Genomic DNA, 144,179 nt, shown 5'->3' on the forward strand with positions numbered 1-144,179 from the left:
ATACATATATGTAACTTAAACTACTTGCAATATGTAGCTACAACAACTAGTAATTATGACAAATACTTTGGATACACCTAAGATGACATTAATGCACTTACAACCAAGTGGCATTAATATAAACACTTAGTATGCAAAATTATAACATTATTTATGCCAAAAAGAGAACTTACAGCCAATTGACATTTTGTCAAACAATTGGCATGCAAACTAATAAGCTGATCATCAAACTCTAGGTGTGCAATATAGATAGTCTAAAAATTACAATGCTCTTTCAATTGCAAAATCCTAGCCTTCCTTTGACACCAATAATGCCAAATGGCAAACAAAGACAAGTACAATGTGAAATAGTGAAGTGTTGAAGCTATATTTTGTACTCAACTGAAAACTTACATTTCTTAGAAAATATGCCAAATGAGAAGTGAAGAACTTGATTGTAGATGGCTGTATTAATTTTCTACAATGCTGCCCCTTCTGCTTTGTTTTTTTTCGATCTACTTTTTCCACTTTCTTTTCCCAAATTTGCTTTTTTCATTTTTTCTTTTTCGAACTACTTTTTTAGATTGCTTTTTTCGGAGCTGTTTTTTTGGATTGCTTTTTCTGCCTTTTTTTTTTTTGGTCTGCTTTTTTGGCCTACTTTTTTTGGACTGCTAAAAATGCCTCCTGAAATGCTGAAAAATGGCCTTAAGTCCAATGATGCCCTAGCTGAAGTGACTGAAGTATCACCTCCAAATGTGCAACCCTTCAGAAGATATTTCACTTCCTCAGTTATGCAAATCCAAGGGAGTTTTCATTCCCAAAGATCAACTGACTATTTGAAACCACTTGGCTCCATAATAGACTATGTGACTGAATCACAATTTGATGTCAAGAGAGAAATAAACAACTGGATGATTAGAATGAAGCCCGGGGTGCCTATTTATTCTTTTTCTCCACTTTCTCCAGAAACTTCTAGAACATTATTTTATTTTATCTATTAAGTGACTTTATAAAAAATATTTTATAATTCAAGTCACTTTATTAAATTAATTAAATATAAAGTTACCTTTTAATATTTATTTATTTGATAACTTTATAAATAATTAACTTAATACCACTTATTTATTTAATTAAAATAATTAATTAGTCATCCTTATAAAATAATCATTATTTTGGACAACCTAATTAATTAAATTAATTAAATCAAATTGCCTCCAAAATGGGGACATGATATTAGACCTTGTTAGGGTTTTGATCTCCTTTTTAAGGATGATCTCTCTTTTTAATCCTATTCATTAACTTTTGATTATAGAAATTTCTCTTTTTGCTCATCAAGAATGTCTCATCTATGGATTTGGCTGGAATTCAAACGCCCATAGCTTTTTGCTTCTCTCTCTTTTGTGATAGGTGTTTGCATTGAGGTAATTCTTGGGAGGTGTGGGTTGATCTTTTCTCAACTTCAACATGGTATCTTTCCTCAACTTCAACATGGTATTAGAGTTTCAGATCTTCATATCTCTATTATGTTCATAAGAGATTTGGCATTGGTTTTTAGATCTGAGTTTTCTCTTTTAGAGGGTTTTAATTTGTAGAAGTGTTTTGTATTGGCTCTAGGGGGGGCTATTTTTTGGAGCACTATGAGTCCAAATGGACATCACCAGTGAGCTTAGAGCACTTGAAAACCTCCATTTCCATATAAAACATTTCTAGTTTGGATGCTATTGAAATTTGAGGCAATTTTTTTTGCACTCAGGTTGTTTTGACTTGGGCACACAAATCAAAGCAAAAAGAAGGTACACACATGCACTCTGGGGTCTACACTGGTTCTTCATTGGCCCCGTGGTTGCTAGAAGATTTGGCAGCAATTTTTTGGGATTGCATTTTGTAAGACCCCACCTTGGGCCTCGTAGTGCTCTGTCATTGGGTTGAGCTGGTGACTTAACCAATCCTTTTTCATGCAAGTGTGGGTAGAATTGGGTATGAAGCTTCTTGTTACTGATTTTTATTAAGTTTTTTGAGTTGTATTTGACACGTGGATTTCTCAAACCCTTTTTGGGGTGCTTTGATTTTCCCCAGAGGTGTTTATGGCATGCGATTTATGATCTTGATTGACCCCTGTGATGTGCACCTTGGGCTATGCGCTCATGGCTTGAGATTTGACTCTGCCCTTTTACATGTGCATAGAAGGTTTTTTCCATGCATGTTTATTTTCAACAAATATATGGTGTATTGTATTGGCAACAACTCTATGATATGTGTCTGCCTTTGACCTCGGCCACCATGTGGCTATCAAAGTCTCAACTTACATCGACAATCACCTTTTTATTTGGGTCTTGGACATTTGCCAGTTCACATGTGGTAGACTTGCATTTCTGCTCTCTGTCATGAGCACTATCCCCATCAAGCCTCCTTGGTCCACACGTGGCTTCAACTATTGGTGTTCTTTTCTGTGATCTATAGAATTTGCGTAGTTTTTTTTTGGAGATTGCATTTTTTTAAAGATTCATGCCTTTAATCACGGGCCCCTCTATCCCTACTACGCTCACTTTGATGTGGATTTTTATAACTTTTTGTAATTAAAAGAGTTTTTCGAGTAGCTAATGACAATTTTTCCATTTATCACGCCTTCCAACTTGCATTTCAAGCATGCACCCACTTCCCAAAATCAACAGCCTAATTTTATTGGACTTGCAGATATTTTTTTGGTGAATGGATGGTTTTTGCTTAAAAGCAATGCAATCAGAGTGATTTGGGTCATATTTGATGCGTTCAATAATGCCAATGGATTTAGAGGGCATATTGTGCTTTACATCAACTACTCGCTGCATTCTCCATCCTTTAGTGTCATGATGAATCAAACTTGGAATCATTCATGGGAGCCACAAGTTTCTTTTAAGAGCTTCAACATGTTTTTCTTCTTCCACGCAATGTTCCTTTGAATGCGGCTTTGGGATCCTCTGCATTGGTGGAATCACTGGTTAATTTGTGCAGTCAGCACCTTGGTGATGGACTGCTCCAATCTACATGCCCTCAATGTTGGTTTTTTTTAACACATTTATTTCTGGGGGGCGTGGATATAGATGCATTGTCACTGACACTGGTCATGGCATTCGTACGAGCAGCGAGCTCACTGGCAAGAGACTCCTGAAGGGGATAGAGGATCTGGCTGTTCAGATAAAGTGGAAGTAGGGCATCCAAGATTTGAATCAGATCCTGCTCAAATTGCACCACGAATGAGAACTCTAGGGTGGGAGTTCTCACGACTTCTCTCTCCATCGTAGATTTATGGGCAGATTTGGGTAAGCTCCCATGGGCCTATGATTCCTCGTATACTGACATGTTTTTGTTGGCATAGTTGGAGTCCCCATGTGCCATCGTGGGATTGGAGAGATCAACAATTTTGGCATTTTATTTTCGCAAGGCCATTAGTGTGTACGAAGGTTTTTTGGTGTTTATAGTGGTTCTCTGTTATGCCTCATTGTTCTCCAAACACCTGCACTTTTTCAAAAGTCAAAAGACATTTTGTTTCTTCATGCATAGATTCCAAGGACATGGTTTCAGATTTCAAAGATGGTTGATGGCTTTTGGTTGGTGGATTGTTGCCTTGTTTTGGGCCCACCTACCTCTGCCATGTCAAGTTTCTTTTTGGTTTCTCACCAAAGTTTTTGGAAACCTCACTTTTTTGATTGGGCATGTATTGTAGTTTGGAGTTTTTTATTATTTTTTTTTCTACATGTTTACTTTTATTGGGCACTAGAATTTTTCTCTAGCACCGACTCTTTTACTAGTGATATTTTGACATCTTTGTCATGTTTCCAATGGTTGATTATTTTTTCTGCTAGGGGGGTAAAAGTATAGATCTGTGTCGCCATTTATGATACCAAAACCTATTTTGGTCAAATATCATTTCTCTATAAAAAATTAATTTTTTTTCAAAAACTAAAAATACCCTTTTATAGATCTCAGATTCAATATCATCATTATATAAATTTTTGAGTGTTTTGATTAGTTATAATATGCTATAATCTCAAAATATTATAAGTTGATATTTCAACGTTTCAGAAGATGGTCCCTCAAAAAAAAAAAAAAATAGTAAATCATATCAAAAAAATTTAAAAATTATACTTATCTCTAGAGGAGAGAATCCTCTTCACAAATATGTAATTTTTTTCCAAGAAGGCATAGATTTGATAGGGAAGTTTTGACGGGAGGAAAAAATTGTTGGATTCTGATAAGGTAGAACTTGAGTACTTATAACAAAGAAAATATACATAAAAAATAATTATTTCTTTTTTTGTTCACTAGCTATACATGTCATCTATAAGATATTTTCAAATCAAAACAAAAAAAGATGATTTGCATATACTTGTTTGACGGGAACTACACCCTATGTGTTTTATAGTTAAAAAAGGGACTTCAAAATAAAATAAAATGAATAAATTCTAACTCAAAAAAATTATAAAAGTTATAGACATAAAATTCATCCAATTGTACACATTTCATCAGTTTACATCATCTTCATATTTTAAACACAAATACCATTTTTTTTGTCATTAATGTTGAACTGCCACATTCTGATATCACATTTTTTTATAAAAGGTGACACAGGTTTGTGCTTTTACCCAGGGGTCATACATTTTTTTGCCTTGATGGGCATTTGAATATCAATTTTACACTCCTCACTTACTGACATTAGCACTGCATCATCATATTTTGCCACCTCTTCAAGCTCTGTTTGGACCTACCTTCAAATTTTTTCTCATATCTCGGGCATACAAACTTTGTTTTCCAAAAATGAGATATCGCTAGAAAGCTGGTTCCAAGCCTGTCATAGTGGTATAGTTAATTTCCAATTTTAATGTTTTTTGATACCTTTTGTTGTTGTCAAAGTTAGGGTACAATTTTGTACTCTGGGAGACATATCTTGAGTATCTGATCTCTAATTTGTGAATTCTTTATATTGTTGGAAAGGTCTTTCTAGTAATGCTAGTTATTTTTCCAGATTCTTCTCCAAACACATTCTATTCAGTCTTTTGCATTCTTTTTATTCTAGTGGATATCTTGGTTGTTAAAAAAAATTTTGTTGCTTCAAATGATTCATCATGACTTGTACTATCTATTGTATTAGTCTTATGTGTCTTTTGGTCTATTTAGACATCATTTGTATGCATTCTTGTAAACACACTGAGATAAAGTGCCATATTGCATCTATATTTTTATTCTAGTTATTTTACCTTGCTTTGCCTTCTGATTTGAGCAATGTCAGCTAAGGGCACTCATGCAGATTATTGTATTCTTGAGATTCACCATATCTTGTGCATTATTGTACATGCACTACTCATGATTAGAGTGCCACGAGGGGTTGATGTTTTGCTTATGTTTGCCATCTTCCTTTTTCCAGTGAGCTTCCCTTAAGTGATATTAGCCTTATGACATGTCTGAGATTGATCAACTTAGTACATACATATGTACTCTTTTGTGTATCTTGATCGTGGTTCCTTGACTTGTAGTTCTTTTAGCCCACTTTTCTAGTTGCATGTCACCTCACCCTTGTCTTCATTAGGGGGGGTTCTTTTGTTATTTCTCATGCTTCCTTGGTTTGATGGAGTGAGCTATGTATTCAATTTTTGTTCCTATGTACTATGCGAATGTAGTGGCTGGGTACCTATGCATTTCAGTGAGATGGATCATTTACCATATAGAAACTCTTTTTTTCATTCCTACTTTGGATGCAACCTTCCATGTTTGATTGATCAACTCTTCAGGCTTTGGTGTTTCATGTCATTTGTATCTTCGAGTTCAGTTGTTTACCTTTGTGTGCCTTCTAATTTGATGTAGATTACAATCTTCTCTACTTGGTCAAGTTCTATTTCAATGGAGGTTCTTCAGATCAATAGTTACTTTTTACAGAGCTTTGCAACTACTACATGCTTCAATGATGTTCTTCACGATAATCTTTTGTTCCTATCTTCTGGGACATTCTCTAGTTTGGAGGCTTCTCCAGTCCTTCACTAGTTTCTTTGGACATTGTTTAGTCTTGAAACCATATATGACTTGATGATCAAAATGATGTTCTATTGGTTGAACTAGACTTCTCAAACACAAATGATTTTAACTATGTGACTTGGATATTTGTGTTTTCTCCATGTGTTTATTTATAGTCAAATGTTGTTCTTTCATGATGGCTCTTTTCTTATGAGTTGTTTAGTTGGCCAACTAGGATGTATACCAGAGGCTTTCTTTCGTAATTTATACTTGATGTTTATTTGTTTCATGTATTATGATGAGCTTGTGTTTAAGATTGAAATTCACATTTATGAAGTTTCATATGCAGTGCATTTATGTTTTATTGGGTTGGGGGAAACAACTTGTATTCATGTTGCATGTTAAGGAATCAATTTTGATCATTATGGGTGTTGTGATATGAGACACAACTATGATTTGTATGCTTAGGAGAGGTTGTCTAGGTGCATGTCTTTGGGAGTGGCTTACAGTAGGGGTCTGGGACCCAAAGTGGTCAGGGCCAAGGTAACCTATTGTAAGTTATGTAATAAGTGATAATCTAGTAATTAATATTGGGAAACACACTAAAAAGATAAGTTAGAGATATTTACCTCACCCATGCCTTGAGTGGTTGGATAGACTAAGGATGAGAATGGGATGTGATAGAGGGCCACACCACTCTAACAACTCACAACAATATAGAGACCAAGAAAAAAAATGCTTCACAAATAATTTTATTATACTTGAAAAATCCTTACAACACCCACAAGATGATATGACTTCTTCAACATAAGAGAAATCCTAAATAAGAGTCTTCACACCAAGAGCTTCACCAAGAATTTCTACTTTAAGAGCTACACCTTTAGAGCTTTCACACCTTGAAGTCTTCACGCCTTCTAGCTTCTACTTCTCAAACTTGATTAGAAATGCTCATATCCCTTGCTTAAATAGGCACTTACCACCCAATGCATGACTTATCCACAACCTTCTAGAATTCCACCTACACAATATTAACAACCTTCTACAACTTCCATAACCTTCTAGAATTACAACTAAGCACCACCATGTGGCCCAATTAGAAAATTACATTTCTTTTATGGATCACAACAAATATTAAATGCAAGATTTAAGAAACTTTCCACAAGCTTCTAAGATGCCACCTACACACCTCGATTAATGTAATGACAACTATTTTTTTTATTTTTCTATTTATGCCACCTATGCACCTCGAAATAAAAACCCTCTTTTCCTTTCTTTTCTCCTTTTTATTTTTTTATTATTTCTCCTCTAATTTTCGTCACTTTTCTCTCTCCTCCAGATTTTTATTTTTATTTTTAAATTTTAAATTTTAAATTTTACATTCAACATGTCTCCCCTTTATTTTGGATGCAAGATGCTCCTGCATCAGGATGATACCTAGTGAGAGGTATGACTAGTTTTCCTAGTCTTCATGAGAGGGTATTTTGGTTTTGCATGGATCACATTGAGTCTGGGGTCCAGAGTAACCAGTCCAAGGTAACTCAATGCTTGAGGATCTGGAGTCTAATGAGAGACCAGTCAAGTGTAACTCAAGTAGTTTGACCATGTGATGACACTCCTCAGAATGTAGCCTGAGTCTCCTCCGTGGATTTTGCATTTGCCTCTAGTGGTGTACTTATTGCTGGATGTATTTAATGTTGTTATTTACTTTCATTGATGGTAATTGGTGATTTGTGGATGATGTACTTTTGACATGTGGCTTTTGTCTTGAGGTGGATATCTTTCATTGACTTTATCTCATGATTTTGGTAATTCAATTTATACTTGGTATATGTTTGTTGTTTTCTTATGTGGTGTTGGTATTGGATTGAGTGTCCATTCTATTTGTATTATCTTTTCTTCTTGAGTAATTTGTGTTACCCTTGAGGTAGTTTTGGCTATTAGGATTCCTTGCTTAGGATTATTTTATGATTGATTAGCCATATGTGGATCATTCATTACCTTCCTTGTATGGTGGAAGTGGAAGCCTGACTAGGTAACCACACGGTCGAGAAGTAGTGTTTTCTTACCATTTGGGTTCCCCTTAGATTGACAGATGTTGGATGCTCATGGATGCAGTTTTATAATTATCATTCTAATTCCTATCTAGGAGACTTCTTTTTACTTGATGTATATATGCTATCATGTATCTTGTATTCTTATGTACTTGTATCTATTCTCACATACCCTGCGACATATGCAGTGGATGTTATTCATTAGATGTATTTCATTGTAATAGTTGTATTTATGCATTTTCTTATGAGATGATGTATTCCTTATTTCTTTGCGATCATGAGACATTGTACTTGAGTTTAAACTACTAAATATAGCTTCTTAACGCGACTCAATGTGAAGGAACCCTTAAGGAATGGAAATTCTATTTGTAATTGCTTATGTGTACTTAATGTGTATGTGTATGTTGCTTCTGCATTGTTATCTCGTGTTGTTTAAACTTTAAAAAAAAAAAGTTCAGTAAACATTGAATCATGTTAGGTTATTTCTCTTGGGCTCCTCAGCGGAGTGTTACATAACTTATGTATATTTATTTTAATGACTATGATAAATAGTTATGAACTTTATATTAAAGTCATTATGAATATTTTTTTCATTTATTATTTTCTCTCATTTTTCTTGTCTTTTATATGTATGTACCTTTTTTTATATATAGTTATTTTCTTCTATTCTTATTTTTCTAAATTCCTATTATAATAATTATGCTCATTAGTTTTTGTTCTTCTGAAATTAAAATAGTTTTGAACATATAAAATTAAGGTGATTATGATTATATCTTAATCCTTTTTTTCCTTTTTTATTGTACACACACACACATATATTAACTTTTTGTTCGTATTTAATTCTTTTCTTCTTCTCATATTTATTTCTATAATCTTATTTATATTAAGTTTATGTTTATCTATATTTTGGTGCATGTTCCCATACACACATACCTTGCTTTATTTTGTTCCCTACCTCATTTTTATATTGTATTTTTATTTAAGGGTCAGTTTTAATTTTGTGTTAGTTGATTATGTTCTTCTATTTAGTAGGACTTAGATTGTTCTTTCTTCTTAATGTTTCATGGCTTTAGTTTTTGTAGATTTTGGTATTTTTTAGTCTCCATTCTTTATGTTCTTGGCTTCAATTTGTTTCCTACATATTTTGGGTTTTTTTAGTCTTTGTTATTTCTCTCTTCTCCTTCCCCAAGATTTTTCCTCCTCTTGCCTCTATTTAAAATGTTGAGTGTGCAACTATTCCATATATTTTTGGCTCTTTAAGGATTTCTTCATCTTGATAATGAATGATGTAGTATGTGCATCACCTATTTTAATAGAATAAAATGAACACTAATCTATAAAAAGCATTCTCAATACTAAAAACAAGTAAACACTTAAGATAGGACCAAAGAAGACAAAATTGAGAAAAGTAGACCAAAGATGGTAAACTCCTCAAGTGCTTCTCATGATGATGAAGCTATGTCCCTGATGGATAGTGGATGTATGCTCACAATGTGCTCAAGCTCCAAGTGGATGAGTGATAATAAAATATGGGTGTGGATGAATGATTCAACAATGAAGGTATGGAGGAGTTTCAACATTATAATAGTATTTTGGTAGTTTTTAGGCTCTCAAAATAACATTATAAGTTTGCTTCAAAAGTGGATGATTTTAGTGAAGGAAGAGGCTTCTATTTATAGGCCAAGGGTAGAGGGATGGATGGTCAAGATGCAAGGATGGCAAGATGGTGAGGGAGGGCTAGGATGCACTCAAAGGGGAGCACATGGATTGTGCTTGTTTGAAGCCAATTAGGAGGTGACACATGTCACAGGGTGATTGGATGTGAGAGGGTATGATATGGGTTGGTCAAAGGAGTAATGAGGGAGGTTGAGCCATAAATGGGGATGGTTGGGTCAAATAGAGATGGTTGGGTCATAAATAGAGATGGTTGGGAGGAGGATGAGATTGTTGACTTTGGCTTGGGTTATAAATAGAGATGGTTGGGAGGAGGATGAGATTGATGACTTTGGCTTGGGTTAGCAAGTCTTAACCCTTGCTTAAGTTGTGCACATGATTAGAAGAGGGATTAGGATTAGCTTAGGAGTTGGCTAAGTTTGTTTAGGGAAAGTGACAAGGTTAGAGGGGGGATTAGGATTAGAATCAAAGATAAGGATTGACATCTTCTAGAAGAGTCTAGGCTTTGGATGAGGATAAAAAAGGTTTTTAGAAATAAATAAAGTTTTATTTATTTCAAGGGTTTGAGTTGAGGAGATATTCATTAAAATATTTTTAATAAACATGAGGACTAATATTTAATCTTAATTAAATATTTTGAGTCGGGATTAGGGTTAGGAAATGATGGGATTAGCGTTTAATCGAAATTAAAGAAGGATTAGAAGATTCTAGAAGAGGTTAGTGGTCTTAAGGAAATTGGCCAAGTTTTGGGCAAAAAATAAATAAATTATTTATTTTGGAATTTTTTGTTAGTTTATTAATTAAATAATTAATAAATAAGGAAATAATGTTTAAGTAAGATTTAAACATTTTTGGGAGGGATTCCTTAATTAATTTTTTTAAATTAAGATAAAGGGATTTAATGGCATAAAAATAAATAAATAAATTAAATAATTAATTAATTAATAAATGATGATGTCATCAGAGAATTTTTTTCAGAAAATAAAAATACTTTATTTTCTAAAGGATTTTTAGGTGTCTACAGTATGACTAGAAATGTCGATGATTAAAAAATGTACACAATTTAATTCAAAATTGTAAGAATCTAGCATTCGCATTATCAAGGTATAAAACATCTTGTTTCTTAGATCTAGCCTTTGGTTCCCATAAGCATGTTTTCCTTTCAATTTTTTTCTATTTTGATTTCATGGTCTATTTTGATTTTGTCTAAGGCTTTGACTTAGACAAATCCCTCTTTGTAACTCTTCTTCTTATTTTCTATGTGCAAGTGACAGGGAGCATAGTTGCAAGTACGACTATAGGTAGGGCTAATAAAGAGTCATAGGTGGCATAAGTTTCATCATCATTTGTCGGGTCTAAGGAACCTCCTAGGTTCTTAGAGATTGTGGTCACCCTGTACCCTCTAGGTCGACTTGATTCTGTCATTCTAGATTGAAATTTGAGTCATAAATTAGTCCCTATTTTGGATTTCTAGATCCATTATTAGATTTGGCTTCTTAGCTAGAAAGCTTCTTTCTCTCTTTCCCTAGCCCTAGATCATACATTTCCATTTCCATCTTGCATTTTCATATTTTAATTGCATGATCATCTTCTATATTAATGAAGGATTATCATCCACTTAGTGATTACTCTTTCTTGAGCCTAATGGATCATCTTCCTTTCGATGTAAGAGGGGATAGGCCTAAACTTCCTTGTTTGCCCATACAAGCTTGTGAACATTATTTCCTTCACCATAGTTGTCATTTATGAAAATACAAAATTTTCTTCTATAAGGCCTTGAGAAATGCTTTAAAAAATTAAGGATTTGTCATTGGGAAAACATCTTCTATTGAATCATATTGGTTATGAAATTTATGAATCTAACATGTCATCTTAATTTTTTGATTTATGTTTAAATTGTTGGCTACTATAAATGAATCTCATCACTATTAAATTGGCATGTTCAATACTAAATAATATCTTTTAATTTTTTATAATGGAAAAATGCTTTAGTGCAAAAAATGGCATGTGTATATGCATCTAATATGTATGTATGTGATGACATGCGTACATATGTGTACACACATGTATTTATATCTATACACACACACACATATACATACACACATATACATATGTATATATAGATAGTTGTATATACACACATTTATGCTCATGGGCGAGAATGGTGAAGGGAGTTGTATCTCATCAAAGTAAATTAATTTTTTTAGAAAGATTATCTCCGCCAAGTTTTATATATAATGGATGCATTGTATAAGCTTGTATTGCAACTAAATCAACTTATTACTATATTATACAAACTAAGTATCATAACCCTATCTTGGCAAGTTTGTTAAAATGTTTCTTGATGACTTTTTAATGTCCATTAAACAAAAGATCATTTTGTAGCATGTTGGGGAAGTATTATAAAGGATGAGAGAAGAAAAACTATTTATAAATATGAAAAAGTGTTGTTTTACATAGACAAAGTTGGCACAATCAGACTTTGTGAATTTTGAAGAAGGATTAAAGATGAACCTTGTAAATATTAAGGTTCTTGTTGCTTAGTTTTTGAGCATCTTAGACATAAATTGAGAGTAAGATCACTCTCATCCTATTATTGAATATCTAAGAAGTACGAATTCATGAGGAGCTAATCATTGCACTATCTTTCAATTTTGAACTCTTTGGAGAAGATAAGTCATAGATAATTTGACAAATAAATATTCTATATGAGAGCAATGAACATCCCTTTGGTCATTGAGATGATTTTCTTCAAAAAAAAAGATTATGTTCTACTCTCATTTGACATCAATGATAATAATATTTCTAACAATCTCCCCCTTTGTCATTGATGACCTATGAATGTAAAATGAGGGTAATTCTCCGCCTTGCTTTAGTACTATTGTTTTCTATAAAGACACATGTGTCTAATATTTTTGCTTAAAATACACATGTAAAATGATATATGTTGGAATTTTTGATCGACACTTTATAAAAAATAACAAAGAAATAATTTGTTATGGATAAATTTTACAAGAGAAATTGGGGAAATAGGATTGGAAGGAACAAAATTTATTATATCAGTGAGCTCCATCTTCAAAAGATGTACATAGGGGCCAATATCTCGTGGAGAGCTAAATTTCCTATTGCCTAACTGAGAACCAATTCTCATCAGCATCATTATAAAACCAAACATTAGAAAAGGCCAAGGGAGAATTGGGAAGAGAGAGTTTACAAGTTTTGCAATTCTAGGAATGTAGAAACCAAACAATACTTTATCTTGAAATGTGATGTATACGAAGACATCATAATCAAATTTATAGATATTCTATCTTATAGCTCATGACATAACCTAACTAGAAATGCATTCAATTTAGATATGCTTATCTCAACAACTTGCACCAAAAAACCAAATTAATAAAGCTGGCTTAAATTGGTAAAATGTGGCATAGACTATGTTTAACCTCCAAACATTTAAAGTTATCTATCTATAAATCACAATAGATTAAAAAACTAATTGAATATTTCACATTAAATAATAATTAAAATATGAAGTATTGATGATACGATAAACCTCACCTCAGACCGCCACACAGCGAAAATCATGTCACAGACCAGACTCCACTCCCCATCGATTGAGTGGTTGGACAATTCAATCCCAAGCACTGCAATTTGTTTTCCGGTTAACCCTAGCTCCTGGCGTGATTTTCAACTCAGATGCCTTGCTCTTCATACACTGCCGTACTAACCTACCATTCAACTAAAACATCATTCGCACATTTGAACCCGCAACCTACCAGTCCACCATCTAGTCTTTTCGTCAATGCCTAAAAAACCATATCCCTCATCATCCGCATCGTTTGATGTGCGTTGCTGGGAGTTCCTTCGTCCTCGACTTTTTCGTAATTTTCGCCAGAAAATTTATCCACGTTTTCAAAATCTCGGGGCTATAATTTATTTACATTCTTGGTCGAGTTCATAAAATCTGGGGAGTTGGTGAATTATATGAAACATATGCCAGTTGATTAGTTTTGATCGGAATCTCCTGCTGCGAAATGCCTCAGTTTTCGCCCATTGACGGGTTCAGCCAAGGTGGGAAATGTGTAAACAAATTCTTACTTGCTCGTTTGTAAACTTGTAAATGACGATGGAATATTTCTGTCTTTAAAGCTTGGAAACGCAATGACTTTCAGAACCATAGTGTCTTTAGAAGCATTTTGTTTTGGTAAGATTAGGAAAAACTGTGGGCAATTGTATTCTGTGACAGTGTGAATTTGTTCTGCTTTACTTGGCTTGAAAATATTCTATACAGGTCTGTATGTAATCTTATTGACTGTTGTTTGTGATAGATTAATGTTCAATACCTTTTTATTTTTAAGTGGGTTTTGATTTCATATTTCTTCGTTTATATTGTACCTGAGTTCAAAGTTTCTTCAATTTAAAACAAAAGCTTTCTTTTTGATATTTCCAATTCATCAAATATCTAATGAACATTATTTTTTTAATTTGATACCATTTTAAAATGATTAAAAGCATGAATCTTTTAATATTTTAACATTTGTGCACATTGTATAGTTTAATTTTTTTTAGGATATTTTTTTTGAAAATATGTGAATTGTTCACATTCCTAAAATATTTAAAGCAAGCTTCCCTCCATAAAACCACAGCCTTAAAAATAGCCGAGAGAAGATTGATATTTCATAAATATAAGATTTTTTTTTGGTTAAATATTGAATTCAAATTTAAAACTTTTTGGATGCCCACAATAAGAACTCATATCCAATTTGGTTACACTTTAGTTCACAGAAGTAGAATTTTTGAGGAGACCTAGTGAGATTAGGAATTTCAAAACCCCTATAACTTTGGATTCTGTTTTTTATAAACTGAAGACAGTGTACTGTACTTCAAATTGTTGGCGGCTTCCAGAGAGTATGCACCTGTGGAGAATCGAACCTCTGACCACTCCACATTACAACTAGACCATAACAAGGCAGAGTCCAAGCCCGAAATTTAACTTATTCTGCTGGGAAAAAATTATTGGATCGCTCTAGTAATAAGGCTGAATACAAACTACAAGAAATAGCGTTACGACCAGATTCAATTATAGTGGATATGATATATTTCTTTGTAGTACCTAGTCCTATATGTAGAGAGAAATTAGTCAAACACGGGCTAGGAAAACTGATGAATCTAGTTGAGTTTGCTACTACCTGTGAGGTCCCTCCAGTTGCAGGCTATTACTGGCATGACTTTGAACATGACTATGAGGGTTGGGCACACCAATAAAGTCTGCAACATTAGCAACATTTGCACCTCTCGAATGTGACATTGAGCTCAAGGAAGCTGCAAATATAGTTAAGCCCCACAGCAGGCATGTTTGGACTTTCAAGAGGCTTCCTAGTAAAAACAGTTTTGAAAGTGTGTTGCACGGAATTCCATTTCAAGCTTGTAATTAACATCATTTGAATTTTGAACTTACCTATTTGCCAATTAGAAGTTTTAAAAATGCCAATCAGTTCTTATAAGCTAGCTTTAGCATATTAACATGTCACAAGTGGTGCTAATAAATCATCTCCTGATTATTTGCTCCTTTTGCAAGATCATGCTAACCATGTGTACTGGATTTGGGTTTAATGGGGCTCCTAGGGATTTATATTCGGCTGTATTTATGATAGGCTCAATTATAAGTTATATTCAAAGTGGGAGTTGTACACAGGCAAATCAAGAGGCAGCTTAGCAAGTTTCTTTGAGTAAAGTTCAAACTTCTTTCGATGGTATCTAGCAGCGTTTTCTTCGATAAACCTCATATTTGTAAAGTGTAACTATCCAACATCTTGGAAAATTGTTTAAGAATGATTAGAATAGAACAAGTTGGTAAGTCTTTTACTAGATAATGATTAACACGGCAGTTTGATGGAATCTTCCTTTTAGTTTTTCTATAAATGTGTATAAAGTGTTCAAGCTATAAATGGACAGTAGTTTGTGTTCCTATTCTATAGCATGCAAATATAGCCTTTTCTTCCCTAGATGTGAAGGGAGGACAATTATGAAAGGACAATCGGAAATCTGTCACAGTTTTGTGCTATCATAATTTTAGCGAATGCTGTACAAATTTGCTCGCTTAATCCTGCATGCCAATTTGATGAGATATTTTACCTTGTTTGGTTAAAAAATGTTGTAGTGAAGAAAGATAGCAATGAGCCAGGATGGCGAACTTTCTCTTCTCTGACATCAGCAGTGTTGACTTTTATTTAATTTATCCAATTCTACAATAAAAAATATTAAATGGCCTATAAGGCCACTTTGTGCATTCAGTTTTAGCTTTTAAATCAATGACCACTATTTTTGTAAAATTGTATGGAGAGCATTTATGATGCACAGATTTCTTTTCTTCAAAGTGAAGTGAGTTCACTTTGTTCGTGTGGTATTATGGGGATTGCAGTGCACGAAAGTTTGACTGAAACGATCACGCTTGTGGCAAATGAACCATCACTGGGTCTCTTCTTTGTGCAACACCACGCTCACAAGGCAGCTCCCATAGTGGCTTCTGTTAAGGTATTTCTTCTCTCTTTATAATATTTTTCTATGTTTCAGGATGGATAAAATGAAAAGTTAATCACATTCCATAGAAGCATCTGAGTTATACAAATTTGTTTTGAGTTCTTTCTTCCCACCCTGTGTATCCATCATAATTGTGCTATAAATAAGTGCCAGAAGATGAGATTTTGGAAGATTTAACAAATAGGGAGTTCCCAAAAGAAGATTCTATCCAAAGTTCCAGGCTCTAAATGTTCCATATAGCATGACAATAGTCCATAAAATGGTCAAAAGCTGATGTAAACAGTTGTGAAGGACAGGCATACTAGATAAGTAAATGGGTAGTAGAAGGATTGGAATAGTTCAACTAATACATGTTATATAGAAAGGATATGTTCATTTAAGAAATAAGAAATGCAAGCATGTTCACTCTAATTTTTCTATGTAACATTGCCATTTTGTCCATGAGAAATTTGATTTCTTCAAAGAATCTTTCTCAGTATGTTTATCATCTGCAGCCCTTATAAGGTATCTTACAATTTTTATTTCGTTGCTGGCTGAGAGGATAGTGCCTGTGTAGCATTTATTGTGCTCTTATTCAACTTACTTTATCACATTATTCAAGACTTTAATCATACTGAATTAGCACAAACACCATAATCGATACTTGTACATGTTGTATGATGACTTCCTGGGTACACTACTTATATTCAACATGAACTAGTGATCAATGTTTGTACAAATACTTAATTGACCAATACTCTAAATCTGCAGTGTGTATTAGAGTTATATCTTTATTATTCCTTATTTAATGGTCAATATTGTAATTTATTGTACATATTAGACTCTTTCTATTTTAATGATTGTTTTATTATAGAAACACCTGTTCTGTAATCCCTATAAATGATCATTTGAGCATTCATTTAATTCATTAATTATTTTACCAATTACTTGCGTAACATTGTAGTAATCACAATTTGACTTGCTGTGGAAATTATCTCCTACTTATCAATTGTAGTACAGCTTAGGATACAACATTTTTTGAAGTTCTGAAAAAAAAAATTTCAGGCTCAAGTTTTTTAGGATTTTTTTCCCAAACTTGTTTTTGCAGTCTTCAATTTTTTGTAGAAATCCAAACCTTGTAAAACAAACACAATTTTGTGTTTTCTTCTATTTTCATAGCCTTTTTTTTGATTCAAAGGCCATTTTGCATTACATAAAACGTATTTTCTTTGCAAGTGACGACTCACGTTTTCCTTTAGGCAGGATCTCTGTTCAACAATTCATTGTTACGTGTTTAAAAAAAAAAACAAATGCATGGGCTATGTAATCTGAGACATGTTTTTGCACATGTGTAGGTCATTTTTGTTGCAGATTTGTTCTGAAGATCTATGTGGCTGCCAAACTTGCATTTTTTCTTGTATTTTCTTTGTCAACAACAAGCATCTCTTGAAGTTGATGGCCATTTCTTCTCAATTTCTTGGCTTGCATGATCATAATTGTGGTCATTTTTGGTTGCACACGGATTTCTAGTGCCTTTTTTTGATTTTTTTGACTCCCACGATGTAATGTCCCCATTTTTAGCAGGTTCCTGCAGTTGGCCAGGTCAGTTCACCATCGCAACCCTCCTGAGTTGGCAGTAGGATTTGAGGGTCTTAGTTGTGTGGTTATAGGCTTTCCAACAGCCTATGGTGTGTTTTGGCTCCGTTTGAGGGACTTACTATTTATAATAAGTCAATCTATTGGGTCCGATGAGCTGAGTTGAGTCAGAGGTGTTGGTGGAAGCTCTTAGTTTTTATTTTGGGCTTCCGGTTTGGGCTCCAAGAATCTTGAAGGGAGTGTTTATTTATAGTAAGTCACCCCGTTATGTTCATTCATCGTCTTTCATCATCAGAATCACTTTGGTGTTTTCAGATTTCGATTCTGATGCTTCTTCAGTTGTTTTTGCAAGACGGGTGAATTATTATTATTATTCATCTATATACATTGAGGTTGCTATTTTTGTTAGTGTTGTTGGTTGGTCACCTCAGTATCATAGCTCGTTGGAACTGGGACAAAAAGTTTTAAATCATGGGAACAAGAAACAATGGCCTTACATGTCAGAATTTGAAGTTATGGTGGAAAAGGTCATTTTTGGAGCCAAAAACAGTTAATAAATTACTTTATAATGACACTTTATTATGTTTTAATGTTGCGTGTGGGAAGTTGCTTAAGTGAAGTTCATTTGGGAAACTTTGTGCCATTTGGAGATTATAAATATGAGCCCATTTGATGAGTAAAGCATCCAATGGATTATTTTCTTTTGTTGCCTGCGAAGAGTTTTTAGTTTGCCAATTTCTTTGCCCTTGCTGAAGTATAAGGGTTTGGAATTAAGAAGTGCCTGGTAATTCGCAGCTGAGGTATTGTGAATTAATTCTGAGAATTGTCTAAATTAAATTATTGTATTTCTCAACTGTTATGTACTGTACCTGGGAATTTCATTGTAGCTGGAGAATTTGTGATTTGGAACGCCATTATTGTCTGTTGTTTGGCGTGGTTAAAGAGGAATGTATTGTGGCTGTCGTCCTTATATTTGGCAGCAATTTCAAACTTTGTGGAAGGCTGCAATCAATTATTGGAGGGCAGCAATCAGGTTTTAGAGCACCTGCGATTATAAGCAAGGAGCATGTATTTTTGAACCTGCGAGTAAATTGGATTATTTCTTGAGAGCTGCAATCCATATTTCATCTGTTAGAAGTCAATTTTCAAGTTCATTATTGCATTCTTGTAAATTTCTAGAAGTCAATTTTTAAATTGGATATTAGTAGCATTGCCATCAATTATAGAATTACTTCTGAATTATTTAGTGGTGTTCATTTGTCCGAATTGATAAAGACTTAATCCATTAAAATTGTGAGCAGCTGGCTGTGAATTTAAAGCATTATTTATTGTTTGATAATAATTTGCCTGCTAAATGTTTGACGAAATATCAAACTGTTGATTAGCAAAAGCAAATTGATGTTTGTTAAGGATATAGCCCGTTGAGGGTTTTTAGACATGACCATTTATTGGTCGTTTTATGTCTACAGATGACATTTTCTCTTTTGCAAAGGTTGTTCCTTCTCAATTGGTGAGAACTTCCACCATTTTCTTTGTGTATGTAGATCTCATCTATGACGTGGATTTTTTTCCTTCCAATTGATTAGGGTTTGTCAAAAATCCTTTACTTTTTTTTTAGACTTACTTTTTACCTATATATGCCTTGTCGGCTTTTTGTGAGGGTTTTTTGGGTCTTCGTTAAAATTGTTTGAGACTGCAGCTCAAGGTTTGTGCTAGCCATACTTCATATTTTTTGAACTCTGTCCTTGAAATTGCATTGGGCTATGTGCCTGAAATTCGGAAATCTATTTATTGCTTCTTCAAAATTTCTAGTTTAGATGCTTTAGAAAGTGTCTAGATGGCTTGTTTGACCAACATGTTGGAAGGCGGTCAGTGGTTCAATGGGAACAATTACAACACATGGGAGTAGAGGATGATGACGATCTTTGCATATTGTTGCCTTGATGAGATCGTCTTTGGTAAAGAGACTTGACAACTGAGAGGCAACCACGCTTATCAAGCTTTCAGCTACTAATGATTAGCTGCCAAAAGTGCCATTTGACATGATAGTTGTAGAGATCTGGACTAGTTTGAAGGATCTATGTTAGACATCAGATAGGAGTCATTTGTTCTTCTTGAAAAACCAACTATTTTCTATCATGATGAACGAACATGTCCTTATAGGAGCATCTGACAAAGGTTAATGACATTTGAGATCAGCTAGAGGCCATTATGTAAAAAATGGAGGAAGAGGATATGGTAGTCGTAATCTTGAAGAGTCTACCTAAATTCCATTAGCACTTCATCACACTCAACATTATTGTCATGGGCGTTGACTTCAAGTTTTCAAACTTATGCACCAAACTTCTACCATAGGACTGTTGGAAATAATAGTTTGGTAGTAGTGCAACTTCTTCCTCCTCAAAATAAGCCTTTGTAGCCAAATCCTTTCACAAGGATAAATGCAAAGCTCAATATTCTCAAAAAAAGGCTTCAGTGAGCCTTAGGATAGCTCGAAGAAGAAGAAATTTCTGTGCAACTACTACTACAAATTTGATCACTTGATAAAGGACTATCGGAATCAAGGTAAACTTTAAGAAACCCCCCTCCAGAAAAATATATAAATTATTGGCGAATTTTTCATTATTTTGAAAAACCAAATTATTTTTATTGGCAAATCTCTCAATTTTTTAATTTTAAATATTATTTACATTGGCAATTATTTTGGAATCATAATTTTTGAGTATAAAATATTGGCGAATCTCAATAATAATAGAAAGTTTGCTAATCGTCATGGAATATTACAAAACAAAATTGAACATGTTTTATCTCATGAAAATTATGAGCATAATTACGTTATATTTTAAATCAATAGTAAAAACTAAATATTGGTAATATATCCCTAAAGTAACTAATAATTATGATAATTATATTGGTGAATTAATTTTAATTTCTTCGATAATATATAATATTTAGGTGAATCAAATCTAATCATGTATCGAATATTGTGGTGAATCTTTGAGTTTAATTTTTTTAATAAAATAAATTCTTGAGCGATTTTAAATATTTTAGAACTAAATTTAATAAAAATGTGCAATTTAGGTTGCATTAAATCTTAAATTTATAGCCAAATTACTAGCAAAAAATTTCTTAAATTCGCAAAATTATGAATATTCACCACTAAAAAACACCCTAGTCGGAATTGGCTTGAATCTAAACAATGGAACTAGGGGGAGTCTCAACCTAAGGCCAATGTTTAGAGTACTCGGAGCAAAAAGAATTTGCATGATAAGCTTTCATGACAAAACACCCTATAGATCATGTGAAATCTTTTGCTTGGTACATAGACTTTAGTGCTTCTTGACATTTCACTCATCAACATGATTGGTTCATAAAATTTTCACCTTTCATCGATTCAATTATCTTTGGAGAAGAGTATACTTTTGTCAGCAAGGGCAATATGCAAATACAGTTTGGTGGGAGGAATCTCATATTTCTTAATGTATACTACATTCCTGGCATGGAACTAACTCTTCTTCTTGTTGGCTAGATTATGCATCATTCTCCTCAACTTGATGTGGTTTTCACTTCACACAAGTATTTGATTATTGATCATGCGACCCACACTATTGTGGCTATTGGCATCAAGGATCATGGTCTATATGGATTTGTGGATTCAGGTGATTCTCTTGATCATGCTTTTGTAGCTAAATCATCTTCCATGAGCAGTCTTTGGCATCAATGGTATGGCTACCTAAACATTTACCATCTTGCTCAGCTTGTTCAGGAGGATCTAGTACTTGGCTTACGTGAGATTCAGAGTCAACATCACCACGTTTGTGGAGCTTGTTAGGTTGGGAAGTAGTACATGACATCATTCGAGGATGGTGAGTCATGGTGAGCCTCAAAGGTATTGTAGTTGGTTCATGTTGATGTATGTGGTCCAATGAATACATCTTGTATACTAGTGCTAGGGATTCCTGCTTTTTGTTGATGATTTCAGTCATAAAGTGTGGGTGTACTTTCTTAGATAGCAAACATCTTTCTCTTGATTCCATTCTTGTCAAACTAATCAACAAATTCCCCAAATTTGTATTCTCCATCCCTATCAGAACTCAAACATATCAGACTATTACCGGTTTCCCTCTCTACTAGTGCCCTAAACATCTTAAACTTATGAAAGGCTTCAGATTTATCTCTTAAGAAAGTTACCCTCATTATTCTAGAGTAATTGTCAACAAATAGCATGAAATACTTCTCACCATGATAACTCCTTGTCCACATAGGACCACACAAGTTAGTATGCACTAACTCCAACACATTCTCAGATGAATATGACTTGCTATTGAAAGTTGTACTAGTTAACTTACCCAATTGACATTCTTTGTATGTAACATTGTTTGGTTTTACTAATGGAGGCAATCCTCTAACTACATTCGTCTTACTTTGACCAAGCTATCAAAATTTTCATGACAACACCTTCTATGTGATAGCCAACTATCTTCAACTTTAGCAACCAAACAACTATTAACATTCGTATTCAAATGGAATAAGTTACCTTTTGTTTGTCACCCGATAACAATTAAATCTCTTGACCTTCCTAGAATTGTGTACATACCTCTTTTAAACTCTAGATGATATCCTTTATCATTTGATTGACCAACACTTAGCAAGTTATGCTTTAGATTTTCCACAAGATGAGCATCATTTGTATCACTCTTACCATTCAGAGAGATAGAGCCTTTACCTTTTAGCAAACAAGGTGTGTTGCTACCAAATCTAACCACATCACCATCAAACTCGTCAAGCTAGATAAACTTACTTCCATTACCGGTCATGTGATGTGAGCACCCATTGTTAATGACCCAATCGTTACTATGATTTAAGTGTGAGAGTAATGCCTACTCACCTTTTGTGGTCTCTTTGTTGACGACAAAAACCACCACTTCTTCCTTATCATTATCTTTTGATTCTTCATTTGTCACACCTTCATCTACTGCAATATAGCATTGCTTCTTACCTTTGTCTTTAGATCTTTTGATCTTGTCCTTTTGATCACCACTAGGACATCTAGCAGTAATGTGTTTGCCTTTGTACTTACCGGTACCTCTAGGCAATCCTCTTGCAAGTAGGGCTTGTAGTTCTTCATCAAACATTGAATCAATCTCTCGTCTCTTTTACTCTCTTTCTTGGAGCCAAAGATAAGGAGGCTTTGGGAGTTGCTTCAACTTTAGGAAGATTGTTATCATAAACTCAAAAGCAGTAAGCTTGCTAATTAACCCATCAATGGAGACTTTGTCAAAAGTTCTTAACTCTTGAATAACAAAACTCTTATGGCATAAGTAGATAACAAGGTTCTTAACATATGATTTATCACATCTTCATCATTAACGGTACCACCGACACTTCTGATAGCAAAAACAACTTCTTTTATCCTATGACCATACTGAGCAATATTTTCTCCTTCTACCATTTCCATGTTGTCATACTTTCCTTTTAAACTATCTAACATAGCTCTTTGCACATATACATCTCCACCATATACTAGCTTAAGCTTTTCTTAAACTTCATGAGCAGTATCAAGTCCATGATATCAATAAACTTAGTAATAGTTTAGTACTTACAATGGCTTCCAATGCTTGAATGCTCTCCAATTGCACCTTCAATTGATTTGCACTAAGTGTCTTGACAGGTGTAACATATTTGTTCTCAACATGCATCTAGTATTGTTGCCCCATTCCTTTGATATAGATCTTCATCTGGGCACACTATATGGAGTAGTTCACCTTAAAGACTTTGGATCCTCCTTCTTCATCATTCTAATCTTTACCTCAAGCTTTTAGGCTTACTACCAAGAGGACCTAGGCTCTAATACCAATTGTAAGTATTTTTTGGTCCAAGACTACTAAGAGGGGGGAGGGGGGAGGTGCGTGGGGGCTAAATCATGAATCTATCAAATTCAAACTTTTATCAACTTATTACCAAATGATCAACCCAAATAAGATCTATTCAATGAAAAATTCAACCACATTCATCCAATGTTAACTTGTGAAGCAATAAGCAAAACAACACATAAAAGCATCCTTACAAGTAACATAATAACATCAATAGTTTTCACGTGGAAACCCTTGGTCAGAGGGGAAGACCACGATGGGAATTAATACTCGTAAGTAATTTGCACTCTTTTGAAATGTGTTTGGTTGAAGGCCTAGCCCTTTTAGGAGCTTACAAAAATGCTCAGTTAAGAGAAAACCCTATTAGGAGTCACCTAGTTAATGGATTTGCCTCTAGCCCTGTTAGGTGCTTTACCCTATTAGGAGTAACCTTGATGGAGGATTTCTAAATCGATTTAATGAGCCACCTAATTAAGGGAATTAATCTTCAGTTTTGATAGGATCTTGCTCACCTTGTTAGGAGTGACTTGGTTAAGGAATTTTACTTGGAGAACCTGTTAGGATTCAACAAGGAGGATGATCTAGGGATAACACTTCTCTCTTGCTCGTAGATATCTAATTAAGTTCTGATTTCGCTTCTTCTTGCAGACATTAAATCAACTGCTCGACCAGATCCACCATTTCACCAGTGGCGATTCATGGCGAGCTTCTCAGGTACATCAGCTTGTTCATGTTGACATTTGTGGCCCTATGGCCACTCTTGTTCTTGGGTCCAGGTATTTTTTGTTGTCTGTTGATGATTTTAGTAGAAAAGTGTGGGTATATTTTCTTAAAAAGAAATCATATGCATTTCTTGTCTTTTAGAAGTTTAAACCTTTAATTGAAAGAGTCTGGGAAATCTATTATTACTCTTAGGGTAGACAATGGGGGGGAATTTTGTTCTAATGAATTCTCTATCTTTTTGGATACTCATGGCATCAAATGCCAGTTAACCACACCCCACACACCAGAACACAATAGTGTAGTTGAATGTCGGAATGAAACAATTCACCGAGATAACTCTATCCATGCTCGAACATTGACATGTTCCAAAGAAGTTATGGGTAGAAGTAGTTAACACTGCAATTTATCTTTTGAACTAGTCACCCACAGTGGCGGTCAAAGGTAAGACTCCAGCAGAGGTCTGGTCAGGTCATAAGCCCAGAATCAGTCACCTGAAAGTTTTTGGCTCCCTTGCTTTTGTTTAGATCCCTGATGCGTCACGCACAAAGTTGGATGCCAAGAGTCAGATACTCATGCTTGCTGGATACAATAGTCTTCACAAAGTCTACCCGCTTGATCAACACTAAGACATCTTGTCTCTTGTACAGTTGTGATGTAGTCTTTTTTGATGAGCAACAAGGACCATTCATGCTTGTTTCTCCTGTTCCTAATCCAATAAACCAACCTATGAAGGCTCATGATTTGGGAGCTAGACTTCCATTTGGTCCACCTGATGGGAGGGCTCCAGTAGCTCCTGTAGCTCTAGATATTCTAGTGATCCTCGTACAAACACCTCCAACTTCTCTTGTAGGATTACCCAGATTTGTAGATGCTTTACTTGAGTTTGATCCTTATTCTTCTGATTAGGAACTTGATCTCCTGATACTAATGTTGGTCATTCTCCTCTCTGGCCTAAGTGTTGGGCTAAGACACTTGTTGATCTTTGTGATGGTGAGCTCATTGATGGGAGAACTGTTCGGAAAAAGAGCAAACCTACAGAGTCTGTTAACTTTGCTCTCATGGCCAACATTCACAGTGTGTTTAAGCCTCAAACATATTCCGAGGCTAAACAAATTCTAGAGGAAGAACAAGCCATGGCATCTGAGAACTAGAGCCTGCTGAAGAATAACACCTGGGTTCTTTCTGATCTTCCACTAGGGAAGAAACCCATAGGCTGCAAATGGGTTTACAAAATCAAATACAAATCTGATGATACTTTGGATAAGTACAAAGCTCGTTTAATTGCAAAGGGCTTTTCTTAGCCTCAAGATATTGATTTTGAGGAGACCTTTGCCCCAACTGCAAAGATGAGCACAATCAAATTAGTCCTAGCCATAGTAGCACAGTTTGGCTGAAAGGTCCATCAGATGAATGTCAAGAGTGCTTTCCTGAATGGTGATCTCCACGAAGAGCTCTACATGATGCAACCTCCTGGTTTCGAGGTTGTTGGTAAAGACCATCAGGTTCTCAGATTGGTGAAAGCTCTTTATGGCTTGAAGCAGGCCCCTAGGGCATGGTACATGAAAATTGATAAGTACCTCAGTGATCAAGGCCTCTAGAGGGGGTTTTTAGACTCAAATTTGTACATCAAGACTACTGACAGTGACATCATCCTTTTGGTAATTTATGTGGATGATTTGATCATCACTGGCAATTCGACATCTTTGATTCAGGGAATCAAACAAAATTTACGCTAGTGTTTTGATATGATTGGCCTTGGGCTTATGCATTATTGCCTCAGTGTTAAAGTTTGGCAACAGTCTTTTGGTATATTCATCTCTTAGTCCAAATATACCGGTGCTCTGTTAGACAAATTTTGTATGCAGGATTACAAGCCCACATCTACACCCATGGAGAAAGGTCTCAAGTTATCAACTAAGTCTAATTCTCCTCCTGTTGGTGATACTGCATACAGGAAACTAGTGGGCAGCCTCATCTACCTCTCTGCTACTAGGCCTGATATCAGCTTCACAGTCACCTACATCTCACGTTTTATGACAGCTCCTAAGGCTGATCATTGGATGGTAGCAAAGTGTGTGCTTTGTTATGTGAAGGGCCCTACAGATTTTGGACTTCTTTACTCTTGAAGTTCTAATTCTAGGCTCAGTGGGTTCACAAATTCAGATTGGGCAGGTTCTATTGACGATAAAAAGTCATCTTCTAGATATGTGTTTAATTTGGGATCTGGAGCCGTTACATTGACTAGTAAGAAGCAACAAGCAATTTTTCTCTCCTCTACAAAGGCCGAATAGAGAGGGACAATCAAGGCAGGCTGTGAAGTTGTTTGGCTTCGTCGAATGCTTGGAGATATGTAGATGTCACCAGTAGGACTGACCACTTTGTTTGTTGATAACGAAGGCATTATCAGATTAGCACGAAATCCAGTCTTCCATGAATGAAGGAAGCATGTGAATGTTCATTGTCACTACATACGACAACTAGTTGAAGATGAGACAATAGACTTGCAGTATGTTCCTACCACTGATTAAATTGCAAACATTCTCACCAAGCCTCTTGGTCCTAATAAGTTTGTTAAATTCAGAGGACAACTAGGTGCTGTAGATGGATTAACCATTAAGGGAGGGCAACGTCTATACAGCCACGAAAATGCACTTTCTTACGAAGGAGAGGACTTAGAAATTTTTTTCAGAAGTTACAAAAAACAATGTAAAGAAAGTGCATTTTCGTGGCTGTATAGCCACGGGCTTAAGGGAGGGTATTACAATAATAGATAAGCTTCTATTATTAGCTAATGGTTATCTATTTGTAATCTATTGTAAATATTAGAATGTTTCTAATATTAGTCAGTCTGTAGTTATCTGTCAGCTTTCTTTTAGCTAGAATAGAATGTTTCTATTCTTTATGATCATTTCCTAAGGAAACATCATTTTATTCTTTTGTATATATTGACCTCTTGGTCTCTATTAATATCAAGCAAGTATTTTACCAATTACTTCGTAATAAAAAAATCCCAAATTACATCATAAGAGGGAGTTATACCACTAAAGTTCAAAGGAGGAATTAATGGAGATTTCTCCAACTGTGGGTTGCGAGTTTATTCTCAATCTTGGGCATAAGGAGTCATTTCTAAGGTTATTTTGGGAGGACAATCTGCAACTAACAAGACTTTCAAGACCTATTGGTCACCCAACCTTTGATCTTATGATTGTGACTTGTTGGTCACCTGCACAACTTCCACGCAGAAGTGGCCCAACTGTTCCCAAGGGCATGTGAACATGGCTTCAATTTCTTTTGCCATCTGAGACTTGGTGCAGAACCTCCAGTTGTCTTACCGAGCCAGCCTATAGGCATCTTCGCCTATCAGGATAATTTTCCCAGTTAGACATTGCCTTACTTGTTCTAGTGACTAACAGTTACTACCGTAACATAGTACACCTTGGCCAAGGTTTTAAGGTACAAGCACTTGTCTTCGTACAGTCAATGTCACTTCCATACTCGTTAAGAGTCAGAAAGACCTCTTTAATTTAGGTTTCCACAATCCTATTGGACTCGTCATCCTTAAGCAACCACGCTCCCATAATCTTGGCCATAACTCAATAACTCACCCTCTAGGTTGACTAAAATCTGATTTGATGGCTCAAGTGACAAGTAATCAGGTTGGTAGTTTACTGTATTGTGGAACTACAGACCTAAATTTTTCACCCGAATCATATAAGTCTCAAGGGAATGAGTAGAAAAGAACTCATGGAGTTTGATCAAACATTACTGTTATAGATTATGATCAGATTCATTTACACTAGATTGTATACACAAGTATGAGCACAAGAAAGGTACAACTGTCACACCATGGTTCCTTGGAAAAAAAGGATCTACTTTTATAGGTCATGACCAGATTCATTTAAACTAGACTGTATACACAAGCACAAGCACAAGAAGGGTACGACTGTCACACCATGGCTCTTTCGAAAATAAGGATCTTCTCCTATGTATATTATTCTATTACTCATGATAGGATGATAGATTCACTTCATCAATTTCAATCCATGGATGATAAGAAAAGAATAGAGATGTGTTATCCATGCTCGAAAAACAGGCTAAGGGCTGAATAATATGGAACTGATACATTTTTATCTTCTCTACTATTATATGCATTGCACAGCAAACTATGATTCTGTTATCACTGACTCGAATAGTTCACTCACAGAAATTTTGCTAAGTACTAGAAAATAGTTATAATTTGATAACTTTAATAGTCTGAGACAACAACTTATTGCTTATGATACATATCACAACTCAATATATTGAATCCAAATAACTCCTTGTGCATAAGATTGAATCATCTTTTCTTTACCATAGTAACAGATCATGAAAACGACAAGTAAAAATGGGCAAAGAATCTTTTTTTTTCCATAGTAATAAATCATGAAAACAAGTAAAAATGGGCAAAGAATCATGCCTGTGATCAAAGATCATTCGCCAAGCTGGTTATAATGCAAATTCCAGAATGATATGCCCTTTATCATTAGATATGAAAGATGAATGCTCAAAGCTAGCCAAGGCACAGAAACACTCAACGCTGCACTTGCACCTTAAAGTCATATGCGGAACTTCATGTCGAGCCAAAAGAAATGCTTGCAAAGAATTGAACTTGCAAGAAAAGGAGTGGCACAATGGTGTAAAGAGTAACTCCTTGCTTGTGGCAGCAAGTGGAGTTACTCTTGTTGCCTCTGCAAACATCCCCAAAGGTTCACAAATTCCTTCTATTGATCAGTGAAACAATTTTCATGCTAGCATCAAGTTGCACATGCTCAAGGAACAACCGTAGAAATATATATATAACACCTTGGTTTTTCCTTAAAATTGACGAGAGGATCCAATGCATGTAAATTAATCAAAACGCCAAAATTTTTAATTAAAATCAGAAGAGAAAGGCAACTATCTAGACATATCTGAAGAAACACATATCTGAAGAAACACCCCGCCTAGACCTGACAACTGATTAAACAGTTATAATTCCTGCTCAGACGGTATTCTTGACGTTCACTGTGTGTTCACATCCCCTTGTGCTATTGATACTCTTCCCCAACTCGTGGGATCAATCTTCTCCTGTATCTGTTGACAAGAAAGGATTAGTTTCCACCATCATCACAAAAATTAAAGAATTAAACCATTTATAGAATTAAAATTTACTCCGATCATTTATAAAGAAATCCAATATAATTCTTTCCAAATATTCCACGAACATAAATTTAAATCAAAATGGTCCTAATTTACTAGCTCATTAAATGAAAATCTATTTATTGTCTAACATCACACTTAACATGAAACCTTTAATATAGTTAATAAAGGGTTGACAAGGAAGGGATGCAACAGATATCTTTTTCATTCAACATCAGGTTGGAGGCATTTTGGTAAACTTGGTCATATCCATATGTTCTGTAGCATTGGGGAGGGTCTCAGTAGTAGGATCATGTCATAGAGCATTTCGAAGAGAAGAGGGCAGCCTGCTATGTATTCATCATTTGACTGTACATACTAGAGAAATTATTTTATGAAAATATTTAGAGAGATTTCAGTTGTTACTTTGATATTGAGGTACAAGATTTGGTAATGAGTTTTCCATTTGTTTGTAATATTGTATGTATGTATATATAAGTAATTTTGTTTCATAGATTTGCAACAAAGTCTGTTGAAAACTATGTTTTCTCGCATTTCAAAGAGGAGAAGATGGCAGTTGTCACTGCTGCTTTTGCATTAATATTATCTTTATTTCTGCATCATTTTTCTTTATATAATTATCTCTGTTACATGGGGATGCATTCCTGCCCTGCAGACCGGCATACCAATCCCCCCATACATCCCTGAGACTTAAAAACAGCAAGGGATGTCCACTAGTCATCACCAAATATCTTGCGAATCGGGACACATTCCCAAAACAGAAAACGAGCAAGCCCTATTATGGTAAATTGATGTTGTATTAGTTGTATTAAATAGAGGAGATGAAAACTCCTTATATAGATTCACAAAGACGATGTATCTAAAAGAAACAATTGTGAACTTAAGACGAAAACAGAAACTACTTAATAAACTAAAGACTAACTAAGAAGACCATTAAAGAAACAGTATAGTATTCTAATATTCTCCGATGATGGTCACTGTCTAACTGTTGCCTTTAAGATGAACTAGTTGAATCAAAAGCCTTTTTGCTAATTTGACCCCGAGTAGAGCAGCCTTCAATTCTATTATATTGTTAATTCCTGGAGTCAATCTTTGGGTGCTACATGCTAGGGAACGACCTCTCCAGTCCTTTGCTATACACCCTGCACTCGAGGGCCCCAGGGTCCCTTTTGGTGCACCATCAGAATTCACCTTCACCCACCCTTCTTGAGGAGCAGTCCAAACTATTGGGCTGGCACTAATGATAGATGGATTAATCCATTTCGGTTCATTAACAGGTCATATCGTCCGAGACTATTAGGAAAAATCATTTTGGTGTCAACAGGTGACCTAAAGCGGGCCAGTTGGAATTGAATGTGCATCAGTATACAATAGAAAGTTCTAGGAAAATAGAGAGCGCCAAACAGGGAATGGAACAAAAACAAAATTATAATACAGCTGCAGGCCACTAATACATCAAGAGGCCAATACTAATAGCCCAGTAGGGAGAACAAGATCCGCAAAGAGCATAAGCCAAGCAGCACCAGGGAGTTAGGAGACGAGTCTCATTAAATATCTTTAGATCAAAGAATCATCAGTGTCATCATTGATCACTGTGAGAGGACTGATGTCAAGATCTGATAGTTTTCATTGTGGAGTGTCTAAGGTGAGCAGGACGAAGCTGAAGGATTCTAATAGAAAGCAAGGTACTCCCTTTATAACCTCCTAGGATCCAAGACCAATGTAATACTAGTAATAAAGAAGCTTATAATAGGTAGTACAGCATGATCTGGCCAACGTATTTAGAGACTCAAAAAAGAAAAGTATGGTGGGTTCCATGTTCAAGGACTTGTAGCCTTTACTTGAATAATATTGCTACTGAAGAATTATATATATGCCACATTTTAGGTAGCACTTTCCTCTCTCCATTTTCAATGGCTTATGTTTATTGTACTTTTCACTATGATTCAGATGGAGTGCTTCATTTATGTGACATCACACTTTTTCATGAATTTTTGATTTGTGCATTAGGTATCATGTATGATATATGCATAGTATTCACTGCCTTCTTATTGGGAAGCTTTCACAATCTTACAACTTTTAGCTCTAAATCTTCACAAGGAAACTAGCCATTTATAACTGAAGCTCTCTAAATTCATTAAATTTATTAGTTCTAGGACATAATGCTCTAGTTGTAATAAAAAAATCCATTCATAACTAGAGTTCTCTGAAATAATTTGATATTTTTGCAGAACAAACTTGTTGATGCTTCTCAAGAAGCATTCTTATGCACCGAAGACATGACAGATGCTCTCAATTCAGTCAAATCGTTTAAAGGATGTGGGCCTAACATCATAGATAGAATGATCAAGAACCTTGAGTCCTCAGTGTCAGTAATGTCGTCCTTGCATCAGTTTAGAAGGTAAACTACTGCCTTTCTTTTTTATTCCAGTTCACTATAACATTCAGAACAGTACAGGTCAAATTTAGAAAAAAAAAAAAAATGTTAAACCTATTCATTATATATGATAGTAACACTACCTTTTAAAAATTGTTGAATAATTAAGTTCCATTGCTAATTTTAATTACAAACTAAGCTTAAACAACTAGTTTCAGCAATCATTTAATAATTTCAAACATCATCTATAATTCAACTCTTACAAGACAAATCATTCTCCATATGTTTTAGATTAAGGTAAAAATAGGTTTTGAGGGGATCCAAAACCCCTAACAACAGTAAAAAAGATGTTCAAACATAGCATAACCATGACACAAGATCCTAAGACCAAAAAACAAACACAAAAGTAGGTTTTAAAGGGACCTGAAACCACAGAATGTATCCAGAAAACGCAACCAGGTTTTACAAGGACCTGGAACCTACAAGTTTTACAAAGCTTAAAATAGAAAACTAAAACCAAAAACAGAATAAACTAGACCACTACTGCAATTCCTTGATCATCTTGGCAGCTTCCTTCCCCACATCAGCTGTACTAAGAGTAGTATCAGCAGGGGAAAAGCCAGTACCAGCCGTAACTTCAGCAGCCTTCTTCCGCAAGCTCAACTTGGTCCTTTTACTTGGTCCTCCAGGAGACATAATATCCTCATTGGTTTTCTTCCCCAAACTTGCCGCAGCCACACACAAACTAGAAGTATTGCCACTTCCCACCTGAGTTTCCAGCAGCACAAGTTTGGCCTGGTCATTCTCTTGATCCTTCTGCACTTTGCCCAATTTTTTCTTAAGTTTCATAATCTCATTGTAAATCCAAGAATCTCCACGGAGAGAGGAGTCGGCTTTAATCTTTGCAGTATTAAGGAAGGAGAGTGAAATCCCCAAACTCGGGTCATGCTCCTCCTTCTTCCTAGGGATCTCCATGCCCGTCTCATCCTCTTTACCTAAACCTTTCTCCCTTCCCGTCTCCTCCTCCACATTCTCCTCTCCAAATCTCTGGGTTTCACCTCCCTGGTTATCTTCATTACTAGTATTACTCGACCCTCATCTTTTCCCAAACTTTCCTCCACATCATTCTTCCCGGTCTCATTTTTACTGCCAGGATAACCCTCCAAATTAGAATTAATATCCCCCATCTCCATGTCTTCCTTTGTCTCTACATTTTTATCTTCATCTTTATCAGAGGACTTAGTAATATCCTCAGCATTTTTTTGGGGAGTATCCTTAATCACTAATTTCTTCACACTCTGTCCTTCATCCCCTTTGCTCTTTCTAGATTGGAATTCACTCGCTGACCCCCTTTTCTTTTCCGAAATAGGGGAAACAACAATCGCCTTTGTCTTGCAGTAATTCTCAATTAAGAGAATGAGGCCTTCATGAAGGATAGGGCGAGAGTCTTTTTTCCTATGGGCTTGGAGGTTTTGTAATAACGAAAACCTCAGGTAGAAAGGAAAAGAAATCCTATCTTTATACCGGAAATGGTTTAGAAAAACAAAATGGAACTTTTTGGATTCTTTTGGATCTTCCATCTAAAATAAAATATTCATGAAAACAAGATAACACATCCCTCCATATTACCTTTATCTAGTTAAGCTCGTAAAAGTCCCCATTCTTCAACTTTTGCTCTTCCTCCTCGGTTTTCGGAAACTTCTTGAAGGCAGCATTAGAGATGGTCGTTGTTGTCGGTAGAAATTGTGTATCAGCCGACAGGTCCCTTCGGGAAGGAAATTGTGTATCAGCCGACAGGTCCCTTCGGGAAAGTTCTTGTTATGTAGCCGAGGGGTAAATAGTTGTAGCGGACATAATGTATTTGGCCGACGAATACCTTCGGGAAAGTTCTTTGGAAAGTATTTATAACCCCTTCGGGAAGCATTGTATTGATCTTATTATGAAAGCATAATGTAATGTTCTAGCATATGTGAATATAATAAAAGGAGTTCTGCTGTTCGTATGCGTGTTCATTATTTGTGTGCATTTCTTAATTAACCTATGCGGTAAACATTTGGCGCCGTTGCCCGATGGACCTGGTACGCAGGCAGGCGGATATGAATTAAATGCCGAATCAGTTGAACAAGAATAAGAATAAGTTGAAGGAAAAGGATGACATATGCATTGCGCGGGAAAATTTAATTTTGGCTCAGCAGATAGAGCGTCGAAGGAGATTTCAGAAGATTGCCGATGGAAACAAGAGCGCGGAAGGATTGGTGAAGGAGACTCGACTGCGGCTCGTTTTGGTGGAAGAAGCGAGGGAGGAGTTTCTGAACCTGCATACGCCACGGGAAGAGAATGTCGACAAAAGGAGATCGACTCGCACGACTCAAAGTGTCGAAGGAGCACGAGCGTGGAGTGACCTCTTCGTCCGAGATATACTTCCGGAACGAATAGCTTCTGTTGACGAACCCTCTTCTTCACCAAACAACGCGGAAGTTGAAAACAACGCGGGTGTTAAAAACAGTGCGGGTGTTGAAAACAGCGCGGACGCCGAAAACAGCGCGGGTGTAGAAAATAGTGCGGGTGTGCGGAACAACGCAGGTGTGCAGAATAGCGCGGGTGTTGGAAATAGCGCAGGTGTGCAGAATAGCGCGGGTGTTCAAAACAGCGCGGGAGCTTAGAACAGCGTGGGTGCTCAAAACAATGCGGGAGTGCAAAACAACGCAGGTACACAACAAAACCCTCAACATACAGTGATAATGGCAGGACTAAAGGAAAAGTTGCCTAAATTTGATGGTGATGAAGTAGTTGATCCCATTCGACATTGTAAAACATGTGAAACAATCTGGAGGGCAAATGACATAATAGATACAAACGAATGGATCCGAAAATTTCTCGCTACCCTATGGGGTGTTGCGATTGATTGGTTTACTGATACTGATCCACAAAAGTTAAACAGTTGGGATAACATTAAGGATTTCATCGCAAAATTTCAACTTCTGTGTGACGATAATGAAATTGTAGCGGAGATATTCAATACCAAGCAAAAGAAGAATGAAACAGTACGGGTCTTCGCCAGGAGGTTGAAGGACTTAATCAGTAAAATGGAGAATAAGCCGGCAGATGGGCTCTAGAAAAGATGGTTCATTGAAGGCCTTCACCCGAAGCTGCGGAAAAAGATGAAGATCGTGCCACCATCGACATATACTGAAGCATACAATCGGGCATTGAACTTCGAAAGTGAACAGGAGACAAAGAAAAAGAAGAAGACCAACTCATTCGATTCAGATGACGATGAGCCTTCAGGAGAAGATAGCAGTGACAATGAAGGTAGCAGCAAGAAAGTCCGTTCTCTTCAGAAGGACATGTTTGAATGATGAAAGAGTTCAAAAACATGAACAAGGAGACTAAAGGCAATGACCTATGGTGTATGGAGTGCAAGAAAGAAGGCCATACGAAGGGATCCTGCCCGAAAGAGCAATTTTGTGAGATTTGCCAGATTCTGGGACACTCGGTAAAGGAATGTCCTTTCAACCTGAAATCAAGAACACCACAGCAAGTGTTCCTCACGCAGGAGGCATCCCCGTCAGGAGGGAACGGGAACACCAGTACGGAAGGTGCCTCATCGGGCGGATACAGAAACAACCGGCATATTCAAAACAACAACAATAGCAGCAACAACAATACAGGCGGAAGGAGTCGAATTCAGTATGATGCGAATGGTCGGCCAATAGTTCAATGCCGTGCATGCAATCTGTGGGGTCACTTCGCCCGAGAGTGCACAACGGCAAACACATCGAAGTTGCTATGCCGATGGTGTGGACCCGGCGATCATGACGATGCTAAGTGCCCAAAGTCCGGAGTAAACTTGATTACTGTCGGGACGGACGAGGAAGAAGTTCTGACAATCACTCGGAAGCAGGCAAGGCTATACCCCGATTTGACGGAGGAAAAGAAGAGACTGGAGGAAGCGCGGGCAGAGATCCAGAAAGTAACGCAGATAGAAACAGCACACCTGAAGGACACGGTAAGTACCTCCGTACGGAACTACGTAGAACAAAACATTGTACGGCAAATATTGCAAGCTGAGATACTCGTCAGGATAAATGATCTATTGCTCACTATGCCTCAAATCCGTACGGCCCTCACAAATATAGTCTCGATTACTAAGCAACCAGTATAATGCTATTAGCCCTCTCATCCAGACGCCATCCGACAATTGTCGAAATGGGAATTCTCGGGACTGTATTGACGGAAACGATCGTGGACGGAGGATCCAGTGTCAATGTGCTGTCAGAGGATACTTGGAAAAAGTTGGGACAACCGACATTATGGCCACCTACCTTCCAGTTGTTAACAACCGATCATGGAATCAAGCCATTGGGAATACTCATAGCGCAACTAGTGATGATTGGAACACAACCGTTCCTGTTGGACTTTGTCGTAATCCCACTGAAGTGGAGAGGATATGATGCCATTTTGGGCCGGGGGTGGCTGATACAAGCCAAGGCAAAACACGATTGGAAGAAAAATACTTTATCACTTGAAAGCAAAGGCCGGAAGTATGTCATCGATCTACACACTCAGATGGTTGAAGAAGAAGCTCTATCGTCGGATTCTGAAGCAGAAGACGATGAGAGGAGGCAGAGTATGGAACCTGATCAAGAGGGAGTCCTACGATTGGAAGGAGATGACGATCTAGATTCAGTAAATGGTCTTTACCACTGGCAGATAGAGGATTACGAGCTATTTCCAAGTTGTAATATGCTAAGGATCGACGAAGGTAAGAAAGAAGAAGGAAATGAATGTCCGAAGGAACACAGAGAAGCCGAAGGGGGAAATGAATGTTCGAAGGAACACAGAGAAGCCGACAGAGGAAATGAATGTCTGAAGGAACATGGAGAAGCCGGAGGAAATGAATGTTCGAAGCAACATAGAGAAGCCAAAGAAGGAAATGCGAGCATGACTGAAGTTGAAGGACAGAACATGCAGTACGAACCCAAAAGAAGGAAAGATTCTACTGTACGATTGCGCAGGAAGAAAGTATTACGTCGAACCACAGATATAGTAGAAAGGTACCGGTAGCAAGGAAGGCACATGATACGGTCTGTACAGGCAACAAAGAGGAAGGGTTCAATAAAAGTTGTAGCAGTACAAAGTGAATGTGTTATTGACGGACAGAAGGGGTAGTTGACGGAGTCCATGGTAGCGAACTTTGGGAACAAACTGGGCGATATGGAGATGACACAGAACAGGCGTAGCAGGTTTCAACTCGGACAGTGGGTGTTGAAGTACGACGACTGGAATGAGATCAAACCAGGTAAGTTCAAAGTTAAGTGGGTTGGGCCATATCAGATCCGAGAAGTAGGGGACAATGGAGCAATAAAATTATGGACTTTGGATTGGACAGGAAGTGCCTCAGGCGGTGAATGGCTCGAAGTTGAAGGTATACCACGGCCGGAAGACTTCTTCGTCAGAGAATGGCCTTCGGGCGACCCCTTCGTCGTTGCAGACCGACAATGCCGACGGTCGAAGGGAAAACTGACTTTGCTATTGAAAAAAAAAAAAATGAAAATGAAAAAAAAAAAAAGAAGTGATAAAAAAGCTACTTTACGGATTTTGGAAACAAAGCACCGTACGGATTCTTAACTGTTCACCGTACGGTTTTGGAGGAAGTGTACGGTTTTTGCATATTATAAATTCTGAGAATGTACGGCTTTTCCTGTACGGATTCCCTGGCAAGTGTACGGTGCAGTACAGATTTCATCAGTTTGCATCCGTACGATGTACGGAATTTGGAAGAAGCTGAAGTGAAGGCAATGTACGGATTTCCCTAGAGCTTGCAACAATACGAATTTTAATATGTGATGTACGGATTTTATAACAATAATGCAGTGTACGGTTTCTCAAGAGGCTATTGTAGGGATTTTTGGAGGAAGATACCGTACGGCTTGTTATAAGTTTGTGTTTCGTACGGATTTTCAAGCAAATATATTAAGCATACGGATTTTAGAGCCATTTTCCTGTACGGATTTTTTAAGGAAAGCAGCGTATGGAAATTGCAGTTGGGAATGCGAGGTGATTGTACGGATTTTTCAAGCATATCATGTGTACGGATTTGGATTGCAAGATTATAGATTCTGAAAAGTGGGGTTTTGGCGTACGACTTCTACTTGCTATTTGGTAGCACAGAAGGGTGACAGGAGGTTTTCTATAATAAAAAAAAAAAAAAAAGTCGACAAATCAAGAATGCTCAGAATGAGTATTAGATGATGCCATAGAGTAGAGGAAGAACCAAGGATTGCCAGAAAGAGTGTAGAATCGGCAGAAAATGATAGAAACGGTGTGTTCCGTGTAGTTTTGTGTGGGTTTTAGAGTGCTAATTTGGTCTTGGTGGCGAGGGGTGCTGCCCCTCGATCCTGCCAGGGGCGTTACCCCCTGGACCCCCAGTCGTTGCGGATATTAGTTGTGGGAGTCTGACCAGTGGAGAAGACTTGGAGCTGCTGCGGGCATGGAGTGTCTGTGTACCAGAGGCACTAAGAGTAGGTGTTGGCCGTAAGGTTGTCTTGGTGGATGCGTAGAGAGCTCGGGAGGAGCTGATCATCCAGTTGGAGGCAGTGCAGCGACACTTGGTTCAGTGTACTCAAAATTGGAAGGCAGAAAGCGGCACAAGTGGCTATCAGGGTCAGATGTCAGATTGGCTAAGGTGATAGTGTTGAAGACCAGTTAGTCAGTCAATGTATTTTGGTTGTTGATTTGTCTCAGAGATTTTGTAATAGTTGTCAGGAGACGACTTTTCTTTTTGGGGGGGATGATGTCGTCGGTAGAAATTGTGTATCAGCCGACGGGTCCCTTCGGGAAGGAAATTGTGTATCAGTCGATGGGTCCCTTCGGGAAGGAAATTGTGTATCAGCCGACAGGTCCCTTCGGGAAAGTTTTTGTTATGTAGCTGACGGGTAAATAGTTGTAGCGGACATAATGTATTTGGCCGACGAATACCTTCGAGAAAGTTCTTCGGAAAGTATTTATAACCCCTTCGGGAAGCATTGTATTGATCTTATCATGAAAGCATAATGTAATGTTCTGGCATATGCGAATATAATAAAATGAGTTCTGTTGTTCATATGCGTGTTCATTATTTGTGTGCATTTCTTAATTAACCTATCATTTCCTTGCTGTATTTTAGTCCATCCTTTAGGAGACCAGTCACTAAAGCAATGAAGTCCTTTGTGAGATGAACCGTGACACCATGCAAAGTTACCCTATCCTCGAACCGGTTCTTAAAGAAAGCTTCAGTAACATGCAGTTTGAAGCCATGCAATCGCTCCAGGTAAGGAGTCACATTTCCTTTCTCAAGAATTTGCTAGACAACGGCTTTTTCCTTCCAATTTTTGCAATTTTTGGGCTCTTGTTTCCTCGGCTCTCCCCCCATTTTCAAACAATGTGTGTCTCTGAGAACGAACAGAGTAGCTAAACCTAGAAAAAGAGACAAAATGAAGTGAGCCAAAATACTCTCAAAAGTTGACAAGGATTTCATTAATCTTCCTTCGTGCCACGCCCAGATAATAATAGCAATGAAGTACATCCTAGGGATTGTAATACACCCCTCCGTAGACCCTCTTTCAATTATCATTAAATTATTGATTTTGGAGGATCTTTCCCTAAGTCGCATATGTACCATCATACTTAATGAGTGATTTTAAATCCACGATATTTTTGAGGTCATTGTGCCACCTCAGCGTTCTATCCGCTTGCACAACCTTGCTGGCAAGCCAATCGGTAACGGCGTTACCTTCCCGATAAGAATGGGAAAAGGTGACTTTTTCAAAATTAGCTGTTAGGGCTTTAATTTCCATTATACTATCCTCTATAGTCCATGTAGTTGGGGTTTTGTCATTGAGCATATTTATGATGTTTAGGGAATCACCTTCCATCCAAAGGCACCTGCTTCCAATTTCCACAGCCAGTCTCATGGTATAAAGGGCAGCAGTGGCTTCCACTTTATGGCTGGTTGAAATGCCAATAGGAATTGCAATAGCATCAATAGTGTTACCTGTATGATCCCTTATAATTCCTCCACACCCTTCTCTTCCAGGGTTGCCCTTAGCAGCCCCATCAAAATTCCCCTTAATCCATCCCCTTGGAGGGGCCTTCCATTTAACACTTGATCTTTGATCCTCCACCTTCTTTTTGGGTCTTGTATTATGCATAGGATTGTCAATCAAGAAACCATCAGGCATGGTTTTTTGAGATTTGAAATTTTCCTTTATTGCTCTGATGATGTTATGACCTAGAACCCATTCAGGCATTTCTTTCTCTCTGAAAATTCTATTATTTCTTTCTTTCTAGATTCCCCCCCACAAGTGAGGAAGGCTGATTTTCCATAGATAGTCCACATTATTGTCCTTAGTCGGGCAAGTCTAGCTTTGAAAACAGTACTCAATTTTAATGTGATGAACCCAAGCAATATTCCAGAAGATGAAGATGTAGCTCCACACATTTTGGCTATAATTACAGTTTAAAAACAAGTGATCCCTATTCTCCAAGTCGTTCTTGCATAGACAGCAATGGTTGACCACATTTATCCCTCTTTTTTGCAAGTTAAGAATTTTATTCTGCAATAGAATCCAATAAAAAATATTGATTTTGGGAGTTAGACCTTTAATCCAGGCTTTAGACCATAACGGGCCAGGTCCTTTTTCTTTAGATCTAAATATAGAGGAGACTTTAAAACTCCCATTAGCATCATTCCTCCATAACATTCTGTCCTCCTTATAGGGATATAAGCAGTAAGCATTCAACGTTATCTGGATGTTATTGAAGTCTTGGCTAATGTTAGTAAGACTAACCCAGCAATTATTGGCCCAATAATTTTCTACATGAATACCATATAACTGCTTGCATTGATCAATATAGGTCCTGTCCTCAAAATCTTCTATCAGTGGATGGTCAAATATCTAGTAATCTTCCCAAAACCGGATCTTTTGCCCATTTCCAACTTTCCATGAGCACCCTTCACTTAAGATGTTCTTTGCACCTTGCACAGGCCCCCAAATAGCAGGAGGGAAATAACATTGGGATACAAGAAGAAATCAGAAAGAGAAGGGGCATTATACAAATATTTATGTTTCCATATAGAGCTTCACTCCTTATCATCATGGTACACTCTCCATCCTTGCTTAGCAAGTAGAGCCTTGTTCATACTTTGGGTAGTCCTCAATCCCAAGCCTCCATCTCTAATCGGTTTACAAATTTGGTCCCAAGCAATCAGAGCCATTTTCTTCTTCTCCTCAGTACCAGACTAAAGAAAGTTCCTTTGGATTTTGTCAAGGGAATCAACATATTTAGAGGGAATTTTGAAAAGGCTCAAAGCATAAATAGGTATACTTGGAAGGCAAGCTTTCACAAGAGTGACTTTTCCAGGTTGGCTCAACAAGTTTCCCTTCCATCCAGCAAGTTTCATAGAAAACTTTTCGATAATATCTTCCCAAAAGGAATCAAGGGCATTAAGCCTCAAGGGGAGGCCTAGGTAAGTACAAGGAAAGGATCCTATGGAGCACCTTAGGATTTTAGCAATTTTGGTTTGTCTAGACACTGGGGTGTTCACAAAGACCAAAGAACTTTGATTTCTGTTAATCAACTGTCCTGAGGCTGAGGAGTAGAGGCTTAGAGCTTTCTTCAGATTTCTTGCTTCCCTAACATCAGCCTGGCCCATAAAAATAGTGTCATCAACAAACTGACCATGGGAGCATATAAGGGGTTGAGAAGAGGGTTGCAAGCCTTTAATATCACCATCCCGAACCAATTTCCCAATATACCTACCCAAGCAATCAGCCATAATGGTGAAAAGAATAGGAGATAAAGGGTCTTCCTATCTCATACCTCTGGAGGGATTAAAGAAAGCAAATGAACACCCATTAACCAAAACAACAATCGAAGAGGTAGAGATGAGTTGAAGAACAATCCGCACAACATTATTATTAAAACCAAGAGCCAATAATACCTTTTCAAGGAAAGCCCACTCCACTCTATCATAGGCTTTAGCAATATCAACTTTCATAATGAACCCCTGATTGTTAGAACAAAATAAAGAGTGGATATTCTCATGCACAACTATGACAGAGTTCAGCATTTGTCTACCTGGAACGAAGCCATTCTGTTGTTCAACAATTATTTCCGAAAGCACCAAGAGTAGCCTAGAAGTGAGGACCTTAGAAATCATCTTATAAAAAGAATTGCATAAACTTATAGGCCTGAATTGGTCCGACGAATCAGCATCCCCCTTTTTAGGAATTAGGCAGAGAAAGGTAGAATTAATCTCTTTCAGCATTCTTTTAGCCCCAAAGAATTCTTTGACAGCACAACAAACATCTTTCCCAACCAGATTCCACTCTTTTTGAAAAAAGAACATAGGAAATCCATTTGGGCCAGGAGATTTATCCCCACCTAAGGAGCAAACAGCTTGATAAATTTCCTTATCATTAGGAATGGATCCCAACATCTTGTTTTGATCTCTAGTAACCAAAGGGGGAATGACACTAAGGATTTCCTCTTGGTTAAGAAGATCAATATTAGGATCAGTTGTCATTAGGGAAGCGAAGAAAGAAACCAGTTCTTTCGAAATATCCTTTTCCTCAGTAATATTTCTTTCAAAATATCCTTTTCCTCAGTAATATTCCTATCATCTATCATAAGATCAGAGATGCAAGCTTTAGCCCTATGCTTCATTGTAGAAAGGTGAAAAAACCTAGTGTTTTTATCCCCTTCCTTCAACCAAACATGTCTTCACATTTGCTTCCAATAGATTTCCTCCTTAGTGACAATATCATGATACTCCCTCAATTTACCATTTTCTTCTCTAACCAGATTAGGAGTATACCCTTCCTTCTGTATCTTATCTTGGATAATTTTCAACTCTTCCTTTATTTTAGGTTTGATCTCAAAAATGTTCCCTAAACATCTTTTATTCCAGATTTTAGCCTCTTTTTTAACATTTCTGAGTTTAGAAGCCACTTTATAAAGAGCAGTCCCTTCAACTTCAATGTTCCACCATTCCTCCAATTTACTTTTAAAATGTGGGTGCTGCATCCACATTTTTTAAAATTTGAATGGATAGTTTTTCTTAGAATATGCCTTAACAGTAGTAAAAATCAAAGGAAAATGATCCAATCCCACTTTCTAAAAAGCTTCCAGTTTACAAACAAAATCATTAGTCCAATCCGGAGATATCAAGGCCCTATCCAGACGAGCTTGTATATATTCATTGGCAATCCTTTTATTAGTCGAAGTGAACTCTATACCATGGAGATCCATATCCATAAGCCCTTCATTATTAATAAATTCCATTAAATCCAACCTCCCATCAAGTTGACTAACATTTCCTCCCTTTTTCTCTTGATCATAAAGGGGAACATTAAAATCACCCATAAAGATCCATCTACCATTTTGTTCTTTGCTCTTAATACTAGATAGAGTTTTCCAAACTTTTTTCCTAGAATTCTTAGTATTAGGGGCATACATGTTTGACTAAGAACCATTCAAAGTTCTGGTATAAGTTCATCATTTTAGCCACCATAAAGTGCTTACTTTCATTTATAACAAGACCATAATACAGGGATTTTTTCCAAAGTATTAGAGTTCCTCCTGAAGCCCCTTCCGAACTACTTGCTTTTAAACAGTATTCCTTGAACGACTTGATCTTTTCAGCTCTTTCCTTTGCCATCTTTGTATGCTCCCTAATAAAGTTACGAACAATATCCAATTTATGATTATTGTTCATCCCCCTAATATTCCAAGTAATGATTTTCATGGTTATTTTTTAGGGGTAAAATCTAGAATAGTTGTCTGTCTTCCATCAACACTATTTTGTAAGCTTTCAATTTCTTTTGTTTTCCTTGAAGATTTTCTTCCCAGTTTTTCCGGTGTCCCCACATTTGGTTTAACCTTATCTGTTGCTCCCCCTTAGAGTTTTGCTCCATTTTAATGCTTTGGGTCTCAATTCTCTTAGGAATTGAGGAGTTTTTCTTCTTAGTCTTTTTCTTCTGGCTCTGTTTCTGTTTTAGGTCCATCTTTTCTAGGCTTTTTTGCTCTGGTTCCGATTCATTCCAAAGAGGGATTAAGTCATTACACAGAGATGTTTCAAGAGACTAGGATTCGATGTTTTGAATCTCAGCATCATGGACTTCCCCATTTTGCTGAATCTCAGAAGTATGAACTTCCCCATTTTGCACTTCCTCCAACAACAAATCTTCCCCATTTTGCATTTTCTCCAAAATCAAATGTCTTCTTTTCACTTCCATAATTTCTCCTTCCTCTATTTCCTCTTGTTCAGCAAAATCCTCCCATTTAATAGCATTCTTTTGGTATATAACAATTTGTTTCATCAAATCAGGCAAGTGGGTTTCTTGCCCAGACAAAACAAGACCATCATCCTGCTTATCAGAATTCAAAGAATTCTTTTTTTCATTCTCAAAACCAGTTCTAGGATTAAGATTATTTGCTTTTTCATTCTGACCATTAGATTTTGGTCTCCATACTTTCTTCTGAGTCTTTTCCTCCTCCTTCTTGTCCTCTTTAACAACCTTAGTTTGATTTTTTCTTAACTACTCCGATTTGGGTGAGATTGCCGGGCCTCCCCTTAGAGTACTGGCATGAAGACATTTTCAAGGGAATAGCGGGATCCTTTGGGAAACTTATTGCTGTTGATTAGGCTACGGCAGCGAAATCAAAACTGAATAGTGCTAGGTTATATGTGAAAGTGGCTAACCTGAATAACCTCCCTGATAAGGTGGAATTGTTTTCCAAACTTGGGAAAAGGGCTCAAGAAGTAACCTATGAGGATCTCCCAAATACTTGTTTCGCTTGTAAAAAAAAGGGTAATTGCCGGGCCTCCCCTTAGAGTACTGGCATGAAGACATTTTCAAGGGAATAACGGGATCCTTTGGGGAACTTATTGCTGTTGATCAGGCTACGGCAGCGAAATCAAAACTGAATAGTGCTAGGTTATATGTGAAAGTGGCTAACTTGAATAGCCTCCCTAATAAGGTGGAATTGTTTTCCAAACTTGGGAAAAGGGCTCAAGAAGTAACCTATGAGGATCTCCCAAATACTTGTTTCGCTTGTAAAAGACAGGGTAATTGGGTTAAGAACTGTCCTACCAAAAGCAAAAATCAAACTAAGGATACTTGTTTCGCTTGTAAAAGACAGGGTAATTGGGTTAAGAACTGTCCTACCAAAAGCAAAAATCAAACTAAGGTTGTTAAAGAGGACAAGAAGAAGGAGGAAAAGACTCGGAAGAAAGTATGGAGACCAAAATCTAATAGTCAGAATGAAAAAGCAAATAATCTTAATCCTGGAACTGGTTTTAAGAATGAAAAAAAGAATTCTTTGAATTCTGATAAGCAGGATGATGGTCTTGTTTTGTCTGGGCAAGAAACCCACTTGCCTGATTCGATGAAACAGATTGTTATATACCAAAAGAATGCTATTAAATGGGAGGATTTTGCTGAACAAGAGGAAATAGAGGAAGGAGAAATTATGGAAGTGAGAAGCAGACATTTGATTTTGGAGAAAATGCAAAATGGGGAAGATTTGTTGTTGGAGGAAGTGCAAAATGGGGAAGTTCATACTTCTGAGATTCAGCAAAATGGGGAAGTCCATGATGCTGAGATTCAGAACATCGAATCCCAGTCTCTTGAGACATCTCTGTGTAATGACTTAATTCCTTTTTGGAATGAATTGGAACCAGAGCAGAAAAGCCTGGAAAATGATGTTGATCAGAAACATTCAGAACAGTATAAGTTGAATTTAGAAAAAAATGTTAAAACTATTCATTATATATGATAGAACACTTAACTTTTTAAAATTGTTGAATAATTAAGTTCCATTGCTAATTTTAATTACAAACTAATCTTAAACAGCTAGTTTGAACAATAATTTAATGATTTCAAACATCATTTATAATTCAACTTTTACAAGACAAATCATTCTCCATATTTTGATCAGAACACAGCAACTGGTTCAGATCCACACAAGTTGCAGTCTGGAATTTTCTTAAAAGGCATTATTCCCAATGTTTTGACATCATTATGTTTTGTATGAATATGAAAAGAAGGACATGAACATGGTAGGAGTGATGCCTATCAGCAGAGTTTGAATCTGGGTTTGTCTAGTTTACATGAAAACATTCTCCTCAAATCAAACTTAAGATCTGAAGATACAGTAATGTAATTGGCTAAGTTGTCAAATCAGCTACAAGCATGACAATTTTTTTTTGTGGGGGAGGGCTGGGTATGTCTGTACAAAAAACATATAAAAAATAAAAAATAGTCTATATATACATACTTGCAGCCTAAAAACAAGAATTGAATTTAGGATACCACATATCACTAATATGCTAAACAAAACTACCTTAAGTTTTACAAATTTGATAAACACTATACTAATTTGATATCAATTTTTCAAAACTTGAATATTCTGTTTGATATTTTGATCATTGTTAATTAGTTCAACATTAAAATAATCAATAATTAATCAGCATCATATGGGTCATCTGAAGATCAACATATTCATCATCTTTGATATTAGATGATGTAGTTAGATTAGAACAACTACATGCAACTCCACTATCACTTTCACTAGAAGCATGTTGACTATTTGACTACAAAGAAGTATAGACTGTGTGGGACCTGCAAAATCCAAATCAGTTCGTTCTGGATCTACATCTCATGACTCTGTGGCGTGCAAGTTGGAATGCACATAAACTGGTTCTTGTGCCTTGCTTTCTCTCAATTGGTTTTGATTCATTGAGTAGATCAAAGAGCACATATTTCAATTTTTCTCAGATGAAGAAAAAGTAGCAAGCTATTGAAGCAAAGCGAGAGAGAATTATAAATTTCTAAATAAAACTTTAAATTTGAAGTTAATGATTTTATTATTTTAAAAATGGAAAAAGAATACACATTTTAAGAGTGCAATAGAAATCAAGAAAACTGTGGTAAAGTTCATCACAAGAGCTTGGTGGTGTGGTGATGTATGGCCATTGAGTTAACACCAAGTGTGATCATCTTTTTTGTATTTGTCGCCCAAAGTAGAATTAGTTAAACCATTGGAGGCTATAAACTCAACAAACTCATTTGTAACTAAAATTTCATTTAGGATTGGGAAAGAGTTTAGTAAGTGCTTTCCTTTACCCTTTATCAGCTTTTGCATCTTTATATGGTGGCACCCTTGATAACATAAGAATTTCGTCACTATAAAATTTTGGAGTAAATGCAAGCGCAAGACTTACTAGAGTGATCATTTTGTTCCACCCCACAACACTCTTTCAGGATCTTGCTCATTTTCATTGATGATGGATTTCATCTTCTCAATTGTTGAGTAAATGCCTTCATATAGCTCACAAACATGGCCTATTCATGTCAATAAAATAGACCATACCTATGTTGGGCTTAGTGAAGCTATGAATGCATTCTGCTTGTTTCCACCAAATACCATTAGCTTTACATTGGATTTCCTCCACAGGGACCAATTGGACTAATAACCATGCTAGAAAGTGGCTCCTGCACCTTCACAAATTGCTTGAAATCGACATTGTTGGATGCAAATCGAGTCTAAACAACCTATTTGAAAATTTAATAAATCAAGAAAAAACAAGCTTGAATTTTAAAAATAAATTATTAATTTAGTAAATACTAAAGTGAAACATAAAATCTGAAAATTGAAGTGTTTCGATTACCTTAAATAACTCTAATGTTGAAAATTTTCTAAAATTGGCCTGCAACATGTAGTGGCTTGTGATGAACATTTGGATCTCTTTAGCCTTAGTCTATATTTGTTTGAATCATAGTTGTAAAATTCAGACTAAACAATAATTGGCATACCCAAAATTTTAAAAATCGTACCAAATTTCCAACTCTCTTGTATAAAGATGCTCATATGCTAAACAATGTATACAAATTGTGTGATCAAATGAGACAACCTTAAGGTTCCTTCTTTATTGTTGTCTGCCACTTAGTTATGATGTTATATGTATTATGATAATAGATATTCGTCTATTATTAGTTAATGGTTACCTATTGTAAATATCTAGTTAGCTTTAGTTTGCTTTCAGTTTTTAGCTTTCTCTGTTAGAATAGAATGTTTCTATTCATTACGATCATTTCCTAAGGAAACATCGCTTTATTCTTTTGTATATAATGACCTTTCGGTCTCTGTTAATAACAAGCAAGTATTTTACCAATTACTTCCGTAATATGGTATCAGAGCCAATACTTCAATTTTTTTGAAAAATTTATAATTTCATTCAAAATTATTCGCTAAAATTTTTCGAAATAATTTCTAAGGTTTTTCTTAAACAACCCATTTAGGGTTTCTGTTTTTATGAGAAATTCATTTGCGAAGAATCTAAGTTTCGGCTAGGTTTCTTTTTTGAAAATTGTGATTGTGAGAACCCCTATTTTTCCTGCAATTCGCGACCTGCAAATTGCGTTCGATTTCTTGTGGAAACTCGCGATTTCTTTGCTTGCATTTGGTGTTCTACTAACCCGTGATTTTTCTGCTCACGTTGCAGATGTTGGGGCTCATTGTTTGGTGAAAAATCGTGGCTTCCATGGACGTTTTTTTGAGGTCACAAGTTTTGCCAAACATAGTGTTTTGAGGGTGAAAAATCTCTTTTTGTGTCTTAGTTTCATCCCCACTACTGTCTCAGTCAAAACACCCCTATTCTAAAAAAAATTGGACAGTTCTGCTTGCAACTACCATTTTTCTGTTGTTTTCGACTTCCATGGCCGCCAACCTGTTTTTTGCTCGAAACCCTAGTTTTTTGAGCTCGAAAAAATATTTTGATTTCAGATCCTTGGTGGGTTTTTTGAGAGCTCAACTGGGTTGTCGTCAAATTTTTTTGAGTGTCTCAATTTTGGTGCATTGATTTCCGAACCAATGGATCTAGAAAATGACACCATATTCCTTCTAGGTTTTTTGAGTTCTTTTTTGGGTCACTTCGATTTTTTTGGGTTTTTCGTCTTTTTGCCTTGAAGAACATGCCTTCACAGATTTTCATAGTTTTTCATTGAAAAACGTGCCATGGCATCTCTGACAAACATTCTGCTCGAGTGCAACTCCGAATTCAATGGTTGAAATTATGGCACTTGGAAGCAGCGGGTTATCGCAATTTTTGAATATCGGAACATCAATCAACTTGTTTTGGGTGTTATGAAGCGTCTGATTGCTCTTGGTTTTGATCAGGATACATGGGATTTGAATAATCGAGAGGCTGTGATGCTTCTCAAATTATCTATGGTTGATGATCAACTTTCTCAGATTCCATCTGGCAAGACAATTGCCGAGATTTAGACACATCTTAAAGGTCTTCATGAGATTTTTGACAAAAGCAGATCCTTCTTTTTGAAAAACACTTTGTTTTCTATTGTCATGGATGAGCGCACCTCGCTCTAGGCACACCTGAATTGGATTCAAGAAATCTTTGATTAGTTACTTGCCATTGGTCGCAAGATGGAGGAAGAGGATATTGTGGTTATTACTCTTCGGAGTTTACCAAAATCCTATGAGCATTTTATCGAGACTCTCAACATCACATCTTCTGGTGTTGATTTGAAGTTCACTGATCTTTGCACCGTGCTGCTTCAACAAGATCGGTAGAAACAGCAGTTCGGTAGTAGCTCCAGTTCCACCTCCATAGAGCAAGCCTTTGTTGCAAAATCCTTTCAGAAGGATAAAGACAAGTTTCAACAACCATCTTAGCAGAAGTCTTCTACTCTAGCATTAGATGGTTCCCAAAAGAGGAACATTCAATGCAACTACTGCCACAAGTTTGGTTACATGAAGGTTGAATGTTGGAAACGCTTAGCTGTACATTCTAAGCAATCAGGGTCACAACCCAAAGTGAACAGTGCAGAGTACATTGAGCAAGTGGAATCTACCTTTTACGCCTTCATGGCTAAAAGACTTGTAGATCATGTGAAGTTGTCTGCTTGGCACATTGATTCAGGTGCCTCTCGTCATTTCACTCACCGTAGAGATTGGTTTACTGACTACCAACCTCTGTTATTTTTGGTGGCGAAGACGAGTACACGGTTGTCGGCAAAGACAACATTCATATTCAATCTGCTGAGAGGAATCTCATATTCCTTGATGTGTACTACATTCCAAGGATGGAACTAAAACTACTCTCAGTCAGTCAGTTCTTGCGACATTCTCCACACTTGATAGTCACCTTCAGTTCACATTAGTGCACCAACACTGATCGGGCGACTAAGTCTATTGTTGCAGTGGGTCTTGAGGATCATGATCTTTTTAGACTTACTAATTTTGGTGATTCTCATGGGTCTTGAGGATCATGGTCTTTTCAAACTTATTGATTTTGGTGATTTTCAGGTCTTAGCTATGGCTGCTTGGCGGTCTTCTATCAGCACACTTTAGCATCAGCGATATGGGCACTTTAATGTGCATTATCTCTCACAGCTTGCTTGGGATGAGCTTGTTCTTGGATTGCCAAAGATTTAGACTCAACAGCTTGAAGTTTGTGATGCATGCCAGGCCAGGAAGCAACATCGCACACACCTTTCACCAGTGGTGATTCATGGCGAGCTTCTCAGGTACTTCAACTTGTTCATGCCAATATCTGCGGCCCTATGGCCACTCCTTCTGTTCTTGGGTCCAGGTATTTTCTGTTGTTTGTTGATGATTTCAGTAGAAAAATGTGGGCGTATTTCTTTAATCTGATGCATTTGTGTATTTCAGAAGTTTAAACCTTTAGTTGAAAAAGAGTCTGGGAAATCTATTATTACTCTTAGATCAGACAATGGGGGGGGGGGGGGGGGGGGAATTTGTTCTAATGTTTTCTCCAGCTTCTTGGATACACATGGCATCAAATGCCAATTAACCACACGCCACAACAGAACAGTGTAGTTAACGTTAGAACAGGACAATCACCGAGATGGCTCGATCCATGCTCAAACACAGACATGTTCCGAAGAAGTTTTGGGCAGAAGCAGTTAACATTGCTGTTTATCTGTTGAATCGGTCACCCACAGTGGTGGTCAAAGGTAAAACTCCGGAAGAGGCCTGGTCAGGTCGCAAGCCCATAATCAGTCACCTGAAGGTTTTTGGCTCCCTTGCTTTTGTTTGGATCCCTGATGCGTCACGCACCAAGTTGGATGCCAAGAGTTAGAAACTCATGCTTCACAAAGCCTACCGCCTGATCAATGTAGAGACATTTCATCTCATCTACAGTCGTGATGTAGTCTTTGATGAGTAGCGAGGACCTTTCATGCCTGTTTCTCTTGTTCCGAATCCAGTAGACCAGCCTGGCTCATGATTTGGGAGTTTGGCTTCCATTAGGTCCACCTGATGGGAGGGCTCTAGTAGGTCCTGCAACTCCATTTATACCAGTGATACCTATACAGACACCTCCGACTTCTTTTGCAGGGTCACCTCGTTTTGTAGATGCTTCACCTGAGTTTGATCCAAATTCTTCTGATGAGGAACCTGCTGATCAAGCATCTCCTGATACTCATGTTGGTCATTCCCCTATCCAGCCTAAGTGGTGGGCTAAGACGCTTGCTGATCTTCGTGATGATGAGCTCATTGATGGGAGAACTGTTCGGAAAAAGAGCAAAACTATAGATTCTGTTAACTTTGCTCTCATGGCCAACATTCGCAGTGTGTTTGAACCTCACACATATTCCGAGGCTAAAGGAATTCCAGAGTGGGAACAGACCATGACATTTGAACACCAGAGCCTGCTGAAGAACAACACTTGGGTTCTTTTTGATTTTCCACCAGGGAAAAAACCCATTGGCTGCAAATGGGTTTACAAAATCAAATACAAATCGGATGGTACTTTGGACAAGTACAAAGCTCGTTTATTGCCAAAGGGCTTTTCTCAGTGTCAGGGCATTGATTATGAGGAGACCTTTGCTCCTACTGCAAAGATGAGCACCATCATATTAATCCTAGCCATGGTAACACAGTTTGGCTGGAAGGTCCATTAGATGGACATTAAGAGTGCTTTCCTGAATGGTGATCTCCACAAAGAGGTCTACATGACGCAGCCTCCTGGTTTCAAGGTTGTTGGTAAAGACCATTAGGTTCTCAGATTGGTAAAAGCCCTCTATGGCTTGAAGCAGGCCCCTCGGGCATGGCACATAAAAATTGATAAGTACCTCAGTGATGAAGGCTTCAAGAGTTCTTTAGACTCAAATCTGTACATCAAGACTACTGACAGTGACATCATCCTTCTAGTTATTTATGTGGATGATTTGATCATCACTGACAGTTTAGCATCTTTGATTTAGGGAATCAAACAGAATTTATGCTAGTCTTTTGATATGACTGACCTTGGGCTCGTGCATTATTGCCTAGGTGTTGAAGTTTGGCAACATTCTTCTAGTATATTCATCTCTTAGTCCAAATATGCCAGGGCCTTGTTAGACAAATTTCGTATGCAGGACTGCAAACCTGCATCTACATCTATGGAGAAAGGTCTCAAGTTATTCCAAACTCTGATTCTCCTTTCGTTGATGATACTATTTACAGGCAACTAGTAGGCAACCTCATTTACTTCTTTGCTATTAGGCCTGATATCAGCTTCGTAGTCGGCTATATTTCATGCTTTATGACAGCTCCTAAGGCTGATCATTGGATGGCAGAAAAGCGTGTGCTTCGTTATGTGAAGGACCCTTTAGATTATGGACTTTTGTACTCTCAAAGTTCTTATCCTAAACTTAGTGGGTTCACAGATTCAGATTGAACAGGCTCTATTGATGATAAAAAGTCAACTTTTGGATATGTGTTCAGTTTGGGATCTAGTGCAGTCACATGGACCAGTAAGAAGCAGTAGGCAGTTTCTCTCTCCTCTATAGAGGTTGAATACAGAGGGACTATTAAGGCAGGATGTGAAGCTGTTTGGCTTCGTCGGATGCAGATGTCACCAGTAGGACCGACTACTTTGTTTGTTGATAATAAAGGCGTTATCAAGTTAGCATGAAATCTAGTCTTTCATGAACGAACCAAGCATGTGGATGTTCACTATCATTACATACGACAGCTGGTTGAAGACGAGACTATAGATTTGCAGTATTATCCTACCACAGATCAGACTGTAGACATTCTCACCAAGCCTCTTGGTCCTGATAAGTTTGTCAAATTCAGAGGACAGCTTGGTGTTCTAGATAGATTAACCATTAAGGGAGGGTATTACGATAATAGACTGTCGTCTATTATTAGTTAATGGTTATCTATTGTAAATATCTAGTTAGGTTTAGTTTGCTTTTTTTTTTAGCTTTCTTTGTTAAAATAGAATGTTTCTATTCTTTACGATCGTTTCTTAAGGAAACATTGTTTTATTCTTTTGTATATAATGACCTTTCGGTCTCTGTCAATAACAAGCAAGTATTTTACCAATTACTTCCGTAATAATATGTTGGTTATCACAAAGGGACTTATGTTCATTCAATGGATACCAACTTGACATTAACTTCTTCCAAGGACAAATTGCTAAGGGAAAGGGCGTAGAAAGCTAATCTAACTTTTAGAATGTAAGGAAATGTTGATGATGACATATTCCCAAATCGTTTTATCTTCCCAAATTTTGTCTATTGTTTGGAAACCTTCTCATGGCAATTGTTTGAAATCATGACTTCTTTGCCTTGATCTTCTAAAAGTTTCAAGGAACTAGATTATTCTACTTGGTCCAATTGAACTTGGATTCCTAGAGGGAATTCAAGTTTGATAATTTTCTTTTTTTCACTTGTAACTTTGATCATTCTTGCATAATTTGTTCTTTGATCTCCATCTTGGACTTTTTATCTTTACCTTATCCTTTGTCTGGAACCACCTTCTTGTTTTTGAGCTTAGTCTTCTTTGATGGAAGGCTAGCCTTTTGTGAATTCTTGCTTGAAGTTCTTGAGTTTGGCCTTGCCACTATCTTTTGTTCTCCAAGCATCTCCTTCCAAAATCACCTTTCAAGACAAAAGGAGAATTGGAACAAACCCATTTTATAGATATGAAATCCTTTATAAACTTAGCATTTTCACCTTATGGGATTGTCATGCCCAAACTACGAGGGCAAACACACAATTTTTTTTTTTATAATAATTAAATTGCTCTAAGTTTTGAAATGATTGGATTACAGTTTAAGTATAGGATCTCTACGATACATCTTAAATTTTTAAAATTTTCACACATGAATTAATCATTGATTTATCCTTCATCATTAAATCGGTTAATTATCATAACAATCAAATTTCTAAAAAGTTTTATCACAGATACTAAAAAAATACTAACATTTCTTAAATCTACAACTAAGCTTAATTCTCAACAAAACTTTAATCGAATTTAAATTAAATCTAAACTAAATTTATTTTAATATTAATTTCATACTAAACTAAGTCCATTTTAATACAACTCGACAACTATCTTAAAAATAAATAACTACTTAAAACCCAACTTAGTTTTAGATTAAGCACTATCTAAAACAAAATTTAACTTAAATGTAAATAAAACAATTATCTATACTTAATCAAATTAGAACTAACTTCACCCTAATTAATTTACATGACATGAAATAATAAGTAAATTAAAACAAACCAACTAACTTATCTAAATTTAAACTAACTAACTAAATCATACTAAAAACTAAAACCACTAATATATATAAAGTTTTAAAACAAAAACTAATTTAAAACTAAATTAAATTATAAATTAACATACTACTTAATTAAACTAACCCAGCCCCAAACCTAAACATGACTCACTATCACATCCAATTAATACTATCCCAAAACCTAAACATGACCCACTATACTAGGCCTGCGTTCACCTTTCCAAACCCTTAAGGTGGCGCCCAACTAATATGCAAATATCCTTTAGTATGGTTGTAGCGCTTCCCAAGCGCTTTCAAATCTGCACACTCTGCCCGAGGTGATATGGTGCACTGACCCAGGGTGGAGTGAAGTGGGCAGCTCAAAAGGAAGGTTAAAAGAATAAGTTTAAACTTAAATGCATTCCCAACAAAAGCAGCGTGACTCAGCGCTTTTCCAAGGACGCATGACCCAAGGTTGAGATGAGGGGACAGGGTGATGTCACCCTCATAACCACTTGCAAACTAAGGTAAAATCTAATAACAAAAGTCTTTTCAAATCATCTAGCAGGGCTACGTCCAGCAAGGAAAGGAAGAAAAGCATTTAAGACAAAAGTAATATAGGTAAGGTTTAGGATATTAGCTATATGAAGTTATAATTATATTATTTTTTTTTGAATTTTCTTTGTAAATTTAACAAGCATAACAATGTTTTCTCCTATTTGTTTTATTACAAAAATTTAAATGAAAATGATAATTATTAGAATATTCTTTGTTGCTCAAACCCATTTAATTTCTTCTCTCATACAAAAGGCAGAGAGTTTTACTCTCTTACAACACACATTTTTTTTTGAAAAATTTTCTAACTATAGAAATTACAAGGCAAGTATTTTTTTTTCAAGGTGTATTTTTTTTTTTGAATAGATTTAAAACATTTATACCAAAATCATTTGATCTCCTATAAATCTTAAATTGGAATAATTCGACCTTTGTCAATAATTTCTTTTAAATGAAAATCCATAAAGCCTAATTACAACCTTAACATACTAAGAATATGAATTATCCATTTTATTCAATAATGCTATACTTGTTGATTCAAATAATCATGCAACCTGAATCTACATCCATGATCATAATTTTCATTTTCAACATAAAAGAAAACTTGAAATTTTACCAAATTGAACATCATCAATTCCATCCTATTGTTAAGATTCATCCATCTAAATTTAAATCACGATTAAATCACATGATGACCAAATATACTCAAAACACCAATTTTATTGACAAACCTGATTCAAAGGCTCAACTGGGAAAGAACCAAGAAGAAAACCCGGCTTCGTTGCCATTTACAACAAGTTAAAAATACAATTTACAATAGGATATCAATCCCAAATTTCAATAATTTAATTGAATTTTCTTCATGACCCTCATCAAGGGATTTATAATGTTTTCTGCAACACATTTCTAGTACCATGGAGGGGATAGAATCTGATAAGGTGACCAAAAAAATATGACCAAGAACAATTCAAACATGCATATTCATACGAGGTTTTCACAATAAGATCCACAATGAATCAACACTAGGGAAAGGTGGATTCTTCTAACAGGAGAAGTCAAGCACAACACCAAATCAGATGCCCAATCGGGGCTATTAACCAAGAACTTCCGTTCTTCCATTTAACCATGCCATACTCATATGAGGTTTGTGCTGACGGGTAGGGGCCCATAACACCCTACCCTCTCTCCCTCTTCTCATCCTGAGAAGAAACTCTACACTGTTTGGAGTCCAACTAAACAGACCTTTCCCAAAATTGGTCACTTCTGCCCTCTCCAAGGGTGAGTAATACCAAAACACCCATGCAAGAAAAATCTCAAAATTGCAAACATAACATGAAAGGAAAACATCCAAAATAACATGGTTTTCAAAACTTCCCAACATACCCACAACCATACAAACATTGAAACAACAACAAGGTAGCATAAGCATGAACAAACATGAAAACTGAATAAGGGAGATGAGAATTTCCTACCTTCACAAAGAGGTAATGGCAATGAACAAGTTTGAGTAGAGTTTCCACTTCCTTCCTTCAATCTTCAAAAAAAAACTCCTCTCTAAATGTAGAGATTGGGTAACAACCTCTACAAGTCTAAGAAGGGCCTCTAAATAAGCCTCAAACTCAACCACCAAAAGGAGCAATAAATACTTCCACCCACTAGCAAATCTAGAAACTCCTAACTCAACTCACACTAGGGTTAAACACTAAGTGGAGGTGAGGTGAGGTAACTCAAGATGGTCATATTCAATTTTCGCACAAAGGCAAAATGAGACTTTTTGAGTGGCCTCAAAAGTCAAAAAAAGGGGCTTAGGGGTTGGAAAAGACCCCTAACCCATACCCATACCCTTTGGGTATAATAATTTCATGTTTTAAGCCTTAGGAAAAAGGTTTAGAGCCAAACAAAATCTAAGAATAAAATAGGACCTTCTAACTACTCTAATATAGCAGACTAAGCACTAATCCGGATTTAAGGGAAGACTAACCTCGATTAAGAACCCAATAGTAAACTGACACTAACTTAAACCAACTTGGTCCAAAGGTTTAACAACTAACCCTACTCAGCACACTGAAGAACATAAACAATTTACGAGTGTCAAACGACACTAAAAGAACATAGTTACGAACACTAACATTTACTGAACACCGAAAGATACATACATAAATCTCACAATACAATACGTGAATTATGAACAACAAGGTTTCCAAAATTAGCACACAGAGATCAGTTTTGTTCCTCCGTAGGGTTTCTTGGCTAAAATATCTGCACACTCATTGCACACATCAGTAGTCCCGTAAAATCACATGTACATATATGTATACGTATAAGAAATCCACATAAATTGCAACATACATCAATAAGGTTTTCTTCATCCTGCTTAATTCTTAACCATTTAAAATCTCTTAAATCAAAGTTTCAATCCTACATTACTGATTTCATCAACATACAAATACATGAAACATTAAATGACAATCATCAAATATATTTGAAAGTAACATCACACAACATGAAATAATAAAGTATGTTTTAAGCATTAGATAATGTCTCGACATCTCGAGTCGTCAATATCAAAATAATAGTAATGTATCACTATGTTATGATGGGTCATGGCGAGGCCTCACAGGGATTAGATTAGTTAAACCATTTTGGAAATTCCCATTTTATCCAATTCAAACCATTTCAACAAGATTGTTAGAAAAACATTACATTTGAAGGAGGGGGGGGAGGGGTGTGATTCCAAGTTTGAGATGAAATCCTTCTAATCAATGTCTGAGTTTCCCAATCTGATGTCTTATTAAATTATCTCATTTCTCCATATGGTTGACTTGTTTAGGCACTCCAAATCAAAATTTTGGAGGGAAAATGTCATTAAAATCACATGGCTTTCTCCTAGATGATCAGCATAAACCATAAGGGGCATGGACATGTGTGTCCATGGTTAGGTCGAAATTCATCCTCACCTTGGACATAATCCAACCTGACCTTGGACAGCCTTGTCCAACGTGAGGTTGGATTTCGACCTCTTCTTGGAGAAGTTCCAAGTCTTTTCTGCATCATTCCTTGTTCTGTGGTCTCAAAAGTTCCTTCAAACTCCTTCCTCAAACTCACCACTCACAATCAAATCCTAGGCAAGTTGTTTTAAGTTTTGAAGTGAAGGACACAAGTATAGGAAGGGTAGGTTTATGTGTCCAAGACCTAGTTAGGTTCAAACCATGGGTTGGACAAGCTTGGTTCAAGCTTCCCTTGCTCTAAAAACTAACTCTTCACTTTTTGTTTCTCTTTTTTTTCTGTCTCATTGCTTCTTCATTTCTATCTCATAGTTGCATTAAGTTGACTTCTCCTTTGGCAATAATCTTGGTTCATCCATGTCTTGGTTTTAAACTGATTAAGCATCCTCAACAAGGCAGAACATAAGTTTTGACATTTAAGTCACACATGTTTCCTTTCTTATACCTATACTTCAAGTTATATTTTATGTATATACTGTTAGGATGTTTGAGGGTGGTTTCAAATTTCTAGGTGTTATAACTATAGTTTTCAAACTTAGCCAAATTTTAGTAATCAACATGCTCCTGTCAGCTTTCTTTTTCAGGTTAAAACTTCATCTCTTCTTGGTTTGGATATTCACTTCATTTTTTTATGCTTCGTCCAATTCATTTCATCACATATCTTTTGACTTCAATTCCACATCCTTGACTAGCTTGGTCCAGCTCTCACTTATATCTCTGACTGACCTGACTCCCTAGTGAGCCAAATTTGCTGAAACTCATCTCTTAGACTCAGAGGCTTGAAAATTACCATTGAACCAAGGCTACTTGGGACAACTAGCCCACTGCAAAGTGAAAAGAAGGTTCCCTATTTGCAATGGAGTGATGGTGGGAAAACCTCACACCAAGTAGATCCTAGTAACATTTCTCTATGTGGGTTTTCACCATTTTGGTTTAGTAAACTTCACATTACAAGTACTGCACAACCAAACAAATGTTCCACCACCTCAAATTTATTGTACCATTTTTGCATGTCTCCGTAGACACAAATTTGGGTCGGTTCAAAGGTTGGCTGATCAAATAAGTTAGTATTGTTTGCCATTATAGTATCTAGAACAAGTTCAAAAGACAATCAGAACTGCAAATATTTAATATTTGAATTTATATACTATAAAAATTATAAGAAATAATATTATAAAAAATTAATATTTAATTTATTATTAAAAATATAAAAATATTGTAATTCTAAAATTATATTTAATAATATATCTTGCTTTTAAATTTAGGAAAGTATCCTTAATAACTTAGAAAATTGTGTTAAAATGTCTGGTTTATTTATGAATGTCATATCTAATCGTATCCATATTGTGGGTCTTCAAAAATGGTTATATCCGTATGTGATACCGTATCCCAAGCTATGTTCATGCAACTTTAGATGTTATATTACAATGCATTTATGAGGATGGAGATGCTGACAAATGACACATCCATTAAATTAGTTAGTTTGGGTTATGTGGACAGCTTGTGAAATTAATTGTGTTTGTTGATAAGTACGCCTTGATCAGGACTACCCCTCCATAATGTTATAAGGAGGATTTCTATATGAGGGTGATTATTTTTTAAGTATCTATTGAGTATGATATTGTGTTTGGGATTTCTTGGAAATATAGCATGGAGCAGCTTCTTTTGTAATTAGTATTATATGGTGCTACTATACCTCAAGATTTTATTCTACTTCTACATACATTCGATGCTAGGGCATCTTGGCCTGTGGACATTATGTTGTGTGAGTTCTATAATCTACCATGTCTCTTTGTAATTTTAATATGTTTGAATCTTATCATCCATCCTTTGGCCACCCTCTAGCCACTGGGACTTTTGCCCCTCCATTGTGTTTCTCAACAGGGACAAACTTTAAGAACCTTGTTTTCAACCATATGGAGGTATTTTTTTTATTTTGTTTTTTGAAATGGGGTAGAGTATTGTCTTTGTAGTGGTGTATTTGGTTTTTTGATTTAATGCTATATTTTTTTAAAAACTAAAGTTATTTTTATAGGCTTTTCTACATGCTTATCATTTTAGGACCTTTGGAGGATCAATATTTGCAAATGAACTTATTGGGTCCTTTTTTCAGAGCGTATTTTTTTTGCATTCTCCACATTGTGGTTTAAATTTTCTTCATATTGTATTTGAGCTGAAGTTTTAATAATTTGTCCACTAATGGGCCTTGCAAAGCTCTACAAATCTGATGATTGCATTGCAAATCACTCTAGTCATAAAGTGCCAATCATTTTACTTATTGGCAAGGTCATTTTAGCAAACTAGTAGTAAGGAGTATCTCGTGTTATCTTGATTTTTGTAATTCTAGGCATTTCTTGTTGCATCATGGATTAAAGTTTAATTCTTCTTCTTACACTAAATAGTTATTTTGATTAGAAATCTTAAATGCAAATCTTTTTAAAAAGAAAAGAATTGTGTAGAGTAAAAATGGGTACAGAGGTGGAGTCTATGCTATTTGTAAAAAAACAAGTTGTTTAATAAAAGTGATGAACCTTGTGGTACATTGTGTCTATCTCTATTTCTTGATATTGTCTTTCTTATTGGATCCTTGAATACTTCCATTGAGATTTAGACCAAATTGGATGCTCTATTTGGGACACATTATTCTATGAGAAGCCATTAGTTGGACAATGAGCTCATTAGTTTGAGCCCAATTAATTTTGACATCATTTAGGACTTCACCAAAATGAAATCAGCAGCTAGAACAATGTGGAATTGAAAAGAAAGATGAACAATTGGTCCTCAATATTCTCTCTAAACTTGGTTTTGACCATTTAAATTTGTTTCTACCTTTAATGCTTCCAAGAATGCTCAGGGAACTCGGTTTACTATGCCATCTCTATATAATTTTACCATCTGTCTCACTAGAGAATTGGATGCTTATCTAGATGAACACTTCAAAATCGTCTTAAGTGGTTGCCAACTAATATGCAAAGTAACAAGAAGGATCTAACAATAATTATAAGAAACAGAAACTCAATCATAACAAGGAGAAAAGATAAAAATTATTGCCTCAAAAGCAGAATCAAAGGTCTCTTCAAAAGGTGACAAGCCTAACAAGAAAAGGTCAAGTGTGCCTATTGCAAAAGGCCAGTCATGATGAACATTGAGAATTTGAAGAAATAGATAGATCATTGTACACATATTTGGAGAACAACATGATCTTCAGTTAGTAAAATACAGTATGAATAAAGGGTCTACGAAAGAAAACAATAACAGGGGGAGAAGAAAGGGAAACACCCTTATAGTTTTTGCTTCTCCACCATTCACTTGAGTTCTTGTCTGAGATACTTTGCACTGCATGGCTCATCTTAAAATGAGTTCATATCTTTGAAGCTTTGTTCTATGCAGAACATTTTGATGGGTGACAATATTCCTATTGAGGTGTTATTAAGGCGTGTGTGAGAGGGTCTATTGATATTGAGGATGAGAAATGTCAAGATGTTCTTTGTGTGCCCCCATTGCCAACTAAGCTCCTATCAGTTTATCAAATTACTCACAAAGGTTTGGGCAAGTGTATTGAGTTTACTTTTGATTTAATGGTTATCAGTGAGATGCATGTTGGTTCTATAGTTGTAGTGGGGAGATAAGATAAGATAGATTTATTAATGTCCGACAAAAGACCACGCAAATGCCTATGGGACTGAAAAGCGTACAAGCAGAGAGACAGCTGGCTACAAGAGCACCAAATGGTGTCTGGGAAAGAGCAAACGGGAAATAAAAGATAAAATGAGCAAACAACGAGGCAAGGACTAGGGGTTCTTCCTCAGCTGAAAGAAATCAAGCAACAAAGGGTACGGTCTAGGGCAAGCAAGGGCCCCTAGCTGCTGCCGAGAGCTGCTGAGGGGGTGCTGCTGACTAATATAACTGCTGCGAGGCCTCACAGATATGGAGTGACTGGTGGCAGAGGTACAGGATAGCCGCTTTGTCCCATGTGTTGGAGACGAGGGAGAGAAGAAAGTGGAGATGAGCTTTGCTCACTTATTTTGATGAGTTAAGTATGTCACTAGTCTTAACTTCTGCTTCTTGCAGCAACTCTAGTGAGAAAAGCATGGCACATGGATTCCTTTAATTCAATTTTCTGATATTGTATGCTAGGGCTGTATCCATAGTTAGCATCCTGAAGAGAAGTTTAGGCATGAAGAGCTTCACAGATATTGGAATTGGTTTACAGTGATTTGGTCAGTCGATTTCCACTACTTTCCTTTAGGAAGGCTAGATATGTTGTGCCATTCATTGATGGTGTTTTCCACTTATACTTGGGTGTACATTTTTGATGTTATTTTAAGATCTTTCAGCACATTTAGTACTTAAGATATTTTGCAAAGAAACAATTATGCAAAGAGATTTGTGCCCTGTTGAAAAAGGTGCCACCATACCATGATTTAAAAGTTAGTGAGGGGTTTAGAAAAGCTCTTAGTAAATTCTTTCTTAATCCTGACATGGAAGGTGCAGTTACAAGTGAGTTAGGTGATTTTTGTAGCCTCCATTGGTCTTGTTTTTCCACCCTGTGCACCACAAATTGCCACACCTTCAGGTTCTTGCAATCAAAATTTTATCGCAAGTAAGTTAATGAATTTTTATCCACTCTAAATTTGGTTTTATCATTTAAAATGAATATTTTCAAATTTGAAGTTTGATTTACATTTATTAATTTAAAACTCCAATGAGAGCTCCATTTGCTTCAATAGGTTGCTAGTCTTCAACTGAATGAAGTTGTACATATTCCATCTACCTAGTAGAATGCAACTGATTGACATCAACTAACTCAAAGGAGCTAGTTTACGTGCATTCCAATTTGCACATTCTTACAAAAATGTTGAGTGCAAGGAAGTGACAAAATACTTGTGGGATGTACAACTAAAGAAAATCAACTTGGATCTTTTTTTGTTGCAGAATCTTTAAAAATTAATTTTGAAGAGTTGAGCAGGCAGCATGTTTTTAGTCTTAATTACTTGCGTCATCTAATGTTAATGTCGATGGTGATTTTGGTCTTGATAATGACCTATATGACGCTGATTGGTGAACTGATCGCTAATTGATTATTTAAAAATTAAAAAATGATTATCTAACATGACATCCAAGTTTGATTCTTAAAAAAAACTGAATCTAAATTGGTACATTATATTTCAAAATTTCAGATTTGTAATGGTTTCACTTAGAACATGCATTATACATGGTATTGCAAATTTAATTCTATTTTTAGGACACATGCACATGCATATGTATTTATGGTTGTACACACACACATATACATACATACATACATATACCTTGCATGCCACAGAAATCCATTTTATAACATATTGTGGCCACATACCTGTACCAATACCCACCTCAGGAACTTAGTGTTTAGCCTTATGTTAGATTTCTCTCATTTGTAATGGAGGATGTGGAAATTTGTTATTTGGAGTTGGGAATTTCAGTCCTCTATTCTTTGGAGGTTATAGTATTTTTTGTCATTGTAGTACTTAGTAGTTGTTACAAAAATATGTGATTTGAGGTCATTGTGTGGTGTGGGGGTGATCAAAGTGTGAAATGGCTTAAAGTCATGAGGGTGATGTAATCATTTGTGGCATGAAATGTAATTGCTGATTCTTATTGGAATCTCTACCCATTTTAAAGTTTCTCCAATGGTATTTTGTAGTGCAACTGTATAGAGCAATATTTATTTTATTTGCACTCGTTTGACTTGTCTATTTTTCCTTGCCTTGCATATGCCATGACATTGACACCTAATAGATGTAGTGTTTTTGCATGCTGAGATAGTGTAGGGTATCTCATTAAATTAGTTTGTTGATGATTGAGTGTTGCATAGTTGTTCCAATGTACAAATCTGGTGGTATTTGATTCTTTTTTCCTTTTGAGGAATTGTTATCAAATTGAATCCTTGGTGCTTGGGGTCTGTTAACATCTCATATATGCAGGGTTTTCTTGATTAGTTGTAAAGTGCAATGTTGGAGAGAAAGTGCGGCATACATGAGGTTTGAACATTGAAGAGCCAAAACCAAGGGCTAAAAGCTAGAACCAGAGCTATTTGAGCAAGAGCAAGAGTTGAATCCAGCAAACTCATTGTGGAGAGTTGCATACTGAGTTTCTGGGATTACTGTTTCCAGTCCCTTTCTGTCAATGTAGCTTCGTTTAGATAAAAGTTAGATGATAATAATCTGTATTTAAGCATACATCAATTCCAATGCATCTTGCTTATATATAATCACTTTAGAATACAAATTCTTATCATCCAATATATCTGATCATTATATCCAAGTATATCTTCGATCTGCATTTGCAGATTCTTTCTTGTTATTTCCATGTTCATCTTATATATAGTAATTGAGTCATGATCACAGGGTTGGGTCATATGCAAACATATATCTCAGATTTAATTTTCAATATTTGCCTTGCAAGATTGGCGATTGCAAATGCATTATCATTGAGGGCAAACGATAACTAATCCTGATTAATGATCGGGATTGATTATTAGTAAATTAGTGCATATTAGGGATATGTCCTGAATGGACTTGTCTGTTCAATATAATATAAATATGATTAGAACCTATCTGCCTAGAACATATTGAAATCAATTAATGTACCTAGCAGATAGAGTATAACCAGAAATAAATTCAGACCTTGCTAATATTCAGTATTTTTCATATTCAACACGGTATCAGAGCCAGGTTCAAATTCAGAAGAAAATAGTTGATATTGTTGACGTGTCTGATAATAATTTCTTTGGCTTGGGAGATATTGCTTTCGAGATACATGTCCGTGAAATAATATTCGAACAGTGGCAAAATTCTTGAGGGTCTATATATAAATAGATAGTCTGATAATTATCATTGAGCATCTTACAACTACCACAATGGCTACCTTCACTAAAATTGCAATTGTCACGGATCAGAGTAATATAGCTTTATCTCTCCATACCATTAGCCAAGTTGGGCTTGTGTGTTTTAGTGGATGTGGAGATTTTTTAATCCTAAATTGGTTGCGTGGTCATTTCTCATACGTTCACAGGGGAAGGCAATCTACAAGATTGCAATCAAAGATCGGGTCCTCTCTTAAACTGATCAACAGATTGTTTTTGCCCATGTGACTTGGGGTTGTGTGCTCTGTATTATATCTTCATTCGGCTCTCAATTTTTCCATCCCTTCTTGCCTCTAACAGAACAGCAGATCGGGAATTTATGATCTGCAATTTTAATTGGTGCCTTTACCAATAGTCATCAACCTTTACATTTGCGTGGAGGGCACATCTTTTCTTCTTGACTGGATGAGCTTGGTGAGATTAATCAGCATGCAGTGCCTACTCGACATAACCAAAAACAAATATGAATTGAGTTTTAAATACTCAACCTACCATGGAATTGGATGCAGGAGGAGCAGAAGTGTTCATTTGAGACACACTTCCTAGTCACATTCTACAGGCGAGTTGATTTTATGATTATGATTGAAAGAAAGAAATTCATGTGGCTTGTTTGAAAGTAATGTGTTACTCTAGAAAATTAATAAAGATTGGGTCCATATCAAAATTTGGAAAATATTGAAAGTCATTTCCTTAACCCCGAAACAAGAGTTCCATCTCAGAAATAGATATAAACATGTGGCTGAATTTCCTTAATAGGAATTTGAACATGAAGTCAATTTTCAGGCACATCATTCCTACAAGATACATAATCACTGACAGAAGATGAGCCAGGAATTATTGGTTCTTGGCCACAGATAAGAATGATGGTGCTAGCTATAATGGAGCATCCTATGGAAGGAAGATAAAAGGAGCAATTGGACACCAATTGCAAGGAGCACAGCTAGTGGGTTCATTAACATACTTTTTATGCAGAATGTACATTAAATAAAAATTGCTATCAACCCCCATGATGAGCTTTAAAGCTAGGAATGGTAACTTAATTCTTCCCAAAAGTTAGAAACTTTGTACTGCTCATATACCACAAGCTAGCTGGGGGAGATTTCAATGATGGCAGATATCTAAAAATTTCAATTGTTGTGCTCACAGGGTACAAACAGATTTTGACAGTTACAGTAAACCTCATCGGCGTGGACATGCCTCTTGGCTATCTGCATGGGAACTATGTCATGACTACCTCTGCGTGACAGGAAAATTTACCTCATTCAGGGGCAGAGGAGGGAACATAAACCAGTGAAGATGTACTTTTTATGGCAATGGGATGACTAAGCTGCTCTGAAGTTGAAAGAATTACAGTAGTGCTTTATAAGTGGGGTTACTATTCAAGAAGATAAACCTCCAGAATATCGTAAAGAATTTTTGAGGTTCTCTCACAAGATCTACTCTAGAGTTATTCCATTTTAAGATACAAAGAAACTTGAAAAGGCACGCCTTGAAGCTGCAACTCTGTATTGTGTGTTCAACAGAACAAAGGTCTTAATTAGTGGATAATTGTGCAATGCCTTTAAATCTCTTAAGATTTATTTTATGAGAAAGAAAATAGGAATTAATGGGGGTAACGACACTGGAAAGTCTGGAGCTATTTGGATGTAAAAGTTGACTAAGTATTGCTCAATGATATAAGAGTGAGAATTTTACATTGTGGGGGGGAATAATAACTAATGTTTCATTCCCATTGTTTGACAAATGCTTATATGGAAGCATTTTCTAGACTTGTTGCATATGGACCTTCATTGGAGCATTAGTGTTTTCTTGAAATGCACTTTATTGGATTCTTCTCTATGAGAGAAGCTTAAATTGAAACCCTTGTTCCACCCTTTGGGAGTAGTGATGATGGATCCACCCTCTGATATGGTTCATGGTGGATGTCATGTGTGTGACTCCATGACTTTATGGCCCCGCCATGTACATTATTGAAAGGTGACGATCTTTCAAGTAATATACTCTTGTATCTAACATTGTAAGGTAATGACTTTACAGTGATTAGTTCTTTATCATGATGAATATCATGTGACTTGATATTTGGTCATGTCATGATAGTTAGTATCTCTTGAACATTTGATAGATATCACGATACTTGTTATCAGTTGCAGATAACTATGTTCTTTATGAGATATATTATGCTGAATATGGCCATGAATTGTTGTGGCAGACATCATGAGACGTGATGTTAGAGCACATACCAATATATATATATATATATATATATATATATATATATATAAAGAGGAATGTCACATGACTTGATATTCTTGAGCATATTATATCCTTTGATATCACGAGTTAGGTGATATCTCTTCTCACAATAGATGAGCCTATTGTGATAAATACTTGGTTAGTTTCTTTATCTTCCCTATCTAAGATGGAGTGTTGATAATGTAGCTTCATTCAAATAAATGTTAGATGATAATAATATGTATAAAAACTTATAAAAGTTAGATGATAATAATCTGTATTAACATACATCCATTCCAATGTATCTTGCTTATATATAATCACATCAGAATACAAATTCTTATCATCCAATATATCCAAGTATATCTTTGATCTGCATTTGCAGATTCTTTCTTGTTATTTCCATGCTCATCTTATATATAGTGACCAAGTCATGATCACAGGATCAGGTCATATGCAAACATATATCACAGATTTAATTTTGAATATTTTCCTTGCAAGATTGGCGATTGCATATGCATTACCTGATTTAATTATACTACTCCAGCACACGCAGGCTGGAGTAGTATCGGGATTGGTGACCTCCCGGGAAGTCCCGGTGCTTCACCCCTGTGAGCATCACCTAAATCCAATGAGTGCTAAGTGTTCCATTTATTCTCATGAGAGATGGATTCATGTTGAATCACTACTCATGAAACATGGGTCAATGAGTTTGACTCAAAATCACACAATTAAATCCTGATAGCAATATCACAATTTGACTTGCTGTGGAAATTATCTCTTGCTTATCAATTGATGAGCTTAAGAGGCTTTCTAATGAATGGTTCATAAGGCACAACACTTGGTGAAGGTTTTGCAAATGGGGTTGCAAGCTTTGGGTTTAACCATGGAGGAAACTCTGTAGTTAAGTGCGCTCAGGCTAGAGTAGTACTGGGATGGGTGACCTCTCGGGAAGTCTCGGTGCTTCACCCCTATGAGCATCATCTAGATCCAATGAGTGCTAAGCGTTCCATTTATTCTCATGAGAGATGGATTCATGTTGAATCACTCCTCATGAAACATGGGTCAATGAGTTTGGCTCAAAATCCCACAGTTAAATCCTTATAGCAATATCACAAGACATAAGGAAGTTAAAAGGAAATGAAAGGAGGTTACTACTAAGATCTCACATGCCACTACATGGAGACAGGGACCAATGTGATGCAGTTAATCTATATCTAACCGACGTAATTTAAGAAAGGGAAATTGGGATGCGCGAATCCCATTCATCTAACCTATTGTTAGTAGGTACTCCAAACGCGCGGAGGTAGAAATATACCCTCCTAATGTCGCCTTGAATGGACCCACGTGGCGATAGGAAAAAAACACTTAATAAAAAGAAAGGAAGCATTATCAAATCATTAACATTGAATTCCATACATTAAATATTGGCACTAAACAATTAGCGGGCATAGTTAGCATTTGAGTGTGATCTGTCAGGTCATGTACTTAAGCCTATGGGAGTACTATGATCGCTATTAATAATATTAAACATTTTTGGCATGGCTTATATTGAAGCCCGAGCATAAGGGTGGACCCTAGATCAAATCCTAAGGTATATTCCTATCAAACCCCATTAAAGTGATAAATGCATATATGCTTTCATTTGTGATAACATGATACTTTAAGTTACATGCTTAACCAACCATTATTATATAAGTTCAATAAAGGAATATAATTTGAAACTAATATAATGTTAATCCTTACTATAAATAGTTATTTAAATGATACTATGATTTATGGAGACCAATATGGTCACTGAAGAGGGAAAGAACTAATCTCAAATATGATAATAATTTAAAATATTGTTGCAAATTATAATTATGAGAATAGAATTAATAATATGATTATCTTCTATTCTTTCACAAGGAGTCTAATATAATAACATATTCTATGAATAAGTCCATAAGAACCATTGTATCAGTTATTTGGTGGATAGGGATTGTGTATGGGGGAGGAGTAAATTGCTCATGTTGGGGCAGGAGAACTCCACATAGATTGTGTCCAACTTCGAGCAGCTTTTAATCTACCATCCATTACATAATCTGATATATGGGGAATATGGATGTAATCTAGAATTACTAATAGAGTTGAGTGATGTGTTGGTTAACAGTTTGTCTTCCTTGATATTTTGGTTTACACCTAGACTCTTAGACTGCTCAATGGCTTATGGAAAACGAAGAAGTTAACAACAAAATGGGTCAATGTAGTAATCTATCAAAGACCCTTGAATTGAAAGGTACTACTCCCTTGTGAATGCAAGATATGCAATGCATTTTTTTTTTTTTGGGTTTCGGGGATATGCTCTCAACCAGAGAGTAGAAGAGGCAAATACCAAGTTGCTCAACACATTAAACAACTTAGGCAATTGAAAGGGGGACCAACTCACAACATGCAATCTATTTTGACTTAAATGCAATCAATGGAAATATGCATAACCAGCTAGGACAACAGGAAGAAAGGAAGAGATGGTGAAATAATTAATTCTTGGATTACAAAATTAGCTGATGTTTTAACAATACCCAGATTGTCTATCTCTCAGATACTCTGCACACTAGTTTCCGGCTTCCTTAAGCCACAAACTATACTAAACACATAAACTACGGCATACAACACAGAGAACAAAAGAAATACTTATGCTGGAGAGAGTAAGACATACAATCTATTGAACGAAAGAAACAAAACCAAGTTCATTCACATTCATTCAATTCTCAATATTAGCACATTCATTCTGTTGTTGGTAGATATTGTGTAGCCGATGGGTCCCTTCGGAAAGGTTATTGTTATGTAGCCGACGGGTCCCTTCGGGAAGGTTCTTGTTATGTAGTCAACGGGCCCTTCGGTTATTGTTATGTAGCCGACGAACCCCTTCGGGAAGGTTCTTCAGAAAGTATATGTACCCCATCTGAGATCATTCTAATCATCATGATGAGCATAATGTAATGTATTTGGCATATGCGAATAATAAAAGGAGTACTACTGTTTCTATTTATTATCTGTATGCATTAGTTCATTTACCCATGCGGTAAACATTTGGTGCCATTGCTCGATGGACCTGGCACAAAGGCAGAGGAATGAAGACTAATGCCGAATCAATTGAATAAAAATAAGAATAGGCTGAAGGAAAAGGATGAAATACGCACAAGGTTTCAGAAAATTGCCGATGGACACTGAAGCACTGAAGAATTGTTGGAAGAGACTCGACAATGGCTGGATTTGGTGGAAGAAGCAAGGGAGGAGTTTCTGAACTTGCATACGCCGAGGGAAGAGAATCCAGATGAAAGGGGATTAACTCGCACAGCTCGGTGTGCCGAGGGAGCACGAGTGTGGAGTGAACTCTTCGTCCAAGATACACTTCCGGAACGGATAGCTTCGGTTGACGAAAACCCTTCTTCACCAAATAGCACGATTGTCGGAAACAACACGGGTGTTCAGAACAACGTGGGTGTGTAGAACAACACAGGTGTGTAGAACAAATCCCTCAACTTCGAATAGTAATGGTAGGACCAAAGGAAAAGTTTTCTAAGTTTGATGGTGATGGTACAGTCGATCCAATCCGACACTATAAAACATGCGAAACGATTTGGAGGGCGAATGGCATAACAGATACAAACGAATGGGTCCGACAATTTTCGGCAACCCTATGGGTTGTCGCAATTGATTGGTTTGCCGATACGGATCCCCAAAAATTAATCAACTGGGACAACATTAAAAAAGATTTTATCACCGAATTTCAATTGTTGTATGATGACAATGAGATCGTAGCGGAGATATACAACACAAAGTAGGGGAAAAATGAAACTGTCTGAGTATACGCCAAGAAATTAAAAGACTTAATAAATAAAATGGAAAATAAGCCGGCAGATGGGCTGCAAAAAAGATGGTTCATTGAAGGCTTACGCCTGAAATTGCGGAAGAAGATGAAGACTGTGCCACCATCATCATACACTGAAGCATACAATCGGGCAATGAACTTGGAAAGTGAGCAGAAAACAAAACAAAAGAAGAAGAAGAGTAGCTCATCCGATTCAGATGATGACATGTCTTCAGAGCAAGAGAGCAGCGATGACGAAAAGGGCAGCAAGAAGGTCCGAGCTCTCCAAAAGGATATGATCTGAATGATTTAAGAATTTAAGAACATGGAGAAGGAGACCAAGGAAAATGAGCTATGGTGCACAGACTGCAAGACAGAAGGCCATACGAAGGGATCATGTCTGAAGAACCAATTCAGCGAGATTTGCCAGACCATGGGACATTCCACAAAGGAATGCCCCTTCAACATGAAAACAAGAGGGCCTCAACAAGTGTTCCTAACATAGGAGGCTTCCGTGTCAGGAGGGAGCGGAAACACTAGTACGGAGGGTGCCACCTTGGGAGGGTACAAAAATAATAGAAGAGGGCAAAACAACAATAACAATGCCAATAATAATAATGGGAGCCGTAGTCGAATTCAGTACGATGTGGACAAACGATCGATGGTTCAATGCCGAGCATGTAATTTGTGGGGCCACTGTGCTCGAGACTGTACAATGACAAGTGCACCAAAGTTGTTATGCAGATTGTGCGGTCCGGGAGATCATGAAGATGCCAATTGTCTGAAATCAAGAGTAAATTTGATCACCATTGGGACGGATGAAGAGGAGGTTTTGGCAATCACACGGAAGCAAGCAAAACTGTACCCTGACTCGACGAAAGAAAAGAAGAGACTGGAGGAAGCATGGCCAGAAATTCAGAAAGCAACATAGGTGGAGAAAGTACACCTGAAGGACACTACCGGTACCTCAGCAAGGAACTGTGCAGAACAGAACATTGTACGACAGATATTACAAACTGAGGTGCCCGTCAAAATAAATGATTTGCTACTCACGATGCCTCAACTTTGTTCGGCACTCAAACATTGCTCCAACGGCTAAATTACCAGTAGAACAAGTGAGAAAGAAAGTGGCACAAGTGCTAAGGATCCAATGCTGCTAGCCCTCTCATCTGAACGGCACCCGACAGTCGTCGAGATGGGAATTTTGGGAACTGTCCTGACACACACAATAGTGGACGGAGGATTTGGTATCAATGTGTTACCGGAGGATACCTGGAAGACGTTGGGACAGTCGACGTTGTGGCCACCTACATTCCAGTTGCTAACAACGGACCAACACGGCATTAAACCTCTTGGTGTTTTAATGGCACAACCAGTGATGATTGGAACTCAACTGTTCCTACTCGACTTCGTCATTATCGCGCTGAAACGAAGAGGATACGATGCCATTCTGGGCCGTGGATGGCTTGTGCAAGCGAAGGTCAAACATGACTGGAAGAAAAATACATTGTCACTGGAAAGCAAATGCCGGAAATTCATTATTGATCTGCATACGCAAATGGTGGGCGAGGAAGCTCTCTCATCTGATTCTGAAGACGAGGATGAAGGGAAACAACAAATGGAACCAGATTAGAAAGGAGTCTTACGGTTGGAAGGAGGATCAATGGACGATGATCTAGACTCGGTGAACGGCCTTTTCCACAGGCAGATGGAGGATTATGAGCTCTTTCCGAGCTGTAATATGTTAGGGATCGATGAAGGTAAGAAATAAGAGGGAAATGAATGTTCGAAGGAATATAGTGAAGCAGAAGGACAAGTGGTTACAACTGAAGTTGAAGGGAAGAACATATAGTACAAACTTGGAATAAGGAAAGATTCCACCGTATGGAACACAATGAACAGAGCGTGTGGAAAGAAAAGGTTACACCACACCACGAAATTAGTAGAAAGGTGCTAGCAGCAAGGAAAACACATCATACGGTCTACATAGGAAACAAATAGTAAGGGTTTAATAAAAGCTTCAGTAATACGGAGTGAAGGTTCTAAAATCAAGAATACAGTTATTGATGGCAAGGAGTGGCAGCCAACAGAATTTATGGTACCGAGTTTTGAGAACAAGCTTAGAAATATGGAAAGTCTAGGGGAAGGATGGTATAATTTAAATAAACTAGATAAGTGACGACTATAGGCACAATGGGCCATGGAAGTTATAGAAAATGGGCGGAAGTGATAGCATGAGAAGCATTTGAAATTGAATAAGTTTCAACCAGGTTAGCTAGTGTTCAAGTATGACAGGGGGACTGAAATCAAACCTGGAAAGTTCAGAGTCAAATGGGTAGGACGATACAAGATATGGGAAGTTGGTGATAATGGGGCGATGAAGTTATGGACGCTCGATGAGAAGGAAGTATCGGACACCGTGAAGGGGTCAAAGTTAAAAATCTCTCATGAAGGGAATAGTCCCTCGTCGACGAACAATTGATTTTGAAAAATAAAGAAAAATTATTGGAAAAGTCTGTTCCTAAGAGACCCCATACAGAAATTTTAGTAGCCGTACGGTCTTTGTATAAGACCCCCATACCCATACAGATTTTGAAGTTGTACAGATTTTGAAGGATTAAACTTTGTTGGGCCGGTGACTGTAGTGCACCTGATATGCACCGTACGGAAGTCTTGCAAATCATCGTACGGCCTTGGTAAAGACTCATATCTATATGGACTTTAACAAAGAAACTTGCAACCTTTAAAAACACCGTATGGCTAATTTGAAGGAGGGATATAGCGTACGACAAGCAAGGTGAGGAGGTAACTTTAAAACCGTACGACGTCCAAAGAAGTAGAGGCCGAGTTATTATATTTAACGCAGCCAGTGAAAGTGTACTAGCGTACAGACATCAGGCAATTGAAGGGCTCAACTGTACATGCCTTCACCATACGGCTTCTTCAGGGAGATTAGTGGAACAATCAAACACCATACGCTGGTAAGAAAAGGTTAAGGCAGGATGCTTAGGAAGTACAGTGGGAGGAATTTGTTTGTTTAGGATTGCAGAGGCCGTCGTACGGGCATGTACTGGCAGAGGTCGATTTTGGCTGAGGGTTTTGCAGGCATCTTCGGAGGAGCAAAAAAAAAGAAAAGAAGATGGCGACAAATAAAAAATGTTCAGAATGATTAATGTATGATGTCAAAGGGAAGGGAAAGACATAAACAGGTAGTAAAACACAAGCAATTGCCAAAAAGAGTGTGGGATTAGAAGAAAATCACAAAAAAAGTGTGTTCCATGAAGTTTTGTGTGGGTTTCAGAGTGCTATTTTGGTCTTGGATCTATTGTTGAGAGTTCTAGGATCTTGGACACTTGGAAGTTGAGTGGGTCAACGGCTTTGTCAACAAATGCCAAGAACTTTGATTTCATTTTCTCAATATCCATCAGCTTGCCATTAGTGGACACAAAAGACTAAGTTGCCAGATTCGGACCCTGGAGCTTGGGTCCAGGTTCGGATTTGAGCCCGGGTCCACGACGGGTCCGGGTAGGGTCCGCATTTTGGCCTGCGGGTCCTCCTGGGTCCGTGCACGGATCCGGGAGGACCCGTAGGCCAAAATGCGGACCTTGCCCGGACCCGGGTGAATCCGGGCGGACCCGCGGTAGGTGGGGCCAAAAAGTGGCCCAAAAAAGCATTAAAAATATGTTTTTATTATTATTATTTTTGCCAAACCCTAAAGTAAGGCCTATTAGATGCATTTCATTCATCTAATCTCTCATTTGCTTTGTCATTTTGCTCTCTCATTTTGCTGTGGCCATTTTGCAAGTTTGAAGAGAAGGTTGTAGAGATTGTTTGTGGAGTCTCAAATCCTTCAAATAATCAGTGCTGAGTGTTCCAGGTATGCATTTGATCCTTTCTTTTGCTTCTTTCATAGTTTGTTTTTAGTTTTTTTTATATTTATTGTTCTAAATTTTTATCAAGTTTTGTATAAGTTTTGAAATATTTTTTAAAATTTGTTTTTATAGATTGCAAGAATCCAAGAATGAGTAGTCAGGGTTCAGTGGGTGGGGTGGGATCCCAAAGATTTAAAATTGATAAAGGCTTTCCTTTGTGGAAGTATACAACAAGAATTGAGCAATGTGCTGGTGGGGGAGGGTATATATGGAAATGCAATTTTTGCCAAAACCAATATAGAAGCTCCTATTTCCGGGTTAAACATCATTTGATAGGTCCACTAGGTCAAGGGATTTCCATGTGTGAGGGGCCCCCAGAGGGAGGTAAAAAAGGGTTGCCGGCTCCTCAAATAGTAGGCCTGTTAAAAGAACAAGAAGAGGCTGATAGGTTAGTGTCAAAGGCAAAAAAAGATAAGTCAAAGCAAAAACCACCAACACCACCCTCTCAAACAATTAGTAAACCACATCCCTTCCTACCTACCCCATCTCTGGATGAAGATGAAATAGAAACACCCGCATCCCGCAAGAGAAGCCCATTAGATACGGCATTTGAAAATGACAAGAGAGAAATTGCTGACATAAAGATTGGGCGTTGCCTCATTACAAATGGTGTTTCATTCAATCTAGTGAGATCCCCTTATTGGAGAGAGATGGTGAAAACAATAAATGATGCACCTCATGGTTACCAATCCCCTGGATATGAAAAGTTGAGAACCACCATATTGCATAAGGAGAGAAAGAATGTAGAAAACCTCCTCAAACCAATAAGAGATTCTTGGATCCAAACAGGGGTGAGCATTGTCTCTGATGGATGGAAAGATTGCAAAAATCGTCCATTAATAAATGTGATTGCTGTTTGCCCCAAGGGGGCAATGTTTTTGAAGGCTGTTGATTGTGAAGGGCAAGGAAAGGATGGAAATTTTATTGCCCAACTTGTCATTGAATCCATAGAGTCCATGGGAGCTGACAATGTTGTCCAAGTAATAACGGACAATGCTAAAGTTTGTAAGGCTGCAGGTGCTTTGGTAGAAGCACGATATGAGCATATCTTTTGGACACCATGCACTGTCCACACCTTGAACTTGGTGATGAAAACAATGGGCAGCCAAATTGAATGGATGAAAAATGTGTATGAGGAGGGTGAGCAGATCCAGATGTTTGTGACAAACCACCATATGTCACAAGCAATTTTCAGAAATTTCTCCCGCTTGGAATTATTGAAGGTAAATTTTAAACTTTATTTAGCTTCATTTATCATTTTAATTTTTGTGTCATACTTTACAAAATTTAATACATATTCTTAAATTTTTGTGTTATGAACATATCATATTAACTTACAATTTGAATTAACATGGTAATAGGCTGCTGAAACAAGGTTTGCTTCACACACAATCGTCCTTAGATGACTTGTGAGGGTGAAAGAGGCATTAGGTCAAATGTTTATTAGCAACAAATGGGGTGGATGGAAGCAAGGTGATACAGAAAAGGCCAAAACTGTAAAGGATTTGATCTTGAGTGATGATTTTTGGAATAGGGTGGAATATGCATTAGAACTCACGGAGCCCATCATGTCTATGCTTCGGTATGCCGACACGAATGAGCCTTGTTTGGGGAACATATATGATGCCATGGACTCCATGCTAGAAAGAATGCAATTAGTAAGTTTAAATTTTTATACAATACTTTATCCTTGTTTATTGAGAGATTTTGATTTTTGATTTTAATTAAGTTATTAACACTACATCAAGATAACTTACATGTACATATTTGACATCCCAGGTCATTTAGAGGAGAGAGCAGGATCCTGATACCTTGTACACTAAGGTGGAGAAAATTGTTCTACATCGTTGGAACAAGATGACTACACATTTACACCTCCTGGCATATGCACTTTCTCCTAGATATTATAGCAATGAGATGCTATTCCTGTGAGAGTGGTACCATATAGAGATCCTGAAGTTGCTGCTGGGTATAAGAGGGCACTTAACAGGCTCTTTAGTGATCCTGATGTGGCATCAAATGTTAGGAGAGAGTTTGTTGATTTTGTCTCAAGCAAAAAATCAGAGCCTGATGCAATCAATGACCAAAGTAGATTGGATGCCATTGGATGGTAGTACTTACATGGGGAAAGTTACATGTACCTCCAACCTCTTGCCATTAAGATCGTCACAAGTATGTATTTAATTTTTTTTTCTTTTTCTTATGGTCACTTAGCTTGTCGAATTAGCACTCTTAAATTCCTATTGTATTGTAAAATTACTTAGCTAATTTTAAAAAATTTGTTGGTTGTCTCTTTAGGTTGCGAGCTCTTGTATTGCTGAGCGGAATTGGAGTACATACTCCTTTATCCACTCAGTGAAGCGTAACCGGTTGGGTTCGAAGAAAGCAGAGGACTTGGTATTTATTCACAACAACTAGCGCCTCCTATCATGCAAGGATCCAGGATATAAGAAGGGACTAGAGAAGTTGTGGGATGTACTACCTGAGACTTTTGACTTGGATATGACTGCCCAAGATATATCTAGAATTGCCTTGCTAGATGTTGAGGAGGAGGATGTGGTTGCATCTGGGGCTAGTGGAACCGGTTTGGATTCCAATGATGTGGAAAATGTCAATGATATAGATGAGGATGAAGCCATTGATCCCTCATATTTTGATGACCCATTTGACCCTTGAAGGGCATTTGCATCTTTGATAAACTATGTTTAAACATTTGTCATTGACTCATTGAGTCATTTATGATTTATCACTATGTTTCACAGTTTCAAACTTAATAAGTCATAATTAATTATCTATCAATCTGATGAAGTAGTCTATGTTTTGAAATTCCATTTTGCATTTTAGTAATTCAATGTATGATTTTATTTACAACATTAGCATAGATTAATGAGTGAGTATTTAATGTTTATCTTTGACATTTGGCATTGATCAATAATCAAGTAACATTGATATATTCATACTATGGAATGACTTAGTTTTACTTTTACAACTATGTGAGTTTTTATTTTTTTGCATATATATATATATACTCACGAACCCACCCACGAACCCAAATGGGGAAAAAAAAAATTGCCTGAACCCACGAACTGAACCTCGAACCCGAACCTTTCCCCGAACCCGAATCGACAACTTAGACAAAAGACTTTGTATGCAATATCTTCAAGTATTGAAATAACTTATCAATGACCTTCTGCACGAGGTCATGTATATCCTTGAGCTCATTTGCGAACCTCATAGAACTTTCTATAACAAACTCCAAGGATTGTTTCCAGTGAAACAGTGACTCATTGCCCATCTTGAGGATCCCATGAGTAATGGCAACATTTGTTTTCATGTCAGTTACCTCTTGAAGAAGGGCCATTTTCTCTGTCAGCTTGTCTGCATCCTTTTGTATGGTGGTCTGATGATTTGAAGCTGCCTCCCTGAGTTTGTGAGCATCTAACACTGGGCTTCCCAAGTTTTCAACTAATGAGGGACCTTGAGCCTTCATCTGATCTACCCATGCTCGACCCACCTACCCGAATTGCCTTTCTTGTTGCAGCTTTTGGAGTAGATTTTTGTTCTCCTCTGCATTCGGGTCAAATTGACTCGACGAAGTACTCCCAAGTGCAAACCTTATCTATCCACCAATTCTCTGTTTGAGGCCTTTAAGATTTCTTTTTTTGCTCTAAACTCTTCTAGCTTATCTTCAATTTTCTCATTGGTAGACTTCCACATGTTCACCATGGAGTCATGAATAGGCATACCAAGATCCAGTGTTTTGATCTGGAAGTCATCTTTTAAAAGCTCATGAAATTTGCCTTCCTTTTGTGGCTCAGTGATCTCGACTAGCATATGGCTAGTTGTTGAATCCGTAGCCAGTGCACTGCTTCTTTGTCTTCTTGGATGGCTAAGACGAGGTGACTTGTGTGATCAAATCCTTCAATGGAGCTGCTTCCTCATATCTCCTCTTCTTCCTATCAATGGTATCTTCGAGCCATGACTCTGTAGAGAGCACATTGATAGCTGACTATAAGGCAGTTGGGTCGAATAGCTTCCTTGGGATTAATGGAGTCTGCTTGCTTTGAGAAGCAACAGGGAAGGCCGTGACCTTAGTTACCGAAAGGGCTAAGGTGTCCCCTTGCTGGGATGCATCTTGTTCTTGGCCATCCACGGGGTTGGTATTGCCATCCAAATTGATGACCTGGACAAGGGATGATGGCTTGGCCACTGATTTTTCTTGTTCTTTCCCCTTATCCTTGTCATCTTCCTTCTCCCCAACTTTCCTGGTGTTCAGAAGAGACTGAGTTCCGCAAGTAGGAGTAATGGGCACATTCTTGTCTGGAGGCTGATCTCCTCCTTGACCAATGGACTGTGATGGGCCCGTAGATGTTGATGTAGTAGTTGTGGTGGTTGCTATTGTGGTGGTCTGGGCAAGTCTTGAAGAGACTCCACTTGTAGAACTAGTGCTCCCAGTCCTCTTTTTCCTTGCTCGGGTCCACTCCACCCATTTATCAGTTCTCTTGATGATCCCCTGCATAAGAACCTCCATTGTGTCAACGAATGGACCTACAGGTGGGGTAGACAAAATTGGGGTGCCTTTGATCTTCTTGTAGGGGGTGGGATGCATGTATGCTCCATCATTTGCAAGGTCAGAAACATCAATAGAATTGTTATACAATTTAATCTCGTTAAGGGTTAGCTGTGACCATAATTTCTCCCGAGTTTGATATTCATCAAGACATCTGACCCAGATGTCTTCAATGTCTGGGACATGCTTGTAGGCATATCCTAACTTAAAATGATCTTTCACAAAATTGATTGGATCATATTGAGACCTGAGTACCTCATAATCTATCAATTTAATCTTATTCTCAAAGCTCATCACCAAATTCCGAGCATCAGATCTGGAAGCACAGAGTAGGGACCAACCACTAGGGAAAGGAATCCTGACAATCTTCTTGACATAAGAACACAAGGTGTTTACTTTGAGGATCTGTCGACATAATTCTACTAGAACCACCATGTCTTCTAGATATCTTGGAAGCCTTTTAGGGAAACCATCGTAAGCTCCTATTCGCAAATAGGAGAAACTCGAAAACTGGATGAATGAGCATCCGAATTGGCTTATGGTCGAAATTGCCTTTGGTGAAAATCTCCTTTTTGAGTATCCTTGCAATTCTCAGCATAGCCTCATTAACAATCACATACTCCTCATAGCTCCTCTGCAATTGGAAATGTGGGTAAAATTCATATACTTTGGTGTGCTTGTCGTAATTCTGGATGCTAGGGAGGTTGGACCACATGTGATGAGTTGCAAGGGCATAAATTAGATAAGAAGACATGTAAAATTGCTTGAACCCTTTGGCCGGACTTAACCATGAGGAGAGCTCATTGCAGATAATTTGCGCCTAATCAACCTTCAAATTCTCTGAACATATAGCTTGCACAAGGAAGAAATGGTACTCGATGAACTCCAAAATCTCCTCCCTTCCTTTTAGCCTGAGAAGCAGGGCAAGGATGTCCATTATCTCTCTTTTCAAGTTAGTCCCACACAAAGTTTTGGGCATTTTGCTCTTCTTCGAGCGAGCAGTCTAGAACCATGTCCTTTGCGTGTCCTCGTGTCTGAGTCTTCTTCTCATTAAACATAGACGTGAAAGAACCAAAATCAATATCACAGTATTTTTCTCTCGCGGGAATGCCAAATGCGGACTGCATTAGTGCCTTGTTGATTGAAATGAGGATAGATTGATCAGGGAATAGGATTTGCTTCATCTCAAGGTTGTATCTCTCGATACACTCCTTCACAAGCTCAGGTGGATGCATTGCCATTGGAAAGCCAGCTGCCTCAACCAGTCCACTCTCCTTAAGCTTTTGAGTAATGGGGTGAATCAGCTGAGAATTGAGTCTCCTATGAAGATCACCCAAATTGTAGAATTTGAAAGACATGTCCAAAAACTCTTTTAACTCACTCTCTAGGCCAATTAACTTGTTGTAACCAGCAGCTCTGATTGCCATTCGCTATGATTGCATATGATACAGTTCTCGATAAATAGCCGTTTTAGTATACTCGAAGAAACCAATTACATAATTCCGATGAAATAGATTTAGGAATTCAAATGTTGGCGCCACATGAACAAAATTAAGTTTGGCCAACGATTATAATGACAGGATTTGCATATAATTCCATGATCAACGGCTATTTAAACTTTCCGTTTACTTGCATGTAAAATATTAAATTCCCGAAAGCTCTATTACTTTATTTAAGGTAAAGTCATATGACTAAGAATCACTTAGCAACACAAATGCTTTAGCTTTACGAGAAGTGCCTTACTTTGCTTTAGAATCCGAAATGCAAATATACTTGATAGTATCAACACATGTGGGAGAGGGAGAGAAACTTAGCTTTTCCGCAAACCTATTTTCCCTCTATTCGGGATCAGAGCACGGGGAGTGATCGTTCGTTCGCTTACGCACTTCATTCTTTTACTTTCTGCCTGAAGTGTCTAACATTGCATTCCCTTTATGTCGGGGTTGCACTCCCACTGCTGACTTCTCTGGAAATATCATTCAAGCATCTTCGATGAATATTCGTACTTAAAAGTTGCTTGTGTTTCTATATCCAAAACCTTTGGATAAGTAACCTTTTCATTACCTTGGTATTGAAAACTCCTTTCTCAGCACCAATTCTTGGACTGGAGTACAACTAACAACACTTCATTCCTTCACCTCAATCTGATGGCCTCGAAGCTAAATCTCGAGCATGCCTCACTGATTATGAGCCCTAAATGATTCATTCATCATCGTGTTCACACTATTTGATCATTGGGACTGAGATTTGGCTCAAGTTTATACAACTTGGGGAACAGAACAAAACAACTTTGCCTTCACGAGTGTGTAGCAGAAAGCCATAGACCCATGTTTCCTTGTAGCACTTGATTTTACCTTTGTAAATTTGAATGGAATTCAATCTGGCTTCGATCCACAGCTTCCTAGGCCTTCCCAACATGACATAATCACATTCAAAGCTTGTTATTCACTGTTACAGCTCCATTCTTCGGATCCACACTCGATATAGTTCGCTTAAGGGGAAAATCATCTTGAAAGCTCGGAACGTGCAACAAAGAGGATCCTGGTGTAAGATAATAGATTGTGAAACTCGAACAACTTACTTCTCATCAGGAAGACGCTAGGACACATCCCAACCATGCCTAGATCACCTAAACCCCTCGCGCACCGGAAAAACAGGAAAACCGCACAACATGATTAGGAGACCCAAAAAGCAAAGAAAGTGAGGTACTTGGGAAAGATGAGAAGTAAATAACCTAAAGGATACTTAGACTTCACATTGAACACGAACTCACTTAAATAACAATAACTACAAGCTTTTAAGGGTAAGACTAAAACTTGGCAACATGATGCTACTTACAAGTTGGCTTAGACATGATTAATTATATCAGGATTTGACTACTAGAGTATCTCATATTCTTTTTGGGATCATTCTAAGCCGACCTAGTATAAGGGGTCATTACACTGAAGTTACACACTTGTTGCTGAATTGTGCAGGATTATTTTCAAATTTCAAAATTATGAGGCTAATCTGGTGACTGCATAATCACCATCTGTGTCAAAATTGGTATCAAATGTGCTGCCTAAAAATTACAATAGTTGTATAAAAGCTAAATGGTCACATTTTGATTATAAAATGAGCAAAAAGAGTGACTTTTTGGGGGTTCCAAAGTATGAGATGCTTTGGGTCTTGTATTTGACTGGAAGAAAATTGTAGCATAAATTTCACAACTGGAAGTTTGGGCAGGGGGGGACTATCTATTCTATTGATGGGTTTAGTCCATCTTAAGACTGTTGCATGTGCATGTAATAGTTTTCTTCAATATAAATAGTACTTGCAAGTACAATGGAAGTTCCAAATTTGTTTGAGTGTTCTATCCATGCCAAGAAGGCATGTTTTCTACCTGTGTTGAGTCATAGCTTTCTGTTACTTGAAAGGGAGGATGTGAGATGTTTTTATTTAGAGTTTGGGTTTTAGTCTTTTCAATATTCATACTAGTGCGTTTTAGTTGTCCTCTCCAGTCTTTGGAGGTTATATTCTTTTTTGTAGCTGAAGTTTTTACAATGACATGTCATGTTCAGGACAGTATGAGGGCGTGTAGAAGCTCACAATGTGAATTGGAGCATTGTAAACAATGTAGATCTAGTGCAGTATCTATTTGATGGTTTCTCTAGTGGTATTTTGTATATTGCAATGTTTTTTTTACTTGTTTGATTTGTTGTCTGTTTTTCCTTGATGCACACATGCAATGGAGTTTCACATCCACTATAGTAGGTGTCGGTGCATAGTGAATTAGTTTGAGGGCATCTCATTAAATCCGTTTGACAATGATTGGAGTTTGGCTCGTTGCCCCAGTTTATGGATAAATAACAGTTTATGGATAAATATTTTTAACATTTGACCACAAATGTTGGCACCCTTCCTAGAATCAAATTCTTTTCCAGTGGGATGTACCAACTTATTGTTGGGTGTATAAATCCTTAAGTGCATGTTGCTTACCTTCCATGTTAAAATTTATAAAATGATATAATGAATTCATTGAAATATATTCAATATTTGTGACCATTCAACACCTTGAAGTAGACCAACTCCTGCTAGAATAAGGTAGAAAATAAATCTTTGAAACTGTTTAATTGTGCATAATAAGGTACATACTAGATAACTGTAGATGAAGATCATTGAATGTTAAATTCAGTGTTACTTCTTGAACAACTCAATTTCAGACTAGGATTCTGCAGAGAATTAGAATGCCTTGCCAGTCGATGTTAAGTCTTTAAAGTACTTGATGGTTGCCAAACAGAACACAACTGCTGACAAATAATTCCTAACAACTACCTACAAACTAACAAGGACATAGTCACGCATAAACAAACCAATATAACATGATAAGTCAATTGGAGTTGTCATTAGTTTTCCACAGTTCATTATAGTAGTCAAAAGATTACTTCTGGAATCAACTTTGCATATTTTTTAATTGATGTTTTGAATGAAACTCAGTATTCCATTATTAGGAAGAGTATAGTGACTACAAGGCTGACATAGTAAATTTGTAGAAGAGACTCAATAAATTTGAATTTGCAACTATGTAGGCCAAAAAATTCCAACAGGCATTGATGAGACAATACAGTTGTAGCTATTGTATATTTTCACCTTCAACCTTAGGCTTATATTTGGCTGGGACTTTCAAATTACAGCTCATAATTTTTTAACTTATTTTTCCAAATGTAGCTGAGCATTTCACATGTAAGTACTAAGACTGCTATGCTATTAATTTTCAGTTCTGAACATTTCGTGTTTGTTTTGATTTTTTTTTAGCAAATTTTAACGAGTCTAAATTTCCTGGCTAATGTTATTTCATTTCACCAAGTGATATTATATCAAATTGAGATTTTCCTTGTTAAATTGTTGCATTCTATTTTGTTTTATTTACATTACAAAGATTCTCAGCATGTAATGTCTCCTAGAGACTCTCATTGTTTTGAAAGCCATTTCATATATGTGTTATAATAGGTTGGTTATATGTCGGGCAGTTTCTTGTTTTTGCTGTTACGAGATCCTCAGAATGAAATATTGCAACCCTTCTTATTTTTATTTATTTTGTTGGCTGCCCCTTATTGAATTACCTATCTATCATTGATTGCGACTTTCCAGTCTATACAGCTGATTGAATCTAATTTTTTGTGTCATTAAGAAATGGAGGAAGGCTAGATCAATCAAATGTTTCTCGCAAAAGCAGTACCATACGAGCTGTATGGGATTCTGCTGTACAGAAGTCAGGGAGTACATATTGGAGGTCACACTCTTCAAGCATGTATCAAGTAAGGGTTCACAACAAAGAAAGTAGCTCTACCCAAGAAAGAGATGAGGAGCCAACAGCAAATTCTTCAGGAACAAGCTTCTCTGCTTCCCAGAGGTATCTATTACCCTTAAAATCTGCACTGCAACGGGCAGGAAATTTTGGGTGGCGTAGATCACCTGTCGACAATAGATGTAATATGAATACCGGAACATTACAAAGAAGCTATTCTGCTGAAGATATGAAGATTATTGTTGGTAAGGGGACAGAAAATTATGAATATGTGAACAACCCTGTTATTATCAGTTCTGAGGCTGTTGGGGGCGAAAGTACAGCATTGTCTGGAGAAGATGTAGACAATAGTAAAGAAATGGATCAAGATGATCAACTTCCAGTGTCCAGCCAAACTCTATTTGAATCTGATGATGATGTAAACACTCAAATTCCCTAGTTGGCACAGGCTGACAGGGATCTGCAAACAGATAACTATGCTTTAAATCTGAGGAGAAACTACAAGGAGTTTCTATCAGATTCCTAATTTTGAAGCAAAGTCTAATGTCCAGAGATAGTAGTGCTTCGAGTGCCAACGGATGTGATTTAAGAACAGTTGTTTAGTTCAACTTCAGCATACACACAGATGGATCTTAGTTTGACCTCTGAGAAAGCTTCAAGCATTATGAATTGGAGTAAAATGTGTTTTCTGAGCGTCTAGTCTTCTTTGGAATAGACAGGTAAAGAGTATCTATTATATCTCTATCTTTAATTGGTTGGTACTTTTTGTTTGGTAGTGGCTTAATCTTTTTCTCTTTATTTGTAGGTTGTATTTTCCTTTTGAAATCAAGCAGGCTTGATTTATAGGCACACAACTAATATCTAGGAGTTCTTCAGTGCCAGGACAAATTGACGCTTGCAGGCTTTCTCTAATATCTATAAATTGATGACATGCCATAACAAGACCGTACTAATTTTATCGTGCAACATCAACTGAGAATTCATGTTTAGTTTGGTAAAATTTATCCTACGTTTTGATTCGCTCACGATTTATTATGTCATATTCCTTTCCCGTATGGTATTTGATATTATGTATAGTTCAGCTTTTTTATAATCGATATTACTTCATTAATATTTCTTTTTGCTTTCCTAGCAGCGAATATCCAATTTAATGTACAAAATGTACGCAATATAGGGATATTTATACACGCACTAGTGTCCACGGAGTATGAACAATCGATATTGATCATTAATCCTGCTATTATTAATACAATTATTTGTTTAACAAGAAATGAAGAGTCACGGTTACCTAGTTTTATTTTATCGTCAATTTCATGGTTCTTAACACGAAGTTGACAGGAAATTATATGTTTTTCAATCCTTGTTCAAAATTCATTTATCAAACATGAGCATCTTAACTAGCTTTTATTGGAGGCATTTTGTGAAATGGAGATTTCTGAAAGTGACATTCCTTCTTCATCTCTGTTTCCTACAATATTTTTCTCTCAATGGTCAGTGCATAATGAGACGATCTTAATAAATGTTTTGAGAGATATGTACCCCAAAACTCAAGAAATGCGTCTTCAAGATTCTAACCTTTCCATTTAAATTCTGCAGAGAGACGTCAAATAAAAATTCGGTTTGCATACAGTTTGGAGTCACCAAAAGTATAGCAGATATTTGCTTTACCTTTTTGTGTGTTGTTCTTATTAACGTGGACAATTTTTTTAAACTCCTAAAACCCATATTAATTGTTGGCAAGTGTAAGGGCAGTAAATATATTTTAATGTTAACAAGCATACCTTTCTTGGGTTGTTCGATTTTTTATATACGTGTTTACTTTTTCTGTGGAATGTTATTTGATGTAGACAATTCTTTTTATTGCTAAAGCACATATCAGTTGTTGGCAATTGTTAATATTTTTGATTATAATCAGTAGTTCAATAAGGGGGTAGACCCTTACACAATTACATCTTACGAGTCAAAAAGAACAATACTAAAACAAGAGTGTTGGCTTTTATAGGACATTAAGAGCTTTTTAACAACGCACAAACATAACATGTGCCATCAAAAAAAGAAAAAAATAGTACACAACACAAAGACTAGTGTCTTTCATCAAGAGTGGGTGGCTTCTCACTCATTGCGTGCACATAAGAGTGAGTTTGAAGAATTAAATTTCCTATGCTATTGAACAATTGTCTTGGCAATGTCATCAGGATTCCAATCACAAGGGAGAGCCTCTAATGAAGCACCCTTAGTACTTCTCTTAGCATGATGGTTGAAGTGCCGAGGAAGCTATAAATTGTTGGTTGAAGCTTTGAGAAGAGATGGAGCAATATGTAGAATGGTCTACATGGCCAAAGAGGGTTGCACCAGTAGGAGTAGTAGTATCCACATAGTTTATAGTAGGGGTATCACCACAAGTATGCAACAAGACCATGATTTGGATCCATGGTAGATCACCTAAATTTGTTGTGGAGACCTCATCCTCAACCTTAGGCTAAAAGGAGTCTTCAAAGAGAATCAAAAGCGTGAACAATGAAATGATCATCATTCACGTTCCTCAACTATGTGGAAATACCTTTACGACACATTAGAGAACAATTTGTAGCCAGATGTCCAGTAGAAAAGCATTCTTGATGCTAATAAAAGGGTTGGCCCACATGGTCCAACGATTGAGTTCGAGGCCTATTGTAAGACCATTCTATTAGAGTTAGCTTGGGATGCGTAATACTTGAAAAGGAAATGTTAGGATTAAGCAATAACAATCTTAACTACAACCTAGGTGTAAGTGCTACCCCAATCATAGCCCTAACCTTAAGGACATCTCCAGATCAAGTTCCTTAACCCTTAGTTATTTCACTATGTTCTTTGGAGTGCACCCCTTAAGTTCTCTTCTTCGAAGGGACATCCTATACCAAAAGCTTATCACATATGTATATGTTGTCTCATTAGAATATTCTTACATATGGAGGTGATATCAATCTTGATCATGTCAGTCAAATGGAGACCACTCTCTCACACTAACATTATTATTAAACATGTTCGTCAAATGGAGGTTATATCAATCTTATACAGTGACATTAAAAAGAGTATATCAATCTTAGGTATTTTGGTCAAATGGATATTATCAATTTATCATACTATTTATAGTAGAGTTTAGATCGATCTCTTCCCTCTAAGGGTTATATTAATCTCTTATTAAAATACTTGATGAACATAACATCCAATGAAAATGGTTGTCCATTTATCCTTTGGAAATTTCCTAATGCTCTCTCTCTCTCTGACACACACACACACACACACACACACACACACACACACACACACAATATGTGCATGCACACATATATTGTTACATGGGTGGGGGGAGATTTTGTCTCATGGGGGGTGAATCGGTTATGTCCAATTATCGTATTGTCCCTTTTAACAATTTTAGTACCAAACAAACTTCACAAATATCATCAGTAATCATTCGGTGTATACATTCATCATCATAGTTAACATGTTCACTCACTTTGCTTCCAACTCGTCATTCACTGTTCTATTATATCTGATTAATGGTTTTTGTGTGCACACATATATTGTTAGATGACTATGGGGGAGATTTTATCTCGTGAGGGGTGAATTAGTTATGTCCAATTATCGTACTGTCCCATTTAACAATTTTAGTAACAAACAAACTTCACAAACATCATTAGTAATCATTCAGTGTATACATTCATCATCACAATCAACATGTTCACTCACTTTACTTCCAACTTGTCATTCACTGTTCTATTATATCTGATTAATAGTAATATCACTAAGTATTATCGACCATATACTTAGTTGTTACCAAGTAGTAAAATGAAAATAACATGAAAAATAATTTGCAACATAACATCCACAAATTTGACACCGATATTTTAACTTGGAAACCTATGAAAGAAAAAACCACTTGCGACAGACAACCCCAAAATTTTCACTCTTCTGAAATGAGCTCTATTAGGAGCCAACCTTGTTAAAGGTTACAACACATTGTTATTGTGATCTGGTTAGATGATTTAACTAAAAGATCATTTAGACCTTATCACTATTTGATCTTGTTTCAAGAGTGGCCTGCTCTAAAGGACTTACAAACACCACTAATCGATGTTACTATATAGGATTTCATAGATTTTTTAAGTCCACTCGATTTATGAGATTTTCTATGACAATGATTAGAAAGTAATATTGTGAAAATGATTTGTTTAGGTATAACACTACCTTGCTTGTTCAGATCTTTTTGTTTTTGTCTTTGTTTAATCTTTGTTTTTTGATCTTTTCTTTGTTCACTCAACTGGGCGATTCACTCTTTCCTTCTTCTTCCTCAACTCCTGGTTAACTATCTTCTTACACCTTCTTCAATAGTTCTCATTCACAAAAACATGATCAACAACATCAACTTCCAACGAGCAAGCTAAAATTGTCTTGAACATCTCCTTAAATAGTTGTTTCAGTGCTCCCAGATTCTTGCATATATTGTCGCTTAATCACTATTGTTGATCTCATATTCAATGTACTTAGCCACATAAAAATAAAACTTTTCATAGTACTATACGTGCTTCCTTATGTTCTTCAATCTCCATCATTAGATCCTTACTGAATTTTCTCAGTCGTTGATCTTATAACAAACTTTGACTTGTGTCTTCGAACATCTCAAATATTCTATTTTTCCATCAAAAGTTGGCCTTAGATTCCATTTCTTACAACTTGTTCTTCCAGCTGTTACTCGATGAACATAACATTTCACTCGGGTAATATAGTACTTGGTTAATACTAAACGTGCTCGGGCAATTCTAGATTTCTTCTTAACTTTGCCATTTGTTCGGGGAACACTATATTCACTCGCTGAATAGAGTCTTCCTTCTTTAACCTTGTCGCTTAGTTAAGATCGTGTAACTCAATACATTACAATATTGCATGAGTGTGAATTCATCAAATCAACATTACATTATCATTGTCCAACTCCTTCAAGTGCTCATTGAATACCATACTCATCATCTTTCTCTTCAACATACTTTCTTCATATCCTCTTCATCAATCAAATCCTTTTCATCAATCATAATTATATAGCACTATCTGCCAACTAAGACTTTGACATCAATGACAACATATGACTCTCTTACATACATTCATAGCATTACCAATTATATATATATAAAACCCATGAATAATGTTGAAAAGGAACATAAAAAATAAAATATTCATCATTTATACCTTTAATCAGTTTTGGGTTTGTTGCCAAGTTTTAGTCCTACTCTTGTGAAACTTAAAATCATTGGTATCTAATTGGATTTATGTCTAAAGTCTGATGTCTAAGTATCCTTTAGGTTACTTATCATCTATCTCGAACTCCTCTCATTTCCTTTATTTTTTGGGTATCCTTGCATTATCTTTACCTCCTCCTTTCCGGGTTTTATATTTCTCCGGTCCACAAGGGGTCTAGGTGATCTAAATGTGGTTGAGAGTTGTTTGGGCGTCTTCTTGATGAGAACTAAGTTTTTCAACATTTCATTTTCTGCTATCTTGCCCTAGCATTCCATATCCCATAGATTTTGTGCTTTCAAGCTGATTTTCCCCTTGAGTGAACTATATCAAGTGCGTATCCGAATGATGAAGCCATGACAGTAATTAACAAGTTGTGTATATCATTATGTCATGATGGAAAGGCCCACAAAGCTGTTAATTCATTGGACATTGTGCTCATACTATTTGTTCATTAAGACTTGGATTTGACTTAAGTTATTCGCAACTTTCCATATTGGTAGAAGCAGCTAGTTTTCCAATGGCAGTATATGCACAAGAGCTTGTAAGGGAATGTATCGAGAGATACGACCTAGAAATAAAGCAAATCTCACTCCCCGACCAATCCATCCTCATCTCACTTAGCAAGGCTTTGATGTAGTTTACATTTGGCGTATCTATGAAGGAGGAGTACCTGTGATATTGACTTCGGCTGTTTCGCATCAATGTTCAATGAAAAGAAGACCCTCAGATGGGAGGACATGCAAAGAACATGGTTCCAGACTTCCTGCTCAAAGAAGAGGAAGATGCCAAAGACTCTTTTCGACACAAATTTGAAGAGAGAGATAGTAGATATTGTTGCTCTATTGCTCAGACTCAAGGGAAGAAAGGAGATTCTAGAGTTTATTGAGCACCATTTCTTCCCGGTGCAAGCTATATGTGTGGAGGGTATGCAAATTGATTGGGCACAAATCATCTGTCATGAGCTCGCCTCGTGGATGATGAGTTCTACCAAGGCTTTCAAGTAGTTCTACCAAGGCTTTCAAGTAGTTCTACATGTCATCCTATCTTGTAGATGATGACTTATACATGCATCCCTCGTCCTATGAAACGATCAAAGGTACACCTATTGTGTCTACACTGCCCACATGCCCTATTATTGACACCATGGAAGTCCTCATGCACAGAATCATCAAGAGGATGGACAAGTGACTAGAGTGGACTTGAGCAAGGAAGAAGAGGATGGGGAGTACAGGTTGTACATGTGGAGTTTCTTCTGGAGTTGTCCAATCCATTGCAGCAACAACTATCGCAACAACTACTTCAACAACAACGAGCCCAACTCAGTCAATTGGGCAAGGTGGAGATGAGCCTCTAGATAAAACTATGCCAATTACACTTACATTTGGAGATGGTTCTCTCCTAGATACGATAGAAGTTGGAGAAAAAGAAGGGGACAAGAACAAGGAGAAGGAACAAGAAAAATCTGTGGCCAAGCCTACCTCCCCTATTCAAGTGATCAACTTGGATGGTGACACTAACCGCATGGATGGTCAAGAGTAGGACACATCACAACAAGGAGACACATTGGCCCTCTCAGTGACTAAGGTTGCTACCTTCCCTATTGCTTCCTAGAGAAAGCAAACTCCACTAGTTGCTAGGAAGTTGTTCGATCCAACTACCCTGTAGTTCATTATCAATGTGCTCTCTATTGAGTCATGGCTCGAGGAGACCATTGATAGGAAGAAGAGTAGATATGAAGATGTAGCTCCATCAAAGGACTTGATCACACAAGCCACCTCTTCTTGGCCACTTTCCAAGAAAATGAAGAAGCAGAAATCCATTGCTGCATTGGCCACTGATCCTTCCACTGGCCACATGCTAGTAGAGATTGCAAAGCCACAAAAGGAGGGTAAATTTCATGAGCTTTCCATGAATGACTTTCAAATAAGAATGATGGATCTTGGTATCCTTGCTTATAATTACATGGTGAACGTATGGAGGTCCACCAATGAGAAGATCGAAGATAGGTTGGAAGAGCTTAGAGCAGAGAAGGAAGTCCTAAACGCTTCAAATATGGAGTTGATGGAATACATCAAATATGCACTTGAGAGCACTTCATCAAGCCAATTTGACCCGAATGTAGAGGAGAACAAAAAATTACTCCTAAAGCTGCAACAAGAAAGGCAATTCAGGGAAATAGGCCAAGCATGGGTAGAACAAATGAAGGCTCAAGTTCCCTCATTGATTGAAAGCTTGGGAAATCTAGTGCTTGATGCTCATAAGCTAAGGGAGGCAACTTCCATTCATTAGTCCACCATGCAAAAGGAAACATATGGATTGACAAAGTAATTGGCCCTATTGCAGGAGGTGATCAGCATAAAGACCAACGTTGCCATCTCTCATGGGATCCTCAAAACAAGTGAAGAGCCATTGTTTCTCTAGAAACAATCTCTAGAGTTTATTATAGTAAACTCTGTCCATTTTGCAAGTGAGCTTAAGGATGTTCATGACTTAGTATAGAAGGTTATTGAAAAGCTCTTCGAATATTTGAAGATACTGCATATAGAGTCCTACATGTTTGGTAATGGCAAGCTTGTGGATGTTGAGAGGATGAAGTCAAAGTTCTTGGCATTTGTTGATGAAGCTGTTGATCCACTCAGCTTCCAAATGTCAAAGATTCAAGACCTCTCATCAACAAATAGAGTCATAAAGAGGGCATCAGATAAGTTCTAGTCGAAAAGTGCCAGGATAGATGAACTAACAAAAATGCATGACTACTAGATGATTTGAACAGACAACATAATCATCCCAGGTGTCAAGGACTTGGAAAAAGTACCTGACGCTATGAAAGCCTATAAAGCTAAATCAATTACTCTTAAGAAGGCATGATCTTCTATCATTCTTCCAGACATGTCTTTATCTCCCTCTCCTTTTTGTAGCCACTTATGACATTTTGTCAGTCTTTGTAATAGACAATGTTAAGGCATGTCCTATTTTTAAGTTATTCTGTTTAGAGATGCTCTGTGATGCAATCATCTATTGTAACTGATCATTTTGAGAAGGCCTATATATGTAACTTTTTGAGAAGCTAATAAGATCGGCAAAATTACTTTTGGGCAAACCCTTGTAGCTGGGACTACTATGTGTGACTTTGAGTCCAATTTTAATTCTATTGTTCATTTAGTTAATAGTGTAGTGTTTGAAACAAGCTAGCTTTTGTTGATAATTGAATGAATGCTAATGAAATTGGTTTTATATCTCTCATTCAATAGATTGTATGCCTTACTTTCTTCAACATGGGCTTTCTTTGTTCTTTTTGCTATACACCTTAGTTCAGATGTGTAGTGTAGTTTGTTGTATAAGGAGACCATAAATTGGTTGATGGAGTTGCTGAAAAATAGACAATCCAGGTATTGTCAAAACATCAGTTAACTTTGTAATCCAAGAATTACCCATTTTGCCATCTTTCCTTTCTCTCTTCCTGTCGCAGTTAGTCCTCCATGTTTCCATTACTTGCATCATAGTTAGAATAGATTACATTTAATGAGTTAATCTCCAATCTACTCTCGCCTGGGTTGTTTAAAGTGTTGAGCAATCTGGTATTTGCCTCTTATGCTCTCTTATTAAGAGCATACCCCCAAAACCCAAAAAACAAAATTCATTGCAAATCTTGCATTCATAAGGGAGTTGTACCTTTCAATTCAGGGGTCTTTGATAGATTACCACACTGACCCATTCTGTTGTTAACTTCTTTGTTTTCCATAAGCCATTGGGTAGTCTAAGAGTTAAGGTATAAACCAAGATATCAAGGAAGACAAACTGTTAACCAATAGGGCCCATGATTGATATATTTTCTATGACCACCTTATAGGATACGTATGACTTTCTTCAACTCCTTCACTATTTTCTTTGTATATATAAAAATAATTTATATATCTTGTTAGTTCTTGTGCTCTTCCTTTCATTTGTGTGTGTGTGTGTGTGTGTGTGTGTGTGTGTGTGTGTGTGTGTGTGTGTTAGTGTTATATTACCTATGAATAATGTTGAAAATGAACATAAAAAATAAAGTATTCTTCATTTATACCTTTTATTAACTTTTGGTACACGTTTGATGTATTTTCTATGATCACTTTATAGGATACACATGACTTTCCTCAACTCCTTCACAATGTTCTTTGAATATATAAATAGAATTTTTATGTCTTTTTAGTTCTTATGCTCCACCCTTCATTTGTATCGAAAGGAAATGTATCCCTCTTTGGTGGTTCTATGTTTATGATCCCATTATTATTTAAAACCCTATGTCTTAAATGTCGGGACTCATAGCTTTGTGTATGCAAAAATATGTGCAAATGCTTAAGAAGATATAAACTAGTTAAGTCTAACCTACCTATGCATACCCAATGGAGATTACATAGATAAGATGATTAAAAATGCAATTTTTACCTTTACTTATTAAGTGCAATTTGTCTCCATTGTCCTTCTAGCGTTGACCATTTGATTTAGTGAGCTCTCAGATTCTTCAAATCTGCTCCTTTCAGTTTGTCTCCATTGTCCTTCTAGCTTTGAGCATTTGATTTAGTGAGCTCTCAGATTCTTCAAATCTGCTCCTTTAAGTTTGTCTCCATTATCGTTCTAGATTTGAGCATTTGATTTAGTGAGCTCTCAAATTCTTCAAATCTGCTCTTCTTGAAGATTGTTTTAAAGTGTTGGAGATCATGAATCTAATGCAATGCTAAGATGAAGATCCTAGAATGCTAAATTAAGATGAAATGGTGGATAAAACATGATCACCATGGTGATTTGAAGCCATGATGCTAATATAGAATTGCTATCTAATGATTTGCTTGTAAAATTGCTAGAATGCTCCAAAATTCTAATTGACCCAAAATAGGAGAAATGAGGATCCTTTTATAGATTACTGGGATACCCTAGCTTAGGTGGCCCAACCAACAATTATGAGAGAAAGTTGAAAAAGTGGAGGGTTGAGATTGATTTGGAGGTAGTGGAGACAAAATGAGAATTGGTTGGAATATGAGAAGAAGAACAAGTGTTATGTTCCTCTCACATTGACACAAAAGAGTTTGGTGCAAAATAAGAAGTCATGTGTCATCCATCTCACAAATACCTTTGAGAGCAGAGTGTTGAGATTCAATCCTCAAGGGGATTCTTGCTATAAGTGTCCCTTGAGTCACCCTTGACTAAGTGAGGTGGCTTGACCATCCCCTAGATTGTAGGGGACATGGCAAGGACTTTGTCACAAGGAAACAAGTGTCCATAGGACTAAGTCATCTAAGGGAAAGTGGTATTATGACTCATTCCTTTGAGGTTACATAGTCCTCGTTGACTCCTTAGGAATAGGGCTTGTGTAATGATTAAGAAGATTAATGAATCTTTATTTAAAATTAATTATTGGTGCAAGTGTGAAGTGTCATGTGACTTGGACAACAAATGTGGATTAGGAGACTTATGTTAGTGTAAATAATTATTATTTACACTTTACTTAAGTTTACTTAGGATAAATGCATTATTTTTTTATTTATCAGGTAGACACCTAGGAGTATGCATACTCATATGAGTTGTTATGTTGACAACACAAGAGTTAGCAACTCTATTTTAGCACATGGTGTCTACAACACTGGAGTTTGCATAATTAACTAAGTTGTCATGTAGACAACATAGTTGTTCACACTCTAATTAAGCACATGGTGTCTACAACATAATTTTATGTGACACACCTAGGTAGGCTTATCCTCTCATCATCACACTAACTTCTGTGCTCAATGGAGGACAATCCACTCTTGGTGGACATGTGCTTAGTTGTGAGGCTTATCATTTTGCTAACTCCTAGTCATTCTAGTGGCCTTTATATATAGACACTTCTAGTGTACATGTACAACATCAATTATCTATCATTGAATAATTTGATATCCAAAGAATCAGTTATTCGTTCTCATATTGTTATTATGATCATACATCATTTAGTCCATATTGTGCTCGTTCTTGAGCTTCTTGATCTTGGCGTCATTTTTTTCAAAGAAAAATTCTTACATGGTATCAGAGCTATACCAAATTCTTACATGGTATCAGAGCCATAGGAGTGTCATTTCATACCCATTGGAGACCTTTTTTGCTTCACCTCTCTAAGGACCTCAATTCAAATATGAAGTATCGTAGTCATTGGGAGCGTCTAGAGCCAAAGAGAACTTCACTATTGCATTCAAGGCATCAATTCAATGAATTTTGACTATAAATTTTCCTACCCTAGGCCATAGTCAAAACTGAGGCAATTTTTTTTTTGCAAACTAGAACCCGAAGGCCCGATTTGCAAGATTGGTATGATCTCTTCAAATTTGTGCAATTGATTTTCAGATTTGCAATCAGATATTCACATCATTTTTAGAAGGTCAAAAAACCCCCAAATTGACTTTTGTTTCATCAAAATCAGACATCTGAGGTGAAATCTAGAGTTAATTGATTTTTGGAGGTGCGACGATGGCGATTCAGGAAAAATAGTTATAGAGGTGATTTTCAAACAATGATATCTCTCTCATACAGACTCCTTTTTTTGAGTAATTTTTTTTGTTTTTGTTTTGGGGTAGAATTTCGTGATCTACACATTGGTGCAGGTTGTTTGAGATCTCTGTTCCTGAATTTTTCTGCAACTCGCAAATCCCAATTTTTGCAACTTCAAAGACTTAGTTTGGGCTCATATGGACACATATTCAGGTGCTATTTTTTTTGAGAGTGCATGATTTTTTGTCTACTTTCCAAATCTGGTATCAGTTTGGAGTAATTTTGAGTAGACATAGTACTTTCAAAATTTGGTCTCATTTTGGCCTATTGGAACTTGTAATTAATTAGATCCTTGAGAGGTCTTGTGTCTTATCTTGTTGAGTATGATATAGCTTCATATTTGTTGTTGTAACCAGAAAAATCAAAAGTCCACTTAGGCATTAAATTGGCAAGTGGCCTATTGTAAATACACTAAGTATAAAGTGCCAAAATCATACATTGGTGGGGTTCATTGATTATTTTTGCATTTTGGGGGGTGCATATATTTATTGCATTCATGGAGTGTCTTGATAATTGATCATCTAAGAGAGCATAAGGAAGTATTTTCTTTTCTATGTTCCAAAGAATTGCTCTCTTACACTGATCGTACACCCATTAACATAATTGAGTCAGTCACTTTTTTTAGTATCAATGTTAATTGCTTTTCTATCATTGGAAAGCTCACTAAGCCTTATGATATTTGGATGGCTCTTTGGAACAATTCCTCCCTTTCTAGAGGACATTCTACCTCCAGTCACTCCAGTTATGGTACCTTCAACTCTAGTTGAGATCATACGTCCTGATGTTCCTGTTGCTACTATTGATCTAGTTCCAGCCACAGATGCTTCTAATTTAGTGCAACATGAAATACCATGTCTTCCTATTTCAACTTCATGGGATGACTTCCTTCTAGAAATTGCAAGGCTGTTTGTGGAGTCTAACATTGAAGATGTGGGAGAGATCATTGATGACATCCATCTTCTCTTTATTGAGGAGACTTCTTCTTCACTTGTTGCGAGGGAACACTCTGACCCTCAACCACTTGAGCTTTCTTTCGAGATTGATATGATTGTGGATACTTCTTTACTGTAGTTGGAGAAGGATTCTTTTACTTCAGAGGAGACATATCAGCCATTGGAGATTGTATTCTAGTTTCCTCAGACATCATATCTTCTGAGGATTCTTCCTACTATTTGGGGAGCATTCTCTACTATACCTATGGCACCACTTCTTCCTACAAGGAGGAACTTCATTTAGCTTTCATGGTGCAACTTCTTCAGTCATCAAGGAGCTTTTTTCATGTGTGTGCATTCATTATTGAAGGGAGGCGACATTGCTTCTCTTCCCATATCTTCCTATCATGATGCTTCATTGTCTTTGGAGTTTGATTCAATTTCATACATGGACATGTTACCTTGTTTGCCACCTTCTTTTGGGCATCCACCAGATTGGTTCATGGCATCTACACTCATCAAGGACTTGTCGACATATGAGCAAACTTCAGAGGCCGCATCCACACCATACTACATCTGGATCCCTCTTTCATCTTCCTATCCACAATGGGAAGCATACTTGCACATATACTTGGTGTATCTTCTTCCTAAAGGGAGAAATGGTGTTTGTAGGCATTGGATTTTCTTTTGTCTTCAAGCACTTATCATTATGAGATCCTTCATTAAGGGGGGGATTTCATGGAGGGATTCTATTGTATATGCATGATGTATGCCATAATGAGGGGGTCTTGATTACTCCATCCATACATGCATCTTTCTTTATTGTACTTATCTCTCTTTTTGTGGGAGGGTTTTTTCCCATGAGGTTTTCCCTCTTTCTCCGTTTTCAGAGAGATTGCATTTCATTTCATTGCATTATATGCACACCATTGCATTTGTACTTGGGTACCTAACATGGCCTACTAGCCGGGACCCATTATGTATTTTCATCATAGCTTTTGTGAGCTTAAGTGCATTCCCCTAAGTTTTCACTTAAGGGGGGGTGTTAGTGTAAATAATTATTATTTACACTTTACTTAAGTTTACTTGGGATAAATGCATTATTTTATTATTTATTTGATAGACACCTAGGAGTATACGTACTCATATGATTGTCATATTGAAAACACAAGAGTTAGCAACTCTATTTTAGCACATGGCGTCTACAACACTGGAGTTTGCATAATCAACTAAGTTGTCATGTAGACAACACAATTGTTCGCACTCTAATTAAGCACATGGTGTCTATAACATAATTTTATGTGACATACCTAGGTAGGCTTATCCTCTCATCATCACACTAACTTTTGTGCTCAATGGAGGATAATCCACTCTTAGTGGACATGTGCTTAGTTGCGAGGCTTATCATTTTGCTAACTCCTAGTCATTCTAGAGGCCTTTATATACAGACACTTCTAGTGTACATGTACAACATCAATTATCTATCATTGAATAATCTTATATCCAAAGAATCAATTATTTATTCTCATATTGTTATTATGATCATACATCATTTGGTCCATATTGTGCTAGTTCTTGAGCTTCTTGATCTTGGCGTCATTTTGCCCCAAGGAAAATTCTTACATGGTATCAGAGTTATACCAAATTCTTACAACTTAGTCACATCATGATTGTGTAGCTCAACAATTAATTAAATAACTTAATATGACTTATATTAGAAGACTTAAGGTAATGCTAGGGGAATTAACCTAATAAATTAAATAATTTATTATGGCTAATAGAGGAATACTATTAATTAAATATTAGCATGTTTAATTAAAGGACTTGACGAATTTTAAGTGTATGCATTTTGCTCCTTTTTGAAATAATTTGCTTGTTGCATTGTTTGAAAGAAAACACAACTATAATCCTATTGCCTCTACACCAACACCTTAGCTAATGCATACTTTTTAGGCCAATTAGATGCCCAATCCAGGGATTGATCAACAAAATTTTATTTTTTGATTATTTCTTGTTTTTTTCTTTTCATATTTTTTGAGGATTTGATTAATCTTACGACAATAAGACAAGAAAAAAACAAAAAATAATAGACGAAAGACAATTAAAAATATGCCTTGGAGAATAAAACAACTACACTCGTAAGAAATTAGGGTAACATGGACTATAAATATGAATGAGCAGGGAAAATGGGGTATCATATGTAAAAAATGCTTGTTGAAGATTGGAGAGAGAATATAAATTGTATGATTTTTCTTTTTTTGAAATTGATTGTACTATAGTAGGCAACATGGTCACAAAGTATGTTGGTTGACCAACTAGTTATGAGAAATGATAGATTTGTCCAATAAACATGTGATACGATCAGTTATAGGATAAACATATATATCATAGAGTATTTGGTAGAAAACATTTTTCTTGATGAATATTTCATGATGTTTGTGATCGTAGGAGGATATTACACATGTATGGATGTCAAGGGTGAGATTTCTTGAGACACAGTCTAAGACTTGCATTGCTTGAGATAGAGAGAGTTTTGATTTCCTAAACAAGTTTGCACCAAGTCATTTATATGCCCAAGATTAGGGAAAACCTAGGCATGACAATGCTTGTAGAGAGATGACACTCTAAGACTAGCACTTTCCATCACCTTACTAGAGAGATGACTATTACACCAAAGAATTTTTATCGTATTCCCACACTACCCATTTCTATTGAGTTGGTACAATATGATCGATATGGAGGAGTGGTAGAGTGCAGAGAGGTTTTTAGAGATAATAAGATAAACAAGACTAAAATGAGCTAGGAGGATGTTGGAGTTATATGAGCCTCTAGTGGTGGTCTTGACATGAGTGATTGGGGGATATGTATGTCTTGTTCAGAAATCCCATGGTTTGCAATTGAATGGGGTTGGACATTGCAAAGGATGATATATGAGGGTATCCAGTTTGCTTGGGGGGTGTGTCTTCTCGACCTCTAAGACTAAAGATAGGTGTAGGTGGTGCCGAGGTGACATGTCCATCCATCCCTTCTTGTAGATAGACACATACTGAATCAAGTGACAATGGAGTATAACATGTTATATGCCACTTTGATCTCTAATATTCTACCATGGAAATTTTGTATCATGGACTCAATGAGACACCATGTTATATATTTGATATCATTAGTCATTAATCATTGGCCTTTGGACATTTATTATTATTTTGATGATGCATGGGCTCTATATGGTAGATACATAAACTTATGTAGCTTATGTACTTATGATGGACACTATCATATGAATGGTACGACATGATTTATATTTATGCAAATATATACTTGCATTACGATTCTATATGATGTGATGTGACATGTTTATTTACTTTTATGCATGCCTAATAGTTCTATGAGTTTATCTATAAAGTAGCAATGATAATGTATTGTCATGTTATGAGATGCAAATTGATGAAATGCACATGATCCTAGCATAATGTTGTTATTATGATTGCGATGATGTTCTATATATGACTTATTATGTACATGAGGATAATTTAAATATGTTGTTTAATTTTTTTTAAAAAGTGAAAGAAAATGAAAGTTATCTTAAAATGCAATGTATGATTTAAATGTAATGGATGCCTGTTAATGAACATGTATATGTACAAAATGGCATGAATAATGCACATATGATTAATGTGATAATGAATCTAAATAATTTGATGTAGATAATGATGATAATAATGATAACCGATAAGATAATAATGACAATCAATAATGCTAAGGGTGCTATGGCTTCTTCTAGGTCTAGTAAAGTGGACATGGGATGGTCTTCTTGCCCTATTGGAAGTTATGCACAAAAGGTCGTAGCTATAAGTGGTAGGGTGGAGGTGACCCCTTATCTAGTTTGTCGACACATTTCTATCACGTTGGAAGAAGATACTATGGCAGATATTAATCAAGTGGTCTCTAACATGTCGTCTCAGGTGGTTATTTGCAGATTTAGGGTTTTTTGATCCTTCTCCCTAGTCCTTATCAATGGTTACCAAACATTAGGATCCACTCATGCATATGCATTACATCTAAATTCTTTAGCTAGGGTTTTTTTGTTGTTGCTAAGTTTGAAGATGCTTCAGATCTACAAAGTATTCTTTGCTAACATTTTTTTTCACATGGGAATATCATTTCCCTTTGATGATAAAGCCCTGGCATGAGAATTTCAACCCCTTTTTGGAATCCTTCTACAAGATGCCTATTTGGGTTAGGCTTCCCTACCTCGCCCTTCATCATTGGGTAGATTCTTTTCTTGAAGAAGTTGGTGATGCTCTTGGAGATTTTTTGCTGGTAGATGAGGAGTCCTCTAATGATGTAGTGCAAGGTCAGAGAATCCCTAAAGGAGATGTCCAAACCCCCAACAAATAACCACACAATAGAAATACAACAACAAAACAATAATAATGCAAGATCTAATACCAAATCACAATTCTTTATTCATAGATGTAAGTGATTACAAGAAATATGCTTGGTTGTAAGGCCTTCCGAGTTAGGGCTAAATACAAACAACAACTACAAAATCAGTTCTACAAGATCCAACAAGATCCAACTTACAAACCCAATCCCAACTAGTCCAGATACACAACTGGATAAGAACACTAAGAAGAATCCACACTTGTACCCTCAGGTCCACCAAACAATCCTCTAGTTTGTAAGCCACAACCCTAGCTCTTCAAAATTTGCATCAACACTTCATCCCCTTCTCAAAGATGGAATGATAACCACCCTCCTCACTCACTAAAGACTACACAAAACCCTTTACTTATACCCAACCAAGCCATAAGTTGGCCTGACTCATTACAAAATAAATTAAATCCCTCACATTAAATATAGGTCGAGCCATAAGTCAGCTACAACACTAAATTAAATACCCATACAAAAATTGAACGCCAAAAGTTGGCTCACAAACAACTCGGCACCCACAGGGACCAAGACCAAACTGAGTGTCAACAAAACCAAGCCGAGCACCAATAAATTCCTAAGCATCACTGAGATCGCAGTGCAAACTGAGCACCACTGAACATATCGAGCTTCAAGACCATCTTGAGTTTTACAAACCATGTCGAGTTTCATAGACTATGCCGAGCTGCAAGACCATGCCGAGCAACATAGTGCAAACCGAGCTCACAGAGTATGCCAAGCTCCCAGGCATAAACTATACCCAATAGTGACAGAGCACCACTTCTTTGGTGATCGAGTCCACAACTCCAAAGCCAAACTCCCTCAACATGCAGGATTGCAAGAAATCCTAGGATGCTCTTGCATCATCTAATATCCTCTAGTCTATCTTTGCTCTCATTTTAGTTGACATTGATGTTTCTAAGGGGTCATTGATAGAAATTAAGCTCAAGTCTTCATAGGATTCTTGGATCTAGATTTTGGGCTATGAGGGGATTCCTTAACTTTGTAGAAAATGTTTCATGATAGGGCATGTTGCGGCTAATTGTAGGGTTGAGAAAATTGAAACAGAAAAGGTCTGCTCATTGTTATATAGTTTATAAGGGCTCGCCTTGTTTAGATGGATAAGTTCAACCCAACAGGTCAGAGCTAGCCCTGGATGGTGTGTCTCCCCTTGAACCTAATGTGAATTCTTCTTCTTTGAAGATTGTTGTGGGTTCTACTTCTATAGATGCTATAGTAGAGAGGGTTGTCCCTACAATGTGCAACCCAATTGATATTGTTGTTGGATCTAAAGCGCATGTTGCTTCTTCCTCTTTTAATGAGGTGGTTGTTCATGCTAGTGCTAATGCTATAGATGATTCACATGTTGTTGTACCACCTAAGATGTCCTTCACCCCTATTGGTGGATAAGGTGCTATTTTTTTGGGTGTATGTTCTTCTAGTATCTCTATATTTTTGGTGCTCATTGTCCCTGTCATGCTCGTTTATGTTAGTTCTATTGTCCCTACCTTGGTAGAGTCCATTGTCCCTGCCTGGTTGGTTTTGTTAGTTTAGTGGACTTGAGTACTTGACAAGCTGAGGTAGCCAGGGTTGAAGAAGAATGGATTATAGTTAAAGGAAAAAACTCAAAGAAATCCTCTCCTTTTGACATGACCCTTAGATCTCATAAGAGGAGATCAATGGGGAAATCTTAATTTTTTTTGGGATAGATCGTAGTATATTTTCTACATTTTACTTGTTTGCCATTTCTATTTTGGATGAGAAAGTGTGTTTCTTGGCTTTGTCTTTCTTGCCTTTGTCCTATTTTTCTTGTGCCCAATTTCTTTCTGAGGAGCTTATTTCTTATCTTTTGATGCTAGGTTTCAAGTCCCTTTGTTAAAACTTTTCTTTGTATTGGGTTCCAAGATCCCTTGAAATATTGTTTTCCCTTAATAAAAATAGTAATGGCGAAGATTAAATAAATGAAGAATGATCAATAAGGGTATAGCTAAATGAAACATGATTATGAAAATGAGTGATTTAATGCAATCTCTATTAACATACTAAAGATGACACAACTAAATAAATTCGCAAACTTTTGATTATGTCTAATAGCTTCCACCTTAGTAATATATATTTTTTCATCCTAAAAGACCTAATGGAAGAATCAGTTGACTTGTAAGAATGAACCCATAATCTATAAAAGGAGTCTCTGATGCAAATGATTTAACATGTGTGAAATGCAGAGTATTACTAATATGCAAAATGTAACTACAAATGTAACATTGGAATACATAATCCCTATAACATCAAAAACATGGTCAATTTTTTATTTTTTATCATCACTGAGTTCTTTTTTTTTGTAAGAAAATGCATATATCATGGTATAATTACACCAGGATGACCTAAGTACTTCTTAAATGGATTTTACTAGAGCAAGCTTTACAAACATCTAGGTATGATTAAATTGAGATGACATGAGTTTTACTTACTTGGTCAAAAAATAAGAAGTGCATTCCTTTCCATCTATGAACAACTATTTAGAGTCGAGGTATGTGTGACACATCATAATCCAAGCAAATGTGCAAAAACCTATGTTGACACAATTCAATGCTTTTTAGATATATGAAGGCACTTGTGCATGAACACCCTAGGTTAACAATTCATTAGACTTTAATTGAGAACATCCCACAAACAATAATCAAAGGAAAATATTATTTCCCATCTCGACTATTCTAGTCACATGGCATGTAGGGAAGATTCACAAACAATAAGACATCATGCAATAGCATTGAAAACATGATAACAATGAAATAAAGATATGAATGCGTATCCTATAACAAACAATGAAACTTGTTACCAGAGATATAAATTTCTGGCTAAAACTTGTATTTTGATTTTTGTTTGTTGCATTGATTTTGATAATTTGATTTTTGATTTAGGTAGCTATTTTTTATTGATATGCCACAATTTCTAATTCAACATTTTGATTTTATTGTGAGCTGTAGTTTGATCGTTGTTTCTCACCGAGAGGTTGTTAAGACATGATCCAATTTATCCTCTTGTGAGTCATGACTATCAAAGATCCACTTCCAAAACTAGGTTGAGGACATACCCCTAGTTAGGTACTAGACTAACTTATTATGGATGGAGAAAGACATGTTAATAGACATGGATGGAGAATAAGTACCAACCAAGCTATAATGTGATTTTATATATCATGGGTATATGTAGGATTATCAAAAATGTTTAGCAATGCAAAATTTTATTGCAGTTATGTACAAGGATACAAGACATCAGAATAATCCTAATAGATAGAGGAACTAACTTGTCATATATAACACATGTTGCCATATTTTCACCACTTGCTTTAATTGCACTTTATTATTTTTATTTGATGAATTTTTTTTGTATTTTTCATATGTTTATTTCTCATCCATTGCATTGGGATTTTAGACATAAAAATTGTTAAGCTTCATGTTTTAAATGGGTTCATCCAACAACTCACCCTCAGATGTGGATAATTGATAAGCCCCAGATCTATATACAATAATCACAAAAGGACTTAGTCAATTTGGTTTAAAATTTCCAATCTTTTTCCAATCTAATTGATTCTTCATATTCTCTCTAAGGACTAGGTCATCTACTTTAAATTCTTTGGGTTTCAATTTATTACTGTACTGATGGTACATTCTTTGTTGGAAAGTATTAAAATGGTCAGATGCTGTCTTTTTTCTCTCATCTAATAATTCTAATTTTTGAAATCTTGATACTCTATATTCTTCATTCATAATAAGATCTCACAATGATAGTCTGAGAGAGAGAAATTTAACCTCAAAAGGTAGTATAGCTTCTAAGAAAAAGACTAGGGAATATGGTGTGGCTTCAGTGGGAGTTCAAATGGATGTACGCTAAGACCACAATGATGGACTGAGTTGAATATGTCAATCATGACCAACATCATTTACAATCTTTACAATGTTTTCATTAGACATCTTTGCTTGACTATTTTAGTGAGGGTAGTAAATGGTGGAATTGTGATGAGCAAGGTTAAATTTCTCATATAGTTAATTGATATCACAATTTTGGAATTGTTTACCATGACCTATAATAATGGACATAGGGATACCATATCTACAAACAATATAGTTAAGGATGAACATGGATATTTGTTTTCTAGTGGTGATTATCAATGGAATGTCCTTAACCCATTTAGTAAAATATTCAATTGTGGTGATGATGTATTGATGGCCATTGGAGGAAAGTGGATCAGTTACGCCTACAAGGTCAAATATCCACTGATTGAAAGGACATATAGTCATCAAAAGATGGAGCTCATTAGTAGGTGCATGAATAAGATTCCCATCTATTTGGCATTTTTTTAACACTTTCTAGCATGTTGAAAGGAACCCATCTCCATTGTAGGATATGCATGAGCTTCTTATCCAAAATATGACGATTCGAGTATGATCCCCATATACCCTCATTTACTTCTCACAAGGTAGTTTGAGATTCATCATGTTCTAGACATCATAAGAGAGTACCGTCAAAACCTCATCAATAGAAGGTGTCAACGATTAAGATATAATAGGATGTTTGGAGAAGGAAGTTACATTGTTGGTTTCTATATAGGTTCGAGGGTAAGGTATTATATTTTAGATAGGCATATGCATTTCCATAGATTGGTCAATCTTGGCCAACAATATAAAAAATAATACTTGTATTTGGATAATCATACGTAGGATAAGACAAGGGGTTCCACTAAGAACTCAAAAAGAGATTGTACAAATGGGATGGTAGCCATGAAATTTGCATCTTTATTATCATGTCTTGGTATTTATTCAAAGGCAATCATTGCAAATTATAGTTTGAAGTCATCCATCATACATTTATATGGTAACTGTTGACATTAAGTCAAGTTTGTTATTAGTGACAACACTTAATTAGACAACAATTCAGTGTTTGCCAAGTACTACAGTTCAGATCGAGCAGTTCATTGTTCCCTGAGATTTATAGTTTCTACCGAGTTAACAACTTAAGTCAAGTGAAGCTAGTGTTAACTGAGTTGAATGAAAATAGTGTCTACCAAGCACAGTTGTGGTAAACAAGGAATGCCATTTATACCAAGTTACACAGTATCTACTGAGTCGCCAGTGTATGCCAAGTTTGAAACTAAGTTGAAGTGATTAGTATGGACTAAGCTTCTACTTCTACTGAGTGCATGATGATGCCAAGTAATGACAGTGGACATCGTGTATCAGAAATTCACCAAGTTAGTTTTAGAACTTGAGTATCTACATTTGGGCCAACTTTGTAATATTGGTGTTAACTTGTGTAATGGCCGTCTTTGTAATAATGTGATTTGGATTGATATATATGTAATGTATTGTATCATATCCAAGCATGTCGAAGTAGTATAATGATATGAGATAATGTGAATGAAATGCAAGCATGAGAATGTGAATTAGTAGCAGAACAATGTATTGTAAGGCCATAGTAGGAGCAATAGAGTTACATCTATCACATAGAGGTGATCAATACTTCAAGGATCTCAATCAACAATTCAGTTGTAAGTCAGAGATCTACTGTTTCATCCTAATAGGTGAATCAACTTTAAATCCTTTCACAAGGTAGACTTAATAGTCTTTTCTTAAATCTCTCTACCGAGTGCATATTTCATTGTATGTTTGTAAAACATCTAACAAGGTGGATCTAGCAGTTCTAATTGCTCCTAACAGGGCAGATCATCATAAGTGATCATTTTAAGCCTTAACAGGCCAACTTTATGCTGCAGTATTGAAGTTTTGTGGGTATCATCCCCACCCTAGTTTTAATTTCTATTTGGAAGGTTTTTGGGTCACCAAATATTGTGTTCATGGTGTCTTATGTTTCTCTATTTCTTATGCATGTAGTAGGTCAGATGTATTAATGTAATTAAGTTCTGATTTTTTTAAAAGTTTTGAAGTTACTGATTCACCCCTCCCCTCTCAATAACTTAGCTAGTCTTGAATACTTTGAACAATTGGTATCAGAGCACTATGGTTCTCAGGATAAAAGTTTGACAACTTGAGAAAAGATCAAGGACAATGGAGATATTCAGACTTGACAAAGCTATTGACAATGAAAAGTTAGATCTAGAAATAGCCATGGCTCAACTCAAGAAAGCAAAATAGCATCTTTCCCAATCTCTAAAAATAAGGAAGGAACTTGCAAATTAGATGAATGATCACCAGTATGTTAAAGAGAAGATTGAATATTTTTCCCATCAAGTAGTTCAGATGTAGCCAATGATGCAATCAAGGAACTCCTAGAAAAGAATGGCTTCCTGCAAGAAGAAGTAAGAAAATTGAAAATAGAACAAGAAATTCAGTCAATAAGATTGTGTGAAATCTCAAAACAAAGAAATAAGGTAAAAGAAGACTTGGAGATAAGGAACAATGAAATTCAAAATCAATCCCTTCAGCAAGAAAATCTTATTAATTAGCTCTCCAATGCAAATGAAGAAATCATGAATCTGAGATCTAAAAATGAAAGGTTAAGAAATGACTTAAACTCTGAAAGGAAAATCAATGAAAGGATGAAAATTGATCTAAATTTTGAAAAGCAACTCAATGAAAGAATAATGAAATCCCAAGTAGACATGGATCAATTGAATCAACAAAGTGAACAAAATCTGTATAGGCAAAAGGGTAAGGTAGGACTTGGATACAAAGAAGAAGGTGAATCCTCCAAACAAGGTGCTCAAAGGAATCAAAGACCTACTTGCAATTACTATGGTAAGATAGGTCATACATCAAAAAAATATTGGAGTAATGGAAAGGCAAAATTCAATGGTAAATGCTACAATTGCAGTCAGCATGGTCATAAAGCTAATGAATGTAAAGAGAAACCAAAGTTTGAAAGAAGGTCACAAGGCATCTGAATGCAGATCTAAGTTATTCAATCCAGCTGAAAAATTTGTAAAGGCAATATTCAATTGGAACTACAATACTTGGTGTAGATGTCATTATTGTGGAGAATATGGACACATTGGCATGAATTGTGTTAGGCATCACATGAGAAGAAATGATACCACCATAAGATGTTACACATGTACTAAACTTGGTCATATAGTTAAGAATTGCATGAATACAGGTAGAATTGAAGATGAAAAGAAAGCAAAAGCAGATAGCATTAGGAAGCAGATGAGATAGCGATGGATTCCTAAATCTACCAAGCAAGCTAGTTCAAGCAATGATAGTCATGTCACTCAAGAAGTGGGTGACTCCACCATTTCCAATTAAATTTCTTAAGGAAGAACTGTAACTGTGTTTTCAAGGTCACATCTTAAACAGTTCCAATTGAAATAAAGTAAAGATTCATATTGGTATTCAAGATACAAAAGAATCATCAGTAAGATCAGCAATAGTTATCACCGAATTGACTTCCCTACCAAGCAAGGTTGGGTCATGCATTCTACCAAGTGAAGTCAAGAGAAACATGGTTATGTTTGGTTGCCGAGTTACAAGCTTTCACTGAGCAATCCATAAAAATAGTGGATGACATGGTGTCATGCACTATGTCATTATGGATCTTGTTGTACCAAGCATTAATGGGAAGTTTTATCAAAAGGCAGGAAATTGAGTTCATTCTCATTATAAATTTAGAATATTGTGAATAGAGCAATTTGTAGAGCATCCTAGAGACCTTGAGCAGAATTTGCAGCAAATTTTTTTACAAAGAATTTTCTCAGCTTGCCAAATTATCATGGCATCCAGTAGTAGCAACAAGGCGAAGAAATGATCTAAAATGTTGGTGTGAGGTGTTGAATGGAAAGCCCCTAACTTTAAACTTGTGCCAGCGATCGCTGAAACCCTTGACCCGAATGGAGCTCAGTCGTAGATACCACCAAAGGTACTTCTCATAAGTGACATTCAAACTCATTTTAAATGTGCAATTCAGGAGATAGGAACCCTTAAAATGGATAATGCTCTAAGTGAACTCTGTGTGAATGGAATACTCAAACCTGAGCATAAACATTTGGAAGAGAAAGGTTTAACTCATATTCCTCACCCGTGTCGAAACTTTCAGATCAAATGGATTAAGTATATCCTAAGTCAAGTTCATAATGGTCAACTATGGTTAGAACAACTAGTTTTAATTACCAAAAGAATGATACATCACATTACTGGTCTTCCCATGCTCACCAAAGCTAAAGTCACTAAAACCCTAGGTCGGGATGAGCTACAAAAGAAAACCCTAGCCGAATGGGATGGTAGAGGAATGAAAATCAGCAACATAACTAACATAGAAATAAAAATTGGCATCCATGTAATAGTGCACAATATTTATAGTTCAAGCTGACTCAATAGTGTGTCATGTGAAGCAGTTGACTTAGCTTATAAGATCGTAAAGAAGAATCTATCATATGACCTAGCAGATTGGTTGTTGAAGCAGCTAAAAAAAAAATGGAAAACATTATAACTTCAAAGAATAACCCATGCAAATTTCGTTCATTGTTGACATGTTTGTTCTTCTATGTTCAAAAGTTTTTCCCCTCTAAAGGCATGATTGTATGGAGAAAAGACACACCAATTTTATATCAGATCAATGAGTACATCATTGAAATGGGTGGAAGTTTTGATAGTATCATGGATAATTATTTTGAAACCTTCAAAGAAAAGATGAATAATAGATTCAAGATACCAAAGAAGTTGGTTGAAGATTATAAGGATGATGTTTTCTTTATGGTAGATAGTGATAGGGTATACATTCAGGTAGTAAGGCCCAGAGTTGTGTGGATAAAACCTCTTCCATATGAGGTTAACATTGATGAGGCAAAGGAAATCATTGAAGCCTTGGTAAATGAACTTGTAAATCCAAAGGCACCTCTCTTTGGAACTTATGATGAGGCAAAAGCAAGAATTGAACTTGAGATCAAGCTTCTACAGGTGGTAAACAAAGGCAAGAGGAGGATAAAAAAATTGAAAATAGCAAGCACCCCTCTTATGTTAGTTGAAGGAAAAGGAGAAGATGTGGAAGAATAAGAGAATGAAGAGGAATCTAAAATGAAAGAAGAGCTAGCAAGGAAGAAAGGCAAGGTGATCATCACCAAGCCACCTAAGGCATCCACTATAGTATTTACAAGATCCAAGAAGAAAGCAGGAAAAGATGGTAGTGATGTTGTCTTCAACCAACCTCCTCTTACATTTCAAGATAGGCTGAAGATATTGAGAGAAGGTACTGGAATATACAACTTTAAAGCACTCAAGTATGAGACAAGGACTCCAATAGAGTAGAAAGAAGTTGAAGATCTAGTCGTGGATGAATTGGGAAAATGGAAATTCTCTCTAGGCTAGCTAGCATCACAAATCCATACAATTTTGTTGGATAAGGTCAAGGTTAGATGAGAGAACACCAAATAGTCTATCAAAGACATTTTTGCTCAAACATTAAAATAGTTGGTGCCCAACTTGATTGATGTAGAGGTAAATAAAGCATTAAAAGACAATGAGAACAAAATGACTCTAAAGTTCAACACTTGTCTAGTTTTGATAAAAGATATAAAATATGTTGTGAAGAATGCTACAAACCTATGGAAAAATGTATTCCATCTTCACAAACTGAGTGAAAATCATGTTGAAATAAAAGATGATGATGATGACAGTGACAAGGACGAAGAAAATGATGAAGACTCTAGTCCATTTGTCACAATTGATGCAGAAGAATATTAGGAGCTTACGAAGGATGATGAAGAAGAAAAAGAGGAAGAAGCTGAAGCAGAAGCCAAGCAAGAAGAAGAAGAGATTGACCTAGTCAAGATAGCTGCATCTATCATAGCTTCACTTCCTCACTCTCCAGCAAAACCTACAACATCATCAAGTGTGGAAATAGCTTCAACAAATTTGGTTGTGACAACCATTGATACATCAAATTTCCAACCACTCCCTACTACTTCTCAACTCAGAACATCATAGATAGAAGTGTCTACCACTTCATCCACCAAGCTGCAACATCCTTTAGTTACCGAGCCAACCTCAGCAATGGATACAAAATGTTCCACAATTTTAAACTCTTTAGCAGTAAGTGCAGTTTTGGATTCTTCAATTTTGGGTACCTCAGTTGTACATACTCCAGTAAGTGCTTCAATTGTAAATACTTCTATCAGTATTTCACTTGTGAATACCTCAGTTTTGGGAAGTTTGGTAAATACACTAGTTTTGGATTCTATAAGTATTCCAGTTAGTACTCCACCAGTAGGCAGTGTACAAGTTTTCACTACTAGCCCTACTGTTTCCACTATTGTTTCTATTCCAAAATCTAAAGCATTAACTCCAAAGTTAGTTCAACCAAGACTTATGATTAGTGGAAATGAAATAGACGAAGATATAGATTTGGATGAGGAAATTGAAATTCCTAAATGAGGTTTTGATAAAATCTCTGTGGATCAAATGCAAATAGTTGGTCATCTTCCACAAAAGAAGAAAAATCAAAAGAAACTTAGAGAAGAGAGAGATAGAGGATACACAATTATTGAGGATGCAAAGAACATTTTGACTGAAGCTATAGCTATTGAAGTTGATACTTCTCAACACATTTTCTTGCAATTAGAAGAGGTAGTCAACAAAAACAAGGAACATTCAAGTGGCCAAGACAAGTTAATTGAGAAAGCAAAAAATAAGTTTGATAACAAAGTGCTTGAGCACATTGCTCAGCAAATAGCTATTCAACAAGTAGAGCTTTCTTCAATTTTGTCAAATCTTGAAACTTCTTACACAAATTTTAACATCTCTTTTTGCAAAGTTATGTGATGTTACGAAGCATACTAAGGAAATAAAGAGAAAATTGAATAAAATTGATGAAGATCTGATGGCTAGTGCAAAGTAGTTGCAACTTGACCCCAGCTCAAACTCTGCACATCATATGAAGATCAGATTCTTATCAAATATGTAGGAAGAATTATTGAGAGAGGAAGCAAGGATCAGGTCTACACTCATAGAGATTCAGAATATGATCCTTCCCATCATGGATACAATGCAGAAGCACATTGCTTATTCCAAAACATTGATCCATGACAATAATTTCTCAATTGTAGATCACATGATTGAGCTATCTGCAAAGTACAAGTTGCTCTTCAAACCTACAAAGTTTTGCAAGATAACTAGGACAAGACCTTAACTCTCATTCTTAAGGTACATTCTAAATTTCTCTCACATTTTGGTGTCTCCATATAAGTAGATTGTGTATAAATCTTTGGCATTATTATCAAAAAGGGGAAGAGACATATATATAATAAAGGAGAGAGATATTTGTAAATATCACGAGAGAAAGATACCATACTAGGAGATATATGTAGTATGTCAATATGCTTGACTCAATATGTACATTGTATGGGGGAGATATATGCAAAGAAAACATATATATAACAAAGTTACAAAGACAAATTTTGAAAAATCTAAAAAAATCAGGATGCCATACCAAGCTAAGTATCACACTATGTTTTACATAAGTTTTGGCTAATAAGTGTTTTTTTCACTAATGCCAAAAGGGGAGATTGTTGACATTAAGTCAAGTTTTTTTATTAGTGACAACACTTATTCAGACAATAGTTTAGTATTTTCCAAGTACTACAGTTCAGACCAAGTAGTTAAGTGTTTGTCGAGATTTATAGTTTCTACCGAGTTAACAGCTTCAGTCAAGTGAAGCTAGTGTTAACCAATTTGAATGAAAATAGTGTCTACCGAGCATAGTTGTGGTAAACAAGGAATGCATTTTATACCAAGTTATATAGTATCTACTGAGTCACTAGTGTATACCAAGTTCAAAACTACGTTGAAGTGATTAGTATGGATTGAGCCTCTACTTCTACCAAGTGCATGACAATGCCAAGTAATGACGGTGGATGCCGTGTATCAGAAATTCACCAAGTCAGTTTTAGAACTCGAGTATCTATATTTGGGCTAACTTTGTATATTAGTGTTAACTTGTGTAATGGACAACTTTGTAATATTGTGAATTGGATTGATATATGCAATGTATTGTATCATATCCAAGCGTGTAGTATTAGTATAATAATATGAGATAATGAAAATGAAATGCAAGCATGCGGATGTGAATCAACAACATAATAAAGTGTATTGCAAGGCCATATCATGAGCAACAGAGTTACATCTATCACATAGAGGTGATCAGTACTTCAAGGATCTTAATCATTAGCAATTCAGTTGTAAGTTAGAGATCTACTGTTTCATCCTAATAGGTGAATCAACTTCAAATCCTTTCACAAGGTAGACTTAACAATATTTTTTTAAATCTTTTTATCGAGTGCATACTTCATTGTATGTTTGTAAAACCTCTAACAAGGTGGACCTAGCAGTCCTAATTGCTCCTAACAGGGTAGATCATCAAAAGTGATCATTGCAAGCCTTAACAGGCCAACTTTATGTTGCAGTATTGAAGTTTTGTGGGTATCATCCCTACCCCAGTTTTACTTTCTATTTGGAAAGTTTTTGGGTCACCAAATATTGTGTTCATGGTGTCTTATGTTTCTCTATTTCTTATGCATGCAATAGATTAGATGTATTATTGCAATTAAGTTCTGAATTTGTTAAAATCTTTGAAGTTACTGATTCACCCCTCCCCTCTTAGTACTTAGCTAGTCTTGAATATTTCCAATAGTTACAACTTGTCATCTTTAGTTTGATAATCATCATTTTCTTGATTGATTTTCAAATGAGAATATCCATAGACATTTAATTCATTATTCTCCATTGTACTAGCATTTAAATTCCTATCATCGGTGCCTTATATTAGGTCATATTATTTGTGCAAGGGAATGATAACTTATAGGACTTTGTTAATGTGTATTCCTGAGGTTTAACAAATAATATGCTAGCTCTAGAACCATGTTGGGTGTATGATCCATCAAAGTATAAATTCCATGCTTGTGTAGATAATGTCAGGACCTCTACATCTTGGAATCCAGTATGTATAGAATGAAGTTTTGATAATGATGCCTCAACTAATTGGTCTACAATAACTTGTTCCTTTATGGATTTCCTCATGATTTTTATGATTAACATAATATGGGATTAACTCTAATGATTCCATCTGTGAGCTCTCTCCCTCATGGAAAGAGCTAGTTTAGGTCTTTAAAACGTCTATTTTCTTGTCTTTAGAGGTAGGTGTATGTGTGTTCCCACTCATATGTATTAGACTCTTTGTCATCATCATTACTTCCATCTTATTTATCTCTAATTTGGTTGATAAATTCTTGTGTTTTCTTTTGTTTACCTTTGTTTTCTTTTAGTGCATCTACTATATATCCCGATCCTGTTATATCCCTCTAATAATTTAGATTCTTCAAAATTGGTTGTAAAACATCTCTCAATATAGGTCCACTTTCTTTGTATCCCATCTTTGTTAATAAAGTATACATTTTTCTAAATTTCTATTATACTATTTTAAAGTGGACACACTTTCCTTTGAAGACCTTTTAGCTCCCTCTTCATAATTCCATCTTTGGACCATGGATATGCCTGTGCTCAATCTCCTTTTCCCCTACTTTCTTCCTCTTTCCACGTTATCTTTCTGACATCTACCTCTTCTTTCTATGGCATTTACAAAAAATGAGTGTTCAAGTAACTTATTATTATAGCAATTTTGAATGGATTTATGATAAGATCTTAAATGTTCTAATGCATTGATTCATTGTTCATCCAAAATTTCCAATTGTTGCACTCATTGTTTTGTAAATGTGTCACTATCAATAATTCCATGGAAAGAGACTCAAAGAGAAGAAATTCCTAGTTCCATCGACACAATAGCATTTGTGCTATATATCAAATTATAGGGAGAAGTACTGGTAATGGCATAGACTCCTATTCTATAATCCCATAAATCATATAAGAGTTGTGTATGCTAATCTTTTCAATGCTTATTCACTATTTTCTATAAGATCTTCTCAATGAATTTGTTAGATGCTTCAACTTGACCATTATATTGAGGATACTAAGGCATAGAAAATTGTTGATGAATATGATATTTCTCCATGAATTTCTTAACTTATTATTTTTTAAGAGGAAAATTTCAAAACTAATAGTAGAGTGTACATTGAATCAAGAAATAATGTGATGAAGAATGAAACTATTTAGTGGTAACATGGAAGCACTTTAATAAAGGGTAGGTTCTAGAAAGATAAGGATGGAAAGAGGAAGAAGATAGGAGAAAAATGAGATCGAGCATATGCATATCCAATGTACAAAGAGGGAATTATGAGGAAGGAGCTAAAAGGTCTTTAAAGGAAAGTGTGTCCATTTTAAGATTGTACATTTAGCCCCCACTTTAGTAGTAGTATGAATTTCTTCAAACTCACAGTAAAGTAGAGAAAGAGAAAAACATCAAATCTTATTGTGAGTTAGGAGGAAAATAAATAATCAAGCCTCCAACACACTTGGGGCTTTATCACATCTAGAATCATAATAAGAGAGATAAGTGCTACAAAAAGGGGTGTAGTTACTTTTCGAATAAGGTTTGTGTACCTTATTGTGAACCACACAAGAAAATGAAAAAGAAAGGGGGAAAGGTCTTTGCAAAAAAAAAGGGGATGACATTGAATGCTTTAGCAACTATGTGTGACATGCTAGTTAACCCATCAAAGATGAACCAAATGGTCTAGCAAGCATGTGTGGCATGCTATTGATTCCATCGAGACAATCAACTTCAAGGGAACTCCATGTCCATAAAAGATGAATCGAAAAAAGTCCCAGGTATAAGGATGTCTATGTCCTTAAGGGATTTAGAACAACCAATCTTCCTAAACTATTACTAGTCAATAGAAGGATCAAAACAAGGAATTAGCATCCCAAACTGCCAATATTTTAGAGAGAAATCGAAAAAAGAAAGAGACCAAGCTTGCAGGAATGGCTCTTGGAAACTAGAAGGAAAAAATGAGAGATAGGATAAACATTAAATAATAATACATAGATTTGGGTATACCTTATAAATCACACCAAGGACTAAAAGCTGAAGTACTCCAAGTTAAACACATAATCCATATTTTTATTCCATGGACAAAGGATGAGCGGAGTGTATGCCCCCACATTAAAGTGATTGCGAATGCCTCAATAGGAGCAATTTCTTTAATGGAAGCATACATGCATCCACTAATAACATTTCTACTATGACATGCCCCCAAGAAGAGAAACACATCAAGGGAAATGAGCACATAAAAAAAGAAAGAGCACACAAGGGATATTCTAACTTCGGGGTTAGTAAGATCATATGATAACATGCAATATTATATCAAGTATGAAAATACCATCATTTCCCAAAGGAGGTAGAACTACGATGCAATGGAGGAAAAGACATAGAAGAGCTATGAAGAAGATTATTTTTTGGGCCAATAACATAGAGACCAAGAAGAATTGATGCTACCATATCATAAGCAACCAAGAAGACTAGACAAGATTAGCGATATGAATAATAAAACAAGTACAATATAACACACAACAACATATAGAAGAAAAGAGAAAGGAAATGAAGAATGTGTGTGACATGGCAATTACTTTATACTCTTGAGCTTAACGAAGAAAAAAGGATTGTCAAACGCAACATAAGGAAAAACACAACTACTATGCTAAATAAAGTCCACATGAAGAATTCCACATGCCCCACCATCTCCATCCAAAATGCTAGGGGAAGTATGGAAACTCGTGAGAGGAACAATATCCATTATAGTAGGAATCAAAATGATTTCTAAGAAAGGACTTTGAGATTCACTACTCATTACTAGGAGTGACTATAACCTATGTAGAAATCATGTTAGGAAAATCACTATCCATATCAATTAATTCTTCAACAGTACTATCTAAAGTATCTTCCATATCTAGATTAAAAAAATCTAAAATACACACAGAGTCATCATGTTTATCCATATGCAAAATGTTACCTTTTTTTAACTTCCTCCAAAGGCTTGTGTAGGGTTTGGTCAAAGGAAGGTAAAGGTTGAGAACAAGATAAAGGTTAAGAAGAAAGAGAACAAGTTGTAGCCTTAACTTTATCTTGATGGTTCATGCAACGTTGATGAGCATGTTGGTTACGAATAGTCTTATGAGATACAATAGAAGGATTAGGATCAATACCATATGTACAAGAGAAGGAACATCAACATGTTGATTAGATGTAGATGGAAGAACAAGTTCAGAAGTAGGAGTAGTAGGCAAGACATCTGCATGTGAAAAACCCTTAGAAAGACTCAGGTCCATTATCTTAGCTACTTTGTGTCTTTGATAATGCCTATAGAGATGATCAGGATGAGTAGGTGGTTTTTCAAGATGTGATGGCCAATAAAAAATAGTCTCAGCACAATCTCTAGGATGCAATGGTTTATAAAGAGAATTAATAATAATAATAATGTTTCTATCATGAGGAAATTTTAGATATTTATGAATAGGAGAAGCTACATATTTCATAGAAGAAAGCCATGGGATACCGAGCTTAACTTAAAATTTGATCAAAAGTAGGAACAACAACAAAGTTAGAAAAAATAGATATCCCTAATAAAGTAATAGTCAAAGTGATAGAAACTTGAGGACAATGAAAGAAACCATTACAAGTTTGAATTCATACAGAAGTAGTCTCATAAGTATCTTTATGTAATTATTTGTTAAAAATTTGTTTGTCAATGACAACATTCACAACAAAAGAAGGGTCAACCAAAATGAGAAATTGTAGAAGTGATGTAAACATGATCATTAGGTGCCTTAAACATATCAAACTAACTAAAGGTAATAATAGGTGTCTATTTAAGTTTAGATGGAGAAGAAATTGAAGGTTGAGGTGCTAAATCAACATGATTAACCACGTGGTTTTCTTCTTGTATCTTCCCATCATAATCAATATGGTGATAATAAGAAGAAGGATGATTTATAAGATTTTCTGAGTGAGAAGGTAAATGATTAGTGAAAATCTATGAATTTTGACTAGGTGGTGTGATAGATTTATTTGTGTTACTAAATTGAGCATCAACACTAATAGCCTTAGAATAAATAATTTCCTTAATAGAATTATTCAAACCATAACACTTTTGAGTATCATGACTTGGTTGATGGTGATATTGGTAAAAACATTTGAATCAAAACACTTAGGAAACAATTTACTAGTATCGATAGGACAAATATGAGGAAGGTTAAGAACATGGGCATGAATCGACTTAGTCATCACCTTAGACAAAGGTTTAGATAGTTGAGTATACTAATTATTAGGAATAAATATAGAGGGAAAAGTAATCATACCCAAAGATGTAGTAGCTACTTGATCATCAATTATATTTATAAACTTAATTTTGATGAAATTGTTAGGCTTAGAGAACTTGTTTGAATTTTTGGTGGCATTACACTTATCACTAGAACATGAGCCATTAGAGTAGAGCACTTGAGTTGACTCATTTGTAATTGGTAATAGTGAAGCACCACACATATGTTTGAAAATGAGTTATACCCAATAAGGAGAATCTTATCCCTAATGTCTTTTTGTAAATTTAAAATAAAGATACACTAAATGTCATGATCAGGCACATGATAAGAAATTTGGGCATACAATTGTTTAAATCTACCAAAAAATTCAATAACTTTGTCTTTTAAATTCTTCTTGCATTGCATTAAATTAGTTAAATAAATTTGAGGACCAATATTATTCTAAAAGTGTCGAATGAAAAAATTAGCAAGAATTTGAAAATAATAAATGGAATAAGTAGGTAGAGAGAAATATCATTAAAAGGCTCTATCCCTAAAAGTATGCAAGAATAAATTCTCCATAAGCCTATAGTCATAAGAAAAATCACTACACATAGTTTGAAATTTTTTAACATGAATTATAAGATCTCCCTTACTACTGTAAGTCTCAAGACAAGGTACCTCAACATGTTGCAGAATAACAACACAAATTATATCTAAGAAAAGGGGATTAGGAACGTAACATGTAGGATTATTGTACTTAGATTGAGTTAATTGAGAAAGTTGTTATTGTAAAGCAGTGATGGTTCGAACCAATGTACTATCAGTAGGATTGGAAGAAACACTACTAGGCATAGGTATGCTAGATGGATTAGGAAATTTATAAGAAGTGGAAAGAATATGTAAGGATATTGGTGGAGGATTAGAAGGAACAACTAAAAGGTTTGAATAAGTAAAAGGAACCGTATTATATGAAGGAAATTAAGAAGGAATTGAAGTAGGAGGAACACTCATGGGAAGTGAAAGGCTAGGAAGACCAAAACTTAAAGAAGTAGTCATAAGAGGCCATATATGGAGGAGATGATAATGTCATGAGAATCAAATAAAAAATCTTGAAAGGAAAGTTTGATGAAATGAGAATGATAGGAGGTGAGAATATAGTTCAGTAGTGTGCAAGAATCAAAGAGGTTGTCAATATTATTAGAGGTGCTAATGGAAAGGTTCAGGATGAAACAACAATAATCAAGGTATTGAGAACTCTACTTCCTATTTATGCTATTAGGGTTTTTGTAATACAATAATTGAGATGTACTCTAGGTAATGCCCTAACCATGGAAGGTGTGATTGGTAGACTTACTACTTTTGAGATGTCAATTTGTTGGAGTTCTTTAGAATAACTGAGAGGAAGGGGCGGGGGGGTGAATAAGTTATCCAAGGTCTAGATGTACAAATAATTTTTTTCAATGCTTAGTAGACCCATATCCATAAAATCTTATTATGCATGCATCCATTAGATCATACAACTCTTAAACTTCATAGGTTATTGTCTTAGGTCAAAACAATTTTCCAAAAATGTAAATATGAAACATAAAAAATTCAATAACACATCTGACACAAGGATTTTACATGGAAACCCAGTTTGGAAAAAACCACTAGTAACATGCTACTAATTATCACTCTTCTAAAGTGATGCCCTATGAAAGGCCAACCTTATTAAAGGTTATAATACACACTGTTAAATGTGACATGGTTAGAGGATTTCAATCACTTTATTAGGAGTGAGGCTTGTTAGAGGACTTTAGATCATTCACTTGAAATGTCACCCTACTAAAGGATTTACAAATGACTATTAGGTCAACCTTAATTGAAAGGATTTACCATAGACCGATACAATGATTAAAAAGTAATAGTAAGGCTTGAGCTGATAACAAATTACAACTCACTCGTAGATTACATCTCTGTTTTAGTTCTCCATTCTACTTGGTTTTCACACACTTTAGCTCTAATAGCTTGTTCACCCTTCAAGAGTTCATACTCTTAATCCTTCTTTCTTTGCATGCCAATTGCAGTATCTTCTATTCAACCATTGAATGAAGCAATACCCTAGACTCCTTGTCTTCCTTAGGTTCTCGTACACAACAATTTTTTTTTTTTTGATCATCTCTCTCTATAAATAGAGATTTAAGATTTTTTTTGTTTAACCACAATCATCCATTTTAGCGTTAGGTAAGATTAGGTAGGATACAATGAATCTACCCATTTTTCCATTTGGTTCCTCTAGAAACTTCTTCAATCCTCTTTGAATTCATCACAAAATGGTTTATCTTGAATTTTGTGCTACCAACTCATCATAGTTATCTTCCACATGCTTCACATAATTCACGAAAACAAAATAGTCAGCTCAGATTCATCAAATCTATGATTTAACATGAATATTGGCACTCAACATCAATATGCTGTCTCTTGGCTTCCATATTGTTCTTGCACTCATCTTCCACTAGTTTACTCAATGAACACTAAAGTTTACTGATGGTCAACACCAACTAAACTTTACTCGGCTTACACTATGTTCACTTGACATACATTGAATCTTTAGTTTTCTTGGCTCCAACTAATTTTCTTGTCGTCTTGCATTAAATTTTCTCAACAACTATTGTGGACTTGGTGAAGCTTGGGAGACATAATTCTTCTTACTTATTCTTCTAGACTTAAATAATGTATCCAACCTTTGTAGCCTTAAGTAGATAAACAATACACTATATCATCACTATCTTAATTGATCTTTGTACTCCTATTTCATACCATAACTCAACCTTTCCTCTAGGTGCTTTTGTTATCTCATTTAATCAAATCCTCTTCATTAATCAAACAAATGATAACACTCAAATAAACTAAGTAGTTTTCATACCAGCAAGTAGTAGGTTTGACATCTATGATAAAATAATGATTGTTCCATTATAGATTCTTCAATTGAAAACAATCTCATATTTTGATAATTACACTCCTACTCCAGTTGAATCTACTTTAAAATCACAATAGGTTCTTAGCAAGAAAGGAAAAGGAAAACATTTAAAAAGTGACAATGATACTTATAATGATGGACTTGATGAGATTGAAGCACTAATGGATAGAAGACTTCCAAGAGGAAAAGGGAAATACAAAGGTAAAATTCCTATAATATGTTTTTCATGTAATAAAGTTGGTCATATTGCTACAAGATGTCTTGAAAAAGAAGAAAAGGATGATAAGAGAGAAAATTAGTAGAAAGGAAGAAGAGATTACCAAGACAACAAGAGTAACACCGACTAAAAAGATAAAGGTAAGAAATATTGTTATATTGTTGAAGAAGAAACTCTTACTAGATCTCAAAGTAATTATGAAGTAGTCTATGTTACTATGAAAGAAGATTGTGATGAACATGAGAAAACTGCACTAATCTCTTATGTAAATAAAAGTAATAGATGGATAAATGATAGTGGTTGTTCAAATCACATGACTGGTGATAGAAGTAAGTTTGATAATATTGGACCATACAAGGGTAGCTATGTTAAATTTGGTAATGATGTACCATGTCTTGTGAAAGGTAAATAATGAATACAACTGACTGATAAGATCAAATGTGACAATGTGTATTGGGTTGAAGGACTTAACCATAATATGTTGAGTGTTTCACAATTGAAAAAATTAGGTTATAGAGTTCAATTCCATTACAAAAAGGTAAAGATATTTGATATTGACGGTAAACTAATTGGAAGTGGTGATCAAATCTAGTGAACATGTTTGTTTGCACAATATAAAGATATTTGGTTATGGCATAAGAGGTTATTTCATGTAAATTTTGATAATTTTATTAGCATTAGTAAAATTAAAAGAGTAAAAGGTTTGCTAAAATAGAAAAATCTGATTATGCTATGTGTACACAATGTCAATTGGAAAAAATGAAAAAGTCTAGTTTCAAGAGAAAGACATATTCATTTGATGATTTTTTTGGAATTGGTTCATATTGACTTATGTGGACCTATTGGTGTTCAAAGTTACTGTGGAGACAAATATTTTATTGTATTTGTTGATGACTACTCTAGAATGATGACTGTGATGTTTCTTAAGGAAAAATATGATGCTTTTCAATTATTTAAGTGGTGTTTGGCTAGGCATGAAAAGCAGTCAGGAAAGAGTCTGAAATGCTTTAGATCTCATAGAGGTGGTGAATCCATTTTCAATGAGTTCAACATATTCTATAATGATAGAGGAATCAAAAGACATGTTAGCACCTAGGACCCCTCCTCAAAATGGAATAGCTGAAAGAAGAAATAGACCAATCATGGATTGTGCGAGAACACTGATGATGAAGAAGAATGTATTACAAAAATATTGGAGAGAAGCTATAAGTACAACAATTTATACTTTGAACAGAGTATAAGTTAAGAAATGTACAAATGCTACACCTTTTGAACTATGGTATGGGTATGAACCTAATGTAAAGTATTTAAAATTTTTTGGAAGTAGATGTTATTTATTAAAAGATAATGGAAATAAAAAACTTGATGCAAAAAGAGATGAAGGAATATTCCTGATTATTCCACTAAAATCAAATCTTATAAGTGTTTGAACTCTAACACTAACAAAGTTACAAAAAGTGTAAATGTGAAAGTTGATGAATATGTAGAAAAATGATGAAGTTGGATTCAAATCAAAACCTCAAGACTAAAATTCATTCATATATGTGAATAACAATTCTCCCAAAACTTCCCCTAAACAAGAGAACAAAGTTGAAAATCAACAATAGAATGGAAATGTCTAGTTACAATAGCTAGTTGTTGAGAAAAATACTGTGGGTGTTGAGAAACAACTAAATGACATCGATTCATAGATAGAAGAAACCAAACATCAGGAAGACAATGCCGAGCATGCAAAACATGAACAAAAACCCAAACCAGATAGAGATAATGATATTGAATTCATTTTTCAAGATGAACTTGTTGAAGAACAAAGAAGGAAAGAACTTGTACTAGAAAAATATGTAAGAAGACATCATGCAGTTGAGAAAATTATTAGAGATAAATAATTTGGTGTTATGAAAAGGAAAAGGCTCAAAAAGTGATACATTCTTACTTTGTGAGTTTGAGCCCAAATCTTTAAAAGGTGCTTTAGAGAATGAGGATTGGATACAAGAAATGAAAGAAGAAATTAAGAAGATTGAAAAGAATAAAACATGGACACTAGTACCTAGACCCAAAGATAAAAATATTATTGGAAAAAAGTGGGTATTTAGGAACAAGTTGAATAAATGGTGAAGTCACAAGGAACAAGGCTAGATTGGCATGCAAAGGATATGCACAAGAAGAAGGTATTGACTATGGAGAAATGTAAGGTCCCTCCTCGCATGTACTTATTAAATATGAATTTCTCTGTTAAATCTATTTTAGGAGATTAGAATGGATATGAAGTAATGTTTTATGTTGTGAATGTCCTAATGAAATTGAGAGTAGCTAATACATTCATGTTTTAATATTCAATGATTTGAGAACTACTACATTATCTCGACTATTTAAACATTAAAATTTTACTAACAATGATACGAGGCATTTTCACCTGATGATAAGAGTGTTGATTTTGGTACCTCGATGATTAGGTTTGTGCTTTCAGATAGCTTAGTATTCCTTAATAGGTGATGTTTATGATGTTAGGTATATGCATGCCTAATGATGATTATTCTAGCACTTTAATACAAATTAATAAATAAGTTATGTTATATTGATTATGTGATTTTTGATGATTAAATGTGAGTAGAAATGAATTAAACAATTAATTATATGAAAGATTCATGTTTTGATTTACGTAACTATCCAAATAAGTTTTGAATATATGTATGTGAGTTTCTTGAGCTATTGATGTGTGTAATGAGTGTGTAGAATATTTTAGCCAAGAAATCTAATAGAGAAATGGAACTGAACCCTATGTATCAATTGTGGAAACTAGGGTTGAATCTAACCAAAGATGCAAACTCTGTTGTTCATATTTTATTTGTATCGTGAGATGTATGAATGTATCATTCTATAATCAATAAATGTTAATATTTTGTAACAGTGATTTTTCAATGTCATTTGACACTCGTGAATTGTATATGCATTCCAACATGATAGTCAGGGTTAACCGACTAACCTAAAGATCTAAGTCAGACTAGGTTAGTGCCCTTTTTTCTAATCAATTAGTAATCAAGATTAATTATCCTAATCAGGATTAGTGATTTAATCTGCATTTTTGAAAGGAGTTAGAAAGTCCAAAAATTTTCTAACTTTTGATAGGTCCCTAATTAATCCTAAAGGCCAAAAATCATTAAATCTAAGTACCTAAAGGGTATGGGTATGGGTTGGGGGCATTTTTCACCCCTTAGCCCCTTTTGTTGACTTTTTATGGTGGCTCAAAAACCCCATTTTTTCTTTATTGCAAAAATTGAATGATTTCATCATGGGTTGGTTAACTTTAACTTCACCTTGAGGTTAGCCTATGTCTAGTTGACTTAGAAGACTCTAGAACTTTTAGGCAAGTAGGGGGAGTTATTGCTTTTTGGGGTGGTTGAGTTTAGGATCTTATTTAGAGGTACATTTGAGAGGGTTTGAGTGTTCAGCAAACCTCTAGTTTTAGAGTGGAATTTAGGATTGAAGGAGAAGGAGAAAGAAGGGAATGCTCATCTCAAATCTATTCATTTTCCATAACCCGATTTCTAATGTAGGAATCCCTTAGCTTATGTTGTTTATGTTGTGTTCATGCTTAAGATATTGTGTTTACATTTGTATGTTCATATGTGTGTTGAGTATGTTTGGAAGGGATTGAAATAGGTTTTTTTAAATGTATTTCTTTTGTGTTTTGCTTAGAATTTCAAAAGGATTGTATGGGTGTATTGGCATTACTCACCCTCGGATAGGGCAGAAGTGGCCATGTATGGGAAGAGGGCTTTATTTGGACTCCAACAATGTAGAGTCTCTCTCAGGACAAGAAGAGGGAGAGAGGGTATGGTGTTATGGGCCCCTACCCATTAGTACAAACCATGTTTGAGTTTTGGAATGCAAGAATGGAAGAACATAAGTTCTTGAGTTTTAGCCCCGAAAGGGCACCTATTGATGGGTACACAACCCAAGCACATAACGGACACAATAGGAAAGGGAAAATTTTATTAACTGTGAAAATATGCTAGTACACTTAGTGCAGAGAAATAGACTCCAAAACATGCCCTATGGGCTTACAATAGCATAAATCTGGAGATAAATTCTTCTCCCAGTACCTTCTCTCAAACTCCACTCCGAACTGCCTTTTACAATGCCAAAAATGTTCTTAAATAGACCCTAGAGGGTTAAGAATTAGGAATACATTCTAGAAAGTACTAGTGGGTATCCACCGACCAAATAGAAGGCTCTAGAAGTTGCATTAGAAGTTGGCACAAAATTAGAAGAATCCAAAAATGGTAACCGAACTTTCAGGAGGCATAACTTTTGAATTGTAGCTCCGATTGACGAATCGTTTACATTTTCAGAAAGCTCTCGAAGTGCTCTATAGCCCTATGGATGAGCTTTGCTCATTCCCCATTTTTTGGCCCTGTTCGAGGTCATTTAATGCCCCTAACCTGACTTTGAAGCATTCTTAGGAGGTCTTAAAAAACTAAAAAACTGCAATAAATTTCAAATCGTGGGGCCTTTTGAGCTGATTCTTTTTTTGGAATGCTCTAAATTACAATTACAATCATCCGACCAATTTACACCTTCTAGTTCACCAAAATGATGGCTCAATTTCATACTCCTATTTTTTTGACATTTACATGTATCCCAAGGTGCTCAAATACTCTATTCTAGAACATTGATAGTGGAACTGTGAGAGTTGGAACCTTTATTTGACCCAAATGGGTATCCAAAAATTAAAAAAAACATGAAACAAAAACTATGTCTAAGTACAATTTTTTTTGGTGACACAGGATTGCCCTTATACCTCTGGATGCTCCTGCATCAGATACCCAGTGTAGATTAAAAAGTGACACTGTCACTTTATGAATGGTAGAGGAAATTCTAAATGAGAAACCTCAGCTGCTGATATCCAAGTTGAGTCCTCTATCAGTCATCCTTTCCATTTGACTAGATACTCTTCATACTACCTATTTCTGGTACTCCTACCGACATAATGATCTAGAATGTCTTCTAGCTTCGCCTTCTTAGAAACAGTAATTAGACATGGCTCTAACATCGGCTCCTCATCTGCACCATCATCATCATACTCTATTAAGTCTGCAATGTTGAAAATAGGAGAAATGTGAATACCATCCGGCAACTCCACCTCATATGCATTTCCTAAGTCATGTTTCTTCAAAATTTTGTAGGGGCCAAATTTCTTCATTTTTAGTACTCCTATTTATAGAGTACTCCTATTTATAGAGTTATTGTAAGCAAACTCTACTTGTGGTAGAATCAAATCCCACCCGTTGGGCTTATCCCCAACTAAACATCTCAGCAAATTGCCTAGACTTCTGTTTACCACTTCTGTTCGGCCGTCAGTCTATGGGTGATGTGTGGAACTGAATTTCAAGTCCATTCTCAACTTCTTCCACAATGTTCTCTAAAAATACCTCACAAATTTAGTATCTCTATCAAAAACTATACTTCTTGGGAGACCATGTAGTCTTACCACCTCTCTGAAAAAAAAGTCTACAATATGGACAACATCATGAGTTTTGTGGCATGGAATGAAATGTGCCATTTTGGAGAACCTATCAACCACCACAAATACTGAGTCATTACCCCTTTGTGTCCTCAGCAATCCAAGAACAAAATCCATACTTATGTTCTCCCATGGCTTTGATGGAACAGGAAATGGCTGATATAGTCCAGTATTATGACTAAATCCCTTGGCAACTTGACAAATCTGACAACTCTGTACAAACTTCTTCACATCCTATGAAATTTGAGGCCAAAAATAATGTTCTCTAAGAATGGAAATGGTCTTATCTCGACCAAAATGTCCTGCCATCCCTCCACTATGTTTCTCCTTAATCATATTTTCCCTCATGGAACTCCTTGGAATGCATAATTGACTGCCCTTGAATAACATACCATCCTGAATCAAATAGTCTAACCACTTAGTTCTGTCTATAGCAAAAAGCTCTTTACAAGCTTTTCATGCTTTAGCAAAATCAGGATCCTCAGGGTATAGATTCTTGAGTTCATCAAATCCAACTACTTCAATCTACATTACTGTAAGCAACAACTGTCTTCTACTTAATGCATTTGTAACCCTGTTAGATTTTCTACTTCTATGCTTCAACACAAATGTATAGCTCTGCAAGAACTCTACCCACTTCATATGCCTCTAATTCAATTTACCTTGGCTATTTAGGTATTGTAATGCCTAGTGATCAATATATAAAACAAATTCTTTTGGCAATAAATAATGCCCCCATTTCTTTAAGGCATGAACTATTGCATATAACTCTTGATCATAAATAGAAGACTTTTTTTTTGCATCATTCAACTTTTTACTAAAATATGCAATAGGCTTACCTTCTTGGCTTAATACAACCCCAATAGCACTGCCACTAGCATTACAATCCACTTGGAACACCTTACTAAAATCTGGAAGTGCCAACATAGGTTGTTCTGTCACCTTCTTCTTCAGCATTTCAAAACTTCTCGCAGCTACCACAGTCCATTTGAACTCGTTTCTATCTCCTCTTATTGTGTCAGTCAGGGGTGCACATATGCCATTGAAATTCTTAATGAACTTCTTGTAAAAACTAACCAAATCATGAAATGATCTTACCTCAGTAGAAAACCTTGGAGTAGGCCATTCCAAGATGGCTTTTACCTTATCTGGATCCATTTTGAGACCTTCAGGTGATATAACAAACCCCGAGTAGACTAACTACCTTTTTGCAAAGATACACTTCTTCAAATTAATTAACAATTTCTCTTCCCTTAACCTTTCAAGGACACTATGAATATGCAATAAATGTTCTTCCAAAGTCTTGCTGAAAATTAAAATATCATCCAAATAGACAATAACAAATTTTCCCAATAACTTCTTAAGTACCTCATTCATAAGCCGCATGAAGGTGCTTGGGGCATTCGTCAATCCAAAGGACATGACTTACCACTCATAAAGACCCTCCTTGGTCTTGAAGGTTGTTTTCCACTCATCTCCTTCTCGTATCCATATTTGATGATAACCACTCTTGAGATCTATCTTTGTGAAGTACTGAGCTCCACTCAAGGAGTCCATAAGATCATTCATTCTTGGCAAAGGAAACTGATACTTGATGGTCATCCTCACTTTCGTTGCCTGTGGCAACATTTGTTCCTCTACAGAGCTCCTCCTGCAATGCTTGTACCTGCCTTTGGAGGGCTCTAACCTCCTCAGGATTAATAGCTCTAGCCCTTTCACCATGCTCTCTTCATGGAGGCATCTTCTTAATTCAAACCCACAACCACACAGTCTTGGTGCAAACTACCTCACAGTCGATGCTCTGTCTACACACTCAGGAAAACCAGCTCAGATACCACTTGATGGGGACACAACCCAAGCACAAAATGGACACAATAGGAAAGGGAAAATTTTATTAACTGTGAAAATATGCTAGTACACTTAGTGCAAAGAAAAAAACTCCAAAACATTCCCTATGGGCTTACAATAGCATAAATATGGAGATAAATTCTTCTTCCAGTACCTTCTGTCAAACTCCACTCTGAACTGCCTTTTACATTGCCAAAAATGTTCTTAACTAGACCTTGGGGGGTTAAGGATTAGGAATACATTCTAGAAAGTGCTAGTTGGCATCCACCAACCAAATAGAAGGCTCTAGAAGTCACATTAGAAGTTGGCACAAAATTAGAAGAATCTAGAAACGGTAACTGAACTTTCGGGAGGCATAACTTTTGAACCATAGCTCCGATTGATGAACCGTTTACATTTCCAAAAATCTCTTGAAGTGCTCTATAGCCCTATGGACTTGCTTTCCCCCATTTTTTGGCCCTGTTTGAGGTCATTTAATGCCCCTAACCTGACTTTGAAGCATTCTTAGGAGGTCTCCAAAAACTAAAAAATTGCAATAAATTTCAAACCGTGAGGCCTTTGACTTGATTCTTTTTTTGGAATGCTCTAAATTAAAATTACAATCATCCGACCAATTTACACCTTCTAGTTCATCAAAATGATGGCTCAATTTCATACTCCTTTTTTTTTGGCATTTACACATATCCCAAGGTGCTCAAATACTCTATCCTAGAACACTGATAGTGAAACTATGAGAGTTGGAACCTTTATTTGACCCAAATGGGTATCTAGAAATGAAAACACATGAAACAGAAACTAAGTCTAAGTATAATTTTTTTGGGTGACATAGGATTGCCCTTATACCTCTTGATGCTCCTGCATCACCTATTATGGTGTTGTGTCTGACATCTCCTGTTGGAAAAATCTACCTTCTGCCTAGTCTAGTTCAATGTGAAACCTATTGTGCAAACTCGGAATGGGAGTGAATGTCTGATTTTGTCTTCATGTTATGATTGGTTTTCTCCCAGTCAGTTTTCGTTCTCTCCATGATCACCGTGATGTATTGCAGATTTTGTACTAGATCCCTTGTTAAGGACCAAGAAGGAAATTTAGAATTTGGTTGGATTTAAATTATGTTAGGAGATTTCTCCTCAGGATGATATCCTGTGTAAAAATGTTATTTAAAAAAAAAACTTATTGTTGAAATGGCAATGATGTTGGGTTTTCTTCCTAGTTCTTTCCCAGTTGAGCCTTTGAATTATGTGGTTCAATAAAATAAATGAGAAATGACTGAACCACGTTTGTTGATAAAAATTGAGTAATATTCCTACCTATGATAATTTTGGTATTTCAGTTCATGCACATGTTGTTCAGTAAATGGTTGAAATGATGTTTTGACTAACAATTTATTCATTTTATTTTATTTTGAAGTCCCTTTTTTAACTGTAAAAAATATAGGATGTAGTTCCCATCAAACAAGTATATGAAAATCATCTTTTTTTGTTCTGATTTGAAAATATTTAATAGATGACATGTATAGCTAGTGAACAAAAAAAGAAATAATTACTTTTTATGTATATTTTCTTTGTTATAAGTACTCAAGTTCGACCTTGTTAGAATCCAACAATTTTTTCCTCCCGTCAAAACTTCCCTATCAAATCTATACCTTCTTGAAAAAAAATTACATATTTGTGAAGAGGATTCTCTCCTCTAGTGCTAAATATAATTTTTTTATTTTTTTGATATTATTTAATATTTTTTTAAATTTTTTTGAGAGAGCATCTTCTGAAATGTTGAAATGTTGACTTATAATATTTTGATATTATAACATATTATAACTAATCAAAACATTCAAAAATTTATATAATGATGATATTGAATTTGAGATCTATAAAAGGGTATTTTTAGTTTTTGAAAAAAATTGAGTTTTGATAGAGAAATGAGATTTGACCAAAACAGGTTTTTGTATCACAAACAGTGACACAAATTTGTGCTTTTACCCTGGTATTCATTTGAATAATGTTAATTAGACAAAATGATGATAGACATAAAGTGATGCAATTCGATACTATATTATATTAAGAAAGTTTGAAGATATGATTAGTACTTCATGGATATTTTGTGATTTTTAGAAAGAGAAAACAGGGCACCTACATTATTGAGTCAACATAAACAATAACCTCTAGGTTATAACCCAACAAAAAAAAATAGTTCCCTTGCCATGAAATTATAATTTACATTAAAATTTTTCACTTAGAAAAAAAAGGGTTCTTAAGAAAAATCTTCATTCTTAGAGCTAAAAGCTCTACCTTTGTATGGGGAAGTTGATTTAATCTCCTTAGGAACAGAGAATATTCTCCTTTGATTCCATTGGCATCCTTAGATATCATTTTAAAAGAAAATATTACAATTTACAAATGAATTAAAAATTAATGAATACACTAAAACTAAGTGACTTACCTTATCCTATTTTCTTTTACCAACAAAACTTTTTTTCTTAACTCCTTATAATATCCCCCACATGGGTGCTGACATCACCCCACCTCTTTCCTTTCCCTAAAAATGTACACATGGCATCAAAATATCATAAGGATGGGATTTTGATTTGATGGCTTTTCGAAGAATCTAATTTGAAGAAATCTCTTGTTTTGATTGGTGGTTAGAGTCATAGATGTCTTCTAGCAGACTTGTACTCTTCCCTCTCTCTATGTACCCACCTTGTAAAGTCAAGACTGCACTCTCCCTTGGGCTGTGTGGGGAAAATAGTTAATGAAGGGCACTAGCAAGGTCAAAAGGAGGGAGATTTCATTTTAAAAAGAAACAAACCACTTGCCACCTTTGTTTTTGGGAACACTTAACCTCCACCCATCTTATCAACATCAGTGATGAGTTAATGCCTTGGCTAGCATGTGGGGGTGGGGGTGGGGGGGGGGGGGGGGGAACATTTGGGGTTTGAGCCCACATGGGGAGGGATCTTGAGATGGGGTTAAGAGAGATTAAGTAGAATGTTAGTGGGGTAGGGTTAGGGAGTAGTTAGTTTGGGTTAGTAGTTAGTATTTAGGTTAGTAGTTTAGTATGTTTTTAAATTCAATTTTTAAAAAAATTAGTGAAATAGATGTTAGATTTTAATTAATGTTAGTTTAGTTTTAATTTATTAGTAATCTAATTAATATGTTTTAGTATTAGTATATTTTAATATTAAGTAATTATATTGTTTTGATATTGTAGTGAGTGTCATTTTATTTTAAAAGTATTTTTATTTAGATTAGTAAAAATTTTAATTAGTAATTGTTATATTAGATTTTTAGTAATAGGATTTTAAATTTTAGTTAATTAATATTTTTTTAATGTTGACAATTATAAATTGGTTTTAATTAAATATAGTTATAGTTTAGTGTTAGCTTCTAATTAAGTGGTAATTAGTATAAGTTAATATTGGAAATTATTTTAAGTGTTAGCTAGGAAAGTAATTGACTTATAATTGTTTTTAATGATTGAATAATTTGGTGTTAGAATCAATTTAATATTGGATAGTACGTAGAAAATTTAGTTTTCCATTATTGGTATAATATGTTGTTTAAGATAATTTAGTTGATTTATTTAATTCATTTAAAGAAATAATTTAAAATCATTATGTTAGTAATTAGTGATTGTTAAGTTGAATTTCAGTATTAATTAAAGTTAATTGTAGAGATTAGTTAATTGGTTTATTTTAATGTTAGTAGTTATATTATTCTTAAATTGAAAGAGTGTTATTATGATTTCGATTAGTACAAGTTATAAAATTGAGATAGACTATTAGATTAAACTTTAAATGTTGAATATATAAACTAGATTTAATTAGTATGTTTTAGGGCAAAAAATGTTGTCTCAAAATATGATAGATGTTAGATAATGTATTTTAGTCTAGATAGTTGTTGAGTATTATGTTTTAGGATAATTTTTATTTATTTATTTTTCTATATATTGGTTTAAACTTAATTTAATAATGAAACAAACGTCAAAAACAATCTAATAATGAATGCTCAAATTTATCAGTCTACTCCTACACATTGACTTTAAACTTAAAAATGGAATGTCAAGTTACCCATAGGAGAGCCTGTTCTATCTTACTTTATTCATGTACTGTAACTTCTGAAAACGAACATATCGAACTTAGTGAACTTAATTATTACTACTTAAAAAAAAAAAATCTTGTGTTTTTGCCCTTGTATTTTGGGCATGACAAGAAATATTTTCCCCAATAGCAAGATTAGAAGGACTTAGAATACTTCTTGCATATTCTTCTTACAAAGGAAAAAAAGGTTTATCAAATGGATATCAAATCCACATTTCTGAATGGGATACTTGAAGAAGAAGTATACATAGAGTAGCTTGAAGGATTTGTCGACCCCAACAAGAAGAATATGGTGTGCAAGTTGCACAAGGAAATATATGGTTTGAAACACGCCCCTAGAGCATGGTATGAAAGACTTCATAACTATTTAGTGAAGATTGGTTTTGCAAGAACAAATGATAACAATAATATGTACTTAAAGTCTAGCAAGAACAATTAGGTATTGCTATCTGAATTTTTTGTTAATGATATCATATTTGGAGGCAAGAAAGCATTATGCAAATCTTTTGCTGATGAGATGAAGAAGGAATTTTAAATGTCAATATTTGGTGAGATCAAATTATTTTTTGGTTTACAAGTATATCAAATGAAGCAAGGTATGTTCATTACTCAATCCAAATATATCAAGGAGATACTGAATTTTTTTGGAATGGAAGATTCAAGACTAGTTAGTACACATATATCTACTAGACACAAGTTATCTAAGAATGATGATTCTACAAATGGGAACCAAACATTGTATAGATCAGTGATTGAAAAACTACAATATATTGTTCACAATGAACTTGATATTGTATTAGTAGGTGGGATAGTTGCAAGTCCTAAGGAGAATCATATGATGAGAATAAAAATGATACTAAAATATCTGAAAGGAACAGAAGACTATGTATTGTGTTAAAAGAATAATGATAAGTTTGAACTAAAGGTATTTATAGATTCTGATTGGGCAGGGAATGTTGATGATGGAAAAATCACAAGTGGAGGAGCATTCTTTCTAGGAAAGAGACTAGTTTCATGGACAATAAAGAAGAACTTCATTTCTCAATCAATAACTGAAGTTGAATATGCAATAGCAGTAGTAAATTGTTCAAATATCATATGAATCAAAAAATTATTGAAAGGTATCAAGGAAGAAATTATTGATCCAGTGGTTATCTATTGCAATAACAGTAGTGTTATGTACATATCAAATAATCCTATAATGCACACAAAGAAAAAACTTATTTCTATCAAGTATCATTATTTGAGAGAGCTATTTCAAGACAAAGAAGTGAAATTGGAGTATGTGAACTCTAAAGAGAAAACAATTGATATATTCACAAAAGCTTTACCTAAACATGCTTATGAATATCTAAGAGGTAAACTAGGGGTGATTCCCCTAGACAGAGCTACTTAATAAAAGATGGTACTCTACATCAAATGTGTTGATCATACTATCTTACCAATTGATGCAAATAGTCATACTTTAGGAGTTGCGTAAGGTAGTAGTGAAAAAGAAGGACATAGTGTTGAAAAGATGCAAGAGTTGAAATTTCTTTGGCATTGTTTTCAAGGAGAAAGATAATGAAAGTGAGTCACCCATGCAAAAGGGATAAATTTTGTATAGCAGTTACCATAAGAAAGAGGGAGAAAATGAAAGAAAGACATTATGGGAGATATTGTTGTCAAAAGGAGAGATTACTAAGAGGGAGAATATTGAAGTAGTTACCTATGATATGATCAACAAGAGGGAGAGATTGAATATGAAAGAAGAGGGAGTTCATAAAACTTATAAAAGGCATTGTTAGCAATACAAAAGAATCTGATTGATTTCATGATCTGATATGATGAAGGGAACATATGTGTTGCATATTAGAGTTGCATGTATGAGAATTTGAATGAAACTAAAGAAGGAGATTGTTGGATACAAAGATGCAAATTAGAATGAAACTAAGGATATTAATGAAGATCTTATCCTATGCAAAGAGGGATTTTTTAGAGATAGTACATGTTTTGGATTGCATGGTAACTAGAGGTGTTGCAAAAAATGCCAAAGAGGGAGATTGCTAGAAACTATAATTAGAACAATTTTTATGTTATCATTGATGTCAAACTTTTTTGGTGAGACGATTTTCTATCTAATCTAAGTGTCATATCTATTTGATTAATGAAGAGGATTTGAGAGGTTGATCATAATAAAAGCATCTAGAGGAAAGGTTGAGTTATGAATAAGAAACTACAAATGGACACTTGATTAGTTGGACTTTGACAAGATAAAGTGATTGTTTAAATCATGTGACAAGTGGAGAAGATAGTTACACTAAAACCTTGAAGAAGAGAGCAAAGATAGACCAATGCATAGGCTTGACCAGAAATAGAGAAAAAAATTAAGAATTTGACATATATGGTGAGTGATTCTAGTGTCAATCAAGCCACAGTGTGTTTCAAATATAGGTAGTGTTGACCAAGGAAAATTATTGACTAAGTGATAGTATAAGTTCTGAACAATAAATTTAGTAGAGATCGAGTAACCTAGTGATGATCGACTCTCAAAACATAGTGTTGGCTGAGGAACAACATTTTAACTTTTTATGAGAAATCATAATTTCTAGCCTATAGCATTGATTTTTTGGAATATGGAACCATGTTGGAGATATGAATCAATGACTTGGAACATTTAAATCAAGGGAAACTGTGTTTGCACATTTATATGCAAGGATTCATGGAGAATTTTCTAGAATAGAAAGAAGGGAAAAATGATGGAAGGAATGAACCTAACCTAATCCTAGGATCTACATTGGTGTTTAAGTGGGAAAAATAAAAATTACCTATTTAAGGAGGTGCAAGGGATAACTTTCAAAGATGTTGAAGGTTGGAGCAGTTACTGATGCTATTGACTGGAAAACTTAAGCAAAAGGATGAGAAGAGTTGAGAAGAGGAGACACATGATTACTTGAAGGGTTGCTAAGAGAATCGAAGACTGAGATGACAACAAAGGCTAGATAGTGAATCAACTTGTGAGCCAACTAAGATGTGTATTTTCAAAGTGAGTTATACTTCATATATCAAAACCCATCATTACTTTCTAACCATTGTATCAGTATTTGAAGTCCTTTAATCAAGGCTGACCTAATAGTCATATGTAAATCCCTTAATCAAGGTGGCATTCTAATGGAGTTCTAAAGTCCTCTAACAAGGCCACTCCCAAAAGGGTGATTAAATCCTTTAACAAGGTCACATTTAACAGTGTATTTTGTAACCTTTAATAGGGCTAGCTCCTAACAAAGTTCACTTTAGAAGAGTGAAAAGTTGGTGACATGCTACAAGTGATTTTTTCCAAATAAGGTTTCTATGTGAAATCCTAGTGTCGAACTTGTGTGGATGTTATTTGTGATGATTTAGTGTTAATGTTTACATTCTATAAGTCTATTATATTTAGGATAGTGAACTATTAGTTGATGTTACTAAAAGTTGAGTATAGAGACCAAGTTGTGGAATGATGAGATCAAAAGTTTTTTAAGCGTTTGTTTATTTAATTGGTACATCTAGACCTTGGATAACTAATTCAATCCCCCTCCTAGTTATTCTAAACATTCTAACATTCTCCATATCAATTTGGCACCCAAAGCCTCAATTTTCCAACACTAGTTTTTAATGCCTAGACCTTCATTTTTATTTGGTTTCCAGATGTCCCATTTTATCAAGGATCATTTCTTTGTATCTGAAGTGCCTTGCTAAAAACTATTTTTTAGCTTACTATTTAGTTTTATTTTGACATTTTTGGGAAGGGGAATACATGACATTTGAAATGTTGGTATTGCAGAGAGAACTCCTTTATCATTATTTCTCTACTTGCTTTTTTTGGCCATTTTCCTGATGGAGGTCCGCTCTGATACCACTTGATAAAGGGCCACCCTTACCCACTCACAATCAAGAAAGAAACAATATAGAGACCAAGAAAAAAAATGCTTCAGAAATAATTTTATTATACTTGAAAAATCCTTACAACACCCACAAGATGATATGACTTCTTCAACATAAGAGAAATCCTAAATAAGAGTCTTCACACCAAGAGCTTCACCAATAACTTCTACTTGAAGAGCTACACCTTTAGAGTTTTCACACTTTGAAGTCTTCACGCCTTCTAGCTTCTACTTCTCAAACTTCTCCTTGAGCTTCCACTCCTCAAGCTACTCCTTGAGCTTCTCTTTGAGCTTCATTAGAAATGTTCATATGCCTTGCTTAAATAGGCACTTCTAACCCAAGACATTACAAACACAACCAATGTGGGATAAAAGGTAAATACAACTACCTTTAAATAAATATTAAATTCCCACCCAAATACAACTAAGCACCCAACAAATATTAAATACATGATTTATCCAAAACCTTCTAGAATTTCTACCTACACACCTCGATTAATGGAATGACAACTATTTTTCTTATTTTTCTATTTACGCCACCTACGCACCTTGAAAATAGAAATTCCTTTTTTTTTTCTTCTTTTTTTCTCCTTTTTCCCTTTTTATTATTTTTTATTATTTCTCCTCTAATTTTCGTCACTTTCTCTCTCCAATTTTTTTTTTTTTTTTTTTTTTTTTTCAAATTTTTGTTTTTTTGTTTTTTTCTTCCAATAATTTTTTCATGCAAGATGCTCCTGCATCATTTCCTTTCCAGAATTCCATTTTCCTTTCTAGTTTTTCAGCTACTAGGTTTCATTTTTTACTATATTTAACACCTTTTTTATAACATAATACCTAAATATTCTCATGGGAAGTTGATGCAAGGAGGGAATTGAACAACTAGGGCCGAATTCACACCTAACTATCCAACACCTTACCAAGTTAACACAAAGGAAGCAAACACATAGAGAACAACACTAAGGAGAGAGAGAGAGAACAAAACACTTTTATTGATTCATTAAGTTATCAACATACATGTCTAGCTATAAGGCCTTCTGGGTTATGAATAGATACAAAATACAACTTCAAGATCTACATTCCATCTTCAAATTCACAATTCTAGAAACATATGCTATGACTCTCTAAGTCCCTCTTGTAAAATAAACTATATACCTCTACTTATACTTGCCAAAACATCTTATAAAATAATCTAGATCATTACATAATAGAAAGGCTGAACTCAAAAGGGTTAGCACTCATCCTAAGCCAAGATCCTATCATTAAATTCATGATCCAAATTAAATACACAAGTCAGCTCAAACTAAGAACCAATCACAAACAAACTTAGATAAAGAAGGACTCGAGCATCAACAAATATCAGGTTCACTTGGCACATGAAGGAACACTTGGTCAACATTAGGAAACTTAGCTAACCTTGAAGGAACTCAATCAACACTGAATAACTTGGTTAGCACTGAAGGAATTGGGTCAAGACTGAATAGATTTGTTAGTATTGAAGGAACTTGGGCAACACTAAAAAACATAGTTAGCACTAAAGGAACTCAGTTAAAATTTCTAGAATGAAAAAAAGAGAATGATTACAAGGAAATTAGGATGCTCTTGCATCAGATAACTAGGGTTGAAAGAAATGATTCTCCTGAATCATGCAAGTGTCACAATCTAAGCTGAATCCAACTCAGATTGAGAAATCCATGTAGCATCTTCATTTGGTCTATTCTTCCACTTCACCAAATACTCATATTAATCTTTTCCTCTTGCACTCTTACGAATTCTCTGATCCAATACTTGTTCAAAACCTTCAATCTGCTTCTTAAGATAATCATTTGATACAACAACTTCATCATCTGACTCATGATACTTATACAAATCAACAACATTGAATTTAGGAGATATATCCATGTCATTAGGTAACTCAACTTCATAAACATTACCATTGTCAAACTTCCTCAGAATTCTACAATGTCCAAACTTCTTCATCTTCATCTTACTTATGTTCCAATAGGAAATCTACCTTTCTTTAAATGAACCATTACCTCATCACCAACTTGAAAAATATGATGTCTTTTAGACTTATCAACATTCTCCTTATACTTTTGATTGCTTTGTTGCAACTTCAACTTCACTTCCTCATGCAAAGACTTCATAAAACCAACAAATTCTTCCCCTTAAACACTTCTCTTTTCTTCACTAGAAACATCCCTCAAATCTGATATCCCTCTAGGCCACATTCTAGTAGCAATATCAAAAGGTGTTTTCCCTATACTCATATTTACAAAATTATTATATGCAAACTCAAATTGTGCCAATACCTACTCCTAATTACTCATCTCATCTCCAACTAAACATCTCAACAAATTATTGAAGCTTCTATTCACAACCTTTGCCTATCCATCTATCTGTGGATGGAATGTAGAAATAAATCTCAACTCAATACCCATCTTCTTCCACAAAGTCCTCCAAAAATAACCAAAAAAATTACTATCTCTATCATAAATAATACTTATTGGTAATCCATGCAATCTAAAAATCTCTTTGAAAAAAATCTCAGCAACATGCACAACATTTGATGTCTTCTTACATGGTGTGAAATGTGCCATTTAAAAATCTATCCACATTAACAAATATGGCATCATACCCTCTTGCTGTCTTAGGTAATCCAAGAACAAAATCCATACTGTTGTCATTCAAAGGTTTCTTAGGAACAAAAATAGTTGTATGAAATGTGTCATTTTAGAAAATCTATCCACAAAAAAAAATGGAATCATACCCTCTTGTTGTCTTAGGTAATCTAAGAACAAAATCCATACTGATGTCATTCCAAGGTTTCTCAAAAATAGAAATAGGTGTGTACAATCCAATATTTTGACTTACCCCTTTTGCAACTTGACAAATTCTACAACTCCTTACAAACTTCTAAAAATCCTTATATATTTGTGGCCAATAATACTTATCCTTCAACAAACTCAATGTCTTATCAATTCCAAAATGTCCCACCAATCCACCACAATATTTTTTCTTAATCAAACTTACTCTCACAACACTTCTTGGTATACATAACTGAATTCCTTTTAACAACATACCTTCTTGATTGAAATACTCTTCATACTTACTCATGTGATTTGATAGATTTGGTTCTCTACACTCTCTCCATGCCTCAAAAAAATTAGGGTCAGTATCATATAATTCCTTCATTTCATCAAAACCAAGTATTTCAACCTTAATCTTAGTCAACAAAGAACATATTTTTCTCAATGCATTGACAACTTGGTTAGTAACTCCAATTTTATGCTCGATGAAAAATGTCAAACTCTTCAAGTACTCAACCCACTTCACATGTCTCTGATTCAACTTATGTTGATTTCCCAAATACTATAAAACTTTATGATCAGTATACAACACAAACTCCTTAGGAATGAAATAATGTCTCCACTTCTTCAAGGCTTGAACAATAGCATACAGCTCTTGATCATACAATTTTTTTTTTTTTATAGTATAATTAAACTTCTCACTAAAGAAAGTAATAGTTTTACCTTCTTGGCTCAACATAGCTCCTATTGCATTGCCACTTGCATCACATTCAACTTGAAATACCTTATTGAAATCAAGTAAAGCCAATGCTAGTAACTCAACAGCAACTAGCCAAACCATGAAATGATCTTACCTCACCCACATTCTTAGGTGTAGGCATTCCAAAATTTCTTTAAGCTTCTTAGGATCCATTCTCAAACCATCAGCTAAAATCACAAATCCCAAATACACAATCTCCTCTTGTATAAAAGAACACTTTTTCAAGTTAATCATCATCTTCTCCTCTTTCAATCTCTCCAATACTTGTCTAACATGTTTAAGATGTTCTTCCCTAGTCTTACTAAATATCAAAATAGCATCCAAATAAACAATCACAAACTTACCCAAAAATCTCTTGAGAACTTCATTCATGAACCTCATGAAAGTACTAGGTGCATTAGTCAAACCAAAATGAATCACCAATGATTCATAAAAATCATCTTTTGTCTAGAAAGTAGTCTTCAATTCATCACCTTCTTTGATTTTGATATGATGATAACCACTCTTTAGATCAATCTTGGTAAAATACTTTGCTCCACTTAAAAAATCCATCATGTCATCCATCCTTAGCATAGAAAACGTATATTTCACTATGATCTTGTTAATAGCTCTAGAATCAATACACATTCTCCACTCTCCATTATTCTTATAGGTACAACACACGGGCTCAAAATTTCTCTGATCAAACCTTTCTGCAACAATTCATGCACTTGTCTGTTAAGTTCCTTAGTCTTTGTAGGTGTCAATCTATATGGTCTTTATTTGGAAAACTATCTCGAGGGATCATGTTGATACAATGACTTATACTTCTTATAGGTGGTAAACCACCAAGTTTATCCTTTGCAACAATTTCTATATACTCATTCAAAAAACTTGCAATTTCTACTGGTAAATGGTCAATACTACTAGCTTCTACTATTATTCGATTGCCACTATTTTCTTTCACTCAGTTATTAGTAACCTTTGTCACTCGATTATTACTAACACAACTGTGTCTTCTAGGAATTATGGAAAAAAAGATTTGATTCTTCTTCATTTTCTTTTCATATTTCTTTCCATTGACCACACAAAATCAAATAATAGTATCATTAACCTCATCTGTACTTTCAATCAAAGGCAACAATACTTTCTTTCTTCCATTCACCCAAAGAGTATATTGATTCAATCTTCCATCATGTATAGAATATATATCATATTTCCAAGGTCTACCTAATAGAATATGACAATAATTCATATGCATAACATCACACATAACTTCATCAATGTAATTTCTAAACTTGAACTTTACAACACATTTCTCACTTAGCAATATCTTATGCTCATCTTTGATCCATGAAACATGATGGGTTTAGGATGCTTTAGCCTCTACAACTATAACTTTGTAACTGAATCCTCTAATGCCAAATTTGTTTAACTTCCAATGTCAATGATCGTTTTGTAGCATTTTCTAGCCATCTTGAATCTGGTCTTGAAAATAATTTTCCTTAGTAAATGTTCCTCATCAATTCCCTTACTATACAAAGTTCTTTTCACCTTCATATTTTCTCCAACCTAAGGTCCACTCGGTGAACCATCAAGATCTCCTTGAATCATAGAATTTATGTTACCTTGTTTATTCTCACCAGAGGATATATACTCAAAGGATCTATGCCCTTCTTTACCACATCTAAAACAATTATCATGAAAACTACCTCTAGAATAAGAATTACCTCTTCCTTAGTAAAACCTAGTACCTCCTAAGTAAGAATTACCACCTTTTCGTTCGATCTTGCCTTTGTCATCACTTTTCCATTTAGATTTTCTTTTATCTTGCACAAGATTGTTAGATCTACAACCTTCTCCATAAGATCTACCTCTACCTCTCTTGAATCTACCATATCTACCTCTTTTTCTTTGTTCATGCTTCTTTGTTAATATTTCCTTAGCTTTCATGGCATATTGGTATGCTTCTTCCACAATTTCCAATTTTACAAAGCTTATTTCATCTTGAAATCTAGATCTCAACCCATTTAGATACCTTGCAACTTTATCAACCTCATCATCTACATGTCCATATCTAATAACCAATCTATATAATTGTTCAATGCACTCTTTCATAGTCATGTCCTTTTGTCTCAGATTTTACATCTTTCTCAACAAGATAACTTGGTAAGTAGCAGGAAGGAACTTCTTCTTCACCTTATTCACCATTTTCAGCCAAGTCTTGATCTTCTCCTTTCCTCTCCTTTTTCTATCATTTTGTAAATGATCCCACCATAGTGAGACATGACCTTTTAACCTAGTGACTACAATTTTTACCTTCCTATTATCAGGAGTGATTTCAAATTCAAAGAGCTTATCCATATTAGAGATCCAATCCAACACAACATTGGTGTCCAATTTTCTATCATAAGGAAAAACTTCTACATTAGGCTTTAAATGTGCCCTAGACAAAACTCTCAACAATATTTCCTCATCTTGATATTTTTTAGGTTCAGGATTAGGGTTTGGTGCCATTGATACATCATCAAGATGTCCTCCTCTCCTCTGGGTTGTTTCTATAGTATCTAATCTAGCTGCAATTTGTCTCAAAATGTCCATAATAGAAATGTCTGCATTTCCTCTACCTTAAACCATATTTGCAAATAGGTTCCTACAAGATCGTAACCCTCTGCAAGTTATAGGTCAAATCCATAGATGTGGAACTCTACAACCAAATTCAACTATTCTACTTGATCCAATCTCTACAAGGATGAACCTCAAGCTCTATTACCACTTGATGCAAGTAGAAAATTGAATAGCTAGGGCCAAAGGCACAC

The 144,179-nt window shown here is 35.8% G+C and overlaps 2 protein-coding genes across 3 annotated transcripts; both read left to right on the forward strand.

Annotated features, from left to right (window-relative positions):
* The first annotated feature begins 13,533 nt into the window (after positions 1-13,533).
* On the forward strand, positions 13,534-86,155 carry LOC149531553 (uncharacterized). Of its 2 annotated transcripts, none has more exons than XM_089808638.1 (5): positions 13,534-13,763; positions 16,114-16,226; positions 31,813-31,982; positions 84,768-85,603; positions 85,690-86,155. In XM_089808638.1, the coding sequence occupies exons 1-4, from the start codon at positions 13,727-13,729 to the stop codon at positions 85,321-85,323; spliced, it is 876 nt and encodes a 291-aa protein (XP_089664764.1). In that variant the 5' UTR covers positions 13,534-13,726; the 3' UTR covers positions 85,324-85,603; positions 85,690-86,155. The 2 variants fall into 2 exon arrangements, with proteins under 2 accessions (XP_089664764.1, XP_089664765.1); XM_089808639.1 differs by having other exon boundaries at positions 85,761-86,155.
* LOC149531554 (uncharacterized) lies at positions 75,135-77,854 on the forward strand. Its single transcript, XM_089810231.1, has 4 exons — positions 75,135-76,250; positions 76,389-76,685; positions 76,807-77,199; positions 77,326-77,854. Exons 1-2 carry the CDS (start codon positions 75,327-75,329, stop codon positions 76,431-76,433), a joined length of 969 nt encoding a protein of 322 aa, XP_089666357.1. The 5' UTR covers positions 75,135-75,326; the 3' UTR covers positions 76,434-76,685; positions 76,807-77,199; positions 77,326-77,854.
* Positions 86,156-144,179: the final 58,024 nt, after the last annotated feature.

Source organism: Cupressus sempervirens, chromosome 11, assembly GCF_028749045.1.
Source record: "Cupressus sempervirens isolate cs-2001-9-10 chromosome 11, ASM2874904v1, whole genome shotgun sequence".
In the NCBI taxonomy this organism is placed as follows: domain Eukaryota; kingdom Viridiplantae; phylum Streptophyta; class Pinopsida; order Cupressales; family Cupressaceae; genus Cupressus; species Cupressus sempervirens.

Excerpts from the sequence above, each read along its gene's own strand:
- LOC149531553 (XM_089808638.1), top strand. The coding sequence starts at position 13,727 with ATGCCTCAGTTTTCGCCCATTGACGGGTTCAGCCAAG. Across the intron at positions 16,227-31,812 it reads CCATAGTGGCTTCTGTTAAG|AACAAACTTGTTGATGCTTC; the intron begins GTATTTCTTCTC and ends ATATTTTTGCAG. Across the intron at positions 31,983-84,767 it reads TCCTTGCATCAGTTTAGAAG|AAATGGAGGAAGGCTAGATC; the intron begins GTAAACTACTGC and ends TGTGTCATTAAG.
- LOC149531554 (XM_089810231.1), top strand. The coding sequence starts at position 75,327 with ATGTGTGAGGGGCCCCCAGAGGGAGGTAAAAAAGGGTTGCCGGCTCCT. Across the intron at positions 76,251-76,388 it reads CCCGCTTGGAATTATTGAAG|GCTGCTGAAACAAGGTTTGC; the intron begins GTAAATTTTAAA and ends ACATGGTAATAG.